The sequence below is a fragment of the Myotis daubentonii genome, chromosome 1, assembly GCF_963259705.1.
Source record: "Myotis daubentonii chromosome 1, mMyoDau2.1, whole genome shotgun sequence".
NCBI lineage: Eukaryota > Metazoa > Chordata > Mammalia > Chiroptera > Vespertilionidae > Myotis > Myotis daubentonii.
The window spans coordinates 100854807-100995267 of NC_081840.1; the positions used below are offsets into that span (position 1 = coordinate 100854807).

The 140461-nt window shown below is 40.8% G+C and overlaps 1 protein-coding gene and 2 pseudogenes across 4 annotated transcripts; 1 reads left to right on the forward strand and 2 right to left on the reverse strand.

The window, feature by feature from the left end:
- Positions 1–23633: 23633 nt before the first annotated feature.
- LOC132243049 (dual specificity protein phosphatase 5-like) lies at positions 23634–28658 on the reverse strand (annotated as a pseudogene).
- Positions 28659–34176: 5518 nt separating this feature from the next.
- Positions 34177–117468, reverse strand: KIF5B (kinesin family member 5B). 4 transcript variants are annotated; one of them, XR_009454775.1, is made up of 27 exons: positions 116936–117468; positions 98438–98525; positions 69832–69905; positions 68690–68794; positions 68156–68204; positions 66488–66543; positions 66310–66397; positions 66031–66155; positions 64602–64706; positions 62320–62465; positions 61532–61680; positions 60909–61102; positions 59773–59841; positions 57463–57669; positions 56884–57027; positions 52291–52479; positions 51559–51676; positions 50967–51028; positions 50762–50871; positions 49837–49938; positions 48624–48684; positions 48438–48509; positions 48166–48270; positions 44314–44530; positions 43133–43280; positions 35552–39923; positions 34177–34935 (listed from the first exon to the last, which is right to left on the reverse strand). XR_009454775.1 is itself a non-coding variant. In XM_059712641.1 (27 exons), the coding sequence occupies exons 4-26, from the start codon at positions 69835–69837 to the stop codon at positions 43153–43155; spliced, it is 2607 nt and encodes an 868-aa protein (XP_059568624.1). In that variant the 5' UTR covers positions 69838–69905; positions 98438–98525; positions 108283–108499; positions 116936–117074; the 3' UTR covers positions 34177–39923; positions 43133–43152. The 4 variants fall into 4 exon arrangements, 3 of the variants coding, with proteins under 3 accessions (XP_059568624.1, XP_059568606.1, XP_059568618.1); XM_059712641.1 differs by adding an exon at positions 108283–108499 and having other exon boundaries at positions 34177–39923; positions 116936–117074; XM_059712623.1 differs by having other exon boundaries at positions 34177–39923.
- A 179-nt stretch (positions 117469–117647) lies between these two features.
- LOC132243074 (elongation factor 1-alpha 1-like) lies at positions 117648–120190 on the forward strand (annotated as a pseudogene).
- The last annotated feature ends 20271 nt before the right edge of the window (positions 120191–140461 follow it).

Consider the following 140461-nt stretch of genomic DNA (forward strand, 5'->3'; position numbering starts at 1 on the left):
CCAGTAGGGGGTGCACCAAGAAAAGATTAAAAAATGCGGAGACAGAATCCCAGCAACAACACAGAGTGGTGCCTGGTACACGGTGCCTTGTTGTGTAGTATTTTGTGCCTTTAAATCAACGCAGCAGATCCAAACAACAGCAGCCTCCTGAGCACCACACCCTCTGTCTGAGGAACAGCAGCTGTACGTGAAACCTCCCCCCACCAGCCAGAAGAGCCACCACAGCTGTGAACAGCACCCACCAGAGGAGCTGCTGCCAACTGAAGAGCAGCTGCTACTGCAACTGCCCGAAGAGCAACCACAGCCCAAGGAGTCACTGCCACCAAGGGAGCAGCCACTGAACGACTCAACATCTAGATATGGCAGTGAGATCAAACATGGGTAGACAAAGAAACCCCCAAAGGAAAGAGAAGGAGGACTCTCCAGAAAAGCAGCTAAGTAATACAGAGGCATGCAACATGACCGAAAAAGAATTCAGAATAAGGGTCCTAGAGTTCATAAACTGGATCAGAAAAAAATCAATAACATATGCAAGAAGCTAGAAGAAACAGATGAAAAAATCAACAACTTAAGTAAAACCCAAGAAGAAATGAAGAGTGATATAGCTGCAATAAAAAACACCACTGAAAGTATCAACAGTAGACTAGGAGAAGCGGAGGACCGAATTAGTGAATTAGAAGACAAGGAAGCAAAACACCCAAACTGTACTGCAATTGGAGAAAAAAATTAAAAGACAGGAGGAGAGCCTAAGGGAGCTTTGGGACAACATGAAACGAAACAACATACGAATAATAGGGGTGCCAGAACAACAGAAAGAGGAACAAGGATTAGAAAACCTACTCGAAGAAATAATATCAGAAAACTTCCCTGAGGTGGGGAAGAAAAAAGTCACACAAGCCCAGAGAGTCCCAAACAAGGTGAACCCGAAAAGACCCACACCAAGACACATCATAATTACCATGGCAAATGTTCAGGACAAAGAGAGAATCTTACAAGCTGCAAGAGAGGGACGGAAAGTTACATACACGGGATCTCCCATTAGATTATCAAATGACTTCTCAACAGAAACACATCAGTCCAGAAAAGAATGGACGGAAATTTACAAAGTGATGCAAAGCAAAGGACTGAATCCAAGAATGCTCTATTTCAGCAGGGCTATCATTCAAAATTGAAGGGGAAATAAGAAGCTTCACAAACAAAAAAAGGCTAAGGGAGTTTATCACCACCAAGCCAGCAATGCAAGAAATGCTAAAGGGACTGGTGCAAAAAGAAGAAATAAAAAGCTCAGAAAGAAAACAGCAACACAAAAAAAGAAATGGCTACAAACAAGTACCTTTCAATAATAACTTTAAACGTAAATGGACTAAATGCTCCAACCAAAAGACATCGAGTGGCTGAATGGATAAAAAAACATGACCCATACATGTGCTGTCTACAAGAGACCCACCTCATTAGAAGGGACTCACACGGACTGAAAGTGAAGGGATGGAAAAATATCTTTCAGGCAAATGGAAAGGAAAAAAAAGCTGGGGTAGCAATACTTATATCGGACAAAATAGACCTCAAAGTGAAGGTCATAACAAGAGATAAGAAAGGCCACTTCAATAGCCACTTGGCCTGGAGGTCAAACCCTCCCTGGAATTAGCTACAACAATCAAGATTTAACTATAAGACTGTGAACAAAGACCACTAGGGGGTGCACCAAGGAAGCATAACAAAATGCGGAGACAAAGAAACAGGACAAAATTGTCAATGGAAGATATAGAGTTCAGAACCACACTTTTAAGGTCTCTCAAGAACTGTTTAGAAGCTGCCGATAAACTTAATGAGATCTACACGAAAACTAATAAGACCCTCGATCTTATATTGGGGAACCAACTAGAAATTAAGCATACACGGAATGAAATAACGAATATTATACAGACGCCCGACAGCAGACCGGAGGAGCGCAAGAATCAAGTCAATGATTTGAAATGCGAGGAAGCAAAAAACATCCAACTGGAAAAGCAAAATGAAAAAAGAATCCAAAAATGCGAGGATAGTGTAAGAAGCCTCTGGGACAGCTTCAAGCATACCAACATCCGAATTATAGGGGTGCCAGAAGATGAGAGAGAGCAAGATATTGAAAACCTATTTGAAGAAATAATGACAGAAAACTTCCCCCACCTGGTGAAAGAAATGGACTTACAGGTCCAAGAAGTGCGGAGAACCCCAAACAAAAGGAATCCAAAGAGGACCACACCAAGACACATCATAATTAAAATGCCAAGAGCAAAAGATAAAGAGAGAATCTTAAAAACAGCAAGAGAAAGAAACTCAGTTACCTACAAGGGAATACCCATACGACTGTCAGCTGATTTCTCAACAGAAACTTTGCAGCCCAGAAGGGAGTGGCAAGAAATATTCAAAGTGATGAATAGCAAGAACCTACAACCAAGATTACTTTATCCAGCAAAGCTATCATTCAGAATTGAAGGTCAGATAAAGAGCTTCACAGATAAGGAAAAGCTAAAGGAGTTCATCACCACCAAACCAGGATTATATGAAATGCTGAAAGGTATCCTTTAAGAAGAGGAAGAGGAAGAAAAAGGTAAAGATACAAATTATGAACAACAAATATGCATCTATCAACAAGTGAATCTAAGAATCAAGTGAATAAATAATCTGATGAACAGAATGAACTGTTGATTATAATAGAATCAGGGACATAGAAAGGGAATGGACTGACTATTCTTGGGGGGGAAAGGGGTGTGGGAGATGTGGGAAGAGACTGGACAAAAATCGTGCACCTATGGATGAGGACAGTGGGTGGGGAGTGAGGGCAGAGGGTGGGGCGGGAACTGGGAGGAGGGGAGTTATGGGGGGGAAAAAAAGAGGAACAAATGTAATAATCTGAACAATAAAGATTTAATTAAAAAAAAAAAAGAAGAAGAAGAAAGGCCACTTCATAATACGAAAGGGATCAATACAACAAGAAGATATAACTCTGGTAAACATATATGCACCCAATGCAGGAGCACCCAAATTCATAAAAAAAAAACTCCTGGAAGATATCAAAGGAGAGATCGACAACAATACAATCATAGTAGGGGACTTAAATACACCACTGACATCACTGGATAAGTCCGCTAGACAATCAGCAAAGATACAGCAATCCTAAATGACTCACTAGATCAGATGGACTTAATAGACATCTTCAGAACACTTCACCCCAAAGCCAGGGAATATACATTCTACTCAAATGCTCATAAGACATATTCAAAAATAGAGCATATATTGGGAAACAAGCAAAGTATCCCCAAATTCAAGAAGATTGAAATCATAAAAAGCATCTTCGCAGACCACGATGGCATAATACTAGAAATAAACTACAATAAAAACAACCCAAAATACTCAAACACCTGGAAGCTGAATAGCATGCTATTAAATATTGATTGGGTTACCAATGAGATCAAAGGAGAAATAAAAACATCCTGGAAACTAATGACAACGAAAACACAACAATCCAAAACCTATGGGACACAATGAAAGCAGTCCTGAGAGGGAAGTTTATAGCTCTACAGGCCTATCTCAACAAACAAGAAAAAATGGTAGTAAATCATCTAACTCTACAACTCAAAGAATTAGAAAGAGAGCAACAAGAAAAGCCCAGAGTGAGCAGAAGCAAGGAGATAATAAAGATTAGAGCAGAAATAAATGACATAGAGACCAAAAAAACAATACAGAAAATCAATGAAACCAAGAGCTGGTTCTTTGAAAGGATAAACAAGATTGACAAACCTCTAGCCGGACTCACCAAGAAGCAAAGAGAGAGGACCCAAATCAACAAAATCAGAAATGATAGAGGCGAAATAACAACTGACCCCACAGAAATACAAATGATTGTTAAAAAATACTATGGACAACTCTACTCCAACAAACTAGACAACCTGGAGGAAATGGACAAATTCCTAGAAAAATACAACATTCCAAAACTCAATCAGGAAGAATCTAAAAACCTCAACAGGCCATTAACTATGGAAGAAATTGAAGCAGTCATCAAAAAGCTTCCAGCAAACAAAAGCCCAGGACCAGACGGCTTCACAGGGGAGTTTTACCAAACATTCAATGAAGAACTAAAACCTATCCTCCTCAGACTACTACAAAAAATTCAAGAGGAAGGAACACTTCCAAGCTCATTCTATGAAGCCAGCATCACCCTAATACCAAAACCAAGTAAAGACAACACAATGAAAGAGAATTACAGGCCAATATCCCTCATGAACATAGATGCCAAAATCCTCAACAAAATCTTAGCAAATCGGATCCAGCAGTACATCAGAAAGATCATACACCACGACCAAGTAGGATTCATCCCAGGGATGCTAGGATGGTACAATATCCGCAAATCAATAAACGTGATACATCACATAAACAAATTGAAAGAAAAAAAAGGCATGGTCATATCAATTGATGCAGAAAAAGCATTTGACAAAATTCAACACCCATTTTTGATAAAAACTCTCAGTAAGGCGGGAGTAGAAGGATCATACCTCAACATAATAAAAGCCATATATGACAGACCCACAGCCAACATCATACTCAATGGACAAAAACTAACACCATTTCCCCTAAGAACAGGAACAAGACAGGGATGCCCCCTCTCACCACTCCTGTTCAACATAGTACTGGAAGTGTTAGCCATTGCAATTAGGCAAGAAGAAGAAATAAAAGGCATCCAAATTGGAAAAGAGGAAGTAAAACTGTCCTTATTTGCAGACGACATGATATTATACATACAAAACCCTAGAGACTCTATCAAAAAGCTACTAGAGTTAATACATGAATTTGTCAATGTAGCAGGATACAAAATTAACCCCAAGAAATCTGAGGCATTTCTATACACCAATAGTGAACTTTCAGAAAGAGAGATAATAAAAACAACCCCGTTTACCATCGCACCAAAAAAATTAAGATACCTAGGAATAAACTTACCTAAAGAGGTAAAAGACCTCTACTCAGAAAACTACAGGACGTTGAAAAAAGATATAGAGGAAGACATAAACAGATGGAAGAACATACCGTGTTCATGGATTGGTAGAATCAACATCATCAAAATGTCCATACTACCCAAAGCAATCTATAAATTCAACGCACTTCCCATTAAAATACCAATGGCATATTTCACAGACCTAGAACGTACTCTCCAAAAATTCATCTGGAATAAAAAAAGACCCCGAATAGCTGCAGGGATCCTGAGAAAGAACAAAGTAGGTGGGATCTCAATACCAGATATCAAGATGTATTACAAAGCCACTGTTCTCAAAACTGCCTGGTACTGGCACAAGAATAGGCATATAGATCAATGGAATAGAATAGAGAGCCCAGAAATTGGCCCGAACCAATATGCTCAATTAATATTTGACAAAGGAGGCAAGAACATACAATGGAGCCAAGATAGTCTCTTCAATAAATGGTGTTGGGAAAATTGGACGGATATATGCAAGAAAATGAAACTAGACCACCAACTTACACCATACACAAAAATAAACTCAAAATGGATAAAGGACTTAAATGTACGACAGGAAACCATACAAATACTAGAAGAATCCAAAGGCCACAAAATCTCAGACATATGCCGAAGCAATTTCTTCACTGATACAGCTCCTAGGGCACTTGAAACTAAAGAAAAAATGAACAAATGGGACTACATCAAAATAAAAAGCTTCTGCACAGCAAAAGAAACCATCAACAAAACAATGAGAAAACCCACTGTGTGGGAAAAGATGTTTGCCAATGTCATATCTGATAAGGGCCTAATCTCCAAAATTTATAGGGAACTCGTACAACTTAACAAAAGGAAGATAAACAATCCAGTCAAAAAATGGGCAAAGGACCTAAATAGACACCTTTCAAAAGAGGACATTCAGAAAGCCAAGAGACATATGAAAACATGCTCAAAGTCACTAATCATCCGAGAGATGCAAATCAAAACAACAATGAGGTACCATCTCACACCTGTCAGACTGGCTATCTTCAACAAATCAGCAAAGGACAAGTGCTGGAGAGGATGTGGAGAAAAAGGAACACTTGTGCACTGCTAGTGGGAATGCAGACTGGTGCAGCCACTATGGAAGACAGTATGGGTTTCCTCAAAAAACTGAAAATGGAACTCCCATTTGACCCTGTGATCCCACTTCTAGGGATATATCCCAGGAAACCAGAAACACCAATCAGAAAGGATATATGCACCCCTATGTTCATAGCAGCACAATTCACCATAGCTAAGATCTGGAAACAGCCTAAGTGCCCATCAGTAGATGAATGGATTAGAAAACTGTGGTACATCTACATGATGGAATACTATGCTGCTCTAAAAAGGAAGGAACTCTTACCATTTGCAACAGCATGGATGGAACTGGAGAGCATTATGCTAAGTGAAATAAGCCAGTCAACGAAAGAAAAATACCACATGATCTCACTCCTTCATGGATAATAGAGACCATTATAAACTTTTGAACAATAATAGACACAGAGGCAGAGCTGCCTCAAACAGATTGTCAAACTGCAGCTGGAAGGCCGGGGAGGGTTGGGGGGCAGGAGGTAGGGGGTAAGAGATCAACCAAAGGACTTGTATGCATGCATATAAGCATAACCAATGGACATAGGACACTGGGGAATAGGGGAGGCTAGGGGACTGTCTAAGGTGGGGGGGGGGAAATGGACACATATGTTATACCCTTTGTAATACTTTAAGCAATAAAAAAAATTTAAAAAATGCGGAGACAAAGAAACAGGATGCAAATGTCAGAAATGGAAGATATAGAGCTCAAAAGCACACTTTCAAGGTCTCTCAAGAACTGTCTAGAAGCCGCCGATAAATGTAGTGAGATCCTCAAGAAATCTAATGAAACCCTCGATGTTGTGATAAAGAACCAACTAGAAATTAAGCATACACTGACTGAAATAAAGAATATTATACAGACACCCAACAGCAGACCAGAGGAGCGCAAGAATCAAGTCAAAGTTTCAAAATGCGAAGAAGCAAAAAACACCCAACTGGAAAAGCAAAATGAAAAAAGAATCCGAATATACGAAGCCTCTGGGACAGCTTTAAGCGTACCAACATCAGAATTACAGGGGTGCCAGAAGATGAGAGAGAGCAAGATATTGAAAACCTATTTGAAGAAATAATGACAGAAAACTTCCCCCACCTGGTGAAAGAAATAGACTTACAGGTCCAGGAAGCGCAGAGAACCCCAAACAAAAGGAATCCAAAGAGGACCACACCAAGACACATCATAATTAAAATGCCAAGAGCAAAAGACAAAGAGAGAATCTTAAAAGCAGCAAGAGAAAGAAACTCAGTTACCTACAAGGGAATACCCATACGACTGTGAGCTGATTTCTCAACAGAAACTTTGCAGGCCAGAAGGGAATGGCAAGAAATATCCAAAGTGATGAATACCAAGAACCTACAACCAAGATTACTTTATCCAGCAAAGCTATCATTCAGAACTGAAGGTCAGATAAAGAGCTTCACAGATAAGGAAAAGCTAAAGGAGTTCATCACCACCAAACCAGTATTATATGAAATGCTGAAAGGTATCCTTTTTTTTTTTTTAAATATATTTTATTGATTTTTTACAGAGAGGAAGGGAGAGTGATAGAGAGTTAGAAACATCGATGAGAGAGAAACATCGATCAGCTGCCTCCTGCACATCTCCTACTGGGGATATGCCGGCAACCCAGGTACATGCCCTTGACCGGGATCGAACCTGGGACCTTTAAGTCCGCAGGCCGATGCTCTATCCACTGAGCCAAACCGGTTTCGGCTGAAAGGTATCCTTTAAGAAGAGGAAGAAGAAAAAGGTAAAGATACAAATTATGAACAACAAACATGCATCTATCAAAAAGTGAATCTAAGAATCAAGTGAATAAATAATCTGGTGATCATAATAGAATCAGGGACATAGAAAGGGAATGGACTGACTATTCTTGGGGGGGAAAGGGGTGTGGGAGATGCGGGAAGCGACTGGACAAAAATCGTGCACCTATGGATGAGGACAGTGGGTGTGGAGTGAGGGCAGAGGGTCGGGCAGGAACTGGGAGGAGGGGAGTTATGGGGGGAAAAAAGAGGAACAAATGTAATAATCTGAACAATAAAGATTTAATTAAAAACAAAACAAAACAAAACAAAACAAAAAGGCATAGGGTATCTAAATGAATACAAAAACATGAACCAACCATATGCTGTCTACAAGAGTCCCACTTCCGAACAGAAGACACACATAGGATGAGATTGAAGGGATGAGAAAAATTTTTCCATGCAAATGGAAACAAAAAAGAAAAACTGGAGTAGCAATACTCATATCCAACAAAATAGACTTCAAAATGAAGGCCATCATAAGGGACCACAAAGGTCACTAAATAATACTAATTGGATCAATCAAACAAGAGGCTATAACCCTGGTAAACATATATGCTCCCAATATAGAAGCACCTAAATGTATAAAAAACTTCTAGAGCAAGCATGTCAAACTCACAGCTCATGGGCTGCATGTGGCCCACAATGAATATTTTTGCAGCCTAGCCAATATAACAATATGTGAGAAATGTTTTAATAAAAATGTTGTTACATAATTTTTTCAATATCCTGTTACATATAACTAGAGGCCTGGTGCACAAAATTTGTGCACAGAGGGGGTGTGTCTCCTCCGCCCAGCCTGTACCCTCTCCAATCCCGGACTCCTTAGGGGTTGTCTGATTGTCAATCCTTGGGATCAGACCTAAACTGTCAGTCGGAAATCCCTCTCACAATCTGGGACCACTGGCTCCTAACAGCTCACCTGCCTGCCTGCCTGCCTGATTGCCCCTATCTGCCCCCACCCCTGCTGGCCTGGTCACCCCTCACTGCCCCCCTGCAGGACTGGTCACACCCATCTGCCCCTCCTGCAAGCCTGGTCGCCCCATGCAGCCTGCTGTTCAGTCATTTGGTCGTCCCTCACTAAGCACCCTGCTGGCCTGGTCACCCCACGCAGCCTATTCGGTCGTCTGTTCAGTTGCGATGGTCACTTAGGCTTTTATATATATGGATTATTAATTACGAACTACAACATTCGCTAATGACTGATTACTATAATTGTGTTGCATTCATTTCCCTTACACGCCTTACGTGTAGGAGCACCATTGCTCTCCCCTAATACTAGCAGCAAACATTTTAGCAGCCGATTGCCATGTCAGTAGTCTTGTACTGACTTGCTTGGTGTGTACAACAGGAAATATTTCGCTTTTGGAGAACAAGAAAAATAGGTTTATTTGTGTTACACTTGTTAATTTGTGCAGTTATTCAGTGTCTGGTAAGTTAAGAAAAAATACTAATTTTTATTACAATGTTCTATTATTTTATGTTAATGATTACTCATTTATTTCAGCCCTTTGTATTCAGTCTCTATTGAAATAAACCTACGTTTCTATGAAAATTGAAGCTTTTGTTTTTTTGCAGCCCACATAAACCTTGTTTATTTGGCTCGTGTTAGCCTTTGAGTTTGACATGCTTGGTCTAGAGGACAAAAATACAGTCATAACAGGGGACTTTAACTCCCTGCTGATTTAACTGGATAGATCTTCCAGACAAAAGATTAACAAGGAAACAGTGACTCAAAATGACACACTGGATTAGAGGAATTTAATTGACATTCATAGAACATTTCACCCTAAAGCATCAGACTACATTTTTCTCAAGTGGACATGGGTCATTCTCAAAGTCTCTACAAGTTCAAGAGGATTTAAATCATATCAAGCATATTCTCAGATCACAGTGGAATGAAATTAGAAATCAACTACAGTAAAAACACCGAAAAACCTTCAAACACATGGAGGCTAAATAGCATGTTATTAAACAATGAATAGTTTACAAATGAGATCAAGAAATAAATAAAAAACTTCCTGGAAACAAATGAAAATGAACACACAACAACCCAAAAAGTATGGGGCACAGTAAGAGCAGTCTTGATAGGAAAATCCATAGCACTACAGGCATACCTCAAAAAAAAAAAAAAAAAAAAGACAAATCAACAACAAACTATTTAACCCTACAACTTAAAGAATTAGAAATATTACAACAATAAAAGCCTAGAGTAAGTAGAAGGAAGGAAATAATAAGAATTAGAGCAGGAATAAATAACAGAGAGACTAAAAAAAAAATACAAAAAATCAATGAAATCAAAAGCTGGTTCTTTGAAAAGATAAACAAAATTGATTAACCATTAGCCAGACTCATCAAGAAACAAAGAGAGAGGACCCAAATAAATAAAATGAGAAACAAAAGTGGAGAAGTAACCACTGACACCAGAGAAATACAAAGGATTGTAAGAAAATATTATGAACAACTATATGCCAACAAGGTGGACAATGTGTTTGAAATGGACACATTTCTAGAAAAATATATCTCCCAAAACTGGATCAGGAAAAATCAGAAAACCTGAATAGGCCAATAACAACTGATGAAATAGAAGCAGTCATAAAAAGAACTCTCAGCAAACAAAAGCCAAGGTCCAGACAACTTCACAGGGGACTTTTACCAAACATTCAAAGAACTTAATATCTATATTACCCAAACAATTTCAAAAAATCCAAGAGAAAGGAACACTTCCAAGATCTTTATATGAGGCCAACATTATCCTAATTCCAAAGCCAGATAAAGATACTACAGAGAAAGAGAATTACAGGCCAATATCCCTAATGAACAAAGATACTACACTCCTCAACAAAATATTAGCAAATGGAATCCAGCAATCCTATCTAATAAAAGAGAAACATGGTAATTAGCATACGACCGCTACCCTTCCCATTGGCTAATCAGGGCAATATGCAAATTAACTGCCAGCCAAGATGGCGGCCAGCAGCCAGGCAGCTTGAAACTAACATGAGGCTTGCTTGCTTCAGTGACGGAGGACTCCAATGTTCCCCGCCTGCCGCTGCAGGCCTCTGAGCTGCAACTCTAAGCAACTATGTTACAAATATAGAAGCTAAACAAAACGCCAGAAACCTGCTTTAGTCTGCCGGGTTTCAGCCAGCAGGGTCGCAACATTGTTTCAAATACAGAAGGTAACCAAAGCCAGAAACCTGCTTTCGGCAGCAGAGGCCTAAGAGCTGGATCCAAGCCTCAAAGCTAAAGCTGGCCCAGAATAAAAAAGAAGAAAAGGAGCGGTTGGGAGCTTCAGTCACCCGCCAGCCTGAAAACAGCCCTCAGCCCCTCACCCAGACTGGCCAGGCACCCCAGTGGGGACCACCACCCTGAAGGGTGTGTGACCAGCTGCAAACAGCCATCAGCCCCTCACACAGGCTGGCCAGGCACCCCAGTGGGGAACCCCACCCTGATCAAGGACACCCTTCAGGGCAAACCAGCCAGCACCCACCCGTGTACCAGGCCTCTATCCTATATAGTAAAAGGGTAATATGCCTCCCAGCACCAGGATCAGCGGAGCCGCGAGGCCTCCCGGCACCAGGATCAGTGTGACAGGGGGCAGCGCCCAAACCCCCTGATCGCCCTGCGGCTCTGTGTGTGACAGGGGGTGGGGCCACACCCTCCCTATCCACCCTGCTCTGTTTGTGACAGGGGAAGACGCCCCAAGCCCCTGATCAGCCCTGCTCTGTGCCTGATATGGGGGAGAACCCCAACCCCCTAATCGCCCTGCGGCTCTGTGTGTGACGAGGTGCGGCGCCCCAACCCCCGGATCAGCCCTGCTCTGTGGGTGATCGAGGGCAGCGCCCCAACCCCCACCCCATGGGCCCTGCTCTGTGTGTGATGGGGTACAGCCATAACCTCCCCATCTGCCCTGCCCTGAGTGTGACAGTGGCAGCGCCCCAACCCCCTGATCCGCCCTGCTCTGTGTGTGACAAGGGGCGGTGCCCCAACCCCCTGATCAGCCCTGCTCTGTGCCTGATAGGGGGGAGCTCCCCAACCCCCTGATTGCCCTGCGGCTCTGTGTGTGACAGGGTGCGGCACCCCAACCCCCTGATTGGCCCTGCTCTGTGTGAGACAGGGGGCAGCGCCCCAACCCCCTGATCGGCCCTGCTCTGTGTGTGAGGGGGTAGAGCCATAACCTCCCCATCGACCCTGCCCTGAGTGTGACAGTGGCGGCGCCCCAACCCCCTGATCCACCCTGCTCTGTGTGTGACAGGGTAAGGAGCCCCAACCCCCCTGATCAGGCCTGCTCTGTGCGTGACAGGGGGCAGCACCCCAAACCCCAGATTGGCCCTGCTCTGTGTGTGACAGGGGGTGGCGCCGCAACCTCCCTATCGACCCTGCCTTGAGTGTGACAGGGGGCGGTGCCCCAACCCCCCAATTGGCCCTACCCTGAGCGTGACTGAGGGTGGCATTGCAACCTCCCGATCTGCCCTGCTCTGTGCATGACAGGGGGCGGTGCCCCAACTCCCCAATCGGCCCTGCTCTGAGCCCGACCAGGGGCTGCACCTAGGGATTGGGCCTGCCCTCTGCCACCCGGGAGCAGGCCTAAGCCAGCAGGTCATTATCTCCCGAGGGGTCCCAGACTGCCAGAGGTCACAGGCCGGGCTGAGGGACCCCCCTCCCCCCTGAGTGCACAAATTTTTGTGCACCAGGCCTCTAGTCCTAAATAATAAAGAGGTAATATGCAAATTGACCCTCATTCCATCACACAGCCATAAGATGGCTACGCCCACAGTGGCGGCAGGGTTCCAGTAACACAGATGGCTGCACCTACAGCAGAGGCAGGGTTCCCGTAATGAGTGATCATAGCAGGAATCTGAGGCTGCATGGCGCCGGGCCAGGGCAGGGGACCTGAGACTGTGCCACCCTGCCAGTGGGGCTTGACAGGGGACCTCAGGCCATGCTCCCTGCACAGTGAAGCTTGAAGGGGGACTTCAGGTCGCGCCACTTGCCTGGTGGAGCTTGATGGGGGACCTCAGGCCATGCTCCCCTGCCCAGGCCAGGGGGCCTGAGGGTGCACTGGGGGAACTGAGGCTATGCTTCACACCTGGCACTGGGCCGGGGGACATGAGGCTGAATCCCCCAACACCTGGAGGGATTGACAGGGGTCCTGAGGCTGCACCCCCCCCCACCCAGCAGGGCTTGACAGGGACTTGAGGCTGTGCCACCTGCCTGGCAGGGCTTGATAAGGGTGGAGCTGGACAGGTCTGGATCTTGCCCAATGGGGGTGGGGCCAGCCAGGTCTGGGTCTTGCATGATTTTGAGATGCACGCGGGTGGGCAGGGACTTGACTCTGGGTCCCACAGCGTGCCCCAGACTCTGATAGGATGAAGATTTTCATATACATTTTACTAATTTTCTTTCATCTCTGACACTTCTATTATAGAGAAAGGGCAAATAGCAATATTAAAATATTTCCTCCAATTAATTCTCTTTTAATGTGCACGAATTTCATGCACCGGGCCACTAGTATATTAAAAATATATACCAAGACAAAGTGGGATATATTCCAGGGATGGAAGGCTGGTACAATATTCACAATTCAATAAATATGATACATTATATAAACAAATTGAAAGACAAAAAAATCACATGATCATGTCAATTGATGCAGAAAAAGCACTCGACAAAATCCAACACCCATTTTTGATAAAACCTCTCAGCAAAGTGGCAATAGAGGGAGCATATCTTAACATGATAAAGTCCATATGACAAACCTACAGAGAACATAATTCTCAATGGGCAAAAGCTAAACGGATTTCTCCTAAGAACAGGAACAAGACAGGGATGCCCACTTTCACCACTCTTATTTAACACAGTACTGGCAGTCCTAACCACAGCGATCAGACAAGAATAATAAATAAAATGCATCCAAATTGGAAAGGAGGAAGTAAAATTCTCATAATTCGCAGGTGACATGATATTGTACATAGAAAACCCTAAAGCTCCCACCAAAAAACTACTAGATTTAATAAATGAATTTGGCAATGTAGCAGGATACAAACTCAACACCCAAAATCAATGGCTTTTTTATACACCAATAATAAATTCTCAGAAAGAGCAACTAAACAAGCAACCCCATTTACCATTGCAACAAAAAATTAAGATACTTAGGAATAAACTTAACCAAGGAGGCAGAAGACCTGTATTCAGAAAACTACAGGATGATGAAAAAAGAGAAGAAAATTTAAACAGGTGGAAGAATATACCATGTTCATTGGTTGGTAGAATCAGCATCATTAAAATGTCCTTACTACCCAAGGCAACCTACAGATTCAATGCAATCCCTATTAAAATACCAACAGCATATTTCACAGATCTAGAACAAATACTCTAAAAATTTATATGGAATCAAAAAAGACCCCACATAGTGACAGCAATCTTGAGAAAAAAACACAAAGTTGGAGGAATCACAATACTAGATTTCAAGTTATATTGCAAAGCCTCCATAATCAAAACAGCCTGGTACTGGCACAAGAACAGGCATGTGGATCAATGGAACAGAACAGAGATCTTAGAAATTGGCCCATGCCATTACACTCAATTAATATTTGATAAAGGGGGCAAGACCAGAGTATACAATGAAGTCAAGACAGTCTCTTCAATAATGGTGTTGGGAAAATTGGACAGATACATGCAAAAAATATGAAACTAGACCAGTGGGTCGGAAAACTATGGCTCACAAGCCACATGCGGCTCTTTGGCCCCTTGAGTGTGGCTCTTCAACAAAATACCACATGAGGGCACGCACATACAGTGAGATTGAAACTTCGTGGCCCATGGACAGAAGTCGGTTTTCGGCTGGGGCGAGTTTATTTTGAAGAAGTGGCATTAGAAAAAGTGGGGGGTGTCAGTCGGTCCAGCGACGGGTGACGCAGTGCCGGTGGGCCACAGGATACGCAGCACAGGGGAGGCGCACATGATTCATGCATGAGTTGAGTGAGCCAGTCAGTCAGCAGTCTCATTGTGCAGTGGTTAGTGCTAGTCGTGTCCGCAAATCGCACGTGGGTGACAAAAGTACCTACTCAAAGCATAAAGTTACCTATATTTTTCCAACCATCTGCAAATCCTACAGGTATTTTTGTCATCAATTTAAGAATTGTAATTCTTTTGTGTTGGTGGCTTTCCTATCTAATAAAAGAGAAACATGCAAATTGACCATAACCCCAACACCCTTCCCATTGGCTAATCACCAGGATATGCAAATTAACTGCCAACCAAGATGGCGGCTGGCAGCCAGGCAGTGAAGCAAACAGGAGGCTTGCTTGCTCTAGTGATGGAGGAAGCCAACGTTCCCTGCCTGCCACTGCCGGCCTCTGAGCTGCAGTCTAAGTAACTATGTTGCAATTATAGAACCTAAACAAACTCCAGAAACCTGCTTTCAGCCAGCAGGTCTTCAGCCAGCAGGATCACAGCAGTGTTTCAATTATAGAACCCAAACAAACCAGATACCTGCTTTCAGCAGCAAGGTCTCAGAGCTGGAGCCGAGCCTCAGAGCTAAAGCCGGCTCTCAGGTCCAGTGACAGCCATAGAAGGTAAATAAATCCCAGAATAAAAAGAAAAGACAAAAAGGAGAGGTTGGGAGCTTCAGTCGCCTGCCAGCCTGAAAATGGCCCTCAGCCCCTCACCCAGACTGGCCAGTGGGGACCCCCACTCTGAAGGGTGTGTGAACAGCTGCAAACAGCCATCATCCCCTCATCCAGGCTGGCCAGGCACCCCAGTTGGGACCCCCACCCTGAAGCAACAAGATGACGGCTAATTTGCATACTGAAGGCGGGCAGCAGCGGGCAAGGCTGTCCACAGTCCGGGACCGGATCTGTGACCCTGCCGGGCGGGGGGCAGTGCTTGAGGCTATCCACAGTCTGGGACCTAGATCCGTGACCTGGTGGTGGGCAGGGCGGTGGTGCTTGAGGCTGTCCACGGTCTGGGACCCGGATCCATGACCTGGCGGGCAGGGGGCAGTGCTTGAGGCTGTCCGCAGTCCCAGCACCCGGATCCGTGACCCTGCCAGGCAGGGGGCACTGCGGGAGGCTGTCCACTGTCCCAGGACCCAGATCTGTGACTCTGCCGGGAGGGGGGCAGCGCTTGAGGCTTTCTGCAGTTCCGGGACCTGAATCCATGACCCTTTCTGGTAGGGCGGCAGCTCGAACAGGGGCGAATCGGCCAGGGTTGGGCAGGGCAGGACACCTGGCTTCCGCCCAGCCTTAGTCACTCTGGGCAGGTGAGCAGTGTAGAGAGCCTCTGGACAGGGGAGGCAGGCCGGCGGAGGGCAGCCTGTACTCCCCACATGGCGGTGGTGACAGCTGTGAGTGCGCCAAGCGGAGCCTGCAGGCTGAGCTGAAGTAGCGCCTGCAGGCCATCAGCGCCCAGGAGTGGCTGTGCAAGGTCCGCCTCCTGGCCCAGAAGGTGCAAGATCGCAGGGACAGCCACCGTGGCGGGCCAGACTGATGTCCTCCTGGCCGCACCACGGGGGTTTGCGGATCTGCAAAGCCAGAGGCCTCTGGTGTGCACATCCCTCCTGGCGTGTGAACATCCCCCAGCACACTGTCACCCTCCCACGCCTGCAACAGTTGCAAACCAAGGCGTGCAAAAGTTCCCCCCGCCTCTCCACTGCACTTCCATCAACCCAGCATGCCTAACACCCCCACAGGATGTGCACACATCCCCTCTGATGCGCTCACGTCCTTTGGAGAGTGTCTGGGTGTTCTGGGTGCTGAGGGTGGGCGCCTGTGAGATGACAGTCAGAGGGCGGAGTGGTGATGCCATGTTCCCACGGAGGCCAGTGCAGCTACGAGATCACCTCTGGGGGGTTAATGCAGGTGCTGAGGCAGGAGCAGGTGCAGATAGACACACCTGGTGGGCATGGGCAGCCCTCGCTGAGGTGCCTTCGGTCAGCATTCAAGATCAAGAACCCAGAGGTGGAGAGGAATTCCATCCTCTCAGTGAAACAGTGGGATAGTCGGGGCGACTGTAGAGGAGGAATGTGCACTTTGGGTGCCAGCACCCATGAGCAAAGGCTGCCCTGACTGAGCCTCGCTTGCTTGGGGTCTAGCGCACTCCTGCCAGGCAGCGGGTGACAGGGCGTGCTTTTCCGAATTAATGAGAGAAAACGTTGATTCTCCTGCTGCCCACAAAGGTGGAAAGTGAAGTGGGGAGACATGTGGGGAGTGAGCGAGGTTCCCTGTCTGGGGGTTCCAAATCTGCTGTTGGTTTCTTTCACCACTGACTAGAGATATACAGGGTGTCCCCCCAAAATGTATACACACTTTGAATACCTACTAATTCCAATGGTTTTAAGCATAAGAAAGAAACAACAATGGAGCTGTTATCTGTTAAAAGTGTGGGCACAAACAGGCAGTTGGACATTCCCTGAGGGGTCTCAGATTGGAGAGGGTGAATGCCAGACTGAGGGCCTCCCTTCCCCTCCCTCCCCCCCCCGCTACCCCAGTGCACGAATTTCATGCACTGGGCTACTAGTATCATTATTATAAAACTAGAGGCCCGTTGCACAAAAATTTGTGCACTCGGGGGGGAGGGGGGGCCCCTCAGCCTGGCCTGTGCCCTCTAGCAGTCTGGGACCCCTCAGGCGATAACGCCCTGCTGGCTTAGGCCTGCTCCCGGGTGGCAGAGGGCAGGCCCAATCCCTAGGTGCAGCCCCTGGTTGGGCTCAGAGCAGGGCCGATTGGGGTGTTGGGGTGCCGCCCCCTGTCATGCACAGAGCAGGGCAGATCGGGAGGTTGCGATGCCACCCTCAGTCACGCTCAGGGTAGGGCCGATTGGGGGGTTGGGGCACCGCCCCCTGTTACACTCAAGGCAGGGTCGATGGGGAGGTTGCGGCGCCACCCCCTGTCACGCACAGAGCAGGACCAATCAGGGGGTTGGGGAGCTGCCCCCTGTCACACACAGAGCAGGGCCCATCAGGGGGGTTGGGGCTCCTTACCCTGTCACGCATGGAGCAGGGTCGATCAGGGGGTTGGGGAGCTCCCCCCTATCACGCACAGAGCAGGGTTGATCAGGGGGGTTGGGGCGCTCCCCCTTGTCACGCACAGAGCAGGGTTGATCAGGGGGTTGGGGAGCTCTGCCCTGTCACGCACAGAGCAGGGCCCATCAGGGGGTTGGGGAGCTCCCTCCGTCATTCAGAGAGTAGGGCCGATACGATAGGGGAGTTGGGTGCCGCCCCCTGTCACACACAGAGCAGGGCGGATCAGGGGGTTGGGACGCCGCCACTGTCACACTAAGGGCAAGGCCGATGGGGAGGTTATGGCTCTACCCCATCACACACGGAGCAGGGCCGATCAGGGGGTTGGGGCACTGCCCCCTGTCACACACAGAGCCACAGGGCCATCAGAGGTTGGGGAGCTCCCCCGTATCAGGCACAGAGCAGGGCTGATCAGGAGGTTGTGGCGCCTTCCCCTGTCACAAACAGAGCTGGGCAGATAGGGAGGTTGTGGCCCCGCCCCCTGTCACACACAGAGCTGCAGGGCGATCAGGGGGTTTGGGCGCTGCCCCCTGTCATGCTGATCCCGGTGCCAGGAGGCCTCTTGGCTCTGCTGATCCTGGTGCTGGGAGGCATATTACTCTTTTACTATATAGGATAGAGGCCTGGTACATGGGTGGGGCTGGCTGATTTGCCCTGAAGGGTGTCCTGGATCAGGGTGGGGGTCCCCACTGGGGTGTCTGGCCAGTCTGGGTGAGGGGCTGAGGGCTGTTTTCAGGCTGGCTGGTGATGGAAGCTCCCAACCGCTCCTTTTTTTCTTTTTTCTTCTTTTTTTTTTAATTCTGAGCCAGCTTTAGCTCTGAGGCTCCAGCTCTTAGGCCTCTGCTGCTGAAAGTAGGTATCTGGTTTTTTTCGTTTCAAAACAATGTACAACTCCAGCTCTGACTCCAGCTCTGAGATCCCAGCTCACTGAAAGCTGGTTTCTGGGTTTGTTTTTTTTTTTAGCTTCTAATTTGTTAAAATGTTTCAAACTGCAGGCTCAGAGTCCTGCAAGGCAGGCGGGGAACGTTGGTTTCCTCCGTCACTGAAGCAAGCAAGCCTCATGTTAGTTTCAAGCTGCCTGGCTTCTGGCCGCCATCTTGGCTGACAGTTAATTTGCATATTGCCCTGATTAGCCAATGGGAAGGGTAGCGGTCGTATGCCAATTACCATGTTTCTCTTTTATTATATAGGATAAAACATTTTTTTAGGTGCCCTGTTTGAGATGGCTACAAAGAAGAAGCAAAGAAAAATGGAAGATGAAACCGTGAATTTAAAGTTGAATTTAAAGTTGAATGTACCTACCTATATAGTTTAAGTTTAAAAAATTTGGCTCTCAAAAGAAATTTCAGTCGTTGTACTGTTGATATTTGGCTCTGTTGACTATTGAGTTTGCCAACCACTGAACTAGACTATCAACTTACAGGATACACAAGAATAAACTCAAAATGAATGAAAGACTTAAATGTAAGTTGTGAAACCATAAAAATCCTAGAAGCAACCATTGGCAGCAAAATCTCAGACATCTCTCATAGCAATATGTTTATGGATACATCTCCTAGGGCAAAGGAAACTAAAGAGAAAATAAACAAATGGGACTACATCAAAATAAAAAGGCTTCTGCACAGCAAAAGAAACCATCATCCAAATGAAAAGGGATCCCACTGTATGGGAGAACATATTTTGCAATGATACATCTGATAAAGTGTTAATATCCAAAATATATAAGGAACTCATACAATTTAACAGTTGGAAGACAAATAATCCAATTAAAAAATGGGCAAGTAACCTAAATAGACACTTTTCCAAAGTGAACATTCAGATGGCCAAGATATATATGAAACAATACTCAAAGTCACTGATCATCAGAGAGATGAAAATTAAAATGACAATTAGTTATCACTTCACACCTGTCATAATGGCTACCATCAACAAATCAACAAGTGCTGGTGAGGATGTCGAGAAAAGGGAACCCTGTACACTGCTTGTGGGAATGCAGACTGTTGCAGCCATTATAGAAAACAGTATGGAGTTTCCTCAAAATATTAAATATAGAACTGCCATTTGACCCAGTGATTCCACTTGTAGGAATATATCCTAAGAAAACTGAAACACCAATGAGAAAGAATGTATGCACCCCTATTTTCATAGCAGCACAATTTACAATGGCTAAGATCTCGAAACATAGGTAGGTGAGTAGATAAAAAAGTGGTGGTACATTTATACCATGGAATACTATGCAGCAGTAAAAAGGAAGAATCTCTTATCCTTTGATACAGTATGGACCTGGAGAGTATCATGCTAAGTGAAATAAGTCAGAGAAAGACAAGTATTATGTGATCTCACTCATATATAGATTCCAAGTAACAAAATAAACTGAGGAACAGAGTGGATCCAGAGACATGGAATCATGAAACAGAGTGTGGAATCTCAGAGGTAAGGCATGGGAGGGTGGATGGATGGAAGGTGATCAACCAAAGAATTTGTATGCATATATGCATGGCCCATGGAGACAGACAATAAGGTGGTGAAGACCGGGGCAGGGGGTGAGGGCAGGCTAGAAGCAGTCAATGGGGGATAAGATGGGACATGTATAATACTTTCAATAATAAAGATTTTTAAAAAAAGAAGAACCTGTGATTACACCATTTGAGAAGGCTGATTCACTAGCTGGTGGTCTACCTCAAGTGAGTGATAACAGCTGTTTAAGTGAAATAGATCAGGATGGTAAAAGGTGAAATCGATAAATCTTTTAATTCTAGGTGATGGAATATTAGCAATGATTACTTTTTCTAGAAATAAAGGAGCATAATGTATTATACAGGCCAAGGCCAGAGAATTCTCAGTTATATCAAACTAGAGGCCTGGTGCATGAATTCGTGCACCAGTGGGGTCCTGGCCTACTGGATCAAGCCAAAACTGGCTTTCTGACATCCCCTGAGGGGTCCCGGATTGCGAGAGGGCACAGGCCAGGCCGAAGGACCCCACTTGTGCACGATCGGGGCAAGGGAGGGATGCAGGAGGTTGGCCAGCTGGGGGGGATCATGGGAGGGCTCCAGGGCATTTCCGGCCTGGCTCGCTCTGTCCTGATTGGACAGATCCCAGAAGCAAGCTAACCTACCAGTTGGAGCGTCTGCCTCCTGGCGGTCAGTACACATCATAATGAGTGGTTGAGCGGCCTTAGCATATCATTAGCATATGCTTTGATTGGTTGAACGGCTGACTGGTCAACTGGACACTTAGCATATTAGGCTTTTATTATATAGGATGCTATTGAAAGGTTAAGATGAGTGAGGATAAGTGACTCTGATAAGGAGAAAATAGTTGCCATAGAAGCTACACTGTGGTGAGTAAGTGAAACAACTCCTTAGAGAATTTTTACTGGGAAAGGCAATAGAGAAATGGATGATGAAAGAAGACGAATGTGGAGTTCAAGGGAGTTTTCTTTCTTTTCTTATTTTAAGATGGGAGCTTTTAGGGTATGTCTGTATATTGTTGGAAAAGATCCAGTAGAGAGAAAACATGTTTATTAAATCTAACTTTATTTGAATTTCCAAGTTTTAGAAAGCTCATCAATTGTATTACACATTTTAAAGATTATAGTAAACTAATTATCCATTGCATTTCTATGATGTGCAGTTTTTTAAATATTTTATTTATTTTTTTCCATCACCATTTATCCCCTCTGGGCCCTCTTTCACTCCCCCACTACCCCAGAATCACCCCATTGTTGTCCATGTCCATGAGTTCTCTCTCTTTTATTTTATTTTTTGCTCAATTCCTCAACCTCACCCCGTAAACCCACCACCACCACCAGAGCTGTCTGCCTGCTCTATCTATGAGTGTCTCTATTTTGCTTGGTAGTTCAGATGGTTATTAAATTCCACATATGAGTGAAATCATAAGGTACTTGTATTTCTCTGACTGGCTTATTTCACTTAGCATAATATTCTCCAGGCCCATCCAAGCTGTTACAAAGGGTAATTTCCTTCCTCTTTATGGCCGAGTGGTATTCCATTGGGTAAATGTACCACAGCTGTTTTATCCACTCATTGACTGATGGACACTTGGGCTGCATCCAAACCTTGGTAAGTACAAATAACTGCAATGAACATAGGGGTGCATATATTTTTCAAGTCAGTGTTTTGGGTTTCTTTGTATAAACTCCCAGAAATGAAATTGCTGGTTCATAATGAAGTTTCATTTTTAATTTTTTGAGGTAATTCCATACTGCTATCCACAGTGGCCGTACAAAATCAACATTCCCAACAGTGCACAAGGGTTTCTTTTTCTCCATATCCTTGCCAACACTTTTTTGTTGACTTATTGATGGTAGCTAATCTGACAGGTCTGAAGTGATATCCTATTGTGGCTTTAATTTGCATTTCTCTGATGGTTAGTGACGATCATTTTTTTCATGTATCTATTTGCCATCTATATGATCCCTTCAGAGAAGTGTCTATTCAGGTCATTTGCCCATTTTTTAATTGGATTGTTTGTTTTTATTGGTGTTGAGTTTATAAGTTCTTTACAAATTTTGGATATTAACCACTTATCAGATGTATCATTGACGAATACGTTTCCCATTCAGTGGGTTGTCTTTTCATTTGGTTGATGGTTTCCTCTGCTATGCTAAAGCTCTTTCTTTTATGTAGTCCTATTTGTTCATTTTTCTTTTATTTCCCTTGCCCAAGGAGATACGTCAGAAAAAATATTGCTACAAGATATTGCCAAGAGTCTATCCTTTCTTCTAGAATTTTTATGGTTTCATGTCTAACATTTAAGTCTTTAATCCATTGTGAGTTTATTCTTCTGTGTTGTTTAAGAAGGTGGTCTAGTTTCATTTTTGCAAATATCTGTCCATTTTTTCTAACACAATATATTAAATAGTCCATTATATTTTTTGCCCCCTTAGTCAAATATTAATTAACTATAAAGGCATGGATTTATATATTGGCTCTCTATTCTGTTCCATTATCTGTTTTTATGCTAGTACCATGTTGCTGTTGTTTTTTGTTTTACTTTTACTACTTTTATTTAAAACTATAAAAAAATGACAATGACAACCAATAACATAATGCTTTTCTTCACATTCATATGAATTTTAGAATATTATTGCCCCTGGAGAAATAACTTGACAAAATATAAAGTAGTACCACACTGTGAAATCTACAAATCCTAGAAGTCAACATCTTGAAGACAATCTCCAGGGGTAGGTGGGGGAAAAAACAAGTGTCACAAGAGATGAGACAAGCACATATAAGGATGGCAAGCTGGGGAAAAGATCATGTCAATGACAGTGACCCAGACAGTAGGTACCCTTTTCTCCTGCCCCCCCCACACTACCACATGAAATGGGTGATTTTTGGTTTATAGTCTAAGGAACTCTCTTCAAAATGACATAAGAGTTGCTTTGAATAGAGGTGTAACAAGAAAGGTTCAAGTAAAGTGTGTCCCAGAATTCACGCAAGAAGTAATTTTGATAGAAAACATAAGTTTATAATTAAAAATTGTAAATTCTTATTGATTCATAAAGTATACAGTATAGGGTTATGTATGGAATAGCATATCGGGTAAATGGCCTCCACAGCTTTGCTGGCACATACGCACTCTTTTGTTATTGCCTGAGTAGCCGCATTTTCTTTTTTTTTTTTATATATATATATTTTATTGATTTTTTTTTTTTTTTACAAAGAGGAAGGGAAAGGGATAGAGAGTTAGAAACATCGATGAGAGAGAAACATCGATCAACTGCCTCCTGCACACCCCCCACTGGGGATGTGCCCACAACCAAGGTACATGCCCTTGACTGGAATTGAACTCGGGACCCTTGAGTCCACAGGCTGACGCTCTATCCACTGAGCCAAACCTGTTAGGGCAGCATTTTCAAAGAAGAATGGTCTGATGATGCCTCCAGCCCAAAATCCGCACCAAACAGTGACACGTTGTGGATGCATTTATTTCTCAACAATCACTCCTGGATTTTGTGAACCCCAAATGTGACAATTTTATCAATTAACCAAGCCATCAAGATGAAAATGAGCCTCATCAAAATTCAGCCACATTTATGCAAAACGGTCATGGAAAATTTCAACAAAAGAGTGATATGTGACAGCAAAGCTGTGGAGGCCATTTACCCGATATGCTATTCCATACATAACCCTATACTATATACTTTATGAATCAATAAAAATTTTACAATTTTTAATTATAAGCCTGTGTTTTCTATCAAAATTACTTCTTGCGTGAATTTTGGGGCACCTTTGTGAGTAAGTCATGCCAAAGTCCAAAGTCAGGGAAGAACCCACAGTGAAAAGGCAACTCAGAAGTGTCAACATCTCGCTTTTTCAACAAACTGCGTCTGTGGGACCCAAGATGGAATCTCAGAAAGATATGAGGGAAACTGTGCTTCCTTCAGAATGAATTGGCTTCTTAACTGCCTTTTTTCCCGGTCTAGCAGCTGCTTTCTCCCATGTTGCTGCAGGTGTTTGTTGCCTTACGCTTGAAATGAAAAGGTGAATTTTGAGGTGCCAGGACTGGACACTCCTGAGAAGGCAGGGGGGTCTGGAAGTACAGTAGTCAGCACAAGCTGTGCTCTAATAATGGCTTGGCCTTCCTTTGTTCCCGAGAACCTATCCCCAAGGTCAGTCTAAAGTTTGTTTGCAAGCCTGGTGACCCCTTGCTGTCCTACTGGGGCAGCGGGATGAGGGGGGTCTTCAGTATTGCACGGGTATGAAATGTCCACCAGTTTAAAAAACAAAATCACAGTTGTTCTTGGGGCTGGGTGGTTCCCCTATCCAGTTTTATCAGGATGTGGCTTTGGCCATGGGACTCCTGCTGAGCTCTGAGATCCTCCTGTGGGTGGGCACTGGCGCCAGCACCGTGGTAGGGAATGTGTAGTAGGAACCCTGCACATCAGGGCTCAGTGTCTGCAAATGGGCTGTGAAGCAAGAGCTAGCTGCCTCTCCTTGGCAGGAGGGAGACTGGGGAGTGGGTGTGGAAGGCAGGATCTCAGATTCATACTGCAGGAGCTAACCCATGAAGCCAAAGTTGGGCAACACTGCACTCCTGCTCTGCTTGATGTAATCGAAGGCGTCTTTCAGGTGAAACTGCCTGGTCTTCATGAGGTAAGCCATGCAGATGGTGGCTGAACAGGAGATCCCAGCCTCACAGTGGACCAGGACCTTGACTCCTGTTTCCCTGACACAGTCAATGAAGTCTATTGCTGCTTGAAAGTGGGAGCTAATGTCAGCCTTGTGGCTGTCTTCCAGGGGATCCATTTGTAGTGTAGGGGGCTCTTGCAGGCCTCGGAGGTTCCCCAAGAGACACTCAGCAGGGTTGTGATGGGCAGGTTGGCGAGGGACTCCCATTTGGATGCATAGTAGCCACTTCCAAGGTAGAGGAATGGAAGGATTTCAACTGGGCCGCCCTGGTCATAAGCTGGCCTGTAACTGATGCTGAGTACTGGTTTCCCACACTGGCTGATAAGGGCTCTCTCGGTCTCAATCTTCTCTTCTGAGATGGGTTCTATGTCCATGCAACAATGAGGATATTCTGAGTAGAAAGTCTCATACCCGCCTTTGAGGAAGCAAACCTGGGGCGGGCAGGCAGGCCAGCAGCGAGGTGAGCAGGCTGTGCGTGGCACTCTCCTTGCTCAGCTTCTGCCAGTGGCGCTGCCCATCGCAGCCCCACTGAGCTGAGGTTGACATTGAGCGAGCCACGCAAGCTGGAGGCAGCGAACGCCAGGTAGGGCCGGCAGTCCAGCACCACGCAGCCCGCGTAGCTCCTTGGGAGCATCTTGTGAAGCCGGCTCCCATCAGATGACATGACCTTCATGTGGCCGCCCAGCCGCCCCTCGCTGCACAGGTGCCCACAGCCAGGGTGGCTTGGCGAGATACAGGAGGGCGGAAGGCCCTCAGGGCTTCCCCAGCCAACTGAGCCCAGAATCAGAGCCAGAGCGGTAGGTCAACTTTTATTTCCCGCCCAGAACGCTGGGTGCCTGGCCACTGGCCGCCCCAGGAACCGGGCCTATATTGTTTTGATTACTATGGCCTTGTAGTATAGCTTGATATCAGATAGGGTGAGTCCTCCACTTTGTTCTTCTTTTTCAAGATCACTGTTGCTATTTCAGGGACTTTTGTGGTTCCATATAAAAAAAAATTTTTTTTGCAAGGAAATTATCTTTACTCCTGCAGGAGGGTGCTGCAGGCACATGGTCTGGGAGCACACACACCTCCATATACATTTTTGAAATATTCGTTTTAGTTCTGTGAAATATGCCTTTGGTATCTTGATAGGAATTGCATTGAATTTGGAGGTTGCTTTGGGTACTTTGGACATTTTAATTATGTTAATTAACTCTTCCTATCCATGAACACAGTTTGTTTCCACTTATTTGTATCTTCTTCAGTTTCTTTCTTCAGTATCTTGTAATTTTCCAAGTACAAGTCTTACATTCTTAGTTAAATTTATTCCTAGATATTTTATTCTTTTTGAAGCAATTGCAAATGGGGTTGTTGTGTTTTTTGTTTTCTTTTGTTTTTTGGTTGTTTTTTTTTTTTTTTTTTAGTTTCCCTTTCTGACAATTCATTATTGGTGTATAAAAATGCAACTGATTTTTGGATACTTATTTGTATCCCGTTATTTTACTGAATTCATTTAGCAGTTCAGTTGTAATTACTGAATTCATCTATTAGTTCTAGTTTTTTAGTGGAATCTTCAGGGTTCTCTATATATAATATCATGTAATCTGTGAATAGTGACAGATTTATTTCCTCCTTTACAAATTGGATGCCTTTATTTCTTTTTCTTGTCTGATTGCTGTGGCTAGGACTTCCAGTACTATGTTGAATAAGAATGGTGAACACGGACACCTTTTTTGTTCTTGATCTTAAGAAGAACACTTGTAGTTTTGGCCCATTGAGTATGATATTGACTGTGGGTTTGTCATATATGGCCTTTATTACATTGAGGTATGTTCCCTCTATTCCCACTTTGCTAAGAGGTTTTATCACAAATGGGTGTGGGATTTTATCAAATGATTTTTCTGCATCTGTTGATATGGTCATGTGGGTTTTATCCTTCATTTTGTTTTTTTGTGTGGTGTATCACATTTATTGTTTTGCAGATATTGTAACAACCTTGCATTTCCAGAGTAAATCCCACTTGAGCATGGTGTATGACATTTTCATTGTATTGCTGGATTCAGTTTGCTAATATTGTGTTGAGGATTTTAACATCTATGTTCATCAGGGATACTGGCCTATAATTTTTCTTTCTTTATTGTGTCTTTATCAGGTTTTGGAATTAGGATAATGTTGGACTTATAAAATGAGCTTGGGAGTCTTCCCTCCTCTTGAATATTTTGGAATAGTTTGAGGATAGGAGTTAGTTCTTCTTTGAATGCTTGGTAAAATTTACCTGTAAAGCCATCTGGTCCAGGGCTTTTGTTTGTTGGGAGCTTTTTCATTACTGCTTCAATTTCACTAGTTGTAATCTGTCTATTCATATTCTCTGATTCTTCCAGTCTGTTTTCAAATATTGTGTTTTTAGGAATTTATCAATTTTCCTCATATTGTTCAATTTTTTGCCATATTGTTGTTCATAATATTTTCTTATAATCTTTTGTATTTCTGTGGTGTCAGTTCTTACTAATTTTAATTCTTTGGAGCAACTCTCTTTAATTCTTCATACATCTGGTTAAAGGTAAGTCTTGTTTATCGTATCAAAGAACCAGCTCTTGGTTTCATTGACTTTTTGTATTGTTTTTTAGATTCTATTTCCTTTATTTCTGCTCTGAGCTTTATCATTTCCTTCCTTATATAAACTCTAGGTTGTTTTTTTGTTTTTGATTTTTCCTTTTTCTAGTTCCTTTAAGTGTAAAGTTAGGTTATTTGGGCTTTTTCTTTATTCTTGAGATTGGCCTGCAATGCTATGAATTCCCCCCTTAGGACTGTTCTCCCTGTGTTCCACAGATTTGGGGTTGTTGTGTTCTCATTTTCATTTGTTTCAAGGTCTCTTTGATTTCTTCTTTGATCTCATTGTTAACCCATTCATTGTTTAATAACATGTTATTTTGCCTACATGTCTTTGTGTGTTTTTCAGGTTTTTTTTCTTGTGATTGATTTCACGTTTCATAGCATTAAGGTCAGAGAATATGCTTCATATGATTTCAAACTTCTTAAATTTATTGAGATGTGTTTTGTGTCCTAACATGTAGACTATCCTAGAAAATGTACCATGTGCACTTGAAAAGAATATATATTCTGCTGCTTTGGGGTGGAATGCTCTGATGATATCAATTAAATCTATTTGATCCAGAGTGTCATTTAAGGCCACCATCTCCTTATAGATTTTCTGTCTGAAAGATCTACTCATTGATGTCAATGTGGTGTTAAATTCTCCTACTTTATATTGTCAATCTGTCCCATTATGTCCATCAAGATTTGCTTTATATATTTAGGTGCTCCTATGTTGAGTGAGGAAATATTTACAAGGGTTATGTCCTCGTGTCGAATTGCTCCCTTTATCGTTTTCTAGTGTCCTTCTTGTCTCCTACTATAGCCATGGTTTTAAAGTCTATTTTGTCAGATACAAGTATTGCTACCCCAGCCTTTTTTCCTTTCCATTTGTATGAAATATCTTTTTCCATCCCTTTACTTTTATTCTGTATCTTTCAATCTGAGATGGAGCTCTTGAAGACAATATATATATATATATATATATATATATATATATATATATATACACACATATATATACACACACATATATATATATATATACACACATACATATACACACACACATATATATACACACACACACACATACATACACACATATACATACATACATATATGGGTCTTGTTTTCCTATCCATTCAGTTACCTTATGTCTTTTGTTTGCAGCATTTAAGCTATTTATATTTAAGGTGATTACTTATAGGTATATGTTTTCAACATGCTTTCATTCATTTTAGAGAGAGGAAGGGAAAAGGAGAGAGGGATAGAAACATCAATGACAAGAATTATTGATTGGCTGCCTCCGGCATGCCCGCAACTGGGGATCAAGCCCACAACCTGGGCACGTGTTCCAACCAGAAATCAAACCATGACCTCCTGGTTCATGGGTCAATGCTCAAGCACTGAGGTACACCAGCTGTACCACTTTTATTTTTTCAATTATCTAACTCTGTTTCTTCTCTCCTCCTCCTTCTTCTTAAAGCAAACCCTTTAACATGTAATACTGGTATGGTCGTAACAAACTCCGCTAGCTTTTTCTTGTTTGAGGAGCTGATTATTTCTCCTTCAATTTTAAATGATAGCCTTGCTGGGTGAAGTATCCTTGCTTTTTATCACTTTGAATATTTCATGCCAATTTCTTCTGGCCTGAAATGCTTCTATTGAGAAATTAGTTGAGTCTTATAGGAGCTAACTTGTAGATAACTAGCTGCCTTTCTCTTGGGGCTTTTAAGATTCTTTCCATTAAGTCTTTGCTATTTTAATTATGATGTGTCTAGTGTGGGCTGCTTTGGGTCTATCTTGTTTGGAACTCTCTATGCCTCCTGGACATGTGTGTATTTTTCCTTAACTAGGTTAGGGATGTTTTCAGCCATTATTTCTCAAACAGGTTCCTTACTCTTTCTCTTCTTCTGGTAACCCTGTGATGTGGATGTTGTCCAAAAGGCCCATTAAACTATCTCTTTTTTTTCTTCTGGTCTTATTGGGTGTTTTTCTCAACTTTGACTTCCAAATCACTGATTCCATACTCCCCTTCATCTTACCTGTTTATTCCTGCCAGTGGTTTTTTGTTGTTGTTGTGGTGGTTAATCATCACCTGAGGATATTTTTCACAGTGATTTGTAGAAAGCAAGAGGGAGGGAGGGAGGGGGAGAGAGAAAAAACATCAATGAGAGACACAGCAATTTGTTGCCTCTACACGTGCCCGGCTGAGGCTGGGGATTGAACTAGCAACCCAGGTAGGTGTCCCTGACTGGGAATCGAACCCATGACCCTTCAGTGCATGGGCCAATGCTTCAACCACTGAGCCACATCAACCAGTCTGCCAGTGTAGTCTTTATTTCAAAGATTGCATTCTTAATTTCTGACTGGCCCTTCTTTATGGCTTCTATGTCCTTTTTCATTCTGTTGAACATCCTTATCATCATTACTTTGAACTCTATATCTGATAAATTGCTTGCCTCCATTTCATTTAGCTCTTCTTCTGGAGAATCCTTTGTTTTTCAATTAGGGCATGTTGGTGTCCCCATTTTGGCTGCCTCTTTGTTTGTTTCTATGTATTAGATCTGCTTTCTTCTGGCTCATAGGTCAACGCTCAAGTATTGGACCACTTTTATTTTTTTAACTATGTAACTCTCTGTTACATAGTAAATCTTGGTAGAGTGACCTTATGCAGTAGTTATTCTTGTGGGACTCAGTGGCACAGCCATTATGCTCACCTGACTGGGTACTTTATGAATGTTTCTTGAGCACATTATGTGGATCCTCCTTTGTAATTGAGTCTCGATTTCTATTGGCCCATTCATGTGTGGGATTGACCCTCAGGTTGGCTAACAGTGAGGCTCAACCAACACAGCATGCAAGCTGCTGATCACATGAAACAAAATTCGCTTCAGCAGGGTTTGGTTTTGGCCTAGATTTCCCTGTGGATATGCTGCTTGTGAACCTTATTGGATCCTGCTAAATTGTCTGAAGTTGGCCACTGCTTGTATTTGTTCTGGGTCTTTTTGGAGCAACTCCATTGCAGAGCTTTATCAGACACTGCCTGTGTCTGGCCCTGGGCAACCTGTTTGGAGTAATCTGCAATGTGCAGCTTGTGGATCCCTCTGCTGGGCCTGGGTGCATGTGGAAAGGACCAAGCTGCACACCATGGTCAGCTTTTACCAGCACCATGGGCCGTCAACAAAAGTCTCAAGCACCTAGAAGTCTGCCTGACTGCAGGTTCCTATTAGGCTTAATTACTGAAAGAGCCTATACCTGTACTCCTCAACCATTGAGCCACACTGGCCAGGGTGCATTGTTTTCTATTTCCCCTGATTTGTGACCTTTTATCTCTTCTAGTTTTTCATGACCATGAAACGTTCAGGCATTTTGTACAATGTCCCTCTATTTGGTTTGTTTGTTCTCATGATTAGACCGAGATTATGGGTTTGGGGGAAGAATACAGTGGTGAAATGCCCTCATCACATAGTTTGGGTACAAGACATCCACATTTATTACTGGTGATATTAACCTCGATCACTTGGTTGAGAACAAAGTGGTGACATTAACTTTGATCACTTGGTTAAGTGCAAGGTTCAGTACTGGTTCTGTAATAAGGCAGGGTTGATGGTAGATACAGCTGTTGTAAAACTAGGTTTGCTGATAGCAATGGAGATAAAATTTTAGCTCCTGTAGCAATAAAAGCCAGATGGACACCATGATCACAATGTGCATCAGGACTGGAATGGCAGCTAAGGAGACTGAACCAAGTTACGGCTATGGCTAATAGAACACAGCACATTTCAGGGAACATAGACAGGAAGCCAAATATGATGCTATTTAGCATTCATCATCAGAATATCAGTGATGAAAGACAAAGATGTTAAGGGGAATTACCCTGATTTATTTTCATTATTACTTTAAAAGTGTTTTTATTAATTTTTAGAAGGGGAGGAAGAGGGATAGAAACATCAGTGAGAGCAACATCACCAATTGGCTGCCTCCTTCACAATGCTTACTAGGGATCGAGCCTGCAACCCAGGCACGTGCCCTGACGGTGAATCTAACTGGTAACTTCTTGGCTCCTTGGTTGACAGTCAACCGCTGAGCCACATTGGCTGGGCAAGTTGCCCTAATTTAAAAAGTCATGACCCCGTGCTGTAACCCAAGTCAGTTTTTCAACTCAGAGCACACCAAATGAAGAGGTTGGTTACCCAGGAGGAAGTTCCTTGCAAAAGAGCAAGTACAGACTAAAACATTCACCCATCCTGTGCCCAAAGTAATTATGGCCTTTTACATTGAAGGGGACTAACAAAATAATCTGGGGGAGGGCCATTGGACATGGGGTCTAAGGCAATATTGATACCCCAAGACCTGAAGTATCATCATGAGGGGAGGATGTGGAGATATTGTAAACAGAGTGTTGGCCAAGTTATAAATGTATGTAATAAGTGGTCACATTAAAGTGCATATGCTCTGTGGACCCATCTGGTGTCATTTCTGTCTCTGTATGTATAACCAGAATTGGCATGCTTAATAACTGTCATGACTCCACACATACATCTTTAGCCTGTGGGATACAGGTTATCAAGAGGCCACACAGAAGCCTCTACAACTGCTATACTGTCCTTTCTCACACTGCCAGCAAAGAGTAAATGTGCTTATCACATGACAAGAGGAACAAAAGCAATTCACATGTAGCAGACAACACATGTATAATTTTGGCCCAGAGCCATGTTAACTCTGTCATAATAGTGTGAAGAAATCTGGCTATCTGGTCATCCCACAGAACACTACATTGACATGGTTGAAATTACTGAGCCAGAAGCACATTGGAGGTCCTGGTAATGTTAGCAGAGTGGGAAGTAAACCTTAAGATTCTATTTAAACTTAAGAAAAAAAAAATGACTTGGAGGTTCATAAAGTAACCAAATCAAGGGAGAAAATGCACAACTAACTGGTGACCATTGGAAGATGATGAAGCAACTATTTTGAAATTCACAAATAAAGAGAAAGAATCAAGCATTTATCCAATTTTTCCTCTATAAGCTACACCATCAAGTAGCCAAATAGTGGATGAGGGCAATGAAGGAATGATAGAACTGAAATACTGCCATTCTTCAGCCTTTAATAAATTGATGGATTAGGCATTCTGTAACATCAATAGTGGCTAATAATTCAATGAGACAGTTAGATATTATGTACCACCTGATGGAAGAATACCACCACCTATGAGGTAATACTGGCCTCCTCCAACAAAACAAAATCATGAATGATTAAATCTGATTCCAAAGGCAAATTTACAAGAAATACCATAAGGAAGAGGAGTATGTTAAACGATATCAAAGGTATGAAATCAACAAATCTGGTAAACTCTGCAGGACAAATAACCTTGTTTTCTTCATAAATTAATTTCAAGGCAAAAAGTAAAAAATTGATGGAGGGGAACTATAATGTTAGATCCAATATTTTAAATTGGATCATGATTCAAACACTGTTCACAAAAAATTATTTAGAAAAATTATTTTTTGTGATAATAGTATTTCACTGTTTTAAGAAATACATATTTATTTATAAACTAGAGGCCCAGTGAACAAAATTCATGTGGGTGGGTGAAGATGTCCCTCAGCCCAGCCTGCACCCTCTCCAATCCGGGACCCCTTGAAGGATGTCCGACTGCCAGTTGGACCGGACCTAAACCGGCAGTTGGACATCCCTCTCACAAGGACTACTGGCTCCTAATCGCTCCCCTGCCTGGTTGCCCCCAACTGCACACACACTCCCCCCTCCCCAGCCTGGTCGCTTTACTGTCTCCCCCCCCCCCCCCCCCCCCCCCGCTGACCTGGTCGCTCCTCACAGCTCCCCTGCCAGCTTGGTCCTCCCACGCAACCTGCTGTTCAGTCATTTGGTCGTCCCTCACTAACCCCCTCACTAACTCCCCTGCCAGCCTGGTTGGAGGCAGCCACCTTGTGAGGGTTAATTTGCATATTACCTCTTTATTATATAGGATAAAAGCATATGATATCTGGGATTGGTTCAAAATAATATGGGGTGTGTGCACAAGAGTGGGGTTAAAAATGAAACAAGATTGGCCATGAGTTGATAATTGTTGAAACTGAGTGATAGGTACTTGGAGCTTCATTATTTATTGTCCACTTTCATATATGGTTAAAAATTTCCATAGTAAATAATTTTAAAAGATAAAAAAAGTCCTAATCACTGCTAGAATTTAGGAAGTTTTAAAGTTTTCTCCAGCTAGATATGAATGAGCATTGAAGAATGACTTTAGTGCTTCTGATGTTAATAAGTCAGGTTCAGATGAACAGAATAAACTACAATAAAGTAATATAATGAGACTGTCCATTCATTTCTAGCTCTCCAGCATACTTATTTAATGCTTGCTGTCCAAAGAATATGCAATGCATTAGGAAGCAAAATATACCAGTGTGACATATTAGTCATTATTCTGTCAAGACTGAAGGCCAAACTCAACCTAATACTTCATCAAGTAAGTTTTAAAGAAGTCATTACATTTCAAAAAAATTTTCCTCTTTATTTAAACATAAAACACATTTACTGCATGCAGGTTAAAAAAAAAAAAAAAGGAAAATTATATGGCATCTTCCCAAATCAATTATCTTCAAATATATCTTCAAACACTGAGAATAAACCAATATATTCCACAGGTAAACTTGGACTCTTCTATCGCCTTGTGTCAAATTGAGTTATGCACAGTAGTTTTCTTAAGTTAGGCAAATAATTTAATTGCTTATCATGAATAAATATTACTTTTACTTTACTGAGTTACTCTTCTGAACCATTTATCAATACCATTCAGAGGAACGTTAATATATTCAGAACGAAACACTGAAAATTGAAGTGTCAATGTTTTAGATGATCAGAAACTTTCATTTATAAGAGTAAACACTATGTCTAATAACCTATAGCAAAAAGAGTTCACTGAAAACAAATTTATGAAATTCTCTGTACACTGCTGTGAAAGTTTGAAATTATAAATAAAAAATTCAGGTATTTTTAAAAACCTAACATTGTATATTCTGAACCACATGCTAGCTACAATTCAGTTACACAGCTCCAATACCCGTGATTCATGTAACAAGAATGAAATTCCCATATTCAGACAAAGAGGAAAAAAATTCTGCTTCATTGATGAATATTGCCAAAGAAGCAAATTTTCATTTGAAAACAAAATAAAGTTAACTGCATTACTTTAATCTTGCTGCAATGTTTCATGTCAATTTTTGGAGTGTTTCTTCTGATCAATCCTAAAAGGAACACAATCATTTTAAAGGATGCAGACTACAACAGCAAAAATTTTTTACTATTAAAAAAATAAATTTACCTTTTAAATCAAAATTATATAAAAGTGGAAATTACAATAGTTAAGGAAATAGAAAAATAAGCCAATTATGATCTGAGTTTTCTGACTATGATCCAAATTTATTACAAATATCTATATATAAAACTTGTTCAGAAAGTAAATTCTGCCAGCCAGATCCTAACACAGAACTTCCCAAGTTTCTCTGCTGACTGAAACCATTATATCCCCATTCTAGGCAAATTTCTGCTAAAACAGTTGGGAGTCACCACCTCATTGATGAAGCAAATATTGAAATCTCCTTCCCTGTTACTTTTATAGCTCCCTAAAATAAACTGTTGACTTAGTTTTATCAACTTAGGAAAGGGTGGCAAAACAGGTACATTTAGTACTAATTTTAAAATTATGGGATAAAACCAACAAAATAATTTGAGGTTAGTGACTTGCAGACAATTTACTATTTCCAGGGTAAGATATAAATTATAGTGTATGAATTAGTGAAGGAGATTAAAAGTACTTCAAGAACTTGAGACCAAAAATTACCTAAATATTTATAAACTTACCATATATTTATCTGGTTCTTCCACTTTTTTTCTAAACTTCCAGTCTATAAACTTAAATCAGCCAATACAGTAGATAATATAAAATTTAATTATATATCTCAATTCATTTCAGTATATTAAGTGGACAAATTAATATTTGTTCAATTCTTATATTAACTACTAAGCTCACTGAAATGAAGCAGGGTGTTCATCTCCCCCTCCTCCAATTTTCCCTATGACATTCATTAGTCTGTTCCTTGTTTACATGCCTCTGGTTTATTTTATTCATCAGTTTATTATGTTCATTAAATTCCACATATAAGTGAGATCATATGGTACTTGTCTTTCTCTGACTGGCTTTTTCTACTTAGCATAATCATCTTCAGGTTCCTCCATGCTGTCTCAAACAGTAATACAGATGTTGTTTTTTATTTATTTATTTTTACAACTGTATAGTATTGCACTGTGTAAATGTACCACAGCTTTTTTTCAACTGGTCTACTGATGGGCACCTGGGCTGTTGTCAATTGCGCTGCTATGAACATAAGGGCACACATATTCTTTTTGACTGGTGCTTTGGGATTCGTAGTATACTCCTAGAATCACTGGGTCAAACGGTAGCTCCATTTTTAACTTTAGGAAACTGCACAGTTTTTAATAGTGGCTGCACCAGTCTTCATTCCCACCAGCAGTGTTCTGGGGTTCATTTTCCTCCACATCCTCACCAGCTCTTGTTACTGACTTGATGGTAGCCATTCTGGCAGGTGTGAGAAGCTACATCTTTGTAGTTTTAATTTGCATCTCTCATTAGTGGCACTGTTCATTGATTCATGTTTGGTGGCCAGCTGTGTGGCCACTTTGGAGAAGTTTCTTAGGTCCTTGGCCCGGTTTTTAATTGGACTGTTTTCTTTTTTAAGTTGTATGAGTTCCTTATATATTTTGGAAATTAACCCCTTATCAGATGTATCAATAGCAAATATGTTCTCCCATACAGTGGGATCCCTTTTCATTTTTTTGATGGTTTCTTTTACTGCACAGCTTTTTATTTTGATGTAGTCCCATTTGTTTATTTTCTTGTTTCCCTTGCCCTAGGAGATGTATTGGCAAATGTATTGCTATGAGAGATGTTAGAGGTTTTGCTGCCAGTGGTTTCTTCTAGGATTTTTATGATTTCACGACTTACATTTAAGTTCTTTATGCATTTTGAGTTTATTCTTGTGTGTAGTGTAAGTTGGTGGTCTAGTTTCATTTTTTTGAATGTACCTGTCCAATTTTACCAGCACTGTTTATTGAAGAGACTGTTGTTACTCCAGTGTATACTCTTGCTCCCTTTGTCAAGTATTATTTGAGTGTAAAGGCTTGGTCAATTTCTGAGTTCTTTGTTTTCCAATTATCTATATGCCTATTCTTGTGTAAGTAGAAGGCTCTTTTGACTATGGTGGCTTTGTAGTATAACTTGATATCTGGTATTATGATACCTCCAAATTTGTTCTTTCTCAAGACTGCTGTGGCTATTCAGGGTTCCGTATAAATTTCTGGAGTGCTTGTTCTAGATCTGTGAAATATGCTGTTGATATTTTTACAGAGATTGCATTGAATTTATAGATTGCTTAGGATAGTATGGACATTTCAATTCTACCAATCTATGAACAGTATACTTTTACATTTGTTTCTATCTTCTTATCTCTTTTTTCAAAAGCTGTAGTTTACCAAATATATGCCTTTTACCTCCTTGGTAAAATTTATTCTTAAGTACCTTAATTTTTTTTGTTGCAATGGTAAGAGGGTTTTTTTTTCTTTTTTAAAGTTTCTCTTTCTGAGAGTTCATTATTGGTGTATAAAGAAATGCCATGGATTTCTGGGTGTTAATTTTGTATCCTGCTACATTGCCAAATTTATCCATTAAATCGAGTTTTTTGTTGGAGTCATTAGGGTTTTCTATTAACAATATCCTAACATCCGTGAATAATGAGTTTTACTTCCTGCTTTCCAATTTGGATGGCTTTTAATTATTTCTTACTGTGTGACTGCTTTGGCTAAGACTTCCAGTTCTATGTTGAGAAAGAGTGGTGAAAGCAGACATCCCTGTCTTGTTTTTGTTCTTAAGGGAAATTTTAATTTTTGCCCACTGAGTATGATGTTCGTTGTAGGATTGTTATATATGGCCTTTATTATGTTGAGGTATGATCCTTCTATTCCCACTTTGCTGATAATTTTTATAAAAAATGTGTTGGGTTTTGTGGAATGCTTTTTTGCATCTAATTCTATGATCATGTGATTCTCGTCTATCAATTCATGTAATACTAGAGGTCCAGTGCATGAAATTAGTGCACAGATGGGGGGGGGGGGGGGTCCTTAGGCCTGGCCAGTGATCAGGACCCATCTGTGGGGCGATAGGAGACCCCCACCTTGGCTGGCCTGGGCCTGTGGGCAGCTCCTGCGTGGAGCATCTGTCCCCTGGTGGTCAGTGCACATCATAGTGACTGGTCATTCCACATGTCATTTTGCCATTCAGTTGATTTGCATATTAGGCTTTTATTATATAGGATAGCACATTGATGGATTTGTGAATACTATACCAGCATTGCATCCCTTGAATAAGTCTCACTTGATCATGGTGTATGGTCTTTTTAATATATTGCTGGATCTGATTTGCTAATATTTTGTTGAGGGTTTTAGCATCTTTTCATCAAGGATATCAACTAATTTTCTTTGTAGTGTCTTTATCTGGGATAATTCCAAAGTCTCATAAGAAAGCTCTTGGAAGTATTATGTTGTCCCAAAGCTCCCTTAAATTACCCTTTTTATTTATTTTTTTCTAATTGCTACTCTGGATATTTTTTCCACCTTGTCTCTAATTTGCCTATTTGGTTCTCAGTTTCTTCCCAGGTATTCCTTCTTCTAGCTACGTCACTGTTCATTTCAAATTGAGTCTTATTCATGGCTTCTACATACTTTTTCATGCTTATGAATTTCCTGCTGAGTTCCTTATAGTTCTCATTAAGTTGCTTGAAGTTTTAATTTGTGAGCCCCATCAAAGTCAGTGGGATAGCTGTCAGGGGCACAGGTTCAGGCTCGCTGGGTAGCATCAGGCTATTACCTTGACCTCTGTATCTGATAAATTGCCTCCACTTCATTTAGTTCCTTGTGTTGATTCCTCCTTTTCTTGGGGATTATTTCTTTGTCTCCCCAATTAGTAGGTCCAGTCTTCTAGTGCACCAGATCAGGCATGTTAGGTCACAGCAGCAGGTCCACCAGAGGCACAGCAAGGTTGGGTCTTCCAGGGGCGCCAGGTAGTAATGACAGTGTGGCCTGGTGCAAGGATGTAAGGATGGTTGTCCAAGGGGCACTAGGTCAGGCATGCTGGGTCGTGATGGCCAGCTGGTGCATCCAGGAGAGTCAGATCATGGTGGTGGGGCCAGGTGAGCCCCATCAAAGTCAGTGGGATAGTTGTAAGGGGCTCAGGTTCAGGCTTGCTGGGTAGCATCAGGCTTGTACATCCTGGGATGCTGGGCTGCAACTGTGGGGCCACACGCACTTGTCTGTGGCCTCAGGGTGTTGGGCCATGGCCGATCCCCAGACTCTGTGGATTCTCCAAAATCTGAAGCAGGAAATGTTCATTCCATCAAGCTATGTTGATTATAGAATTGAAAAAAAGGCAAATATAATTCCATCTCCAAACTCTTTTGAAAACTGGTATTTGTTTTTGATATTGTAAAATATTTCTATTCAAGAAAATTCAGCAACAGGAATTTCATGAAATAACAATTAAGTAGCCTTACTCAGTCTCAAATGACTACTAAGACAGTTTTATGGTTTCAGTGCTCAAACAGTAGTTTTTAGAAGCAAACATCAGAAAAGATACAAATAAATTTGACTCTGAAATCATTTGTAGTATTGACCTGATATATTGTGTGGGCATGTAGTGTTGTAAGTGGTAAAATTTAAGAAGTTTAATCTAAATGTGTTTACATTTTCCCCTAAAATAAGGAAGATACTTTAATAAGAAAAAAAAGAAAAGTAACAGCAGCTAAGTAATTTGAGATTAAAACCACACATAAAGAAACAAGTACAAAAAGCATAATCTTATGATACAGTTAGATTGGCACAGTGAAGACTAAATGCAAGACACAAAAGACAAATTGTGTAATAAATAGGGCCACAGTTGTAAACTGTCATTTTTCCCTCTTAAGAAGCCAAAATTGCACTCTAAGTTTTGTTGGGAAGCAGCAGAGTTTACAAGAAAAGTAGGCAGAAAACAGCTGTACAGGCCAGGTATAATTTATACATTTAAAATTGCTGTAATTCTATAATTCCCAGGGGTAAATTTTATAGTTACTGAATGACTCTGCTTGATATTATGTCTTCTTCATACTTCAATTACTCACAACACCTGAAAATGGGAGAAAACAAAAGAAATATTTCATTCGCATAAAACTTGTGTTTGAGATAAGCATGAAAGAAACAAAGTAGATAAAATATACGAATAGTTTAAAAACACTTTGGCCAATAGCTATGACCACATTCCACAACATTTTTAAAAAATGGCAACTTTAAATGATTTGATTTCTTCTCTTTTATTTCAAAAGTAGAGCTACTTACGAGCAGTACAATGTTTAAAAAAGAGGTCACCCCAGCCTTCATTTGTTTTTATTCTTCCTAAGAGAGCTATGCGTGAGCTGATGCATGAATTACATATTTTTTAAAAAGAAGATGGAAAGGTGTAGACAGTGTTAGTGACCTTCTTAAGCTAAGGACCTTTAACAAGAAATGTTATATACATGGAAGATATTAAAAAAAAAAAAAAGAAGAGAAGGACAGGGATACGGTCATATATGACCTATGTGTTTAAAAGAAAAACTCAACTTTCAAAGTATTATATAAGGTAGAAGACCAGCCATATAAAATTGAGTAGTAAAGGTATCAGTAATATTAATACATTGCCATTAATTCCCTAAAATAAATCCAGTGTTTTAAAATGTTTTTCTTGATAATTAAAACATTAAAAAATTTCTCTACAAAAGTTTTTAATTTCCCAGTCATTTATCACTTAAGTAAATCCTATGTGCCTCAATCATGGTTTAAGAGTTAAAAAAAAAAAAAAAAAAAAAAAGTAAGAACTATTATTTTTAGACCAACAATGAGACAAGCCTGTAAACTTTATACTTTTATATTTACTTCACATTAGCTATCTCACTCATGTGTTAAACTGCCTTATTAGCACTTTACTTTCAAGCTAAAACCTAGCTATATTTAACAAAGGCCATCGTCTATCTTCTCTGCTAAGGAGATAAGAGTTCAAAGTTTACATATGAATTTTGATCTGAGCACAGTATCAAAAAAAGGATGAACTTTCATCTATATTTGTGCTTTAAAAGGCTCCTTGCCTACCTCCCACTTCTAGAAAAGTATCTGTAGGTAATTACACTTTAACTTGTATAATTCTTAAGAACGACTTCCATTTTACTAATAAAGGAGCTCAAATATAGCAGGACCTTAAATAATATTTTTTCAACACTGTTTCATTATAATGTTGCTAAGATGCTATATGAACTTAACTCTTGTTGTGTTTTTTAAAATATGTTTTTATTGATTTTTAGAGAGGCAGGGAGAGAGGTAGAAACATTGATGAGAGAGAAACATAGATCACGTGCCTCCTGCATGGCAATTTTTAAAGCAGGCAATCACTCTTTAGTCAGGGGCACTGAACTCTTTTCCCTTACATTATCAAACTAATAAGTGACAACAACCAAAACAGCAATAGCCATCTGGTGTGAATGAATCAAAATTATACCTATTTTTTTTTTATCAGATTGGCAAAAAATAGATTTTTTGGTGTGCCAAAGAATTTTAGTAATTAGTTTAATGTGTGCCATGGGATGAAAGAGGTTGAAAATCACTGGTCTAGAGAATTTTAAAAAATTGAGGTGTCTGAATATAGATTGGTGTTAGATAATATTAAAAATATTTTTAGTTGCTAGATGATTAATAATATTTTGGTGATAATATTGTGGCTATGAAGAAAAATGTTATGATTTAAAGATACATTAACAGGTCATGAATGCATAATTTATTTTATGTTAACAAATTTTAAAAGGAGTCAAAATGAGAAAGAAATTATTTAAAAAGTAACTTGAAGTTCATGTAAGTTGAAAAGTCAGGATTCAAACTCAGAACTTCAACATCCAAGCTCTTTTCACTATCTTAAAAATCCTATACGGTGTGGACAAAAAATTATGTTAAATTTTAATGTGAATCCTCCAGAATATTGCTTAATTCTCCATTCAAATTGAGAACCAATGTTACATAAAATGTGAAAGTATAAACAAGATTAAAATAAAGATTTTAATATTCGTCAGAAACAAGTTAAGCCTAATAATTATCTAGTACTTTTAGTTTCCAAAACAACTACGCATCCAGGACTTCCTAAAGAATTAAAATCTGAGTTCCCTCCAAATGATGAAATATCAAGCAGCTATTAACTAATCAAGTTGTAGGAAAAAAAAGTTCAGAATATATTACTAAGATAAAGAAGCAGGTTACAAAGTAGCATATGTAGAACAGGAATAGTATGTTATTAAATATTCATCAACAATTTAAACCTTTTAATTTAAAGCTCTAGAAAGATAAACACAATATACTGGGTGGTATCTCAAGAGATGTTTATCTTTCTACTTTGTAATAGTCTTTAGTCCCCTACAAGTAACAAGTATTACTTACATAGTTAAAAAAAACCAAAAAAGTGTAAGAACTCACACATCTGTTTGAAAAATCGCTTTCAATAGGTAAATGGAAAAGGACACAGAAATAACTCATAAGAAAGTAAATACTAGTGGGCAATAAATATAGGAAAAAAATCCAACTTCATTAATCAACCAATGAAATGCTTATGTTGGTTTATCACATCAGAAGCTTAAAAATTATTAATACTCAATCCTGCAAAGATGCAACAAAATAGACAGTATCCTTGTCTAATATGCAACTTGGTATAATCTTTCAAGAGCCTTAAAAATGTTCACATTTTCTTAAAATTCTATTTTTGGGAATCTTCTGAAAATAATCTAAAAGATGAGGTGGTGTAAAAAAGATAATCATACTTTGAATTTCATATATAGAAATTTCAATTTTGGAAAAATTTCAAGTATGGAAAAAATTAACACACTTAAATTATATATCCAATAAAAGGAAACAGTTAATAGCAGTATCTTTTTCAAGTGATCCAGTGCTATGCTAGGAACACAAATTTGGCCTAGCTGGTATGGCTCAGTGGTTGAGTGTTGACCTATGAACCAGGAGACTGCGGTTTAATTCCCAGTCAAGGCACATGCCTGGGTTGTGGGCTTGGTCTTGGGGTGTGTGTGTGTGGGGGGGGGGGGGGGGGGGAAGGGGTGGGAGGAGCCGCCAGTATGCAGGAGGCAGCTAATCGATGTTTTAAGCTCACATCGATGTTTCTCTCCCTCTATTTCTTTCAAAATTAATAAAACATATAAAAATAAATAAATCATGAGAATAATGTGAGAATCTAAAAAAAATGTTTAACAATCAATGGTTGAACATTTCCATTTACAGTTATAATTCAAAAGCGAGATATAAACTACAAACCTGTAGGTAATGTGTCATGCTTATACTTGTTTGCCTCCTCCTCGTATTACCACAGGCTGGCTGTTCTGAGTAAATGCACCTCCTCCACGAATTGCACTTGGATGAGTTGGAGAAGCTGCTGGATGTTGCCCAGGACGAATAGGCTTAGCTAATACAAAAACCAAAAACTGGCTTTAGAATAAATCTTAAAACATGCCTGTAACTATTTTTTAGGTCTCTTGTCTTTCTTTACTTACCACAAATTCTTGTGTTTTGTTTTTCTCTTTTTTCCCCCCTCTCATTAAATTCCTCTCTCTCACTTTTCAGTTACATCATTTTCTCACATCAATTGTTATACTAAAGCATGAAATATTGCCAATGACTTTTCATTTTAGAGTATTTTTATTAAAGCTAGGGACAGTGAAACAAGGAAGGGCCTAGGACAGTGGTCGGCAAACTCATTAGTCAACAGAGCCAAATATCAACAGTACGATTGAAATTTCTTTTGAGAGCCAAATTTTTTAAACTTAAACTATATAGGTAGGTACATTGTTATTAACTTAATTAGGGTACTCCTAAGGCTTAGGAAGAGCCACAAGGGACCAAAGAGCCGCATGTGGCTCTTGAGCCGCAGTTTGCTGAACATGGGCCTAGGATAACAGGAGAAGAACTAGGTAGAGGTATGAGCCCAGGCTGGGCTGCTTTGGCTCACTAAGAAGTGAGAGGAAAGGGGGCCTTTGGGGGAAGGCTCAGGGAGTTTGCCTGGGATGAACTGCCTATTGCTGTCCTGGTTGTAAGCCTCATGGGGTCCCTTAGAGTTTAGGAGATGCATGTCTTTGGGGAAGGGGGAAGGTCACCCTGGGGATGAGGGTCACCCTAAAGTTTTCAGGAAGGAGAGCATACCCTGGAACCTGTATTTTAAGGGGTTTCAAAGGCTAGGCATTTAGGGTAGGTTTTAGGGGAGCATGACTTATTTTTTTGCCATTCCTTTTGCTTTAGTAACATTGCTCTATAGTTTATTTCCTACCTCTGACCATTCTTGCTTGCTTGTCTAGTTCTTATTTATCTTCTTGTTCTCTTTATGTGGTTATTACTCAACTCTATGCTGCTTTCCTAACAATGCCACTCTTTGGAAAGTTAGAAAATAAAAACAGACAAATACCACCACCACAGCACATAAAGTTTTTATGTGTTCTACTAACCAATTTGTGCAGAATGCCCTCTTCTGGCCATATTCTTTGACCTGACTGCTTCCTTTATACGATCTACTTCTTGTTGATAACGTTTGCGATCACGAGATGCATTTTCTTTGGCTTCTTTCAGTGCTGACTCCAGAGCTTTCACTCTCTCAGCTGTGGCTCTCAGTCGCTTTTCCAACTTAGGAAGTTCACAGCGAAGATCTGCATTATCACGTACCAACTAAAGGTACATAAATAAGATTAGGATTCTAGCTATAAGAAGATTAAGAAAATAAGCAGTTCAGGAGAACCAAGATGGCGGTGTAGGTAAATGCCAGTATTTGCCATCTCCCACAACCACATCACAATTATAACTAAAATACAGAACCATCATTCAGAACCACCTGATAGCTGGCTGAATGAAAGTCCTACAACTAGAGAAGTAAAGAAGAAAGCATGTTGAGACTGCTCGAGGGGCAGAGGCTAAGAACGGGTTGGTCCGACACCCATGTGTGCTGTTTTTTTTTTGTTGTTTTTTTTTTAACCCAAGGGGATACTGTCCCTGCGGGACCACCGTGAGGAGAAATGGGTCCCAGCCCCACACCAGACCCCAGTTCAAGGTCTCAGAGTTGGGAAAAGAAGTCCCCATAACTTCAGGTTGTAAAAACCACTAGGATTGTGGCTGAGGGACATGCAGACTGCTCGAGACCCATGTATCCCTCTTAAAGGGCCCAAGAGGAACATACTCGGACTTGCTTCCTCTGAGCTATAGTGTCAGAGGGCGTTGGGGGACCTAGACAAATACCTGGTTGACCTGGATTGTCTGGCATTGGGACAGGAACTTGGGGCCAGCTTTCTACCAGACAGAAGTGCTCATAGGGGTCACTGTTCCTATGCTGAAACTTACCCTGTCCCAGGGCTGACTGGCAAACATATCTGAGTCCCCATCAACCTAGAGCACACTATTTGCTCCACCCTATGATTCTGAGACCCCACCCCATCCAATTTGCAGCCCACCCAAGCTGTTTGCAGCAGCTTTTCAATATGAATGGCCTGTCCTGGCTCAGGCTTCAGACTTTGCTAAAATCTCTCAAACAAGCTACAGCTGGTGTCAGCGTGCCCAAAACTTATCAATAAAAGGTCCAAGACCTGGCACGAGCACCAGTCTGTCTTGCTTCACAGCTGGGCCTCACCTGGGCACTTCCAAGCCCAATACAAATAGCAGTCATCTGCAGATCTCTCTGTAGTTTCTGCCAGGTGGCACTGGGCAGTGGGTGACTTTGCATCTCCCAGGAGGCCCGAGAGCCAGTGCACCCAGTGGACAGCTTCAGACCATACTCTATACATCCATAAGTGACACACTCAAAGGGCAGACTCAGTGAGCACCATAGCCCTACTGAAGCAAGTCCTGCTCCACAGGGGTGTTTCCTGCACAGAAGCTCTTTCACTATAGTTGGTGCTGGTGCTCACAGCCAATTGGTCTGGAGGTCAATTCCTCCCAGTGATACCAACAGTACTCAATTACAAGACTGAGCACACAGTCCACACAGGAGTGCTCCTAGAGGGACCAGCCGGGCACTATGGGACACTTACTACACAAGGCCACTCTACTAACTCCAGGAGACATAACATAGCTGCTCTACCCAACATATATAGAAATAAACACAGGGAAGTAGCCAAAATGAGGAGACAAAGAATCATGTCACAAATGAAAGAAATGGAAGAAAGCAAACTACTGGACACAAAGTTCAAAATCACGGTTATAAAATTACTCAAGGATCTTCATGAGACCTTCCAGGGACTTAGTAAGACTTTCAAAGATATTAGTGAGAATGCCAAAAACATGGAAAAGGACCAGTCAGAAATTAAGCATACACTGCCTGAAATAAAGAATAATTTGAGGGATTCAACAGTAGAGCAGAGGATTCCAAGAATCAAATTTATGTTTTAGAATATGAGGAAGCAAAAAACACCTAATCAGAAGAGAATAAAAGAAAAAATCCAAAAAATATGAAGATAGTATAAGGGGCTTCTGGGACAACTTCAAGCATATCAAATTGTGGGGTGCCACAAGGAGAAGTGAGAGATCAAGATAATGAGAACCTATTTGAAGAAATAATGACAGAAAATTGTCCTACCTGGTGAAAGAAATAGACTTATAAGTCCAGGAAGCAAAGAGAATCCCAAACAAGGGGAACCCAAAGAGGACCACCCAAGACACATCACAATTAAAATGCCAAGGGCAAAAGACAATGAGAGAATCTTAAAAGAAGCAAGAGAAAAGCAGTTAGTTACCTATAAGGGAGCGCCCATAGGACTGTCAGCTGATTTCTCTACAGAAACTATGCAGGCTAGAAGGAGTGGCAAGAAATATTCAAAGTGATGAAAAGCAAGGACCTACAACCAAGATTACTCTACCCAGCAAAGCTATCATTTAGAACTGAAAGAGCTTCACTAACAAGAAAAAGCAAAAGGAGTTTATCACCACCAAACCAGTATTATATGAAATGTTGAAGGGTATTCTTTAAAAAGAAGAAGATAAAAAATATGAACAATAAAATGGCAATAAATACATACCTATCAACTATTGAATCTAAAAATGAAAATGAGTAAGAAACCTAATGAACAGCATAAACTGGTGAATAAAATAGAATCAGAGGCATGGAAATGATACAGACTGATGATTCTCAGAGGGAAAGGGGTGAGGGGGGCGGGAAGAGATTAAACAAAGATCTCATATGCATACATGCATTACCTTTGGACACAGACAATAGGATGGTGAAGACCTGGGGTTGGGTGGAGAAGGGCAATGGGGGGAAAAAGAGGGCTATTTGTAATACTCTCAACAATAAGGATTTAAAAAAAAGAAGAAAATATGCTGTTCATAATTTCTCTTTAGAAAAGAGAATTTTTTTAGAAATTTAATTTTAAGGTTTTCCAATTAGCTTAGCAACAAGCAAGAATTCATATATTCGTATATATCGTACACATATATTTCTCACAAAGATTTAATTTCACTTAAATTAGGGTGTGAGTGGATCGTTATTTCCTCCTGGGCAATAACAATAACTAGAACATACTGTTAGGTTTCTTTAGTAAGATACTCATCTGGTGGAAATGAATATAATTTTAGACCCACAAATACACACAACTTTAGCAAGTCCTTAATATTTTTGAAAGCAAAAAAGGCTAAAATTTCTTTAACCTTACTCTAGTGCAAACATCAAGTTTACAACAGCAAAGATATACAATTCAGTGTGCTAAGAAATAATTTAAGTAAATAAAGCATATATCAAACTATAATTAAAAATAAGAAATAGTAAGCAGTACTTTTGAAAAAGTATGAACTGGCCTGGCCGGTGTGGCTCAATGGTTGAGCATCAACCTGTGAACCAGGAGATAACGGTTCAATTCTCGGTCAGAGCACATGTCAGGGGTGTGGGCTTGATCTCGGGGGGGGGGGGGGGTGTGTGTGTGTGTGCAGGAGGCAGACAATCAATGATTCCCAGTCATCATTGATGTTCCTCTCTCCCCCCCCATCTCCCTTCCTCCTTGAAATCAATAAAAATATGTTTCTTTAAAGAAAATAGAACTGCCTCATGAACCAGGGGCATTAAATGTAAAAGAACCAAAAAAATTTGTTTCAGCTGCAAAGACTTATCTACCAGAGGTATTTTAATTACCTTGAATAAATTAAGAAAACTGACAGATTTGAAATCCCAAAAAGGTTTTCATTGGATTTTTGATAGAGGGCTGTTAAAAATATTAACTTCCCTATAAATTGTTAGCAATAATGGAATGGTTCCGAGTATGAACAATGAAAAAATTGCCACTTCTCAATTCTTGCAACTATCACAAAATATGTATATTTTTTACCTGTTTATGGACTTTAGTGAGTTGTTCAAGATTATTTTCAAGAAAAGAGATTTTTTGCTTCTGAGCAGCACTGCCTCCAGTGTCATCAGAATCGATCTCTGCACTCTTAAGAAAAGAAGGTTGATTAATAATGAACGAATTTTTAAAAAACCCAATCTTAACTAAACAAAAATTGTTATAACAACATAAAACATTTTGCTTATGCATGCAAAGAATTACACACTACAGACAGCATTTATTCAAATGCCCACACCTCAGTATAGTTTTGTTACCTTTTTAACTCTGGTGGCTAGATCCTGAACAAAGAGCTTCCGCAGGTTGTGTAAAGTCTGAAGTTCTTTTGCCTTGAATTAAGAACAGCAGTATTTTTGGAGTTCAGACTTCAAATTTAATATAACCAATGGGGAAAAAACCCATTAAACATTCCCCAATCCGATTTATTTCCAAGTTTTTCTTACCACTGTCTCTTCCAAACCCTTCAAGTCTTGTCTTGCCTGTTCTCGTCTATCTTGCATAATCCTAGACAGAGGAAGAATGTACATATATTTTCACCTTTGAGTCCATAAAATTCTAGTTTTATTTAGCACAAGAACTGATGCAAATATTTATCTGAAAGAAATTCTTAAATTCAAATAAATGAAGACACTCATTTTTAAAAGTTGACTCATGTTTTATCTTTCAAAGAAATTTTTATAATGCTTTATAAATCCTTCTAAATCCATTATTAGAAGAAAATTCTCCTATATAGCAATGGAAGAGATAAAATAAAATGTAGCAGAATCCGAAGAATAAGGAGTGGCTCTTTTTCTATTTTAGAATATGTCACATATAGCATACTGCTTTTATTCAAGATAATTCTGATTTAACTAGTAATTACGGAGATTATAAATTACTGTAACCCTAGCTTAGTTGGTGAGAGCTCGTCCCAATAAGCCGAGGTTGTGGGTTTGATCCCTGGTGAGGGCACATACACAAGAATGAATGAATGCATAAATAAGTGGAACAGCAAATCGATGTTTTTCTCGAATATCAGTAAGTTTTTAAAAAAATTAAAATAAATTATTGATATTAAAATATTCTACATATTTTATTTAAAATTATTCTCAATAAATTATGGCTAAGTTTCAGCAGAATATTTATAAAATCAACTCTGAGATGGTGTTGATGGTGTTACCTTGTTACTTTTCTAACAATAGTAATTCATTTATAAGTTATCTCTCAAAAATTCAAGGAATGTGAAAAATTATAATCCTGAGTTTTCTATCTGCTCAGATTGTAGAAAGCTGAGCACTGACTAAATATACTCTTAGTAAATTAGAAAAAGTAATTAGTAAAAAACCTCTGTTCAAGAGGCAAGGCTAAAATAATAATGTCCTTTTATGCAAGATCAGTTCTGACAAAAATTCAGTTTTTATGATAGATCTTGAAGTAAAATGGTGGTACAGAAACAGTAACCAGGTTGATAAATAGGAATCATAAATCTTGATCATCACTGAAATACAAGACCTTGCATTTACTTAAGTATAAGGATACACTGCAAGTTTTTAGGTATACATTAAACCAATGAAGAAAAACACAAAATGAAAAAATGTACCCACTGAATATATCTGATAGTAATACCCACAGTCCCTTAGTTTTAAATTTAATACTTGAATTAAAACATTAACTCACGTAAGTTCATGTAGTTTTTTGCTCTTTTCCTGATCTGTAGTTTTCAACTTCTCATGTTCTACTCTCAGGCGTTCCTGTTCTAACATCATTTTCTGGTTTTGGCTGACAAAAGGAAAAGAAAACCACTACATCATCAATCAACATCACCATTTTCTGAATGTTGTCATTAAGACTTTCAAACTCTTAAATTCTATAATCTCACTAGTCAAACAACCAATGCCTCCTGTGGACCCCCCCTCACTTCCCTGTAGGTGGAGTTAAGAGGACCTGGCTACATTCAGCAATACTAATGTTTTTCATATTTTGGTTTAAAACCATGATTTTAGCCGTCTATATCTTTCATTTCCCCAAATCCTTGTCCCTAAATCCATTAAGTATTATCAACAGTAAGATACACATCCCAAACTTCGTCTTCATTTTTTCTTATGCTCCTTTGGTTCCTCCTACTCAAATCATGACATAAGTACAAACCTCCAATTTCCATAAATTCTATATTATATGCATATGGCTACAAAAGTGGGAAAAATGACTTTTTGATAAATGAAGAAGACAACTTCTACTTTTTAAAAAATTTAAAGCCCACAATTTCCAATATAGTTTTTTCAGTTAAGAATATTTTTTAAGAGGAATGAAATGATTTGAGAAAGACTGTGGTTTCTATTTGCAATAACGGTTAAAGTTTTGTGTGTTTTTTTTTCTTTGTACTGAATAGTTACATCAAAAGACCCCAAAAATATTTTTCCCAGGAACTTAGAAGTTAGAAATGAACCAATTTATTTTCAAGTCAAATATCATAATTTCAATGAAAAATGCAGGTATCTAATAGAACATATTATCTACCAGTAACCAATTATTTCATTTTACCTAAATAGTCAATCTTTCTGAGTTAGTTTTTAATATTTAGAGGAAAGAAAAATATACTTACTCTTGAAGATCAGTAATAAGTTTTTCTTTTGCCTCAACTTCATCTCTCAAGCTACTAATTTGTTTCTGATGAGTTTCTCTGTGGCTTTGGATCTGCTGTTCAACAGCTTGCTAAAATTATTGCGGGGGAAAGGATATTAAATCAGACTAATGAAAATAAATAATGATGAATTAAAGCCATTAGAATCCAATTACATTAAACTTGCCTTAACTTCATTTGCAGTCTGAACCTTATTTAAGTGCTCTTTTTCCATTTCATGCATTTTCTCTGTTTGGACAGGGAGAGAAAACAAGAGAGGAAATAAGCCTTAAAGTTCTTCAAATAAACCAAGGAGAAAATGGCTTTTATGAGGGACATGTTCCTTAGCAGTTCTTGACTTTAACCTATCCAAATGCCACACAGTAAATCTTGCTAAGCTCAGCAACATACTGACTTAGATCCTTTGTGTTGATTGATACTATGGTTACCTTTATTTTCTTTACCTAATCTCAGAACAAATGGGTTAAGGCACGGTAGGGAAATGAGACAGCTTTGTAAGTTCCTATGTTAAGATATGTGTGTGTATAAATTTCATATGTATGTGTGACCTTGTAACTTTGTGGGAAATTCCCAGATTGGCTACTTCATATTCAACCACAACTTCAAAAATGTTTCAAAGCCATATTAAAACACATTATTTGTTCTCTATTTCAAGTTATCCCGATTCCTACTATTCATTATCAGTGCAAATATAAATTTACAATTATACTAAAGGATAAATTAATATTGACACAACTCAAATAATAAGGAGTTAATACCTTGTGCTCGAAGCTGGACTAGTTCTTCACTGAGGGAATCAACAGATTCCTCCAGCAGTCTTTTCTTTTGTTCCACATTTTGAAGGTATTCAGTCAATGATTTAATTTTGGCTTCATGCTTTTGGGAAAAATGTAATGATATGAAGTGGAAAAATTCTCACGTACACTTTTTATTGTTAAGAATATTTGAAAATAAGCAAGTTTTATCGATGTATTAATATATAATACACTCAAAGACACAAACCTAAAATGTTCAGGGCACAATTTTACAGTGAAAAAGAATTTAATCAATAAAATGGTCATCTGTATAGCTTAAAACACTTGTAAGCAAAGGCACTAAAGGCTGAAAAAAAGATACATTGTTTTCTCCATATGGTATTACCTTCTTCCCTCCATATACAATTCCTATTCTTGGTGACTGGCCTCATTCAATAAACTGGAAAAGCCAGAAAATTGACCCTGCAGTTTTGTCTACCCCAGAATTTCTCTAGATTCTTCAACAATCACATCTTTCTAAAAAATCTATATACTTAACATATACATGTTAGCAAATACAACCCAGTCAAATCATTCATGTTATTATTAATGCAGCTAGACTAGGAAAAACTGATAAAATTAACCTATTTTGTTACTCAAAATAACCTATGGAAGTTTGTTTTTCTTAAAATTTTTACAGTAAATAAAACTTATATGTGGCTATTAAAAATAGAAACTTTTTTTGTTAATACATACTTGCGAGATACGAAGCTGGCATGCTGCTAACTCCTTTTCATTTTCTTCCATTTTTTGGTTACTCTCAGTTTGTGTGCTTTCTAATTGTTTGCAACGTTTTACCATTGTTTTTACTTCTGACTTCATTTTGCTAATGTAGAGCCTTGCAACGGTGAACTCTTCATCTATCATGCCAGTTCCCTCAGGCTGCTATGAGGAAACAGTGAAGTAAAAAAAATAAATAAATAAAGGAAAAATGTCCAGTGCGATTACCAAATTAGACTCTAAAATCTTAGAACAAAATTAACTATATTTTAATATTACTCAATATTCATAGGAAGTCTGGAGTTTTTCTTTTATGAAATATATTTGTTTTTAAAAAGGGCAAATAAAATAGAGCTTAATTTTTGCCTTCCTTCCTTTCTAAACTTAATGCTAATATATGTCTACACGGAAAAAAGAAACACACACCTAACAAACATACCAAAAAAACCCTGATTAATTCTACCTCTTTCAATATTTGGATTTCCTCTTCCAGGCTCTTTTCAGTAAATTTATTGTTAATCACATGTAACTCCCAGTTTAAAACTTAATAGATAAGAATGTTTAGGTGGCATAGAAATGACGACTTTGAAGTTCACCAAAGAGGAACTGTGGTCACTGTACATGCTATACTTTCATTATAAAATTCCAGTATAATACTTAGTGTCAAAATTAAGTGGAGCTTGAGAAGGAACAAATAAAACTCTGTTTGTTCACAGATGACATAATTATTAAAGAAACTCCAGGCACTAATAAGCCATTATGGTAACATTGCAGGATACAAGGTTAACATACAAAAGTCAATCACTTTCCTTTCTTTTCCTTTCCTCCTTTCCTTCCCTTCCCCTCCCCCTTTCCTTTCTTTTCCTTTCCTTTAACAGCAACAAACAACAAAAATTTGAAATGAAAAACACAGTGCCATTTACATTAGTGCCAAAAAGAAAAAAGAAACACTTAGGTATAAATGTAATATAATATATGTAAGATCTCTATGAGGAAATTATAAAACACTGATGAAAGAAATCAAAGAACTAAATAGATGGAGATATTCCACATTCATGGATAGGAAGACAATACTGGTAAAATATCAGTTCTTCCCAAGTTGATCTGTGTATTTAATATAATCTCAATCAAAATCCCAGCAAGTTATTTTGTGGATATCAACAAATAGATTCTAAAGTTTATATGGAAAGGCAAAGACCCTAAACAGCCAACAATATATTAAAGAAGAGCAATGTTTGCCCTAGCTGGTTTGGCCCAGTGGATAGAGCATCGGCCTGCGGACTCAAGGGTCCCAGGTTCGATTCTGGTCAAGGGCATGTACCTTGGTTGTGGGCACATCCCCAGTGGGGAGTGTGCGGGAGGCAGCTGATCAATGTTTCTAACTCTCTATCCCTCTCCCTTCCTCTCTGTAAAAAATCAGTAAAATATATTAAAAAAAAAAAAGAAGAGCAATGTTGGAAGACTAATGCTACCCAACAACAAGAATTACCATAAAGCTACAGTAATCAAAATGATGTGATATTGGCAAAAGAATAAATAAATAGATCCCTGGAACAGAATATAGCCCAGGAATAGAGGCACGCAAAGACAGTCAGTTGATCTCTGACAAAGGGGCAAAGGCAACTCAATGGAGAAAGAATAGTCTTTGCAATAAATTTGCTGGAGCAAGTGGTCATCCCCATGTAAAACAATGAGTTCTGACAGACATACCTTTCAGGAAATTTAACTCCAAATAGATCATAGACATAAATGTAAATGCAATACTAAAAAAAACTTCTAGACGGTAACACAGGAGAAAATCTAGATGACCTTGAATTTGGAGATGAGTTTTTAGAAACATCAGAAACATAACCCATGAAAGAAAAAATTGGTATGTTGTACTTTGTTAAAATTTCTGCTTTGTAAAAGATACTGTTATAAGAATAAAAAGATAAGCCACAGACTGGTAGAAATATATGCAATTCAAATGCAAATTAAAGCAACAATGAGATACCCCTAGACATCTATCAGAATGGCTCAAAACCAAAAAGTAATGACATCAAATACTGGTGAAGATGTGAAGTAACAGGAACTCTTACTCATTGCTGATGGGAATGTAAACTGCTATGGTCACTTTGGGAGTTTCTTACACAGCTAACATAGTCTTACCAAACAACCTAACAATCATACTCCTAGGTATTTTTATCCAATTGAATCGAAAACTTATGGTCATAGACAAAGTTGTACATGAATGTTTACAGCAGTTTTATTTATAACTGCCAAAAACTGAAAGTAACCGAGATGTTCCTCAATAGGTGAATGGTTCAACAAACTGGTATATCCATATCATAGGCTATTATTCAGTGATAAAAATAAGCTACCAAGCCACAAAAAGATATGGAAGAACCCTTAAATGAATACTAAGTGAAAAGAGCAAGTTTTTAAAAAGGCTACATACTATATGCTTCCAACTATATGAAATTTTGGAAAAGGCAAAACTATTGAGAATTTTTTTAGATCAGTGGTTATTAGGGGTTCAGGGGAGGGTTATGAATAGAAAAAGCAAAGGAGATGATAGGTGATGTTAAGAGGTAAAACTATGCTATGATACTATAATGGTGAATCTATATTATGCATTTGTCAAAATCCTTAGAACTGTACACACAAAGAGTGAACCATAATGTAAAAATCACAAAACAAGTTAAGTGAAACTCAGCAGGGTTAACAGGAAAAGAATTACGTGCAAATGACAAAAATACTGAGGATCCATAGGTTTCTTTTTTTTTTTTTTTTTAATATATTTTATTGATTTTTTACAGAGAGGAAGGGAGAGAGATAGAGAGTTAGAAACATCGATGAGGGAGAAACATCGATCAGCTGCCTCCTGCACATCTCCCACTGGGGATGCGCCCGCAACCCAGGTACATGCCCTTGACCGGAATCGAACCTGGGACCCTTCAGTCCGCAGGCCGACGCTCTATCCACTGAGCAAAACCGGTTTCGGCCATAGATTTCTTTTTAAAGAACTGTCTGCAAGGATGACCTGCTTTCAAATGCTATTATAGTGGGGGGAAAAAGGAGTCTAGGAGTCAGGAAACCTGTATTCTATCACTTTGCGACTCTTTATTTTCTGTCTTTACCACTCTTTATTATCTGTCTTTACCACTTTTTCACTTAAATTACGATTATTTTAACATGAAACAGAAAGATTTTTCTAAAAAGAAGTTGAAAATCTACAAAGCAAATTTTGAACAACAGCTTTCTAGTGTTCAATGATATAAAATAAATCTACTTTTCCATCCCCAAAGATTCCCACATAGCTCCAACATCTCCCATTACTTTACCATGAAAAGGATAGGACAGAATATTCAAACTGCTGATGAAGAGATCAAGTGAAGTCACCAGTATTTAACAATAACACTTTTCTTTTTTTCAGTGAGGTTGAGTTGACTTTAAAAAATGACATATGAGGAGAGAGGTTGTAAGAATCTTTGCCTCCATCAATAGACAGCAGCTCTGAATAACAACCAATAGAAGGAATGTAAGCTCCATACTGAAAACCTTTACTTCATTTCCAATTCTTGCTAAATTTGGCCTTTAGTATGCTCTCACTATAAGCCCAATTATAAATTTGTTCTGTTTGTAACTATAAGTAGGCTTTAATGAAAAAGGTAAAGTCCAAACAGATACTTACTGCAACATACAAATATTTCATGCTCTATATGTTTTTGCAGTTAAGAGTCTTAGTTTACCTTTTGGTCTAAGTTTTAAAATCTACCAGGTCACTCACCTTTATTTTTTTTTTTTAGTACATGCCTAGTGATAACATACCAATATTATTATCCAAAAATAAATGTAATAGAAAAGAAAAAGGCATAGATAAAATAAGTGTGGCCAAATTTTGACAACCGATAACTCTGAGGTTCACAGTATTTTCCTCAGTTATATGTTTGAAATTTTTCATAATAAAAGTTAAAGAAAAAAATTAATTAGCGGTGCTCATCTTTTCCTTTTTAAATGGTAAAGCAACTACGGGCCAATTCATTTATGAGTTTATTCCCTGAGCTAATCTTCACTATTGTTCCAATTATATACTGTCATGTATTGTAATCTATTAGCATAATTTCTAAGTGCAAAATCTTTATATAGAACATGTAGTTCAAATAAATGCTTACTGAATATTCATCTACTTGAATACCCCATCCTTTTTCTTTTTTCTCATCTATTTAAAATGAATACAATACCATCCCTCTACTACACATGACTATTATGAGGATGAGATAATGGGTAAGAAAAGAACTTGGCCCAGCCAGGTGTAGCTCAGCAGTTGAGCGTCAACCCAGGAACCAAGAGGTCACAAGTTCAATTCCTGGTCAGGGCATACGCCTAGGTTGTGGACTCGATCCCTAGTAAGGGCATGCAAGAGGCATCTGATCAATGATTCTCTCTCATCCCTTCCTCTCTGAAATCAATAAAAAAATATATTTTTAGAAAAAGGACTTTGTAAAGAAATAAGAAGTAATCAGAAATAAACAAAAGAATGAGCTGCATCCAGATAATTACACTTACAGTCTGGTTACTATTATTTACCTTTACGTCATTATTTCCTACAGCAATTCCTATTTCTGCAAGGTCTTTTAGTAAAGATGCCATCATCTCAGCTGCTCGTTTTTTCTGGTGGTTAGTCATTTCCTTGAGTTTCTGAAGCTCAGCATCTATACTTGCTAAAGTTGCCTAGTAGATAGGCAAAAATAAAAGTTAGTTAATCTATCAAATGAAAGATCAATTCAAATATCAACAGGTATTGACACGTCTAACACTCTCAAAAATATTATTTTTTTGCTTTCATTTTCTTGAACTATCTAGTTCTGGAATAGCTCCCAGTTTAAACTTAAGACATATTTTAGACTTAATAAACAATGTAAAGTTGCCATACTGTGCTCCATTAAGAACAGTAGTCTGCATTACTTAACTAGAGATTGAGTAATGTTTTCTGCCTGGAAATGGCCAACTTCCAAATTAATTAGATTCCATTTTCATTTACTGCCATAAGTTTGAGCAAATTAATGTTAGAATGGAACTGACAATTTTTTAGATGGTTGGTATGTTTTCTTTGCCTTCTGTATACCTACTTATCAAGTCTTAAGAAAGAAAAAAACGATATCTTACTGATTTCTGATTCAGTTCATCACTAAGCAATTCATATTCCTTAGTTTTGTCTTCAACTTCCTGAGACTTTTGATCATAATTGACAGCAAGTTCCTCTAAGGCTTGTAAAACTTCCTTTACTTCTTCTTTAGAGGCATCGTTTTCTGCTTGAAGGCGATTCAGTTCAGCTTGCATATTGTCTTGATCCCTTCTGGTAGATGCCAGAAGCTACGTGAAAGAGTCAAGTTACCAAAGTACTATATCAGTTATTAAAAAAAACACACCTATTTGTTAAGCACAAAGGGGAGGAAATGTGGATGCTATTAAGTGTGGTAACAACATTAATTCATTCAACAGAATTACTAAATATTACTATGTGTAGGCATGGTGCTAGACACTGTGGAAGAAAATCAAATAAAAACATTGTCATTAAAAACTCTAATAAAATAAAAACTCTGTCATTGAGGAATATAGACGAGAAGATGTACATAATAAATGGGATACAAGATGATATGTAGGAGCCATAAAGGAGGGACAGGAGATGACAAACAAAGAGCTTGGTAGTAAATAAAAGGGGTGAGGATATTTTTTGTAGGGAAAGCAGAGGGAATGGAGAAAGTGCCAAGGATAGATAGATTTTAGTCAAGTGCAAATTAATGTACTAGAAAGACACAGGCATTCTACCCTCATGACTTGTGTGCATAGAAATGAATGGAATTAATAGATGTTTAGAAAATTTGCTTTAAAATGTAGATTTTGGGGTAGCTTCTGAGCTATGCCTCAACAAAACTTGGTATTGGTATATAAAATCTGAACTGGAAAGAAGCCAAGAGACTAGCAATTAGGAGGACATTGTAATCATCCAGTTAGTCAATGGTTTTTAAGTAGGGACATATGGAAATGCGTGGGAATTATTAATAACTAAAGGTCCAGTGCATGAAATTCATGCACGGGTAGGGTCCCTAGGCCTGGCCGGCAATCAGGGCCGATTGGGGCCTTCTGGCTGCCAGCCAGGGTCTCCCTTCCCCAGCTGATGGCCAGGGCCTTCCTTCATTCTGTGCCACCCCCTGGTGATCAGCACATGTCATGGCAAGCAACTGGTCTCCTGGTTGAACTCCTGTGAGGACAATTTGCATATTAGGCATATATATATATGGAGCAGAATGCTACTGGCACTTAGAAGCAGGATCCAGGGATGCTAAAAAATACTACAATGCACCAGACAGAACAATATAATGAAGAATTAGGCAGATGGCCATAGGGAAGAGGGCAGGGAGGCAAGGGTTTGTGTGGAGGTAGGAAAGGGGGGTTGGGGGAGAAGAGGACATCTGTAATAGTGTAAACAATAAAAAAAATGTAAAAAAAAAAGGCAAATTCGACCAGTGCCCTTTGAGAAAGAATGCTATAGTTGAAATAAGTATAAAGATCATCTGATTGATGGTGGGTATTTCTTTCTTATTGAACCTGTACAGTCTTTGCTACCCTTCCCCAAAACAAACCTTAAATGAAGGACCATTTTTAAATGATTCTCCTGCTTTGCAGGTGAGATAAAATGAGGGTCCAAGCTAGGTGACAAACTATGGAGGAGAAACTCTGAAGTAAAGATGGAAGAAATGAACAAGAGGTTAGATGAGGGTAGAAATGTGAAGATGTAAAAAATGACTTTATTCATTGACATTCTCATTTCCCTAGAGTTATACCCCAACTTATGCAACTATTAAAGACAAAGTCAATGGGATTCAAAAATCAATATTTAGACCTATCCTTTAGACCTAACCTATATCTCTGTGTTGAAGTGAATGTATGAGACTACAACACTTTTTTATATTCTTTTCATTTTCACTGTAAACACTGTACTTTTCATTAAGGGAAAGGGAGTCTAAAGTTGTTACAGCTCACTGTAAAAGTCTTTTCCAAGGATCAATAAGAATGTTTGGGGGAGAATAAGAAGACAAAACAGCACTGTACCTTAAGCAAGTAAAGTAGAAGACAGTTAAAAAGAAATTCAGGAGATGTATGTTAGAGTATATTTTTTAAAAAAGTTATCCTCTCCCCTCTAGTTAGAATTCAACATTAAACTTTAACAGAAAGTCATTCTATGCTTCAACCAGATGATCTATCAATCTTACAGGATATTCACAATGAAGCATTCCCATATTAAAATTTTTTTTAATGTATTCAGTATATTTTGAGCTCTGTAGATTTGTCTTTTTCTGGAAATAATATGAAAGGCATACAAACTACCTCTTACTGATTCAACATTTGTGTCTTCAATTTCAATGACAAATTATAAAGTTTTTCTGAGAACAACATGAAAAGTATTCAACTTACCTCTTCCTGATCCAACATTTGTGTCTTCAATTTCTCTACCAACTGGCTCTGTTGATTAATTTCCTCATCCTAGAATTTCAATATAACAAGTTACTCACAAGCTGGTTGTAATTGTTTCCTAACACAAAATTAAGATAACTATCACCCCTCCAAATTATTTCAAAACCATATTTTATTCCAATCTCTTAAGAAAATGTAAAAACAGATATAATCTCTTTCAATTATCAATAATTGTAACACTTCTTTTGCAATAAGAAAAGAAGCTGATAAACATTTATCATGCAATAAGAAAAAAAGCTGCCAAAGCCGGTTTGGCTCAGTGGATAGAGTGTCGGCCTGCGGACTGAAGGGTCCTGGGTTCGATTCCGGTCAAGGGCATGTACTTGGTTGCGGGCACATCCTCAGTAGGGAGTGTGCAGGAGGCTGCTGATCGATGTTTCTCTCTCATCGATGTTTCTAACTCTCTATCCCTCTCCCTTCCTGTCTGTAAAAAATCAATAAAATATATTAAAAAAAAAAAGAAAAAAAAAAAAAGAAAAAAAGCTATTCATTAAATATTTTAAATGCAAAAAGTAATTAACAAGTTCAAAGTTATTACTGAAAATAATGGCCATGAAGCCACATGAAACCTGCCATCTCTGCTTAAAACATATAAATAATACTACCTAAGAACAAAAAGCAAAACTAGAACTATTTTCTTCTAGTCTCTTATTGCTTTTCCCTCCATTCCTCTCTATTTGTTCGTAATTTGTTATTTTTCACACTACTGATATAATCAATGCAGGAAGATATTTTTACCATTATGTTCCACTATCTAATCTTTTACATTATCTTTTATCAGTCTTCAGATCCCTAATTCTAAGAGGCCATTTTATTAAGTCTCTCCCATGATCCAATGCCAAATTTCCTTTAGAAAGTTATTTTAGCTTAAAAATGAGGGGGTGGGGAAACATGTCTCATACAATCTCTGCATAGAAACAGATTGTGATTTGTTTTTAATACAATGATTGTCAAAAGGCTAACAGATATCAAGAGAGATGTATATAGTCATGAGGACCAATATACATAAAATTAGAAAATGAAAGTACCTATAGTGATAATATTCTACAACATAATAGAACATGAACAATACCTACCTTGTCATCAAGTTGTTTGTACAATTTAGCAATTTCTTCTTCACACTTTCTTCTTTCGGCATCAGTAAAGTGTCCAGTAACTCCAATTGTGGCTGCTGGTTTATCATTGGTAATAACAATATCTTTATCCACTGTGAAAGCTTCCAAGTTGGCTTTCTCTTTGTCAAATTGCTCATCAATAGGTACTGTCTCTCCTAAAATAAGACAAAATAGTTAATAAAATTCACCTGTCTAAAACTAATTTCAATTTTATTCAATTTCAGCAGCTCCTAACCAGCTTTATCTGCTCAGTCCCTGAGATTTGAAAAGATGCAATTACCTTTATTTCCCCATCCTGTAATCCAGTCATCAAATCTTTATTACATCCACCCTAATCTAGGCACCTTGCCATCTTGTGACTTTTATAGCTTCCAAGTTGGCCTTTGTGCCTCTATTTATTATTTCTGGTAAAATCAGAATTTAATGTAAAAACTTTATTCATTTTTATTTGATGATGCCTAATGCCTAAAAAGTGAAAATGGATATGCTTTGTTATTTTATTTATTATACCTAAATCTCAAATTTATAAAGCAGTTCTAAATCTTTACCCAACAACTAAAAATGACAGCTTCCTAAGTTATTACCATTTCGCCATCGGTTGAGTTCGTTTTCAAGCCACTGAATGGTGTTACGGAGGGTCTTATTTTTTTCTTTTTCTCTTTCATACTTCTTTTTCCACTGTTCTGCAGTTAATTCTACATTGACACAAACTGTATTCTTAATTGTTTTGGCCCTAAGAAAAGTAATTGGGGAAAAAAAGAATGTGACCGAAATTATTTTCAATTGACACCTAATCTCTCTAGGTAACGTATGTATATATAGCTAAGTAACTTAACTTTCCTTGTACAGTTAACCTAACTATTCTTGGAGCTATAATTAGTATAGTACTTATTCACACCCCAACTAAATGGGGGTCAGCCCTAACATCTGTTAATGACTTAAAAAGAAAAATCAGCAACCTGATGAGGATAAAACATGAGGGCCTATATTTTCCAATTTATTTGCAAGGTTGACTTAAGAAAGGAAATTGTTGAAGTTTAAAGATAAAGCCATCATTATCTTCGTAGGCTATCATATCATACAGATTATTTGAATCTGGTCATTTATACCAACAGGTTTAGCATAGGATTATATATATATCAGCTTTGTACTGTATTACCTGATTCAAATGTTTATTTTCTTTTATGCTGAGTTGCAGTTTCTTACATAAATTTGACTACATTTTACTTTAATGTATGCTAAAACAATTCAAATCCAGGCAGTCTAAAAAATGGACCTGTACTCATGTGAACAATATCTATTAACATTTTCCTAGATTTAAACAATAAAAGGCCTATCTATGTTCAGACTTTGTAATTGCTTAACAACAAACCTTTGGCCAAAAAGGAGTGTCGATTTTGTTTCAGATTCATTGTATGATGATGGAGAGCAGCAAATTACAATAGTGGTTCTACAGTTCCCACCTAATGAATCTTGAAGGATTCTTGTCATTTTACTATCTCGATATGGAACATACGTCTACATATAGAAACAAAAAAAAATAAATGTCAATGGGTTTCTACATAATAAAATTTATTACAATAATATTACATAAACATGCTATTTTTTAAAAAAACTACAAAGTGACTTCAGTTATCTATACTAATAAAAGGGTAATATGCTAATTAGACCGGGAGACCTTCTGGGAGACCTTCCGGACAAAGCCATGGTGGCAGGGCTGAGGCAGAGGCAGGTTTGGGGTGATCAGGCCGGCAGGGGGAGGCAGTTGGGGTGAGCAGGCTGGCAGGAAGGGGGGCAATTGAGGGCGAGCAGGCCAGCAGAGGGTGGCAGTTGGAGGCGAGCAGGCCGGCAGGGAGGGGCAGTTGGGGGCAATTAAGTTGGCAGGGGGAGGCAGTTTGGGCGAGTTGACCGGCAGGGGGGGAAAGTTGGGGGTGATCAGGCCAGAAGAGGGGGCAGTTGGGGGTGATCAGGCCAGCAGGGAGAGTGGTTAGGGGTAATCAGGCAGGTGAGCAATTAGGAGCCAGCAGTCCTAGATTGCAAGAGGGATGTCCGACTGCCAGTTTAGGCACGATGCCTGTGGGATCGGGCCTAAACTGGCAGTCGGACATACTCTGAGGGGTCCCAGATTGGAGAGGGTGCAGGCCGGGCTGAGGGAAACCCCCCCACATGCATGGATTTTGTGCACCGGACCACGAATCATATATAATAAAGTGGTAATATGCAAATTAACCCTCACACCCTCACAGGATGGCTGCCTATGACGAGGCCGGCAGGGGGGGTTAGTGAGGAACAACCAAACGACTGAACAGCAGCCTGCGTGGGGCGACAAAATCAGCAGGGGGGTTAGTGATGGACGACCAAATGAATGAACAAGCAGGCTGCATGGGGTGACCAGGCCGGCATGGGTGACAGTTGGGGGCAATCAGGTTGGTGGGGGTGGGAGGGGGGCAGTGAAGGGAGACCAGGTCGACGGGGGAGGGGGATGGGAGGCAGTCAGGGGCGACCAGGCAGGCAGGCAGGTGAGCGATCAAGAGCCAGTGGTCCAGGATTGTGAGAGGGATGTTCGACTGCTGATTTAGCCCCGATCCCTGGGATCGGGCCTAAACTGGCAGTTGGACATCCCCCGAGGGTTCCTGGATTGAAGAGGGTACAGGCTGGGCTGAAGGGACCCCACCCCATGCATGAATTTCATGAACCGGGCTGCTAGTCCTATATAATAAAAGGCTAATATGCAAACAGACCGAACAACCAGTTGCTATGAAGTGCGCTGACCACAAGGGGGCGTGTGTTGGCCACAGTGGGATGGTGGAGAAGGTGTGCAGGGGCACCAGACGAAGGCAGGGTGCCAGTCGATGTCATCGGGGTGAGTCTCTGGTAGTTATTGAAAATTCTTTGCTCCTGCCCGTGGTGGTCCTGCCTGGCGCTTGCACCTGCTGGTGGCGCTGGCCCCACCGTTCACACCCACTGTCGGCCCCGATCACTTGGCGCTGTCAGCTGGTGCGAGTGGTGGTTGCTGGCCCCAATCTCCCCTCAGGGCTTCTCCACCTCCCCCTGCTCCTGAGGGGAGATCGGGGCCGGCAGCCGCCACTCGCACCCGCTGCCTTGCGCCGGTCCCAATCGCTCAACGCTATCAGTGGGTGTGAGTGGCGGCTGCTGGCTGTTATCACCCCTGAGGGCTTCTCCACTTCCCCCTGCTCCTGAGGGGTGATCAGGGCAGCAGCTGCTGCTGCTCACACCCACTGACAGTGCCAGCCCGCTAGCACTTGCTGCTGGCACTGGACTCAATTGCTCCGTGCCTTCAGCGGGTGTGAGCCGGGCCAGTGCCGTCAGCGTGTGGGAGTGAGGCTGCCAGCAGACAAGAACCTGGGGGCTGTGGTGGGAGGGGCCAGGTGGGTCCAGGGAGGATGGGCTGAGACTCACACCTGTGCCTACCGCAGCCTCACAGCCCACAGTTCCTTTCAAGGTGCATGAATTTGTGCACTGAGCCCCTAGTTTGTTTATTATTGAGAACAAGGATATACATACTAATACTATAAAATAAATTTCTAAGAGACAAGGAATTCACACACAGATTCAAATACAGTGAATTACACACTCACTCTTAAGTAATTCAGTAATTCCCCACAAGAACAGGGAAATAGAAGACATACTTACACTACCCTCAGCCAAAGCAGAAATAACATTTCCAAGAGCAGAAAGTGACTTGTTGATGTTCTTAGCTTCATCCAGCACAGCACCTTCAGCTCCAGTTTTACTAACCTATCCATAAGATTTAAAAAAAAATTTTAAGTTTAAAATGAATTTTTGAATTTTCTATGAAGTTCAGAAGTCATCAATAATCAGCAAAAAAGAAAGAAAAGAAAAGCTTCATGACTTTATTTGCCAAGTGTTTACTCTCAGTTACCACTATTTCTCAAGTATTATTCTTTTGAGAACTTGGTTAAATAACTATCTGCATAACAAGAACGTAATTAAGAGAGACACCAAATTTTATTTTTAGTTTGCGCTCTTCAAAATAACCAATTTACATGTGTATTTATATTTTACTAATTTGTTAGTACCCTTTGCTACATCAGAAAAGAGGAACCTTTTAAAATTTTTTAGAGCATAATGTTTGTTGTTGATGGAACTGTTAGAAAACAGAGACTAAATTTAAATATATAAGCAAACTTGCTTCTTTTTAAAAAATGTAAAATACATATATTAAGTATAGGATAGTACAATATGTTGCAATGTTGGTGGAAGAAATGGCCTCTCAGAATATGCAAACTGGAGACAGGCTTAAAAGGATGGATGTAAGACTTTTGAGTAGTAGCAAATAGGTACATTATTCTAATCAGAAGAAACAAAATTAGTGAAATGGCAAAAATGGTCATAGAGGTCAATATTAAAACATTTGAACTTATTTTGAAATAAACTAAAGTAAGATTATATAGGACTGTAAAAATAAAATAATCAGCCCTGGCAAGTGTTCAGTGGTTAGAGCATCGGCCTGCAGACCAAAGGGCCGTGGGTTTGTTTTCTGGTCAAGGGCATGTACCTCAGATGCAGGTTAAATTCCTGTCCCTGGTCAGGGCTCGAGTAGGAGGCAACAAATTAATGTGTCTCTCTCGAGTGAGTCAGTCTCTCTCTCTCTCTCTATCTCTCTCTCTCTCTCTTCCCCCCATCCACCCCTCCCTTCTCCTTTCTACTCTCTCTAAAAATCAATAGAAAAAATGTCCTCACTCCTGAATGAGAATTTAAAAAAGAAAAAGAAAAATAATCATCCAAAGGAAAGAAATAAGTACACCCAAAGTAGAAAGGACTAAAGGATAGTTACCAGTTTTCACAGGGAGCCCTTTGCCAATATGGATGAAAAGAAAACCAAAAATAAGGAGGATACCTAATAAGATTCATAATGACATAGCTAAACAAATCCTTAATAAAAACATACATCTTAAGTCAAAGGTAACACTTACTGGTTGAACTGGACTATAGTCCAAATAACAGTGATTTGAACTGATTATTTAGTTTATGTAATCATAAAGTATCGACATCGATGCTTGCAACTCTCAAAAATGCTTAGATATGTAAAAACATTTACCTTTTCACTACCCGCTAAATCAACCAGATAAAGTTTTCCACTCAGCTTTTGCTCCGTTTGTGTGTTCTCTTGTTTTACATTAATAAGAAATATACTGTGACTTCTAGAGCTATGTTCATTCATATCTGCAATGAAATTACACAACTATAAATAAACATGGCTTTCGTTTACCAATAATTTCTAAAGCATTAACATAAAAATCTCACAACTAATCAGCTTGATAAAGATAATTTAAGGCAGTTTTGTACCTTAACTAGTGTTAATAAGTATTTGACTTACTTGTAACTGCTACATGTCTGTTGGATTTTCCTTCATCTATGGTATCCATAACTTCATCTGGACTACATACAAAACGCTCTGTGCAACCCTATAAAATAATTTTAAGTATGTTGATATCCTTACAAGTTTTTATTTCAGTGCTTTCCTAAATAATCATTCTATATTATTTTAACAGTACCTTTACATAGGGAACGCGATTTTTATCTTCATGAACTGAAAGGTTGGTCTTTGAAACTGAAAAAAAGAAATAATATTAGCAACATTTTCCTAAACTCTATGAAATTCAATTGTCTCCTTCCCAAATCAGCTTGATAATAATAGGCTAACTTTAAAAATATGAAAAGGTCACTATTAAAATAAGACCATATAGAAATAGGAGATTTATATAGAAACCAATGCAGCAATATAGAATTTTAGGTCCAGTCCAACCTCTACCTACCTCCCACATGTTGAAAATGAAAACATTAAGCCAGAGTGGTTCAATGGTTTGCCCCAAAACAATGGTGGTGGCAAGAGTGGGACTGCTGGCAGACAGGGGACCGGGGCTACGTGGGAAGGGCCGAGTGGGGGCGTGGAGGATGGGCTGAGACACGCCCCTGTGCCCACCACAGCCTCGGGGCCCACAGTTCCTTTCAAGGTGCATGAATTTGTGCACTGGACTCCTAGTCTATAATAATAAAAGCGAAATATGCTAATTGGACCAGATGTCCTTCCAGACAAAGCCAAGGCTGGGAGGGAAGCCAGGTCCCAGGTGCCTGCCAGCAGCCAGAAGGACACCTGGGTCCCGGGTGCCAGAGGGAAGCTGGTGCCAGCAGCTGGGGGAAGGCCTACTCTTGCACAAATTTCATGCATCAGGCCTCTAATCCTATATAATAAAAGCCTAATATGCAAATTGTCCCCTTGACCAGGAGTTTGCTCGATATGATGCGTGCTGACCACAGAGGGGTGGGGGGATGGGAGGAATGGAACATGGCTGGCGTTGGTGATGCTGCACTGGCAGCGGGCGGCAATAGAGGTGCTGCTGGCCCTGATGAGAGTGGGACTACGGTGGGATGGTAGAGCAGGTGAGTAGGGGTGCCAGGCCACAGCAGATGCGAGCGAGGCCCAATCGCCCCGCAGACAGCGACCAGTGGTGGCGGCAGCTCCCAGGCGCTGAGGGAGCCGGGAGGGGGGCGTGCGGGAGCTTGGGGGCCCAGGGGTGAGCTGGGACCTGCCCTTCCACTCCAGACACTTGTGCTTCGATCACTGGCCAGGCCTAGGGACCGCACCCATGCATGAATTTTTGTGCACTGGGACTCTAGTGTATCTAACTAATTGACAGCTGATGGAAAACCAGATCTCAGGATCTCTAACTCGAGTTCAATGCTCTAATTAGTACTTAAGAAGCATCGATAAAGAGCTGCTTTAAATAAGTTACTCCCATGTGTCAAATGACATTTAGTTAAAACTTTAAAAGAAAAAATATTAAATGTCTGTTTCCTATAACTTAAGTCAATTTCATATAGATTAGCTTAAAAATGGTCTCACATCTCCTATTAAAAAAAAAATAATAGCCCTGGCCGATGTTTCTTAGTGGTTAGAGCGTCAGTCCACACACTGAAGGGTCCTGGGTTCAATTCCCAGTCAAGGGCACTTACCTGGGTTGCAGGTTTGATCCCTGGCCCCGGTCTGGGCAAGTGCAGGAGGCAATCAATCAATGAATCTCCCTTACATTGATATTTCTGCCCCTCCCCAACCCCCCGCCACTTTCTCTAAAAATCAATGGAAAAAATATCCTCAGGTGAAGATTAACAAACCAAACCAAACCAACAAACAAAAATAAGTAAAGGGTAAGAAGCTAACTTACCATCTAATAGGTCCCTTATCTTATCCAAATAAATTTCAAAATATGAAACCTAAAAGGCAAATAAATAAAGGAAAGAAGATCAACCAATTAAAGTTATAAAATAATTTATTCACTTACTCATTAATATTGAAGAGTGAGTGCCAGATGTAAACTAATGGGACAGAGTTATCAATAACAACTCAGCCATAGTTCATATTCTAATCAGAAGACCTAATTTCACTAACCTGCTTATATAACTAAAAAGCAATTCCCATTATGTATCTTCATCTAATATGAACTAGATTAGAGAAGTAAGAACCTTTAAGTTCCATAGTAAAACAAATTCCTTTATTTTACAGAGAAGGAAAATAAGGCAAAAGAGACTTGGCTAACTTGTTTAAGGTTATCTAATAACAAATGAATTAACTATATCTGTTCATAAAATAATTCTCAAATACTTTAAAATGTTTTAAAAATAAAATTAGCATTTATTACTTTTTAGAACAGAATTATTCTAGGTATAAAATAAAATACAACCTTCCCCAAGGATTTTACCTTAATATGAAATTCCAAATTTTCATCCATGGAATAAATATAATTAAAAATATCTTGCACTATTCTTGGAATAATTCCCATGCCTTCTGGATCATGAAGTTTTCCCTAAACAGAAAACAAGACTAGATCTCTTCAATAAATTGTAAAGTATGAATTAAAATTCAAAATTTCAATGTATAATTATAGTCAATAGAGAACAGGAATTGTAATGATTGTCATTTTTTGGTGAAAATGGCTCTATAAGGATCTAAAAAACCGAATTCTACAATTTACATATTTTTGTAAGTTACATATAAATATTGTATTTAAATACATATACAAACTTAGGTAAGTTACATATAGAACTGTATAACCACATGGGTTACCAATTAATCTTAGCCTTTTATTTAATCCTTAGATTTAGGTTATCCACATTTGTAAATGATCATCTTCTATGAAAAGTTTCTAGCTTCTTTATATATTTGCACTGTTCCTTCTACTTCAAGTCAAATTCCTGGATATGCTAAATGTCCTTGTCCTCAGACTTTATGAAAATGAGTTAACAGAATTAAATAAGCTGTCACTTAACTTTTATACAGTAAGCTCAGATAAATGATAAAAGCAGATGCTCTGTAGCAGCAGCAAAAGCTCTGTAACGGTGGTAAAAGTCTTCTAGAAGCAAAGCTCAAACATGCATACATCTACTAATAACAGCAATGATAATTATGGAAACGTTCTTATCAGAAAAGAATGGCAGTTATAGGGGGAGGAAGGGACCGAGGAGAGGAGTAAGAAAGGGAATTAATTACCTGGTCAATTAAATTACCTGAGTAGAATTGAAAACACACAAACATTCAAATTTTCCCATTATGAGGTAATGGAAAATTCTTGTTTAATTCTAAAATGTTCATAATTTCATGGTTATGCTAATTGATAAAAGAAAACTAGATATGATTTAAAATATATAACATCACTATTCAAACTCAAGAAAGAACCCGATTCTATCAATGAAGTTATTCATGTACTACCATGTGAGAGAAAGCAAAGAATAAATAAGGAGAATAAATAAATTGTTTAAGCATGGCTAAGTTATTTCACAAATAATGACTGAATGTTCTGTCTGTACTGCAAACTATATCCAAGTACACACTACAAAATGTTACCTCCATTGTGTGTGTCTTCCCAGACGATGTCTGTCCATATGCAAATATTGTTCCGTTGTATCCCTCAAGTACATCTATAAGATAGTAAGAGATTTTATACTTTAGGGAATTCTTTTCCTTAAGTAAAATTCCTAAGAAATTACTTAATGTTAGGAAATATTCTTTAAAAATGCACACACACACACATTAAACCTATTCCTTATCCATGCATAAACATAATAAAATATTCATGGGAAGAATGGTAAGGAAGATTTCAGATTTTCTTTATGCTAATATGAAAGTAAAAATTTAGTACATGAAAGATTTATAAAGACATTAAAGAAAATAAATAATATATTTAATAGTAACTTTCTTAGTGACGACCAATCTAAGCAATTACTTTCTCTCCAGCCCAGATTACTTTCTGTGGTTAACAAGAAACAAATTTTTTAAAAAATATATATTTTATTGATTTTTTACAGAGAGGAAGGGAGAAGGATAGAGAGTTAGAAACATCTATGAGAGAGAAACATCGACCAGCTGCCTCCTGCACACCCCCTACTAGGAATGTGCCCGCAACCAAGGTACATGCCCTTGACCGGAATCGAACCTGGGACCCTTCAGTCCACAGGCTGATGCTACAGTCACTGAGCCAAACCAGCCACGGCACAAGAAACAAATTTTAAATTTTATATTCTGTTGCTTATAATCATTTATATCAGTGTACATCTCAAATGTAGGAAGTCTTTGTTCTTGTCATGACATCTGTATGCTAAAGCTTTATATGACCTAAAAGAAAAATAATGTTCTGTCTATTTACAATGCAGATATGAATGAGTTTTAGAAATAGGATTAATGATTGGTGGTTAAGTCTCACAAACCTATACATTCCTCATATACAAAGTATAACAAGCCCAGTCCTACCCTCAAAATCAGTTATCAGAAAGTTTCCTGTGAAATTAAAAACATACTTTCTAGCCCTCTGTTTACCCCAAATCTATTAACATCTAAGTATTTTCCTCCAATAGGATGAAGGGGGGGAAAGAATAGAGTAAATAAGAAGGTGAACTTTTGATTTCGTTTTCAGGGATTCAGTTTGTTCTGTCTTGGTGACAAGGAAAATATTATGAAATTATATTCTACCCTAAAGGAAGCCTAAGTAAAGAGAAGCCTCTGTGGTAAACAGGAGACGGTAACAGTGAAAAGTAAATCTGTCAACAAGCCAATCCTTGTTTTTTCAACTGATTTTTTTTTAAAGGGGTAAAAGTTGTCCCAACGTTGGACACAACTAACAAGGTAAGAGATTGCCCTCTTGCAATCCGGGACCCTCAGGGGATGTCGGACTGCTGGTTTTGGCCAGGTCCCCACAGGCCAGGCCGAGGGACCCCACCGGTGCATGGATTGGGCCTCTAGTATGCATATAAGATCTTTGGTTAATCTATTCCCACCCTTCCCCCTCTTCTCTTCCCTCTGAGATTAATAAGTCTGTTCCATGTTTCCATGCCTGTGCATTGAGCGTCTGCTGTGCGTCATAGCTACTGGTGGAACGGTCGTTTAGACTTTTATATATAGAGATAGATAGTACATTTGTATTACGTGAAACTGTATTATCTGAGGCCTTCTAGGATAATAAATGTATGCAGCACAATTGTATTTGGGACTTCAAATACAACTTCAAGAATTTTATGATTATAGTGATTAGGGAATATTCAACATTCAAATATTTACTGAGCACCTGCTACGATCTAGGCCAGTGATGCGAACCTTTTGAGCTCAGCGTGTCAGCATTTTGAAAAACCCTAACTTAACTCTGCTGCCGTGTCACATATAGAAATTTTTTGATATTTGCAACCATAGTAAAACAAAGATTTATATTTTTGATATTTATTTTATATATTTAAATGCCATTTAACAAAAAAAAATCAACCAAAAAAATGAGTTCGTGTGTCACCTCTGATACGCGTGTCATAGGTTCGCCATCACTGATCTAGGCTCTGCTCTGGGTGCAGGGGATTTAACAGGGACTGATTAGGTGATTTCTAAATGTGTCACGTGTCACCCAAAGTAATAAGATTTGTATCAATTAGAAAAATAATCCCTTTTTGTCTAACTTAGTATCTATCTCTAATTTTGATTTCTATAGTAATTTAACTCCCAATATTTTAAAAAATCTAAACATACAGAAAAATTGAATGAATTTTACAGTGAACATTGGTATTTAATCATCAAGATTCTACCATTAACATTTTATTATTTTACTGTTTGCTTTCACCACGTACCTGGCCTTCCATTTTATTTTTTAATGTATCTCAAAGTAAAATGCAGACTTCCACCTATATACTTTGCTTTGCATATACTATTAACTAGAATTCAATATTTTAGTTTCATTCCTCTGAGGTAAAATTTACATACAATGAGCCCGACCAGCGTGGCTCAGTGGTTGAGCATCAATCTATGAACCAGGATCATGGTTTGATTCCTGGTAAGGGCACATTCCAGGTTGTGGGATTGATCCCCAGTGGCATGCAGGAGGCAGCTGATCAATGATTCTCATCATTGATGTTTCTATCTCTCTCTCTCCCTCTCCCTTCCTCTCTGAAATCAATAAAAGTACATTTTACAAAATTTACATACAATGAAGGGCACATTATTTTGAGTATAGATCTTTAAAAAATAATTATCTACTTGAAAGAGATATGTACTCTAAAGGAGTACATATCTATACTCAGATAAAATTAGGCACTTTGTGACCTGGCTCTTTTTCAGCTCCATCTCACCACCCTTTCCCTCACATTACTATCTTTGTTGATAATAATGGACAAATCTGACAATTTCATATGGTTCAACTTCACAGTCACACCATAATGTATGTTGTTCCCCCCAAAGGCGATAACCTTCTCATATGGGTATGCATTAATCCATGTGACTCCTCTCTCTGCATGGAAGGCAAACCTCTCAGTCCCTACTCTTTATGTATCTTTAAGACTAGTTCAGGATTCTTGAGAAGTGACGTCAGAGGAATGGAGGTATGAGAGCACACCTTGTCCTCTATCCCTGAAATTTCAACAAGTTAACCAACCATAATTCAACAAAGAAATCCCTGCTCAACACAGACACATGCCTGAGAGACCCGCTCATTGAAACATCTAAAGGTGGACAACTGGGAATAAACAGGAGATGAGAAGGGAGAAAAGTGCAGACCACCAGAGACCACCAGCCAATGCAACCCTGTAACCGGGAGCTCGTGGCTTGGCTGGCGGCGAGAGGGGGAAAAAGCCAAGGTAGCAGGCTCTTCCTTCGGTTGGGAGGAACAGAGCTGCAAAGGGCAGCCCAGTGGCAAGGAAGCAAACAGTGTCAGAGTCAGCAAACACCTGACAGAGCACTGGATTCTACCATGCAGCTCTCTGCTATCCGGCTGGCAGTAGTGTTTTAGACAAAGAAATGGAACAACAGAGTCCTGCTGCCACTTAAACTCCCAAAACTTGCCTCCTGTTGCCCTAGGTGTCGGGACCAAGACCATATTAACTTTAAACAAAGAGTTATTTTAGTAGGAACACTGTTTCCTTCTGTGACTGATCTCCTGAAGGGGTGCTTGGAGGGGAACAAGACAGAAGTCAGGAATCGCCATTATGGTGATAGCAAAACAAACCCCACCACAAGTAGTGCAGCTGTATTGTCTTATGGAAGCAGTGGAGGTACAAGACTAGGAGATCACAGAAGTAAAAAGTCTTGAGATTCAGCACCATATATTTCAAAGTAGTAGAAAGAACTCAAGAGATAAACGCATAATCAAAGGAGACCAGCATACACCATGAAAAACCACAGTAACAAGGATGACCAGAAGGAAATGAAAAATCGCTAGAAAGCAAGCTCGAACACATGGAAATATGTAATATAAATGACAAATTTCAAGATTGCAGTTCTAAATATACTCTACAAGATGTAAGAAAATACTGACAGGAAATTCAGTGCACTCAGAAAATAAATCAACGAACAAAAGTAGTTTACCAAAGAGGGTGAAACTTTAATAAAGAACCAATCAGAAATCTTGGAAATAAAGCATGAGATTAAGAGTGAACTGAGCATAGAAAACAGAACCAAACTGATGGAGGAAAGATTTAGAGATACTGAAGATAGGAATCAAGAAATGACACAGAGGAAAAAATACACCTGAGCATAAAGAAAAATAAAGAGCTCGCCCTAGCTGGTTTGGCTCAGTGGATAGTAGGCCTGTGGAATGAAGGGTTCTGGGCTCGATTCCAATAAAGGGCACATGCCCAGGTTGTAGGGGTTGTGCATGAGGCAGTTGATTAACGGTTCTCTTATCATTGATGTTTCTATTTCTCCCTCCCTACCCCTTCCTCTCTGAAAGCAATAAAAATGTATATATATTTTTAAAAAGAGCTCTACAAGGCCTATCTGAATCCATCACAAAAAGCAATATTAGAACTACAGGCATTGCAGAAGAGAAAAGAAATATGAGATGGAGAGTCTATTAATGGGAATAATAGTGGGAATCCAATGTGGCACTGGAGTAAGTGGATGCCACACTGACATACTCCCAGGATCAAACTGGAGAAACAAAATAAAAGAAAAACCAACCTAAATAATCAACTGAAGACTAGCTGGAGAGAACCCTGATAACCAAAGATGGAAAGCAGAGACCACATAGAAACTGATAGGAAGTGAAAGGGCTGGGCAGGCTTCCAAAGGCAGCAGGTAAAGTTCCGGAGGGATATCTTAGCTGTGAAAACCCAAGTTGGTCTATCCAGCCCAGAACACCACAACTGAGAAATGTGCCCATATAACATCAGGCCGTGAAAAGCAGCAGGGTTGCTGTCTGTCAGGGAGAGATGACTAGAAATGCAGGCACCCTCTTAAAGAGCCAATGCATGAAATTTCAGGTACAGCACTCACTTTGGGCTTCAGCAAAGGGAGGACTGTGGACTGCAGCTGTGTGAGCAGAAGGCAGGGTTGGGGGCTCTTTAGTTAGACCTCAGAAGGCAGGCACCCCAGTTTCCCGTGCTGAGATATTCTCTCACACTGAGGAGAACATCTTTCTCCAGCAGGTGTTTGCTATCCAGGTGGTTTCGTCTGGGGGGAAAGCAGTTACTCCATGTTTTGAAAGATCCCGTACAACATCCTGTGGAGTTTCTGAGGCCCATTAAGAGACTGAGAGTAATAATCAGCCTGCAAGCAGAAGCAATTGCCCCACCCTTTTGGGAAGCCGTTCAACCCACCCTGTGGTTGATAGCCACAGGATGATCAAGACTGATAACAATCAGTCAGCAGGATTTGACAGATTTAATTTGGGGCCCTGGGCTGGGAAAAGCACACCTTGATGCACATCATGGTCCTTTCCAAAGGAACTCAGCCCCAGCAGAGGAATCAAGGTTGATGATAACTCTAAACAGAATACACAAGGCCAGTGAGAAACAGCATCTGAAACTGTTCTGCACTAGAGCTTGGGAAGCATAGCACATCTACCTAATACACAGCCACAAATGCAAACAAGCAACCAAAATGGGAAGAAAAAAAGCACCTACTGAAAGAACAAGAGAGTTCTTCAGAGGAAGAGCCAAATGAAATGGAGATAAGAAATGATAAGACAGCCCCAACCAGTTTGGCTCAGTGGATAGAGCGTCGGCCTGCAGACTGAAGGGTCCCAGGTTCGATTCCGGCCAAGGGCATGTACCTTGGTTGCGGGCACATGGTGTGCAGGAGGCAGCTGATCGATGTTTCTCTCTCATCAGTGTTTCTAACTCTCTATCCCTCTCCCTTCCTCTCTGTAAAAAATCAATAAAATATATTTTAAAAAAACAAAATGATAAGACATAGAGTTCAGTATAATGACGGTAAAGATAAGAAACAGCATATAGAGAATGACACAGCACTAAGGACACAATGGAACAAATAAACAGCAGACTAGGGAAAGCCAAGGTTGGATCAGTGAATTAGAAGACAGAGTAGAAAAAAAATCAATCAATCAGAGAACCAAAAAGAAAAACAAACAAAAGGACAGCTTAATAAGGCAGGGGTCCTCAAACTACGGCCCGCAGGCCACATGCGGCCCGCCGAAAACATTACCTGGCCTGCCGGGTGTTTTTGCCGCTGCTGCCTGTTGCTTAGCAGCCGACTAGTTTTTTTTTAAAACTATAGTCCGGCCCTCCAACGGTCTGAGGGACAGTGAACTGGCCCCCTGTTTAAAAAGTTTGAGGACCCCTGGCTTAAGGGAACTGTGGAACAACAGAAAATGTACAACTATTCTCATAATATGAGTGACAGAAAGGGAAGAAAGTAAGCAAGGCATAGAGAACATGTTTGAAGAAATAATGGCAGAAAACGTCCATACCAGGTGAAGGAAAAAGTCACCCACGTTCAGAAGGCACAGAGTCCCAACCAAGGAGAACCCAAACAGCCCCCCACACAGACACATCAGAATTGAAATGCCAAAAATGAAAGACAAAGAATTTTAAAGGCAGCAAGAGAAAAGCAATTTTTTTAAAAAAATATATTTTATTGATTTTTTACAGAGAGCGGAATAGAGTTAGAAACATCAATGAGAGAGAAACATCGATCAGCTGCCTCCTGCACGCCTCTTACTGGGGATGTGCCTGCAACCAAGGTACATGCCCTTGACCGGAATCGAACCGGGGACCCTTCAGTACACAGGCTGATGCTCTATCCACTGAGCCAAACCGGTCAGGATGAAAAGCAATTTTTTACCTACAAAGGAGTTCTCATAAGGCTGTCGGCTGATTTCACATCAGAAACTCTACAAGCCAGAAGGGAATGGGATGAAGTACTCAAGGTAATGAAAATGAAGGATATGAAACCAAGATTACTATATCCAACAAGGCTATACTATTCCAAATATATTTAATGAAATAAAGAGCTTCTTAGACAAAAAACAAAAAGGCTAAAGAAGCTTATCACCACCAAACCAGAACTGCAAGAAATGCTAAAGGGACTGCTGTAATAATAATAATAATAAGAAATATATAGAGGGAAACACAGGTTTAAGGAATTAAAATGGCAATAAATAAGTACATATTAGTAATAACTTTAAATATAAATGGGTTAAATGCTGTAATCAAACAACTTTGGGTACCTGATGGACATGAAAACATGACCCAAATATATGCTGTCTACAAGAAACCCACCTTAGAACAAAATCCTCACACAGAATGAGTGAAAGGATGGGAAAAAATTTTTTATGCAAATGGAAACAAAAGCCTGGGATGGCAATACATCTGACAAAGTAGACTTCAAAATGAAGGCCTTCACAAGAGACAATAAGAGTCACTAGATAATACAAAAGGGATTGAGCCAACAAGAGGATATAACCCTGGTAAAAGGAACACCTAAATCTCTCTATATAAAAGTCTAACATGCAAAGTGTCCCCTCAGGAGTTTGACCGACCGGGAGTTTGACTGGTCGCTATGACATGTGCTGACCACCAAGGCACTGAATGAAGGCAGGCCCAGGCTGGCAGCCCCTAGGGACCCTACCCATGCATGAATGTTGTGCACTGTGCCTCTAGTATATATATAAAAAAAGCCTTCTAGAAGACATTAAGGAAAAGATCGACAGCAATACACCCATAGTAGGGGACTTAAATGCCTGACTTCCCTGGATATATATTAGACAAAAAATTAGCAAGGAAATAGTGACTCTAAATGACACACTGGATCAGAGGAATTTAATTGACCATTATAAGACATTTCACCCCAAGGTGCAGAATATACATTCTTCAAGTGCACATGGGTCATTCCCAAAGACAGACCACATGTTAGGACACAAAACATGTCTCTACAAGTTCAAGAATGAAATCATATCAAGCATCTTGTCAGATAACAGAGGAACGAAATTACAAACCAAGTATAGTAAAAATAGTCAAAAACATTCCAACACATGGAGACTATATAGCATGTTATTAAACAATGAATGGGTTACTAATTATTTCAAGAAAGAAATAAAAAACTTCCTGAAAACAAGTGAACACAATCACAAAACCACCTAAAATCTATGGGATACAGCAAAAGTAATCCTGAGAGATAAGTTTATAGCACTACAGGCCTATCTCAAAACACAAGAAAAATTACTAATAAACTATTTAACCCTACAACTTAAAGAATTAGAAAGAGAGCAACAAGAAGAGCCCAGAATAAGTAGAAGGAAATAATAAAGATTAGAGCAGAAATAAATGGCATAGAGAATAAAAAAATAAAAAGAAAAAGAAACACACAATACAAAAGTTCAATAAAACGTACAGCTGGTTCTTTGAAAAGATAAACAAGATTGATGACCCTCTAGCCCAGCGGGTCTCAACCTGTGGGTCGCGACCCCTTTGGGGGTCGAACAACCCTTTCACAGGGGTCACCTAAGACCATCGGAAAACACATATATAATTACATATTGTTTTTGTGATTAATCACTATGCTTTAATTATGTTCAATTTGTAACAATGAAATTGGGGGTCACCACAAATGAAGAACTGTATTAAAGGATCACGGCATTAGGAAGGTTGAGAACCACTGCTCTAGCCAGACTCCTCAAGAAACAAGGAGAGAGGATAAATAAACAAAATCAGAAAGGAAAGAGGTGAAGTAATAACTGACTCCATAGAAATATAAAAGATTGTAAGAAAATACTAAGAGCAAGTATATGCCAACAAGCTGCACAATGTGGATGAAATGGACAAATTCCTAGAAAAATACAACCTCACAAAACTGAATCAGGGGGAAAAAAATCACAAAACCTGAATAGTCCAATAACAAGTGATGAAATAGAAGCAGTAATAAAAACACTCCAAGCAAACAAAAGCCCTGGTCCGGATGGCTTCAGAGAGGAGTTCTACCAAACCTTCAAAGAACCACTAATACCTATATACCTATCCTCAAACAAAAAGTCCAAGAAGAAATACTTCCAATCTCTTTCTATGAGGCTAGCATTATCCTAATTCCAAAACCAGGTAAAGACACTACAAAGAATGAAAACTATGGGACAATAACTGATGGACACAGATGCTAAAATCTTCAACAAAATATTAGCAAATCTGGTCTACAATATATTAAAAAGATCATACACCACAATCAAGTGGGATTTATCCCAGGGATGCAAGGCTGGTACAATATTGCAAAGCAATAAATGCGATACATCACATACACAAAATGAAAGACAAAAACCACAGGATCAGCCCCTGGCCGGTTTGGCTCAGTGGATGGAGCGGCGGCCTGCGGATTGAGGGGTCCCGGGTTCGATTCTAGTCAAGGGTATGTACCTTGGTTGCAGGCACATCCCCAGTAGGGGGTGTGCTTGCTGGAGGGAGCTAATTGATGTTTCTTTCTCATCGATGTTTCTAGCTCTCTATTCCTCTCCCTTCCTCTCTGTAAAAATCAATAAAATATATTTTTAAAAAACCACATGATCATATCAATAGATGCAGGAAAAGCATTTGAAAAAATCCAACACCCTTTCTTGATAAAAACTCTCAGCAAAGTGGAAAAACAGTAATTATACCTCAACATAATATAGGCCATATATGACACACCTACCACCAACATTATATACCCAATGGGCATAAACTAAAACTATTTCCCTTTAGAACAGGAACAAGACAGGGATATCCACTTTCATCACTCTTATTCAACATAATACTCGGAATTTCTACCACAGAGATCAGATAAGAAGAAAACACAACAGTCATCCAAATTGGAAAGGAGGAAGTAAAACTCTCATTATTCACACATGACATGGTATTGTACAAAAAATTCCTGAAGACTCTACCAATTACTATATTTAATAAAAGAATTTGGCAATGTAGCAGGATACAATTTTAACACCCTGATATTTATGGCATTTTTATAAACCAATAATAAATTCTCAGAAAGTGAAACAAAAAACAATCTCATTTACCATAGAAATAAAAAAATTAAGATACCTAGGAATAAACTTAAGCAACAAGGTAAGAGACTTGTACTTGGAAAACTACAGGATGTTGAAAAAAGATATAGAGGGGGATATAAAAATATATACTGTTTATGGATTGGGAGAATTAATATCATTAAAATGTCCATATTACCTAAACCAATCTATAGATTAAATGCAATCCCTATTAAATTACCAACAGCATATATCATAGATCTAGAACAAATACTCCAAAAATTTATATGAAACCAAAAAAGGACCCCAAATAGCTACAGCAATCTTGAGAAAGAAGAATAAAGTTGGAGGGATCACAATACCAGATATCAAGTTATACTACAAACCCACCGTAATCAAAACAGCCTGGTATCAACACAAGAATAGACATATACATCAATGGAACAACACAAAGACCCAAGAAATAGACCCAACCCATTATGCTCAATTAATACTTGACAAAGGAGGGAACAGCATACAATGGAGTCAAGATAGTCCCTTCAATAAATGATGAGAAAACTGGACAGGTACATGCAAAAAAAATGAAACTAGACCATCAACTTACACCACACACAAGAATAAATTCAAAATGGGTAAAAGACTTAAATGCTCCTCAGCAGAAACTCTACAAGCCAGAAGAGAGTGAAACCAAATATTGAAATGTCTGATAGAAATTACAAGCCAGGAATAATATATCCAGCCAAATTATGTTTTAAATATAAAGGAGAAATAAAGAAGTTCCCAGACATCCAAACATTGAGGGATTTTATCACCAGAAAACCTTCACTGCAGGAAATACTCAAGGGAGTTATTCCACCTGAAACAAAGCACATAACGTTACAACTCTATAAGATCACCAAAAAACTTACAGCATAAACAAGATAATTTGTGACAACAAAACCATAAAAGGAGAGGGGGAAAGTTCTGAACTGGCAAAGGAAGGTGAAGATCAGATGCACTCAAAAGAAAAAACAACTATGGTATATACACTGAGTGGCCAGAATATTATGACCACCCCATCAGTACTTCGTTGGGCCACCTTTTGCCTTCAATACTGCGGCAATTCTTCTTGGCATTGACTCCACAAGATGTTGAAAGGTGATGTGAGGAATCTGACACCAGGCCTGAATAGCACTGTATAGTTCTGTGAGATTTGATGGTTGTAGAACCAGCTGCCTGATGGCTCTTTTAACTTCCTCCCACAAATGCTCAATTCGATTGAGATCTGGTGATTGTGGGGGCCACCTAAGCAAGGTAAAGTCTCCCTCATAGTTTTGAAACCACTCCTACACAATACGAGCACCGTGGCATGGCGCATTGTCTTGTTGGAAGAAGCCATCTCCATTGGGATACGCCTTCAACATGATAGGATGAACTTGATCAGCAATGATACTTAGGTATGCTGTGCTATTCAGACATTGTTCCACACGAATTAAAGGGCCCAAATCATGCCAGGAAAACATGCCCCAAACCATAACACTGCCCCCACCAGCTTGAAGGGTTGTACTCATGCATGTGGGGTGCATGCTTTCATGCTGTTTCCGCCAAATTCTCACTCTGCCATCTGCGTGATGCAACTAGAAACGTGATTCAGCGGACCACATGACTTTTCCAATGCTCGACTGAACAATCCTTGTGTTCCTGTGCGAATTCGAGACGTTTTATCTTGGTAACTGCAGACAGCAAAGGTGTTTGACAGGCCTTTGGCTGTTTTGCTGATATTCGTTCCATGGCTCCGAGTGCCAACAATCATCCCACGTTCAAAGGCCGTTAAATTGCATTGTTTACACATATCTTTAGAAAAAAATCACTTGTACTGTCGTGGTAAACAACCTGCTACCCTATTTATAATGGTCTGGCCCTCTAGCAACTTCAGTGCGAAATTATAGCTAATTTGCCTACAAACATCAGGTGGTCATAATAATCTGGCCACTCAGTGTATATGCAGCTTCATTTTTTATAAACCTCATGGGAACCACAGACAAGAATCCCCAAACCAGGACTTATAGCTAAAAAAAAAAAAAAAAAAACAAGAGGAAACAGAGGAAAGAAATATTGAATACTACTAGATAAAAACAACAGACAGAAACATAAAGGAAAAAAAAAAACCAGTGGAGGCACAGACCAGAAAACCAAAAGATAAAATGGCTAATTCTTCATTCCTCAATTAATTACCCTAAATGTAAATTGTCTGAATTCACCAATAAAGAAGTACAGAGTACCAGAGTGGTCAAAAAACAAAACCCATGTACTACTATTTGTAATACTGTAAACAATAAAAAAAACAAACAAAACAAAACCCCAAGCATATGTTACCTAGAAGAGACACATCTAAGCTACAAAGACAAAGGTAGATTCAAAGTAAAAGGGTGGAAAATAATTCTCCATATAACATTCACAGAAAAGCAGGTATAGCCATACCTACATCTGACAAAATAGATTGCAAGACAACAAGATACAAAGATGGATACTTTATAATGATAAACGGGATCCTACATCAAGAAAACATACATGAAACTTCATATATATATATATATACACGTGTGCACATACACACACACACACACACACACACACATATATCCAACCAGAGAGCTCCAAAATATATAGAACTACACCCAGACCAAAACAATAGCTCCAACAAAGGTTTAATTTCAAAAATATATGAAGAACTTGTAAAACTCAGCATGAAACAAACAATCCAATCAAAATGTGGGCAGAGGACCTGAAAATACACCATACAAATAGCCAAGAGATATATGAAAAGATGTTCAACCTGACTGGCAATTAGGGAAATATAAATCAAAACTACCATGAGATACCACCTCACACCTGTTAGAGTGGCCATTATCAACAAAACAAGCAATAACAAGTGTTGGAGAGGTTATAAAAAAAAGGGAAACCTCAGTCACTGCTGGTGGGAATGTAGTGGTTGTACCACTATGGAAACCACTCTAGCGAATGTTCAAAAAATTAAGAATAGAGCTACCATATGACTCAGCAATCCCTCTCCTGAAAAACTCGAATTCACGTATTCAAAAAGATATATGCATCCCTATGTTCATTGCAGCATTATTCATGGTGGCCAAGATATGGAAACAACCAAAGTGTACCGAGACTGAGGACTCAATAAAAAAGATGTGGTACTTATACACAATGAAATACTACTCAGCCATAACAAAGGATGAAATACTGCCATTTGCAACAACATGGATGGACCTTGAGAACATTATTTTAACCCCTAGTGTGCCGGGGAGCACGATCACGCTCCTCCTGTCTTTCGCCAAAAGTGCCGGGAGCGCTATCGCGCCCTTCCTACAGTGTCACTGTTACATGCTAGTTCACTCTTTATTGACAGATGGCACCTAAGTGCAGAAAACAAATGTAGTAAAGGTTTCCTTAAGTTTTTGAATATGTAACTTCATTTACTTGCGATTCATAATTTTTTTCCTAAACTGCTGTAAAATCAGCAAAAATGCCTTGGCAATTTTAGCATAGTTCCTAGGATATTGGTTGGCACTCAAAGGATTAAGTGAAATAAGTCAGTCAGAAAAAGCTAAAAACTGTATGATTTCACTCATATGTAGGATATAAAACAAACTCGTGAACACAAAGAGCAATTTGCTGATTGCCAGGGGGAAGGGGTCTGGAGGAGAAGGGGATCCTATATAATAAAGAGGTAATATGCAAATTAACCCTCACACGGTAATGCCATCACAAGATTGTGCACACAGTGGGGCTGGGGCTGGTGGCCGCTTTGTGCGGCTTCTGCAGGGGTTTCCGTGGCCCCATGTAACCTGAGGCAGGGAACTGGGGTGGCACTCCAGGACTCGGGGCTGTCCTGTGGCGTGCCGGCCACACCGGGTGGGACTCTGGGACTCAGACAGGAGGGGCAGAGCCTGGAACCATAGGAAGGAGCTCAGGCGCCGGCCCTGTGGGTAGGGGTGTGGCCTTGGCCTAGCCCAGAGATTGTGGGAGAGATAAACTCAGGCACAGGAATTAGTAGAGTTAAAAGCAGGGGCATGGGAACAAGAGACAGATGGGAAGTCAGCAGAATGAGGGTGAACACCAATACAGAGTAGGGGCCATGGAGTAGTGTATGCAAGGACATGCTCTGAACGTGAGGGCGTGCCTGGTCTGTAGGGCGTAGCTTTGCTGCCCTCATAGGTGTTGGGAAGAAAGTCCTGCTAGAAGCAGGTTTGAACCCAGGCAGAGGGAAGGGCCAGAGCCAAGTTAGCTTGCAGGCACTCGACCATGGAAGAGGCTCTGAGCAAAGCTGAGGTGCCCTGAGTGGGCGTGGAGTAAGGTGCTGTTGGGTGGACGGGGGGCGTAGTGTGAATAAGTGAAATGACGTGACAGGCATGAGGGGCGTAGCAAAGCGTAAGGGGGGTAGCCAAGATGGCCACCCACATGAACCTCATCCCAGTGGCAAGTGCAGGGGTTTGTGCTCAGAGCGTTCGGGTAAGGTCCCATAGCGCAGGGGGGAGGAGGTTCCCGGGTCTCGCACGATTTCGCACTACGGATAACTAGTACTAATATAAGGTGACAGGATAAGATTTTACTTTGGGTGGTGGGCAAATGGTGCAATATACAGATTTTGTAACATAGAAACCCACACCTGAAACCTCTATGTTCATGTTGGCTGATGTCACCCCAATCAATTTAATAAAATAGATAAAAAGACTAGCTCAGACTTTACTCCTTCCTCCAACCTAACTCTATAACCACGCCCAAATAAACCTAGGTAAGAGTCCCATCCTATGTGTTCTTATGGTATCTGATTTAATTATAATACTTACTGCTGTCTGTTGCAACTGTCACTTTAGTTGTCTGCCTTCCTCATCAGAGTGTCAAGTCCTTGAGGCTGGCGTGTGTTTAATTCCTAGCACAGTGCCTGGCACTTAGTAGGAACTCAAATGCTTGCTGAGTGATCATTATTATCGCTAACACACAGCATCTTTCTAAAGCTTCCCTCCACCTTTTAAATATAATTTTGCCATTCTGGTGAAAAACAGAGGAGGGCAATTATGAACATATATTACTTCTTTCATACTTTATAAACAAGAAAAACATATATACCAAGTGAGACAACAGCGTATCGCTTTCTAAAAGTAGCTTAATCTCTCTGAACTTTACCTTCCTCATTAGCAAAATATATGTTTAGGGGAAAATTAAGAATTAGAAGTCACTATATAAAACTATTAATGTTGACATTTAGAGTGTACAATGTGCCAGACTCAAATAATTTTTCATATTGCAATGTATTTAAGTCTTACAATGCCCCTGCAAGGTATTATTTTATATTTTTAGTTAGTAACATTTTAGGCATGAAGAGATTAAATAACTTGCCTATAGTTCCATAGCTAGTAAGATAGAGCTGGGATGTAAACCCATACAGACTCTTAAACCATTAGAATATGTTATCTAGTAACAAAGAACTTATATAAATATATGGCAAGCTACATCTGAAAAAATTAAATGTGAATTCAGTGGTAGACAGTCCAGGTCAGGAAACCATGGTTAGAAACTGCGGCATGTATGATGGCCTGATATGATGCCTGGCAGATAGTAAGCACTGAATAGAGGGGAAACAAATTTGCAGACAACACTCAGATTCTGAATTCAAAAGAGAATACAAGTTGGTAAGCCTTGTTAAAAAAAAATCTATCTAATGAATCTACATAAAATTACATACTTATACAGAAAATGATGAAACAACGCAACCTCAGTGGACTGTCAGGGGCCCAGAGAGTGCTAGCAGCTTTCAGGTTATTCCCAGTAACTTGCTCATCAAATCCATAACTCAGATGAAATACCAGCGGGCCAATCATTTTGCTGATCCTTGCCTATCAAAAGTTACTAACTTTGCCCTTTGACCTGATCTGTTCACCAAAGGCTGTCCCAAGTTCAAACTACCATGTATTTATTTAATTGGTTTACTGTCCTCACACCTCACCAGACCCCCACCACCTACCTCTACCCCATCTCTCTCCTTATATCTATGCATTTAATTGGTAAGTCCACCATATTCATATCCTTATCCAAGACAAGATTCACTACATCTCGGCTCCTTCAAAACAAAAGAGAGCATTTGGGTGAAGGTAAAAGGCAAAAGTCATAGCCACGTGATACTTTTCTAGTATAAATTACAAAGCTGGCAAAGAAGCAGGATAGAGACAGTGACAAAAAGTTTCTATTGTAACAAATGCTTGAAGTCTAATTTCATAGAGTGAAAACATCATAGGCTATGCTTTGTCCTAAGTACTATTATGATTGCTAAAATTAAAAATAATTTTCCTTATCAGAAGATGAAGGAAACAAAGTAGCAATTTACATCTGTTGTGCACTTCCTTTTGCCCTGGGTTAAGTACTTTTCCAGAATCATCTTTTCAAATTACCACAATTCCCTTATTTTGCAGAAGAGGAAAGGGAGAGTTAGAAAGGCGTAGAAAGGTTAGGTTAAGTTGCTAAAAGTCTCACATCTAGGTTGAAGAAACCAAGATGGCGACATAGGTTAATGCCGGAGATTGCTGCCTCGAACAACCACTTCAAAAAAAAACTAAAAGACGGAACGGACATCATCCAGAACCACAGGAAGGCTGAGTGGAAATTCTACGACTAGGAGGAAAGAGAATATCATACCCAGACTCAGAGGAGGCGCAGTGCTGAAGTGAAATACTAAGGTGCGGAGTGCATACGTGCGGGCTGGCGGCTGAGGGCGCGGTTGTTGTTTTCAATCGGGAGGGAGTTTCAGACTCTGAGCTCCAGATCGGGGCGAGTGGCTAGAGACCCAGACTCAAACGGGAGAAGCGGGACTGTCTGGCTTCGGTCGGAACTCAAAGGCAGCTTTCTCTCCGAGGTTTGCAGTGGTTGCTGGGACTCTGTGAGGCAGAGCCCCTAGGGACGGAACTGAGAGCAGCCATAACTGCTCGCTGCGGCCCGCCCTGTAGATCCGCGGGGACCCACCCCGCCCAAGCCCTGCACAGAGCCATTTGCCAGATAGCCTCAGGCAAACGCTAGATTAGCACTGCCCTAGAGATCCAGCACAGAAGCTCTCCCACTGCAGACACAGGAGAATCTCATAGCCAGTTAGCCTGGAGGTCAAATCACCCCCTGTATTGCCGACAACAATCAAGGCTTAACTACAACAAGACTGCACACAAAGACCACTAGGGGGTGTACCAAGAAAGCATAAAAAATGCGGAGACAAAGAAACAGGACAAAACTGTCAATGGAGGATATTGAGTTCAGAACCACACTTTTAAGGTCTCTTAAGAACTGTCTAGAAGTCGCCGATAAATGTAGTGAGATCCTCAAGAAAACTAATGAGACCCTCGATGTTATGATAAAGAACCAACTAGAAATTAAGCATACACGGACTAAAATAACGAATACTATACAGACTCCCAACAGCAGACCAGAGGAGCGCAAGAATCAAGGCAAAGATTCGAAATTTGAAGAAGCAAAAAACACCCAACCAGAAAAGCAAAATGAAAAAAGAATCCGAAAATACGAAGATACTGTAAGGAGCCTCTGGGACAGCTTCAAGCGTACCAACATCAGAATTATAGGGGTGCTAGAAGATGAGAGAGAACAAGATATTGAAAACCTATTTGAAGAAATAATGACAGAAAACTTCCCCCACCTGGTGAAAGAAATGGACTTACAGGTCCAAGAAGCGCGGAGAACCCCAAACAAAAGGAATCCAAAGAGGACCACACCAAGACACATCATAATTAAAATGCCAAGAGCAAAAGATAAAGAGAGAATCTTAAAAACAGCAAGAGAAAAAAAGTCAGTTACCTACAAGGAAATACCCATACAACTGTCAGTTGATTTCTCAACAGAAACTTTGCAGGCCAGATGGGAGTGGCAAGAAATATTCAAAGTGGGAGAACCAAGATGGCAGCATAGGTTAACGCCGGAGTTTGCTGCTTTGAACAACTACTTCAAAAGTGATACCAAAAAACGGAAGGGACATCACCCAGAACCACAGGAACGCTGGCTGAGTGGAAGTCCTACAACTAGGAGGAAAGAGAAACGCACACGGACACTCAGAGGAGGCGCAGTGCTGAAGTCAAATTCTGAGGTGCGGAGTGCGTGGAGCGGGCTGGCGGCGGAGGGCGCGGTTGGCGTTTTCAATCGGGAGGGAGTCGCAGACTCTGAGCTCCAGATCCGGGCGAGTCTTTAGGGACCCAGACTTAAACGGGAGAAGCGGGACTGTCTGGCTTCGGTCAGAGCGAGTGCAGCTTTCTCTCAGAGCTTTGCAGCGGGTGCTGGGACTCAGAGAGGCAGAGCCCCTGGGGACAGGACTGAGAGCCGCCATAACTGCTCTCTCCGGCCCACCCTGTTGATCCTGTGCGACCCGCCCCGCCCAAGCCCTGCACTGAGGCATTTGCCGGATAGCCTCAGGCAAAGGCTAGATTAGCACCTCCCTAGAGGACAGAAGTTCTCTCACTGCTGACACAGCTGATTCTCATAGCCACTTGGCCTGGAGGTCAAAACCTCCCTGGAATTAGTTACAACAATCAAGGTTTAACTATAAGACTGCGAACAAAGACCACTAGGGGGTGCACCAAGGAAGCATAACAAAATGCGGAGACAAAGAAACAGGACAAAATTGTCAACGGAAGATATAGAGTTCAGAGCCACACTTTTAAGGTCTCTCAAGAACTGTTTAGAAGCTGCCGATAAACTTAATGAGATCTACACGAAAACTAATAAGACCCTCGATCTTATCTTGGGGAACCAACTAGAAATTAAGCATACACGGACTGAAATAACGAATATTATACAGACTCCCGACAGCAGACCAGAGGAGCGCAAGAATCAAGTCAATGAATTGAAATGCGAGGAAGCAAAAAACATCCAACCGGAAAAGCAAAATGAAAAAAGAATCCAAAAATGCGAGGATAGTGTAAGGAGCCTCTGGGACAGCTTCAAGCGTACCAACATCAGAATTATAGGGGTGCCAGAAGATGAGAGAGAGCAAGATATTGAAAACCTATTTGAAGAAATAATGACAGAAAACTTCCCCCACCTGGTGAAAGAAATGGACTTACAGGTCCAAGAAGCGCGGAGAACCCCAAACAAAAGGAATCCAAAGAGGACCACACCAAGACACATCATAATTAAAATGCCAAGAGCAAAAGATAAAGAGAGAATCTTAAAAGCAGCAAGAGAAAGAAACTCAGTTACCTACAAGGGAATACCCATACGACTGTCAGCTGATTTCTCAACAGAAACTTTGCAGGCCAGAAGGGAGTGGCAAGAAATATTCAAAGTGATGAACAGCAAGAACCTACAACCAAGATTACTTTATCCAGCAAAGCTATCATTCAGAATTGAAGGTCAGATAAAGAGCTTCACAGATAAGGAAAAGCTAAAGGAGTTCATCACCACCAAACCAGTATTATATGAAATGCTGAAAGGTATCCTTTAAGAAGAGGAAGAGGAAGAAAAAGGTAAAGATACAAATTATGAACAACAAATATGCATCTATCAACAAGTGAATCTAAGAATCAAGTGAATAAATAATCTGGTGATCATAATAGAATCAGGGACATAGAAAGGGAATGGACTGATTATTCTTGGGGGGGAACGGGGTGTGGGAGATGCGGGAAGAGACTGGACAAAAATCGTGCACCTATGGATGAGGACAGTGGGTGGGGAGTGAGGGGGGAGGGTGGAGCGGGAACTGGGAGGAGGGGAGCTATGGGGGGAAAAAAGAGGAACAAATGTAATAATCTGAACAATAAAGATTTAATTAAAAAAAAAAAGAAAGTAAAAAAAAAAAAAAAAGTCTCACATCTAGAAAGGGGCCAACCTGGACTTCAATCTAGGTTTGTCTGATTCCAAAGTCTGTGCTTAACCATAGTGCAAAGAAGAGAACTGTGAGAAAAGCAAAATGATGACGTAGGTAAACCCCAGTACTTGCCACCTCCTACAACCACATAAAAATTAGAACTAAAATACAGAACATCATTCAGAACTGCCTGAAATCCGGCTGAATGGAAGTCCTACAACTAGAGAAGTAAAGAAGAAAGCACACTGAGACTGGTAGGAAGGGTGCAGGCACAGAGCAATCTATCCTATCTAATGAAAGAGAAACATGGTAATTAGCCATACCTCCGCTACCCTTCCCATTGGCTAATCAGGGCAATATGCAAATTAACTGCCAGCCAAGATGGCGACCGGCAGCCAGGCAGCTTGAAGCGAACATGAGGCTTGCTTGCTTCAGTGACGGAGGAATTCAACATTCCCCGCCTGCTGCTGCCGGCCTCTGAGCTTGCAGTTTGAAACATTGTTACAAATATAGAAGCTAAACAAAACCCCAGAAACCTGCTTTCAGCCAGCCGGGATCTCAGAGCTGGAGTTGAAACAGTGTATCGGTTACAGAACCCAAACAAACCAGATACCTACTTTCAGCAGCCGAGGCCTCAGAGCTGGAGCCAAGCCTCAGAGCTAAAGCTGGCCCAGAATAAAAAAGAAAAAAAAAAAGAAGAAAAGGAGTGGTTGGGAGCTTCAGTCACCCGGCAGCCTGAAAACAGCCCTCAGCTCCTCACCCAGACTGGCCAGTCACCCCAGTGGGGAGCCCCACACTGAAGGGTATGTGACCAGCTGCAAACAGCCATCAGCCCCTCACCCAGGCTTGCCAGGCACCCAAGCGGGACCCCCACCCTGATCCAGGACACCCTTCAGGGCAAACCAGCCGGCCCCCACCTGTGCACCAGGCCTCTATCCTATATAGTATGAGGGTAATATGCCTCCCAGCACCGGGATCAGCGGAGCCGCGAGGCCACCCGGCACTGGGATCAGCGTGGCAGGGGGAAGCGCCCAAACCCCTTGATAGCCCTGCGGCTCTGTGTGTGACAGGGGGTGGGGCCACACCCTCCCTATCCACCCTGCTCTGTTCGTGACAGGCGAAGGTGCCCCAACCCCCTGATCAGCCCTGCTCTGTGCCTGATAGGGATGAGTTCCCCAACCCTCTGATCGCCGTGCGGCTCTGTGTGTGACAGGGTGTGGCGCCCCAACCCCCTGATCGGCCCTGCTCTGTGTGTGACAGGGGGTGGCACCGCAACCTCCCCATCGACCCTGCCTTGAGTGTGACAGGGGGCGGTGCCCCAACCCCCCAATCAGCCCTACCCTGAGCGTGACTGAGGGTGGCATCGCAACCTCCCAATCCGCCCTGCTCTGTGCATGACAGGGGGCAGCGCACCAACTCCCCAATCAGCCCTGCTGTGAGCCCAACCAGGGGCTGCACCTAGGGATTGGGCCTGCCCTCTGCCACCCGGGAGCAGGCTTAAGCCAGCAGGTCGTTATCTCCCAAGAGGTCCCAGACTGCGAGAGGGCACCAGACTGCGAGAGGGCACAAACCGGGCTGAGGGACCCTCCCTCCCCCCTGAGTGCACAAATTTTTGTGCACCGGGCCTCTAGTACATATATAAAGAGCCAGGGCCCATAACATTCAAAACAACCAAAGGCTTGACCAAATGCCAAGCTGCGCGCACATCAGGCTCAGATGGGAGGGGACTGGTGAGCGGGCTGAACTGCTGACATCTCGGGGGTCGGGGGGAGAGAGAGAGGGAGAGAGGGAGAGAGGGAGAGAGGGAGAGAGAGAGAGAGAGAAAGAGAGAGAGAGAGAGAGGGGGAGGGAGAGAGAGGCAGGTCTTGCCAGCAGCCTGGGGCGGCTGATCAGCCCCGCCTCTCTGATCAGGCCCGGAGACACTGACTGGCATAGAAACCGACCAATCAGAACCTAATCTGGGTGAACTGCGAAGGCAGAACCTAACGTGGGGGCTGAGGAGGTGTTCTAAGAGCAACAGCTGTTTGGTGTAAGGTGTAAGAAAGCGGTTCAATTTTTTAATGACCGGTTTGGCAGTATAGTGCATATGGCTGGCTATCAGTCCAGATATAGGGATTATGTATTTTGTCTGCCAAGAGCATCTCCTCCTGATGAAAAAGGCTCCCCCCACCCCATTTAAGCAATCCTATCCTATATAATCTCTCTATATTAACAAAAGGGTAATATGCTAGACTGGGTCGACCGGCCATCTTCCGGACATCCGACTTCCTTCTAGACAAAGCCATGGTGGTGGGGGGGCTGAGGCAGAAGCAGTTAGGGGCAATCAGGCTGGCAGGGGAGGGCAGTTGGGGGCAAGATCAGGCTGGCAGGGGGGTTAGGAGCAATCAGGCAGGCAGGCAGAGGCAGTTAGGGGTGATCAGGCCGGCGGGTGAGAGCAGTTAGGGATGAGATCAGGTCGGCAGGGGAGAGTAGTTAAGGGCAAGATCAGGCCAGCAGGGGAGGGCAGTTAGGGACGATCAGGCAGGCAGGCAGAGGCAGTTAGGGGCGATCAGGCAGGCAGGTAGGTGAGTGGTTAGGAGCCAGTGGTCCCAAATTGTGAGAGGGATGTCCGACTGCTGATTTACCGGTAGTCAGACATCCCCCAAGGGTTTCCCAATTGGATAGGGTGCAGGCTGGGCTGAGGGAACACTCCCCTTGCCATGCACGAATTTTGTGCACTGGGCCACTAGTCCGGTATAACATCCACATGTGGCGTTTTCTTAATTGGGAGGAATATCTTCTCCAAGGCTTCCTGTGAGAAGCAGAGAGTCTCAGCCCCACACCATACCACCAGCCCAGGGTTTCAGAGTGGGAAGAGAAGTCCCAGTAACTTTGGCCTGTAAAAACCAGTAGGGATTGTGGTTGAATTACACGAAAGCTGCTGGAGTCCCAGGTATTCCTCATAAAGGGCCTACACATGAACTTACAAGGTCCCACTTCCTCTGAGCTCCAGTGCCAGGTGGTGGCTTTGAGGGAATCCAGGGAGGTATGAGGAGGAACGGTCCTGTCTGGCATTGGGGCAGGAACTTGGGGTCAGCTTTCTAGCAGACATAGGTGCATGCAAGGGTCACTGGTTCTGTGCTTGGATCTCCCCCATCACAGAGCTGATTGGCAGTCATATCTGAGTTTCCATCAGTGTGACCACATTGTTTGTTCCATCCTGGTGATTCCCTGAGACCCTGCCCTATCCAGTGTGTAACCCTACCCAAGCTGTTTGTAGCTGCTTTTCCATATGAATGGCCAGTTCTGGCTCAGACTTCAGACTTTGCTAAATTTTGTTTAATCTCTTAAACAAGCAGCAGTTGGCATCAGCATGCTGCAAACCTATCAATAAAAGGCTCAAGACCCACCACTAGCAACAGCCTGCCTTGCTTCACAGTTGAGCTTCACATGGGCACTTCTAAGTGTAATACAAGTAGCAGTCATCTGCAGATCTCTCTGTAGCTCCTGCCAGGTGGCCCTAGGCAGTGGCTGATTTTGCATCTCCCAGGAGGCCTGAGAGCCAGTGCACCCAGTGGATAGCTTCAGACCATACCAGATTACAACTCTACATATCCACAAGTGACAAACTCAAGGAGCAGACTCAGCGAGCACCAAAAAAAACCCAACTGAAGCAAGTCCAGCTCTTTGGCATGTCTCCTGCACAGCAGCTCTTCCACTGTAGACACAGCTGGTCCTCACAGCCAATTGGCCTAGAGCAGTGGTTCTCAACCTTGGCTGCACATTAGAATCACCTGGGAATCTTTCTAAAATCCTGATTTCTGGGCCTCATCCTCTGGAAATTCTGTTTCTTCGTTACTAATGTTGTGGCCTCACCCCATAACAAAGAAACAGAATTTCTGGAGGATGAGGCCCAGAAATTAGGATTTTAAAAAGATTCCCAGGTGACTGTAATGTGCAGCCAAGGTTGAGAACCACTGGCCTAGAGTGACACCAACAGCAATCAAGGCTGAATTACAAGAAGACTGTGCACATAGCCCACACCAGGGCGCAGTGAACCTAGAGTGCCCAGCTCAGATGATTGGGGAGGCCTGAGTCACTGGGCCCTCTAGGACACCTAATACACAAGGCCACTCTACCAATTCCAGGAGACATAACAGCTCTACCTAGTACGTATACACAAACACAGAGAAGCAGTCAAAATGGGAGACAAAGAAACATATTACAAATGAAAGAAATGGAAGCAAGCAAACTATCTGATATAGAGTTCAAAACAATGGTTATAAAGTTACACAATGATTTCAATGAGAGCTTCAATGGCCTTAATGCGAGCTGCAAGGAACTTAAGTGAGACTTTCAAGGATCTTAGTGAGAATGTCAAAGACATGAAAAAGGACCAGTTGGAAATTAAACATACACTAACTAAAATAAAGAATAATTTAAAGGGATTCAACAGTAGAGTAGAGCATGCTGAGGATCAAATCAATGATTTGGAATATGAGGAAGCAAAAAACACCCAAGCTGAAGAGCAAAAAGAAAAAAAGAATCCAAAAATATGAAGACAGTGTAAAAAGCCCTGGGACTTCACAGGTACCAACATTCACAACATGGGGGAGCCACAAGAAGAGAGAGAGAGCAAGATACTGAAAATCTATTTGAATAATGACAGAAAACTTCCCCTACTTTGTGCAAGAAATTGACTTACAAATCCAGAAAGCAGAGTCCCAAACAAGATTAACCAAAGAGGCCCAAACCAAGATAATCATAATTAAAATGTGAAAGGTTAAAGACAAAAGAGAATCTTAAAAGCAGAGAGAGAAAAGCAGTTATTAGTAATCTACAATGGGGCACCCATACAAAGATCAGCTTATTTCTCAACAGAAACTTTGTAGACCAGAAGGGAGTGTCAAGAAATATTCAAAGTGATGAAAAGCAAGGGCCTACAAGGAAGATTACCCTGTCAAGCTATCATTTAGAATTGAAGGTCAGATAAAGAACTTCACAGATAAGAAAAAGCTAAAGGGGTTCGTCACCACCAAATCAGTATTACATGAATTGCTGAAGGGTATTCTTTAAGAAGAGGTAGAAGAAGAATAAGATAAAAAATATGAACAATAAAATGGGATAAATACATATCTAGCAACTATTGAATCTAAAAATCAAAATAAGTGAACAAGAAATCAAATGAACAAAATGAAGTGATGAATAAAATAGAATCACAGGCATGGAAACATGGAACAGACTGAGGAATCTCAGAGGGGTTGGGCTGGGAAAAATTAACCAAAGATCTTATATGCATACATGCATTACCTATGGACACAGACAATAAGGTGGTGAAGGCCTGGGGTGGGTGGGAACTGGGTGGAGGGGGTCAATAGGGAGAAAAAAGGGGGACATCTGTAATACTCTCAACAACAAAGATTTAAAAAAGAATAAAAAAGAAAGTAAAAAAAAAGTTAAGTTTAAATAAGTAAAAGAAAGAGAACCACTGTTCAGAACTTGATTCCAAACAGGAAAGCAGGAACTTGCTGATGAAGTAAAAGAGACCAACATTTTGAGAAAAGGAGGAAAAATTCAGGGGGGAAAAATGATGTCACCTTAGAATTGTAGACAGTAATAAAACAGAACAAAAGGAGTAGAAACATGTACCCTAGACTTCAGGACAATAGATTTCAAAGAGTTCTCAGAAAGTTACATATGAGATTATGAAAAGACTATATAATTGAGCATATACAAAAGAGATAAAAACCAATAAAATAGTATAAGAAAGGTCAAAACCCACTATAATTATACCTTACAAAAACAAAACAAAAGTTAAGGTCCTAAAAAGAGCTTTCAAAATATGCAAAAAAAGAATAATGAATGAAACCTGCATTACCTAGAAAAGATGACAAAATATTAATATATGACCTAATACAGAAGAGGTATTCCTATTTTATTACTATCTTCTCCAACAATGTCTGAAAGTGGAACAGGATAAACACTGTCAAGAGACTTTCAGGTTGAGGTAGGACAGTCAAAGAATAGTTTTAAATGAATCAAAGTTTGTTTGTTGTTTTTTTTAATATATCTTATTGATTTTTTTATAGAGAGAAAGGGAAAGGGATAGAGTTAGAAACTTCGATGGGAGAGAAACATCAATCAGCTGCCTCCTGTAACCAAGGTACATGCCCTTGACTGGAATCGAACCTGGGACCCTTCAGTCCGCAGGCTGACGCTCTATCCACTGAGCCAAACCGGTCAGGGCGAATCAAAGTTTTTAGTTATAAGAAAATAGACCAAAATTTTACAGCTACTGTATATAAGTTTTAGAAGCCATAGACATTATACTTTTTTCAAAAGAAGGGAAAATTATTCTAGGCACTGCAGACAAGATATCAAAATTCCACCAAGGAAAAGCTATGGATAACTAACCTCATTTCCTGTTTGGACAGGGTCACTCAATTGGTACTTTGGAGAAATACCATTCGTGTCCCACAATTTCATAAAAGAATCCACATTTTTCATCATATTCTTGTGGATATGTTGAGAGCTAAGAACTAAATAACTGTATAGGGGGAGAATCTGAAGGTGGTTGAATATAAAGTATGATTTATTTAACTGACAATAATCTTGTCGAGTTTTTAGAAGATTTGGTTAAGGATCATGGTCCATTAAGCATTTTATAAATGACTTTATAGTAACATTTTTCAAGCTTCAATGTCCTTAAAGAAAGACCTTATTAAAATAAAAACAACCTTTACCCAGCAGGTGTTGCCCAGTGGTTGAGGTTCGACCCATGAACCAGGAGGTCATGTTTCAATTCCCAGTAAGGGCAGATGCCCAGCTTGCAGGCTCCATCACGGGGGCATACAAGAGGCAGCCAATTGATGATTCTCTCTCATCACTGATGTTTCTATCTCTTCCTCCCTCTCTCTCAAATCAATGAAAACATACTTTAAAAAAAACCTTCAATGTCCTTGACACGATAATAGACTTATCAAATATCCTGATAGCCGACTTAGATCCCTAGAAAGATAATTATAAAAACAAAACTCAAAATACCATCAAGAGTTAAAATGAACTGGAACTTGCACCTAAAAGACCTGCACTCAGATTGAAAACTTCAATATTCAAGTGTGGATTGGGGTTTCCTGTTGGTTCCAACAGATGTAAAATAGAACTGAACATTTAAATTGTCCAGGAGTTCATCTGAATCATTTACTTTATAATATTAGGAAAAGCTAATATAATATAATCTTAGGTTTTACTGATAACAAATGTTATCACAAAGAATGGAATATAATTGTGTTCCATCATGGAAAACCATTTGATTACAACAAAAATTGCCACTGCTGGTTCCTTTGTTGCAATCATTTACAGAATTACAACTTAATTCTCCCTCTTTTTATGAAGATCCAGAACACTGTCTCCCATCAATAACATTTGTATTTTAATTCTTGGTGGTTTCAATGTCAATATAGATGATTCCACTAAAATTCCCTGGCTTTTCAGATACCTGATCCAATTTTCTCCAGGATCTTTTTCCGCCCCCCCTCTCCATGATCTTATTCTTTACTCCTTTAGATGCCAACTCTACAGGGTCACAATGTAGGGCCTTTTCATTACTAACTGTACTGCCTCCCTAATCACAATTTCAAGTATCTACCTCCCATTATTCCTTCTTGGACCCTGATTTCAACAAATTTTTGACTCTACTGAGACAATTACACCACCTTTCCCTCCTACGTGCATCCCTTATGTCCTCCTTCCTCTCACCCACCTTAGATGCCATGGTTCACCATTATCATCACTCTCTTGACAACATCTTCAATTCTCTTGTCCTTCTCTTCCCCTTTTGTACTCACCTGGCAAAACCCCAACTGGGTAAAGTCAACTCTTCTGGAAACTAACCTCAAGTGAGCCCTTCATGCTACCTGGCAATATTTCCGTATTTTCCTAATGCACTCACTTCTATACTGACAGACAGCTGACTTCATACCTTTACCTGGAACCTCCTCCCCCATCCTCACTTTGTGATGACTTTGCTTCCTATATAATAGACAAAATGAAATTAATGTGAAGAAAACATCTACATTTTCCCTCCATCGTATCTATAAACCTACTTGTATCAACAAACTCTACCTTCTCTCCTGTTACTGTCTGTGCTCCTACTAAATCCTAACCTCTGAATCCCAACCTAGCTACCCTGGTGAATGCTACAAAAAGATAAATTTTGCCCCAATTTAAGCAGAACTTTTTTAACAATTAGAACTTCCAAAAAATGGAATAAGTCATAAAATAATGGCTACTTAACTGTAATATCTCTTTGAGAAAAGGGATTTATGTCACTAGAAGTCCAGATAATCACTTAACACCCACTCAGCTCTAGAGTTCTATGGTTTTAGAAAATATGAAATTGAAAAATATCCTAGTATAAGTTAACAGTATTACCTGGAATGTGAATACTTTTCTCATCCCTGGTGACTCGGGTTAATTACTCAAAGATTTCCCTGCTGACTACAAGTCTTTACAGAAGGAATAACGACGAAATGGAAGAATGACTGCCATTATCGACTATTTTTTAGAAACCCATCTAGCTATCTTATTTTCATTCTCATGCTGCTGTATTTCTAAAATTGCTACCTTAGAAACTAACCTGGGAATATCTAATAGAAATGCATCTTTCAATAACAGTACAGTATAATACTATAATTCTTACAACAACACCATGCACTAAGAACTGTATATAAATTAAGTCATGGAATTTAGGCAAATACTAATTACATTTGACCTTTTTACTAGTTAATTGCTGAAAAAAAGTTGTTTAAATAAGAAAAAGGACATTAAAATGAGAAAGAGAATGTTGGGTAAATGGTAAGATTGCGAACAAAATTTTACTTATTGCTGGGACAACTTAGCAGATTAAATATATTCACCTTTAACAATCTTCTTTGCACAGTCATTATACACTTGCTCTTGCGATGTGTTTGACTGGAATACTCGGTCAAATGCATAAGGCTTGGTCTGAAAAACAAAAATAAAAGTTTTAACTACACAAATTAAAATGGATTTCTAAGCTTCTTTAAAGATATCAACATATATTTAACCTTCACAAAAGAATACCTACTGTGAAGTTTCATGTCATAGAAACTTTGTGGCACAAACCTTAGGGATCACCAAGAACAGATCCACTAAAATAAACTCTACAAAAATAAGAATGTCTGCTTTAGTCTTTGTTATATTTCCAGGGCCTAACACACTAATGATAATTAGCACTATTATGGTAGGCACTTGAATACTGCCAGTGAATTCTGATTTGATGAGTGTCTATGCTGGCAGTGGTTGAGACTGTATTTTCACTATTAATATCATGCTTGGCTGATGTGGCTGTGGTTGAGCATTGACCCATGAACCAGGTCACAGTTTGATTTCCCTTTCAGAGCACATGCCCATGTTGCGGGCTCAATACCCATTAAGGGGTTTGTGGGAGGCAGCCAATTGATTCTTTCATTATGGATGTTTTTATATCCCTCCTTCTCCTTTCCTCTCTCTGGAATAAATAAAAACATATCTAAAAAAAAGTTTAAAAAAATACTAATAAAATTTTGCAGATAAAGAAATTCGAATCCTGAAAGATACAAAAATTGGGAAAAAATTAAAATTCAAACCCAAATCTCTAGTCTTTCATTTCAGGGATCTTTCCATGAATCCATTCAGCTCCACAGTTTACTGCACAACAGCTTTTCAATCATTCATTCATTGAAAAAACATTTATGGAATGCCTATGATACTAGAATGACATGCGAGAATGACAACCAAGACAGATTTACTCTCTCTTTTAGTGGAACATAAGCAATAGTGGATTAACATCAGACAAATAATTAACTGACTAGAATTCTGACTCATGCAACAAAATGTTATGAAAATACTATTATTGAAAAGGAAAATGGGGGCGGGGGGAGGCTTGCAACCTAGTTCAGTATCTGGTTAAAAGCTCTAGTCTTACTTCCCCACTCTGACTAAACTTGGGCGGAGCTGCAGAGCCTAACCCCAGGGCCCCGCCACAGCTGACTTGGGCGGAGCTGCGGAGCATGCCCCCAAGACCCCACCAAGACTGACTTGGGTGGAGCTGCAGGGACCCTCAGGGGCCCACCACAGAAGGAGATATATAGGTCAGAGCCTCCCCATGAGTTCAGTTCAGGCTTTGGATCCAGAATTCCCCTGGACTAGCAGATCTGCCAAATAAAGATTAAACTTTGCTCTTTCAGAGGGCTGATTGTTCTTCCGTGCATTCTGCCACAACATTTGGTGCGCTGGCTGGGAAGCATCAGTTGAGCTGGCTCTTAGGTCACTGCTGACAAGAGCAGACTTCGGGGCACTTGCTTCAGGCTCCAAGACCCAAGGAAGGTACGCCACCGGTACATTCGCCGGTTCCTGAACTCACAGGGTCTGGAAAGACTGCGGCAACTCCACGCTCTGGCGGACCCAAAAGAGGCAGAAAACACCTTTCTGGGACTTCCCGGGAGAGAAGTCAAAATCAGACATCTGAAACTGTAAGTTTTTCCCCGGGGAAACGGGTCCGCGTTTTGGCCTGTCCTATGGGACAGAAGAGGTAGCTCGTCCCTACCTAGGTAATTATTTATCTCAGGATAGCTCGGATCATCTGGAGCAGTGGTCGGCAAACTGCGGCTCACGAGCCACATGTGGCTCTTTGGCCCCTTGAGTGTGGCTCTTCCACAAAATACCACGTGTGGGCACGCACGTACAGTGCGATTGAAAGTTCGTGGCCCATGCGCAGAAGTCGGTATTCTGTGGAAGAGCCACACTCAAGGGGCCAAAGAGCCGCATGTGGCTCGTGAGCTGCAGTTTGCCGACCACTGATCTGGAGGAACAGTTTCTATTCACCATCTTTAGGACTTCCCAGGAGGGAAGTCAAAACTCGGAGTGGCTAAGGGTTCGAGTCTGGCCTGTCTTTTAAAAAAAAGGTAGAAGAGAAGTGTTCCTAGGTAGTTTTCTACTGCCTCTGATCAGGGGACTTGTTCTGTATCTCTGCGCAATTGAAACTGATCTGGTGGTATTCTGTGGTGTAAATGTGGCGAGTGCTGGTGTAAAAGTGTTTTTGTTTGTTAATGTTTCCGTTTTGTTTTTTAAAAACCCTTCTAAACCTCTCCCCAGTTTCCGTGGTGATTCAAAGTTTTCATAAAGTTTTTAGTGGGGAATGTTATCTGTCTTTATTGTTTAAACTAGAGGCCCGGTGCACAAAAATTTGTGCACTCGAGGGGGGTCCCTCAGCCCAGCCTGTGCCCTCTCGCAGTCTGGGACCCCTCGGGAGATAAGGACCTGCTGGCTTAAGCCTGCTCCTGGGTGGCAGAGGGCAGGCCCAATCCCTAGGTGCAGCCCCTGGTCGGGCTCAGAGCAGGGCCAATTGCGGAGTTGGGACGCCGCCCCCTGTCATGCACAGAGCAGGGCGGATCGGGAGTTGCGATGCCACCCTCAGTCACGCTCAGGGTAGGGCCGATTGGGGGGTTGGGGCACCGCCCCCTGTCACACAAAGAGCCGCAGGGCGATCAGGGGGTTTGGGCACTGCCCCCTGTCACACTGATCCCGGTGCTGGGAGGCATATTACCCTTTTACTATATAGGATAGAGGCCTGGTGCCCGGGTGGGGACCGGCTGGTTTGCCCTGAAGGGTGTCCTGGATCAGGGTGTGGGTCCCCACTGGGGTGCCTGGCCAGCCTGGATGAGGGGATGATGGCTGTTTGCAGCTGGTCACACACCCTTCAGGGTGGGGGTCCCCACTAGGGTGCCTGGCCAGTCTGGGTGAGGGGCTGAGGGCTGTTTTCAGGCTGGCGGGTGACTGAAGCTCCCAACCACTCCTTTTTTTCTGTTTTTTTCTTTTTATTCTGGGCCAGCTTTAGCTCTGAGGCTTGGCTCCAGCTCTTAGGCTTCCGCTGCTGAAAGCAGGTATCTGGTTTATTTGGGTTCTCTAATCGAAACACGGTTTCAACTCCAGCTCTGAGATCCTGGCTGGATGAAAGCAGGTTTCTGGGGTTTTGTTTAGCTTCTATATTTGTAACAATGTTTCAAACTGCAAGCTCAGAGGCCGGCAGCGGCAGGCGGGGAACGTTGGAGTCCTCTGTCACTGAAGCAAGCAAGCCTCATGGTCGCTTCAAGCTGCCTGGCTGCCGGCCGACATCTTGGCTAGCAGTTAATTTGCATATCACCCTGATTAGCCAATGGGAAGGGTAGCGGAGGTATGGGTAATTACCATGTTTCTCTTTTATTAGATAGGATATGTCTTTGTTGTTTGTTTAAAATTGTTTAGCTAGTGAAATTTCTGTTTGTGTCTCTTAAAAAAAATATGAATGCATTGCTAATCTGAGGAATGTTAATTATTTACATGTCACCTAAAAATTAAGGCTAAGAGTTCTAACTGGGAAGTAGAGCTTTGGTGTAATGGAGGAAGGTAAAGAGAAATGCTGAAAGAAAGTTGAATGGATGACAGGCCAGTAAGCCGGGACAAGTAGAATAGGGAAACTGAACAGAAATCCTGTCTTCCCTAAATCAAGGACATTGGAGCCATCTTGTAAATCCTGTCTTCCCTAAACCAAGGACACTTGGGAGTAAATGATTTGCATTTGCCTCCCTAACCAGAGGTTAAAGTTTATGTCAATGTACTCAGGGAGACTGATAGAAATCTGATTAGTGTCATTTGCTGTCCACACCCAAGGACAAATGAAGTTAGAAAATAAGGTTTATTTTGATTAGTTCTTTTATTCAGGTCTTTTTTTTTATTTTATTTTATTAAAGAGGAGGCAATCTGGTCCCTCCCAGCAACATGGGTAATAGCTCCTCCTCAAACTCTGTCTTAGAATGTATGTTAAGGAATTTTAAGAAGGGGTTTGTTGGGGACTACCAAGTAAAACTAGTCCCCTAGGAATTAAAAAGGATGTGTGAAATAGACTGGCCATCTTCTGGAGTAGGATGGCCACCAGAGGGCACATTGGATGTCCCCCACAATCAGGAATGTTCACAGAATTATCACAGGAGACCGAGGTCATCCCAACCAGTTCCCATATATTGACCAGGGCTAGAGATAGCAGAGCTTAAGCCGTTTTGGATCCAGTTTTGTGTATATAAGGAAAAAGGGCAGGACCCTCAGAAGGGGAATAAGCCTCCTATCCTGCAGGAACCCCCTGAAGAAGCCCTGCCAGTTCTACCACCTCCATATGTGCCTCAAGTGGTACCCAGTGCCCCTTTGCCTAGCCAGGGAAGCTTAGATACACCACCTCCTTCCGTTTCCCTGCAACCGGACTCTCCAGAGCCAGTGGGACGATATTTGCACTCAGCTGATCAGGGACCCAAACCACTCCCGGCTTTCCAGATGGTTCTCCGAGAAATGCAGGGTCCTCATAAACTGGAGAAAACAGGACCCCACAAGAGGAGGGATCGGTCATTTACTACAAGCCTTTCTCTATGACCGATATCTTAAATTGGAAGCATCACACTCCCATTTATTCTTAAAAACCTCAAGCCAATCTTTCAGACCCATAAGCCCACTTGGATCACTGCAAGCAACTCCTTCTCACACTCTTTAACACTGAGGAGCACATAAAAATAATAACAGAAGCTTGGAAATGGCTCTAGACCCAGGCCCTGCCAGGGACATTAGAAACAGACCGATGGGCCAGGGGGGCTCTCCCAGGTGTGGAACCCAGATGGGACCTGAATTCGGAGGATAGGAGGGCCAGATAAGAGAGATATCGGCTGGCCTTCCTCCAGGGGCTCTGGGCTGGGGCCAAGAAGCCCACTAATATGGCCAAGACCTCTGAGGTTTTCCAGAGGCCTTATGAAAGTCTGGCAGCCTTTTATGAGAGACACTGTGAAGCATATTGAGCTTACACTCCCTTTGACCCAGAGGCCTCGGAGAATCAAACTATGGTCAATGCAGCCTTCGTTAGTCAGGCTCAGTCAGACATAAGGAGAAAGCTACAGAAGCTTGAAGGATTTGCTGGAAAGAATGCAACCGAGCTAACTAGAAATAGCAAACAAGGTTTTCATTAATTGGGACAATGGGGCTAAAAAAAGAGGCTGAGGAGAAACTAAAAAGGAAAGTGACGCTGATTGCTGTGGCTGTTATAAAACCTAACTTCCAGAAAAGGGAGACAGCAAGGAGCCAAGTCAGGAAAAGAAAGGATGGATCTTAAATGGGACCAGTGTGCCTAATGTAAAGTAGGGCACTGGAAGAATGAATGACTGAGCCACCAGAAGAAGCAAGCAAGGCCATCCAAACCACCCAGCCGCTATCGGCCAGAGCCGCCTGAGGCAGACCTCATTGGACTGGCAGCAGCTAACTCTGACTAGGACAGACTGGGCTCTTTCCAACTGGGCCCCCATGAGCTCCTGGTCGAAATGAAAATCGGGAACCAGACTGTGAACTTTATTGTTGATACAGGGGCAGAGCACTTGGTAATTACTCAGAAAGCAGCTCCCCTCTCAGGACGGAAAGTCACCATTATTGGAGCTACCGGGGACCACAGCTGCAGACCATTCTACTGCCCCTGCCGATGTCAGTTAGGCAGCCGCCCGGTGGTTCATGAATTCCTGTATTTGCCAGATTGTCCGGTCCCTGTAATGGGCAGAAACCTTTCAGCCAAAATGGGAGCAGAAAGCACCTTTGCCCTGACGGCTCAGCACAACTGCACTTAGGTGAGGAGACCTCTCCAATGATCCTGTCTTTAGCAGTATCTAGGGAGGAAGAATGGAGACTTTATACCTCCCAGTCAAAGGATTCACCATTAGATCCTGAACTAGAGAAGGAATTCCTGCTGGTATGGGCAGAAGGAAATCCCTGGGGCCTGGCTAAGAACCACGCCCCAGTGCTAACTGACTTGAAGCCTGGGGCACCGCCTGTAAACTTCCTTTTTCTGCATTTAGCTGGCACCCTCCAGTCAGCCCCTGTTTGCCTTTGAGTGGGAAAACCCAACCAAAGGGATAAAGAACAGTTCACCTGGACCAGACTGGCACAAGGGTTCAAGAACTCCCCAACTCTTTTTAGTGGAGCACTAGCAGCAGATTTGCCCAAATTTCCAGGACAGGACATGGGGTGCAATCTACTCCAATATGTAGACAACCTCCTACGGGCTAGCTCCACGTGAACTTAGTGTTGGGAAGGAACACGAACCCTTCTAAGACTCTTAAGGAACACGAACCCTTCTAAGACTCTTAACTGAAATAGGTTACTGGGTGTCCAAAAGGAAAGCTCAAATCTGTCAGAGAGAAGTCAAATACCTAGGTTTCTGAATTACCCAAGTGAAATGAAGACTAGGGACTGAAAGAAAAAAGGCAGTATGTGCCATACCAGTCCCCAGCACCCGGCGACAGATTCAGGAATTCCTAGGGGCAGCAGGGTTCTGTCAAATTTGGATCCCAGGATTCTCAGATCTAGCTAAGCCCCTCATGAAGCCTTAAAAGGAGAGGAAAAGGTACCCACTAACTAAGGTCCTGAAGAGGAAAAAGCCTTCGCGACCATAAAGACAAAGCTTACCAAGGTGCCGACCCTAGGGCTCCCAGATGTGACATGGGACTTTGACCTTTACCTTCACAAGAACAACGGGGTAGCCCTAGGAGTTCTGACTCAGGAGTTGGGACCCTGGCAGAGGCCAATAGCCTACCTCTCCAAACAGATTGACCCGGTTGCCTCTGGGTGGCCCCCATGCCTCAGGGTCCTTGCAGCCACAGCCTTATTAGCCAAAGAGGCAGATAAGGTCACTCTGGGACAGAACTTAAATGTTAAAAGTGCCTCATGCTGTTGTCACCCTAATGCAGCGGTTCTCAACCTGTGGGTTGCGACCCCTTTGGCAGTCAAACGACCCTTTCACAGGCGGCCTAAGACCATCCTGCATATCAGATATTTACATTACGATTCATAACAGTAGCAACATTACAGTTATGAAGTAGCAATGAAAATAATTTCATGGTTGGGTCACAACATGAGGAACTGTATTTAAAGGGCCAGAAGGTTGAGAACCACTGCCCTAATGGAAACTAAGGGGCAACACTGGCTGACTTATGCTCGGGTGACTCAATACCAAGGGCCTATGTGAAAATCTACGAATAAGATTACAGGCAGTAAGAACTCTTAATCCTGCCACTTTCCTACCCAATGCAGAGGGAACCCCTGAGCATGATTGTCTAGAAGTCCTAGAGGAGGTTTACTCCGGCCAGCCAGATCTAACAGATAGGCCTCTACAGAATCCAGACTTAATATTGTTCACGAACAGCAGTAGCTTCCTAGATGAAGGAAAAAGATGAACCGGGTATGCGGTGGTATCAAAATTTGAGATAATAGAGGCACAGGCCCTGCCTGAAGGATGGTTAGTGCAGACGGCAGAATTTTGGGCCCTAGTCAGATCCTTAAATCTCAGTAAGGATAAGCATGCCAACGTCTACACTGACTCATGCTATGCCTTCGCTACCCTGCATATCCATGGGGCCATGTACAAGGAAAGGGGTTCCTGATGGCTGGAGGAAAAGGAATAAAAAATAAGAATGAAATCTTGAAGTTACTTAGAAACAGTCTGGGAGCCCAAGGAAGTAGCAGTCATCCATTGTAGAGGACATCAAAAAGGAAAAGACTCAGTGTCAGAAGGGAATCCTCACGCAGATGCAGCGGCAAGGCTAGCTGCTAAGGAGCGGGCAGTGCCATCGTGGATCATGCTGGTTCCTGAATTACCTGAACTTTCAAAATACACCCCTCAAGAAGAATGGGCCCAATGAGAAGGGCTAAAAGGACGAAGGAAGGTTGGTGGATATTCCCAGATCATAGGGTCTACGTTCCAGAACAGTTAGCTCATAGAGTAGTCCTCCAACAGCATGAACTTATCCATTTAGAGAAGACAGCTCTAGAAACCTTGTTAAGCAGATACTATCTAAATGCCCATCTCCCCTCCTTATGCACCTCAGTCTCTCAGCACTGCCCCCTCTGTGCACAGAACAATGCAAGGCAGGGTTCTTTTGAAGATCTAGAGGTAGACTTGACAGAAATAGGGTGTAGTAGAGGAAATAAGTATCTTTTAGTTTTTGTCTGCATCTTTTCAGGCTGGGTTGAGGCATATCCTACCGCACGGAGGTGAGAGAAGTCACTAAGGCGTTATTGAAGGACATAATTCCTCCGTATGGAATGCCATTAACCATAGGGTCAGATAATGGCCCAGCCTTTATAGCTGAGGTAGTACAGCAGGTAGCTAAGACCTTAGGAATTAAGTGGAACTTAATACAGCCTACAGGCCCCAGAGTTCAGGAAAAGTAGAACACATGAAATGGACTCTCAAGCAGGCTATGGCTAAGCTATGCCAGGAGGTGAAATTACCCTGGACAGATATCTTACCACTTTTGCTCTTGCAGGTGCACTGTGCTCTGAGAGCCAGTGTAGGGTTCTCCATTTGAAATTCTATATGGCAGACCCCATCCCTTAATCCAGCCAAAGGGAGATTTCAGGGAAATAGGGAACTTAGAAATTCAGAAACAGCTATAAGGACTTGGGAAAACTATTCTTGAAGTCTACAGATGGGTTACTGATCGATTGCCCATCTCTCATGAGAGAGTGAGTATGGGTAAGTAGTCTAGGCATTGGCAATAGGATGCTTAAAGATCCTAAGGCAGAAAGGAGCTTGTAGCATTCAAGAAACCAAATGATGCCCAACCAGTGTGGCTCAGTGGTTGAGCGGTGACCTATGAACCAGGAGGCCGAGGTTTGGTCAGGGCACATGCCTGGGTAGTGGGCTCAATCCCCAGTGTGGGGTGTGCAAACATCATTGATGTTTCGCTCTCTTCCTCTTCATCTTCCTCCTCTCTGAAATCAATAAAAATATTTTTTTTTTAAAAAAGAGAAAGAAACCAAATGAAGTAACATCCTCAGGAATTCGACCTGGAGTTTGATCACTTGCTATGATTTGCGCTGACCACCAGGGGGAAGCGTGGAACATGGCGGGCAACTAGCAGTGGCAGTGGGGTGCTGAGGGAGCGAGGTAAGGAGGCGGTGGGGAGGCCAGGAACCTGATCAGCCCTGATCACCGGCCAGGCCTAGGGACTCTACCCGTTCATGAATTTTGTGCACCTGGCCTCTAAAGTATAAGCAGCAAAGATCAAATGCAAATGCCAACACAGTAAAAATGGCAAATATAGTTTTGACCTTGTGGACACTCAGAAAGGATCTTGGGGACTCCACGTTGGGGACCACATTTAGAGAACGTCTAATGTAGTCTGAGGAGCAAGAGACATAGAATGAAAAAGCAAGCGTATAATGTCCATGCAAATCAAGGAGGAACTTTCAAGGAGGGACTGCTTATATCAAATATAGCTGTGAGGTCAAGACAAAACTAAAAGTATCCAAAGACAAAGATCAGATTGTAATGGGTTGAAAAAAGAATGGAAGGTAACAAAGTAGATTTCTATCTGGCTGTGGACCTAAGATAATTTTTTAAGATGGGCAAGACCTGAGGAAGTTTTAATGCTCAAAAGAACTGATCTAGGAAAGTAAGCATCTATAGATGAAAAGAGAAGGGAGTTGGACCCTAAAATACAAAGTAATCATGACTCCAGAAAAAATCCTTAACATTATAGAATACTTCCTGGGTCTTATCTTAAAACACACATACACACACCCCAAAATCTTACTTTTTATCCCACAATCCCCCTCCTCAAAGAAAGAATGAAGCAGACACTCCTAAAGGCTATCTGAAGCCATTCCCAATTCCCATTAGAAAGTCTGAAAAGCTAACCACTTTTTAGCCTAGTTTTCTTGCAACCAGTGGCCACTTGACCCAGTTCTGGATACTATGAAGTAAGTGATGGTTTGCTGGAAGGTCTTGGAGGAGACTTGTTTTCCTGATGAAAAGAACCATTCTCAGCTGAGATTGCCCTTTCTCTTTTCTGGAATAAATGTCTGGAGTTGTAACATCCATTTTTCATATATGACAAAAATGATGAAAAGTCAATCTAAGGAAGACAAAGGATAAGAATCAAATAAGTACTAGCAGCAAAGGCCTATCTAAACTTTTTTTTTTTTTTTTTTGGGTGGTGGGGGTGGATCTCTAAACTTTTTATGAGAGAACCAACCTCTTATTTAAACCTCTCTTTGTTGTTTGTTTTCACTCTGCAGCTGAAAGCATTCCTGATGAATATACTAAGACTAGAGGCCCAGTGCATGAAATTCGTGCACAAAAGGAGGGTAGGAGGGTAGGAGGAGGGAGTCCATTAGCCCAGCCAGCACCCTCTCCAATCTGGGACCCCTCAGTGGATGTCTGACTGTCTCTCACAATCTGGGACCACTGGCTCCTAACTGCTTGCTTGCTTGCCTGCCTGCCTGCCTGCCTGATTGTCCCTAACCCCTGTGCCTGCCTGATCGCCCCTAACCACCTCTGCCTGCCTGCCTGATCACCCCTAACTGCTCCCCTACCGTCCTGATCGGCCCTAACTGCTCCCCTGCTGGCCTGATCGGCCCTAACCGCCTCTGCCTCACCCTGCACCTAGGACCCAGGATTCCCTCATCTGGCCGCAGGCACCCGGGACCCAGGCTTCCCTCCCTCTGGCCAGCTGCAGGCACCCAGGACCCCAGCCGGCCACAGCTGCAGGGGACCATGGGCGGGCGGCTTCACCCAGGCCACAGCCACAGGCGCCCTGGACCGTGGGGCAGGTGGCTTGTCCCTCTCCCGGGTCACAGCCTGGCTGGTCCCCATTCCTCTCTCCCCAGTGTTGAGTGTCTGAGCCATGAGGGCGTGAGGACCATTTGCATATTAGCTCTTTATTATATAAGGGTGATCAGCTCTGGCATCAATTAAAAGACATCTCAATGTCTGATTACTCTTTGGCTAAGACATATATAAACGTGTCCTTTTGCTAAGATACCATTAAGACATTAACATTTAAACCTACAGGTGTGGCTAAAAAAAAAAGCGCCAATCTACTATTTTACTGATTGTACAAGATGTATTCATAATAAACAATTTTGGAAACAAACACAAGTACATTCAAAAGAACAATCATCACCCAGTGATAAAACATGCTATTTTTTCTATGCAAAAAGAAAATAATTTCCCCTCTTCATTTATCCAGCAAATATTTATTTACCACCTAGAAGGCAATGGATATTGTAAATGAGTAACAATTTTAGAAATAATATTTTAGTACAGACTGTAGTGTTCAAAAAATAGAGGATAATAATAGTCTTTTTTTAAAATAAATTTTATTGATTTTTCACAGAGAGGAAGGGAAAGGGATAGAGAGCTAGAAACATCGATGAGGGAGAAACATCGACCAGCCGCCTCCTGCACACCTCCCACTGGGGATGTGCCCGCAACCAAGGTACATGCCCTTGACCGGAATCGAACCCGGGACCTCTCAGTCCGCAGGTCGACGCTCTATCCACTGAGCCAAACTGGTTTGGCAATAATAGTCTTGAATACTAATTAATATAAGTGATCAAGTAATGATAACTGACTTGAAATGGAGACAGTCTCTAGCTTTAAAGAACTCACAACCTGGAAAGGCGTCAAGAATACATTGCTACTAGCCAAATATACATTTAATAACAGGACAATAGAAAACATACAGCATGAAGACAACTGCATTCTTCCAAAATAAATCAAATAACAAAATTTTATTAAAATAAACATCTAAAAAAACAGAATGAACACTACTGAACTTTAACTCCTTATCTCCATTTTTATAACAATTAAAAAAAAGAGTGCTTATAAACCATTTAGAAAGAGATATGCTAAAAATAATAAGTAATAGGAAAGCCCGCCTCAAAAATACATTATGTAGCTACTTACTCTGGAATCACCACATAGCAAAAATGCAAACTACCTATACAACCTTCTTAAAGCAGGACTATGAATATGCAAACAAAAATAATCAAGCTGGGGTTGAGTGATTCGCTTAGAAATTATATCCTCGTTAAATAAAAACTTTGTGCTTAGCATCAAGTCAAGAAATTTTAATTCCAAGGCTAAATTAAAATTTTATCAAGGCAAATTTTTTATTAGAGATCTAGCCATAAACTTACTAAATGACCCTGGCTTCCTGAAAAGAGACGTGTGAAACATAAAATCTACTTCTAATGGCTAGAAGGCACATTTCCAAACTAATAATCTTTCAAATAAATTTAAACAAAGGAAACCTCAATATCTGGACATGTGTATATTATATGGGTTTTTTTCTTAAAACTTTTTTTTTGACATCTATACTTTAAAACCTGGTTCTTGGCATTGAAATATACTCTCTATTTCTATGTATCTTCAAAGACACTCCAAGTCACAAGATTCAATGACATGTGACTTAGACTTCAAGGGGACAAAATGAAATAGAAATGTTTATGCCTACTTGATATCTCTTAAGGTGTACGTATGTAAAGAACCTTGAAGAAATAATAAAATTCGAGTGACAAAAACACAGTGTATGGTGATGAAAAATACATTTATTTTTTAATGTATACATGTACACTGATAGTCTGACAGAAAACTTTATGACTCCGTTTGATATTATCAGGGGGACTTTTGCTGCTGCATCACTGATAACAGAGATTTTAAATCAGGTTTATATTTCGTGACCTTCAGAGATATGCACGAGCTACTACTTTCATCCTATTACGAGACTTAACAAAATTCATCACTGAAAACAAAGATTCACAAGCCTATGTGGATGAAAACATGGAGAGTAACGCTGTTGCAAAGTTTTGTAAACAAAAAAAATTTCTGGAATGGCATTCCAAGTCCTCAATAGTTCGTTTTCGACACTCTTCTCTGGTACTCCTGTCTCTAATCACTTTTTTTTTTTCTTCAATGTTTTCCAAGTCAACTCTAAGGTCAATAAATTTCTGCTTCCAAATTGAGCGACTCTGAAATTCAATCAACTGCATTTCAAAGTCAGCCATGTCTATCCATGAAAACATTTGTAAGTTTAGTTCCTCCAGTTTCATGCTGTATGGAAAGCTCATGAATTTTGCTGTCTCTTCCAATTCTCTGAATTTCGCAAATCTTGAGAAGACTGCTCAATAGTTGACTCGATGATGTTTAAAAACAGCTTTTGAAGGCTTTGGCAGTCTGTTCTGTCATCTTTTGGGAGGTCTTTGATGTGCCTCTTGAGGTTTGGGAAATATCTAAATCTCTCACCATCCACGTCCCTCTTAAAGACTTCCAGTTTCTTTTCACAAGTCTTTATGTAACCAAACATAACATCAAGTGTCTTGCCAGTTCCTTGTAATTTAACATTTAAGTCATTCAAATGTTCACAAAAATTGTAAATGGAAGATTATAAGAGAGGATTTCGCGTGCCAGCAAAAGTTACTGGCGTGCCATGTTTGGCATGCATACCAGGGGTTGCCCACTCCTGGATTAGGCTAAAGACCAAATTAGGTTACAAAGGAGACCCTTCTGGCATGGATACACCTCTTTTGGATTTCTGAATACAGTGGAGCCTTGACTTACGAGTGTCCCGACTAACGAGTTTTTCGAGATACAAGCCGTCTCTCAGCCGATTTTTTGCTTTGAGTTGTGAGCTAAAATTCGGGTTACGAGCCAGCTTCAGATACCCCACCGCTAGTTGGCGCAGCAAACATCACAGTGAACACCACAACATCAGCCCAGCATCACGTGTCTCACTCGTTCACTTTTTGATTTGACATACGAGTAATTTGAGTTACGAGCTCCGTCACGGAACGAATTAAACTCGTAAGTCAAAGCCCCTCTGTAGTAATCACAGGAGATTATAGGAAACTATATTTTCCTTAGTTTGACACAGATTATGGGCTAACAACCCAAACTGTAAAGGTATGGGATGATGACTCCTTATTCTCTTTAAATTTTCACTGTTAAGGTAAACAGGACCAGCCCTGGCCAAGGAACTCAGTTGGGTAGAGTGTCCCCCTGATTTGCCAAGGTTGCGGGTTTGAGCCCTGGTCAGGGCAACAAGGATCAACCAATGAATGCATAAATGAGTGGAATAACAAATTGATGTTTCTCTCTCTCTCTACCTCTCTCTCTAAATTCAATAAATTTAAATATAAAAAGGGTACACAGGATCAAACACCAAATCATCATTCACTTAAAAAGGGAAATCCTATTGTACTGAAGGCAAGGAACTGGGCAAGATAATCTAATTAGGTTTGTTCTCTGCTTTCAATTAACTAAGTACAACAGCCCTTTTTTGGTTCTGGCAGCCTATACAGTACATTATATAAAGAACAATGACTAGTAAAGACACTTAACACAAGTGTGAATGTTCCACTTTTATAACACATAAATATAGGAATAATTTTTTTCAATGGATTCTTTTTCTGCTTTCAGCAGGTTCATGGAATTACATAAGGAGTTTCCCTATCCTCCTTGTGAGGTATCAAGTTTTTTTCATTTAAAGCAAATATATTCTAGTATCATTTAAAGGTTTTCATAAAAGAATTCGTTTACTTCATTCAATATGTGATAATTATAGAACTTCGCAAACTAAAAAACTGTATGAAAAATGGCACAACAGGGAAACACAATAAGATTACAAGATTTGCCTGCCATGCAGTCACATAATCTATATATATAAAAGCCTAAGTGACTGTCTGACTGTCCGACCGTTAGCTATAACCACCAGGGGGCAGATGCTCCAACCAGTAACTATGATGTGCACTGACCACCAGGGGGCAGACGCTCAACACAGGAGCTGCAGAGCTGCGGTGACTTGGCAGCTGCAGTTCTCGGGTGACACACCCGGAACCAGAGAGGAGAGCCCGATTCCAGGGTGCAGTCACCCAAGAACGTCCCTTTCACAATCTGGGACCCCTCGGGGGATGTCAGAGAGCTGGTTTCAGCCCGATCCCCGCAGGCCAGGCCGAGGGACCCCACCAGTGCACGAAACCGTGCACTGGGCCTCTAATATTAAAAATAATTACTTGAGTAACAGGAAAAAATTTGGACAAAATATTGGAAAATAAACTTAGATAAAAATCAGAGTCCTTAAAAATGATTTTCTACATGAGCACTGAACATACTTATAATTCAGTAACATTATAAACCAAAATATTTATTCTTTAAATTTGATTCAACTAAAAGACTGTAAAAACTTTTTATTTTTATTTTTTTAATATATTTTATTGATTTTTTACAGAGAGGAAGGGAGAGGGATAGAGAGTTAGAAACATCGATGAGAGAGAAACATCGATCAGCTGCCTCCTGCACACACCCCTCCTGGGGATGTGCCCACAACCAAGGTATGTGCCCTTGACCGGAATCTAACCTGGGACCCTTCAGTCCGCAGGCCAACGCTCTATCCACTGAGCCAAACCGCTCTATCCACTGAGCCAAACCGGTCAGGGCTGTAAAAACTTTTAAAATGGCCTGGCCAGTGGGGCTCAGTGGTTGAGCATCGACCTATGAACCAGGAGGTCATGGTTCGATTCTGGGTCAGGGCACGTACTTGGGTGGAGGCAGCCTACTGATGATTCTCTCTCATCATTGATGTTTCTCTCTCCCCCCCACTTTCTCTTCCCCTCTCAAATCAAGAGAAATAAATGTTTTAAAAAACTTTTAAAATGTATAGAATATTTTAGTTTTAAATTCTGCATTGCAGCAATTCCTTCTTAAACTATATATTTTGAATCAGGATCAAGATCCAAACAAAACAAACCGAGAAGATTTTATTTAGTGGCTAATTTACTTTCCCCAATAGCTCTTATAAATTCCCAAACAACCTTTAAAAAATAATATAATTTTAAAAAGTGAACAAAAATGAGACCTGAGTAATTAATGATATATTATTCTGTGCAAAATATTAGTTCCTGAAAATAATGAACTAAACACATTGTTTTATATTTCTAAAGGCTTTGTCACTCAGTTGTAATGTATTTCTGCTTACACAAATTTTAAAACTGAACTAAAATGCTTGCCTAAAGGCCAACTTAACTGTTCACTGTTTCACAGCTCTATCATCTATCCACTATTTATATTACTATTGATATTTATTTACTTTATTAAGTAAACATGCAAGACACTTAAAATAACTATCCAAAGGAAACAACCTAGCATAAATGTGTGTTTCTTGTGGTAATCACTTGTTTTAACTATTTGATTTTGTCATTTTTGGGCTGCCTTTTAACCTAATCTTAAACATTTTGTGAATCCTAAATTCTAATATAAGAAAAACAACTTGGTTATACTTATAGATTTGTGTAAGCACACACTAAAAATCATTCCTAATACAAGTCGAAAAGGAAAACAGCTTTATGTCAAGCACTGTTAAGGTTGAGTAATCACACAAACTCAAGAAACTAGTAGCCTCATGTTTGCCAACTAACAATCCAGGCCTTGTAAACCTTTTGATTCCATGTAAAATACATCATTCTAAAGGAAAAGGGTGACTACTATTGTATTTAACTTCTTGGCCTCACTATGATGTCATTTATAATGAGTTTTTCTTCTGGACTTTGTTAACGAAGAACCAGCGTGCAGTCTACACACAGAACTGGCAGTTGTTACTAACCTAATGACTTGTTTGTCAAATGCCTAACAAGCAATATGAATCAACATTCATTCACTAGACCTAAACTTTCACATAAAAACTATAAAGAACTTTAAACTTTAGTCCTGCATAATATGCCAACGCTTTTAATTATCACTGTCCCATGACTCCTTTGTCCTATTTCCAAATTAAACTGTGCAAATAATATATTAAATATGAAATGCAATTAGGAAAAACTAACATTAAAATTTTGTGCCATGATAACAATGTAGAAAAAAGTCCTGGTATATGGCATAACCAAGAAAGATTTAATTTTTAATTACACTGCTCTGTATGCAGTATCTTAGTTTCCATTTTAACCTCCTTGAACTGGGAGTGCTATTTGAGACTTGTCAATACCAGAGATGAACTCAAAAAGAGAGAGAAGAGAGAGAAGAGAAGAGAAGAGAAGAGAAGAGAAGAGAAGAGAAGAGAAGAGAAGAGAAGAGAAGAGAAGAGAAGAGAAGAGAAGAGAAGAGAAGAGAAGAGAAGAGAAGAGAAGAGAAGAGTCAACCTTACATTCTCATCTCCCTAACAATGATTAGCCAACCTTGGTTATGTTATTTTTTTATACTACAAAGGAACAATATCTCACCATCCTTGGGATTATCAAAATCAACTTATTTTTTTTAATCCTCACCTGAGGATATTTTTCCATTCATTTTTAGAGAGAGTGGAAGAGAGAGGGAAAGACAAAGAGACATATCGATGTGAAAGAAACATCTAATGGTTGCCTCCTGCAAGCGTCCAGAGGCCAGGCCGAGGAGGAAGGACCTGAATCGAACCTGGGACCCTTCCGTCTGCAGGCCCATGCTCTATCCACTGAGCCAAACCGGCTAGGGCTCAACTTACTTGAGGGTAGATATTAATTACCGAAGTAGGAATCTAATACCAACACGAAATCTAATTTATTGGTCAAATTTTATCGTTTAAAAAAATTTTCTTTTTAGCCCTAGCTGGTTTAGCCCCATGGGTAGAGCGTCAGCCTGCGGACTGAAGGGTCCGGGTTTGATTCCGCTCAAGGGCACATGTCTGGGTTGCAGGCTCAAGGCACCCTGCAGGAGGCAGCCAATCAATGATTCTCTCTCATCACTAATGTTTCTATCTCCTCCCTCTCTCTCTGAAATCAATAAAAATATATTTTAAAAAACAAAATAAAAACCTTCCTTTTACATTACTTTGATATACACACAAAAAGTTAACACACTCACCTAGACCGTTACCAAATAAAACCCAGCAAGGATGAGATTATGGGTCTTTCTGAGCACTTGCTTGACCCAACCTGAAGTAGCCACATTTGCAACAAACTTGATCACTCCGATTTTAAGAAAACGCACTATTTCTTTTTATATACTAGTTCCTCTTAGTCTTTCTCAATTGTTAACAAAAGGTGGGTAGGTAAACATTTTGAGGTAAAGGTATTATTTGTAGTTTTTTGGTAGTTTTTCCTCCTCCCGCGGGGAAAACAATAGGGTTCAACACAGTTTCTATAAAACCGTCTTTAATATTTAAGATACCGCCACGTTACTAGCTGAATTTTAATCTTAGATATTTTATATATGGTAAATTGGGGGAAGTCCAAAACCCCAACAGCCATCAGCAACAGTAAACACACACTAAACTTGCTCCCGAAACAGTTCCTCCAGCGCCCCAGGTGAGGGAGTGTCCCGGACTGAGACCAGGCGCCTCCCATCACCCTGCACGGAAGCCCGGGGTGGGGGCGCCCCGGGAACACCTGCGGAGCTGCGCAGTCTCCCGGTGCCGGGTTATCTGACCCGGAAAACACCAGGGACAGTCGGGGACACGACAGCTCCCTCTACATTCTGCACCCCACCACTCCCCGGAACTTCCAGGCCCAGCCAGGCCCGAAGCAGCGGGACGGCGGCAACTCACCGCGATCATGACCGTGTCTTCTCCCTGAAACTTGGCGATGTACTTATCGCCGCGGTTCACTTCAGACTCGTTGAGAGGTCTGAAGCGACACATCACTTTGATGTTGCACTCTGCCGGGTCCGCCATCTTCCTCGCTGCCGGGGCCGGAGGCCGGGAGCCACTCCCTGCCGCTCAGTCCGGGAGGAAGCAGGCCCGGGCTGAGGGTCTAGGGTCGCGAAGGTCGAGAGAATCAGTCCCCGGGGTCGCACTTTCCCCGGAGGGGGCGGTGGAGGACGGAGACTGGAAGCGCCGGCGCCGGCAGCCTCGCCCAGAGGCTCACTTCCGATCCATCATGGCAGCCGCGGCGGTGGCGGTGGCGGCACCGGGTGGAGCGTCCACGGCGCAGCTCCTCAGCTTCCCCCTCACCGGCCTGGGCAGACTGCAGGTTCTGGGAGACAGGAAAGCGGTCCCCTCCTTCCTTGGAGGGAGCAGGATGGCCCACCGCCTCCTCGCTCGGCTGTCTGCTTGACGGCTGACCCCAGTCACTTCTAGAGCCACAGACCCGCGACGCGGCGGCGGGAGGGGCGGCGCGCGAGGATCACTGCGCAGTCGCGGAGGCTCGGTCCGGCGACCAATCGTTGCCCGCGCCGGGCCGCGCCGTCGCTTTTCGCCCGGCGGTCGCGGATTCAAGTTTTTCTGGCAGCTCGCTCCAGGTCTAGTCACCCGGCCTCGGCTCCCGCCGGCGCCAGGCGGCAGCAATCCCGAGCTGAGGGAGACGGACGCACTTAGCTTTCTCTAGGGAACAATGGATTTGTTAAAACCACGTTGTCATTTTTTTTTCCATTTGTTTAAGTAAAATACTATATTCCAATAAGGAATGTTTGCTTTCTCTTTGGTCTGGAGATAAAATGGATTCGTAGCCAGCCTTGTCCAGAAAAGGGAAGATTTGAATGAAGGGTGGGACATGCTCTCTAGTTTAATAGTTGTTCTTTCCTGAGAGAGTGGTTTCGGAAGACAGGAAAAAGAAAAGAAAAAAATTTCTTCTGAGGAAAAATGTGGAAGAATAAATAGTGTGAGGTGGGAGAAGGCTGTCAATCAATCAGAGGTCCTTTCTCCTCCATAATGAACAAAAAGGAACTTACCAGTTTCAACACAGGAGGAATGAGGACCCTGGAGTGTGAAGATAGCTTCAAAGAGCCGGGATAAATTTGTGGGTTACATATCTAAAGAAAACCACTCCACAGTTGATTTTGCCTTCTGTTTTTAGAAGGATGCCATAATGGCTCTCCCATGGAAGTGGCTCTGCAGTGCTATGAAAGTACAGCGAAAGATAATTAGAAACCCTTCCTCTGGTTTTGACTTTGTGACTATGAAAACCTTCAATGCTCACTGCCCTTGCCCAATCATCCTAACACCTCCAAAAATAAAACCGTTGTTCAACAGATTCAGGTTGGATCCACTGCAATGAGGGAAATGTCACACCAGGCGATCTGTGGGGTATCTACCCAAACAAAGGTGTCGACCAATGTTGGTGCCAATGCAATGGGACCTCCCAATTTGGGATGCAGTGAAGAAGAAAACTTAATTTAGTGCCACAGCTCAACAGTAATACAGTATAGCTGTGAAAACAACACTGCTATGGAACAGCTCAATACAGATTGAGGCAAAAGTATGTTTACAGTTGTTTGTAGGGGAAATAATGCAGTAAATTATAAACAAAATACAAGAATAAACTGTGGCTTTTTTTGCAAAGGGTTTGCTGCCAGAACACAGATGTTGTGAAAACCACCACTAAATTAAACCCAAAATAGGAAAGGAAAAGACTCATATAAACATCTTCATCATTGGACAGGTGTAGATTCTAGAAAGTCTATCACTACTGGCTATCTGATCTATAAATCAGAGTGGGATTTACAAAAAAACCATTGAAAAATTTGAGAAGGAGGCTGCGGAGATGGGGAAGGACTCCTTCAAGTATGCCTGGGTCTTGAATAAACTGAAAGCTGAATATCACCATTGATATCTCCCCATGGAAATTTGAGACCAGCCAGTATTATGTGACCATCATTGATGCCCCAGGACACAGAGACTTCATCAAAAACATGATTACAGGCATATACCAGGCGGACTGTGCTGTCCTGATTGTTGCTGTTGGTGTCTCCAAGAATGGGCAGTCTCAGGAGCATGCCCTTCTGGCTTACACACTGGGTGTGAAACTGATTGTTGGTGTTAACAAAATGGATTCTACTGAGCCACCCTACAGCCAGAAAAGCTACCAGAAAATTGTTAAAGATGTCAGCACCTACATTAAGGAAATTGGCTACAATCTTGACACAGTACCATTTGTGCCAATTTCTGGAGCCAAGTGCTAATATGCCTTGGTTCAAGGGATGGAAAGTCACCCATAAAGATGGCAACGCCAGTGGAACCACACTGCTTGAAGATCTAGATTGCATCCTGCCACCAACTCGTCCAACTGACAAGCCCCTGAATCTGCCCTTCCAGGATGTCTATAAAACTGGTGATATGCCTACTGTCCCTGTGGGCCTAGTGGAGACTGGTGTTCTCAAACCAGCATGGTGTTTACCTTTGCTCTAGTCAACGTTGCAACTGAAGTGCAGCCTATTGAAATGCACCATGAAGCTTTGCGTGAAGCTCTTCCTGGGGACAGTGTCAAGAACATGTCTGTCAAAGATGCTTGTCATGGCAGTGTGGCTGGTGACAGCAAAAATGACCCACCAATGGAAGCAGCTGGCTTCATAGCTCAGGTGATTATCCTGAACCATCCAGGCCAAATCAGTGCTGGCTATCCACGTGTGCTGGATTGTCACACTGCTCATATAGCTTGCAAATTTGCTGAGCTGAAAGAGAAGATTGGTTGTCGTTCTGGGAAAAAGCTGGAAGATGGCCCTAGGTTTTTGAATCTGGTGACGCTGCCATCATCTATCTATATGGCTCCTAGCAAGCCCATGTGTGTTGAAAGCTTCTCTGACTACCCTCCTCTGGGCTGTTCTGCTGTTCGTGACATGCGACAGTTGCTGTGGGTGTCATCAAAGCCGTGGACAAGAAGGCAGCTGGAGCTGGCAAAGTCACCAAGTTTGCCCAGAAAGCTCAGAAGGCTAAATGAATATTATCCCCAATACCTGCCACCCCAGTCTTAATCAGTGGTAGAAGAATGGCCTCAGAAATGATTGTCTCAATTGGCATTTAACTTTAATAATAAAAGGCTGGTTATTGATTACAATGCGTCATAAAACCTTCAGAAGGAAAAGAGAATGTTTTGTGGACCATTTGTGTTTTTTGTGTGTGGGGGGGCAGTTTTTAAGGTGTTAGTTTTTAAAATCAGTACCTTTTAAGGCAGTGGTTCGCAACCTTGGCTGCACATTAGAATCACCTGGGAATCTTTTTAAAATCCTGATTTCTGGGCCTCACCCTCCAGAAATTCTGCTTTTTTTTGTTTGTTTGTTTGTTATGGGGTGGGGCCACAACATTAGTAAAAAAGAAACAGAATTTCCGGAGGATGAGGCCCAGAAATCAGGATTTTAAAAAGATTCCCAGGTGATTCTAATGTGCAGCCAAGGTTGAGAACCAGTGTTTCAATGGAAACAATTTGACCAAAATCTGTCACAGAATTTTGTGACCATTAAAACCAGTTTTAATAAGAAAAAAGAAAAACATATGTATCCACATAAACCCATTTTTGCCAAACTCTGCAATGTTACAGCACAAGCCAGGGGTCCCTGGGGCCAGGCCCCTCTTCGGCTAGGCAGCTCTGCTCTGCACTGCCCCCCCCCCCCCATACCTGCTTTTCTGTCTGTGTGGCCCAATTCAAGTTTCTCAGTAGGCACTCCAGCTCCAGCCTGGACCTGGTTCTAAACCAGCAAGGAGCTGACTTATATAGATAGAAGTCCTGGCCCCTGATCCCTGATTGGTCAGAATAGAGCTCCCCTGATTGTCAGAGTTGCACAGCTCTGATTGGATGGGGAAAGCTTCAGTCTTATAGTTGAACTAGGACTCTAGAAACTCCTTTATAAGGCTGGCTCAGAAACCCAGTTCAGGCAAACAGTTTAGTAGCACAGAGGCAGCCTAGTGTAGAGGCTTCTCTGCAAAGTGCAGTTTGCTGAGAAAACCCATGTGCAGAAATGACTGCTAGGCTTTGCTTCTTTCTTTTCTCTTCTTTTTTCTTTCTTTTCTCTTTTCTTTCTTTTTCTCTTTTCTTTCTTTTTTTAAAAAATATATTTTATTGATTTTTTTACAGAGAGGAAGGGAGAGGGATAGAGAGTTAGAAACATCAATCAGCTGCCTCCTGCACACTCCCCACTGGAGATGTGCCCGCAACCAAGGTACATACCCTCGACTGGAATCGAACCTGGGATCCTTCAGTCTGCAGGCCGACGCTCTATCCACTGAACTAAACCGGTTAGAGCTCTTTTCTTTTTTTTGCCAAATTAGCCACCAGTAACCTGTCTTAGTCCTCAGGGTTCACAAAGGAAAAGGTGGAGTTCTTACAGGGTTTGGGGGGAAAGTGTGGAGTTCACATAAAATTTAAGCCCTGACTGGTTTCACTCAGTAAATAGAGCAGTGGTCTGAGGACTGAAGGGTCCCAGGTTGGATTCCAGTCAAGGGCACATGCCCAGGTTGTGGGCTTAATCCCCAATGGGATGTGCAGGGGGCAGCTGATCAAGGATTCTCTCTCGTCATTGATGTTTCTATCTCTCCCTCTCCCTTCCTTTCTGAAATTAATAAAAATAGATTTTAAAAATTTTAAATGAAGCTGTATTTTAATAGTGTTAAAGAAAAAGAGAACCACAGGTGTAACTGCAGAATCAGTTCAAACTGGTCTTATTCTGTTCCTAACAAGATACTGAGTTGTTTTTCAGAGACAATAGGACAAGCTTATGTAGAGGATGGAATTTTGACCTCCAATAACACCTGGAACCAAAGTTTCAAACTTTCTCCCCTCTCCTGCCTCAAGGACCTAAAGAACCCCTTTCAGAAGCTAAGAATCTGTTTTCCAGGAAGATCCAATAATAAAGTCCGTTACCATATCTTACCATAAATGCCCAAGTTCCAAAGTTCTCCCACTGAAACTTGCCCTGCCAGCGCTTCTGCAAACCAGCCTGTTTCCCACAACCTCTTAAATCTCACTCTCACCCTAGCCGGTTTTGCTCAGAGGATAGAGTGTAGGCCTGCGGACTCAGGGTTCCTGGGTTTGATTCTGGTCAAGGGCATGTACCTGGTAAGCCAGTTGCAGGTTCAGTCATGTGCAGGAGGCAACCAATCGATGTGTCTCTCTCACTTCAATTTTTCGATCTCTGCGTCTCTCTCCCTCCCTTCCACTCTGTTTAAAAATCAATGGAAAAATATCCTTGAGTGAAGCTTAAAAAAGAAAAAAATTTAACAAAAAGGAAGAAGAATAAAAATAAGGAAATAGATTCCCCTCCCTTTAAAAAAAAAAAAAAATCTCACTCTGGACCAGGGACTGGGAAACAGATTTGAGCTTTGCCTCTTGTTTCCTTGCTGATGGGCTCTCTCCCCCGCCCCCCGCCACCTCAAAATCTGGGGCCGCAGTATTGGTTTCTATGCAACTTGGGCGGTGAGCCATTGCTTGAAAGCAGAGGCCGCAAATAGCTTCACTGGTGTTAAAAGCCCAGGATACCAAACTTAGTTTAATACCTGATTTAATTGTAGTTTCAATCTCTTCCAGAAACATAATCTTAATCAACCAATATGAAATTTTCCAGTCAAGGACCAGTAAGGTAATGTCACATAGCCCTTCTCCATTCCTCATAAAAATAAGAGGCAATCTACACAATAAAAATTCTTCCCCTTCTCTTCCCTCCGAGAAAAGATGTATTGGTCCAAAAATAATCCTTTGTTTCCTTTTGATAATAACTCCTTTGACCCACTGTTCTTCCTATAAAATCCTTCCATTTTGTAAAATTCCTCAGAGCCCCCTTCTAGTTGCTCAATAGAATGCTCCCTGATACATGAATATCTTAATAAAGCCAATTAGATATTTGAATTTACTTAGTTTAATTTTGTTGTTGTTGTTGTTAGCAGTGGACTCCAAATAAAGCAGACCTGTGACATCAGGTCTAAACTACAAATGGACCCAGGGCTCTGTTTCCTTGGGAACTACAAAGTTAAGGTAGATGTGAAATGTTGTCTTTAAAAACCGCTATCCTGAAGCTCTAACTTGGCTTAAAAATCAATATGACTTATATCCTTCAGGCAACTGTGGGAAGGTTTCTTCCTACTGATGTAATTTCAAACTGTTTGTAATAGTCTATGTTTTAGTGAACAACATTTTCAGTGTGTAAGGAAGCAATAGTCACTCAAAGAAGGAGGTTGTGGCCGGTATGCCACCTCTTTTCCACCTTTGCAGCAGGATCTCATGAAGGTTCTGCCCTCAGCCCTATACTCTTCTCTTTGAACTCAGTTCTTCAATAATAGCTGGAATCCCTCATCTACAACTCTGAACTTTTCACTTGTGTGGCATTTCCATCAATCCAGCAGCTTATAGGCTACCTTATTTATAATGTTCTACCTATGGATGAAAAAAAGGAGTTTTACAACAAGTAACCTCCCAGTGTGATCTGATCATAAATTCCTAACTGATCATGGTGGGTAGTCATGCCCTAGGCTTGTAACTTATTTTTTTAAAATTAAATCTTTATTGTTGAAAGTATTACATATGTACCCTTTTCTCCTCCATTGACCCCTTCTAATCCCTCCACCCTCTTCCCCTGCCCCAGGCCTTCACCACTCTATTGTCTGTATCCATGTGTTATGCATGTATGCATACAAGTTCTTTGGTTGATCTTTTCCAAACCACCCACCCACCTCCACCTTCCCCCTGAGATTCCACCACATGATACAGTTTAAACCTTCAATAACTAAATCTCTTGCCATAATTCTTTACAAGTATAAGAGTGTAACAATGAATTATTATTTAGATGACCACACATTCACCCAGATAGGGTTAAATCCAAGAGGATTTGTTCCATCTATTCAAGCTATCCTTACAGAAGTAAAATCTAAAATCTATAAACCACTGCCCTAGCTGGTTTGGCTCAGTGGATTAGAGCATTGGCCTGCAGACTGAAGGGTCCTAGGTTCGATTTCAGTCAAGGGCACATGCCTGGGTTTCAGACTCGATCCCCACGGGGCTGGGGGTTTGGGGGGGAGGGAGGCGTGCAGGAGACAGCCAATCAATGATTCTCTTCCGTCATTGATGCTTCTATCTCTCTCTCCCTCTCCCTTCCTGAATCTCTAAAAAAAAAAATAAATAAAAAATAATCAATAAAAAAAGATAAAATCAAATCAAATCTATACACTATTAGAAACAAAAGAGTGGGGAGTTTGAGGTAAAGGGGGCCTAATATATGGTGATGGAAGATGATTTAATTTTGGGTGGTGGGCACACAGTGCAATATACAGATCTTGTAACATAGAAATTTACACCTGAAACCTATATGATCCTATTAACCAATGTCACCTCAATAAATTTAATAATTTTTTAAAATCTTAAAAAAAAAGAAACACAGAGAGGAACCCTCAAATGCATGAAGATAAAGAGAAGTACATAGGTATTTAATTTAATTAATTTATTTACTTATTTTTAAAGTATTTATTATTGAAATTTTATATATATATACATATATATATATATATATATATATATATATATATATACCCCATTGATCCCTTATTGCCTGCCTTCCACCCTGCCTCAGGCCTCCATCACCCTATTGTCTGTGTCCATGGGATATGCATAAATGCGTACCAAGTTTTTTGCTTGACCTCTTTCCACCCACCCACCCACCCCTGCCTTCCCTCTGAAAGTACACAGTCTGTTCCATGATTTTATATCTCTGGATCTATTTTGTTCAACAGTTTATTGTGTTCATTAGATTCCACATATGAGTGAGATCATGTGATCTGACTGCCTTATTTCACTTAGCATAATACTCTCCAGGTCCCTCCATGCTGTGTCAAAAGTAAGATATCCTTCTTTTTTACTGCTGCCTAGTATTCTATGGTGTAAATGTACAACTTTTTTATCCAAAGTGTCTATTTAGGTCCTTTGCCCATTTTTAATAGGATTATTTGTCTTCTTTTTGTTAAATTGTATGAGTTCCTTATATATTTTGGATATTAACCCTTTATCAGATGTATCATTGCAAAATATGTTCTCTCATACAGTGGGCTCCCTTTTCATTTGGATGATGGTTTCTGTCACTGTGCAGAAGCTTTTTATTTTGATGTGGTCTCATTTGTTTCTTTTCTCCTTAGGTTCCTTTGCCCTATGGGATGTATTCATAAATATATTGCTAGGAGAGATGTCTGAGATTTTGCTGCCTATGGTTTCTTCTAGGATGTTTATGGTTTCACAACTTACATTTAAGTCTTTTATCCATTTTGGTTTATTTTTGTGTATGGTTATCAGAGGACAGCCAGACTCCTGCACTAGCTCTAGTGCTCTGAGTAGCTGTAAGTCTGGGCAGAGCTTGCCAGAGTCTTAGGAGACAGAGAATCCTTGGGAAGTTGTGGGTGTATAAGAATGAGTCTTTATTGCTGAAGCCAGTGGCCACATAGTCATCAGACAAGAATAGTCCTTACAGCAAAGTCCATAAAAGAGGCAGCTGGACACCGGCTGGTAAATACATATCTTTCCCATAAAGCAGCATTAGTCTCTGTACCCACAGCTATTATCTGAGCAGCCACATGCTGCCTTCTAGACTCACTGCCTCATATCCTGGTGATACCTGAGCTCTCCAGCTCAGCAGCTTCTCCTGTCTTTCCTGCTCAGCTGCTCTCTCTAGCAGACTTCTTCCCACACTCCATCCTAGCTGCTCTCTCTTCATACTTGAGTAAACTAGCTGGTCAGTAACCTACTTTTACCCTACTTAGACAAAGAAGGCTTCCTGCCAATAGTGACATCAATCATATTGGTTACTGAAGGGCACAGTGTACCGTGTGTCCTTGCACCCACTCATGGTTTCTTGGCCTGATTTGGATTCCCAGGCTTAGAGTCCTTGAACATCATGTTTAGACACATGCCCAGAGCAGCTTTTGGCCATTCTAGTGTACTGATAACAAGGCCTCTGTGCTCCCACCAGCCTTGACTACCTGAGGACCTGGCACGGTTCCCACAATGGTGTCCAGTTTCATGTTTTTGCATGTCTAATTTTCCAACACCATTTATTAGAATTTGTCTCCATTGTATGTTCTTGCCTACTTTTTCAAATATTAATTGAGCACAGTAGCTTCGATCGATTTCTTGGGTCTTTGTTCTGTTCCATTGATCTATATGCCAATTCATGTACCAGTACCAGACTATTGATTACAGTGGCTTTGTAGTATAACTTAATATCTGGTATTGTGATCCCTCCAACTTTGTTCTTCTTTCTCAATATTGCTGCAGCTGTTTGGGATCTTTTTTGCTTCCACATAAATTTTTGGAGTATTTCTTCAGAATCTGTGTAATATGTTGTGGGTATTTTAATAGGGATTGCATTGAATCTGTAAATTGCTTTGAGTAGTAAAGACATTTTAATTACATTAATATACCAATCCATGAACATAGCATATTCTTCCACTTATGTATATCTTCCTCTATCTCTTTTTTCAATGTCCAGTAGTTTTCCAAGTGCAAGTCTTTTACTATATCCTTGCTGAACTTTATTCCTAAGTATCTTGTTTTTTATTTTTATTTTTTGCTGCAATGGTAAATGGGAATGTTTGTATAGTTTCTCTTTTTGAGAATTCATTATTGATGTATAAAAATACCATTGGTTTCTGGGTGTTAATTTTGTATCCTGCTATAATTGCCAAATTCTTTTATTAAATCTAGTAGTTTTGGGTAGAGTCTTTAGGGTTTTCTATGTACGCTATCATGTCATCTGCAAATAATAAGAGTTTTACTTCCTCCTTTCCAATTTGGATGCCTTTTATTTCTAATTCTTGTCTAATAACTGTGGCAAGAACTTCCAGTACTATGTTGAATAAGAGTGGTGAAACCAGATGTCCCTGTCTAGTTCCTGTTCTTAGGGGAAATGGCTTTAGTTTTTTACCTATTGAGTATGATGTTGGCTTTAGGCTTGCCATATATGGCCTTTATTATGTTGAGATGTGCTTCCTCTATTGCCACTTTGCTGAGAGTTTTTATAAAAAACTAGGGGCCTGGTGCATGAAATTCGTGCACTGGGTGTGGGGCGGGGGGGAGTGTCCCTCAGCCCAGCCTGCCCCCTCTCACATACTGGGAGCCCTCAGGCGTTGACCCCCATCACCCTCCAATCACAGGATCAGCCCCTTGCCCAGGCCTGATGCCTCTGGCCTAGGCGTCCGGCCTGGGCAGCGGGGACCCGCAGTGGCAGCGGCCCCGCGATCGTGGGCTTCGCTTTAGGCCTAGGCAAGGGGCCCCTAGCTCCTGGGACTGCCAGCTTTGACCGTGCCCAGCTCCCATCGCTGGCTCCACCCCTACTTCCTGCTATCACTGGCCAGGGCGGAAAAGGCACCTGATTCTCTGATCATGGCTGGGGGGCAGGGCAAAGGCGGCCCCAGGGCCGCCTTTGCCCTGCCCCCCAGCTCTTAGCTCCCCCCTAGGTTTCCGATCACTGTCAGTGGCAGGGGGATTCTTCCTGCTTTCCCTTTTGCCTCCCTGCATTGTGCCTACATATGCAAATTAACCGCCATCTTGTTGGCAGTTAACTGCCAATCTTAGTTGGCAGTTAATTTGCATATAGCCCTGATTAGCCAATGAAAAGGGTATCGTCGTACACCAATTACCATTTTTCTCTTTTATTAGTGTAGATGGGTGTTGGATTTTGTCAAATGCTTTTTCTGCATCTATTGATATGAGCGTGTGTGTTTTGTCTTCAATTTGTTTATGTGATGTATCATGTTTATTGATTTGTGAATATTCTACCAGTTTTGCATCCCAGGAGTGAATCACACTTGATCAAGGTATATGATCCTTTTAATATATTGCTGGATCCAATTTGCTAATATTTTGCTGAGGATTTTAGCATCCATGTTCATCAGGGATATTGTCCTGTAGTTCTCTTTCTTTGTAGTGTCTTTATCTGGTTTTGGAGTTAGGATAATGCTGGCCTCATAGTTGGAAGTGTTAATTCCTCTTGGGTATTTTGCAATAGTTTGAGGAGTATCAGTGTTAGTTCTTTTTTGAATGTTTGGTAAAACTCCCCTGTGAAGCCATCCAAACCAGGAGTTTTGTTTGCTGGGAGTTTTTAAATTGCTGCTTCTATTTCTTCATTTGTTATTGGCCTATTTTAGGTTTTATGATTCTACCTGATTAAGTTTTGGGAGAGTGTATTTTTCTATTAATTTTTCCATTTCAACCACATTGTCCAGGTTGTTGGCACATACTTGCTCATAGTATTTTCTTACAATCCTTCGTATTTCTGTGGTACCAGTTGTTACTTCACCACTTTTATTTCTAGTTTTGTTTATTTGGGTCCTCTCTCTTTGTTTCTTGATGAGTCAGACTAATGGTTCATCAATCTTGTTTACCTTTTCAAAGAACCAGCTCTGGTTTTATTGATCTTTTGTAGTGTTTATTATTTTTTTAATTTTATTATCTTTTTTTATTGTTTAAAATATTACAAATAGTAGTACATATGTCTCCATTTTTTCCCCATTGACCTTCTCCTGGTCCTCCCTACCCCCTCCACATACCCTCACCCCATCCTCCAATGTGTCTTGTGTCCATTGGTTATGCTTATATGCATGCATACAAGTCCTTCAATTGATCTCTTACCTGCCCTCCCTCCCCCAGACTTCCTAGCCTTCCCGCTGTAATTTGACAGTCTGTTCGATGCTTTTCTGCCTCTGTATCTATCTTTTTGTTCATCAGGTTATAATGTTCTTTATTATCCATAAATGAGTGAGATCATGTGGTGGTTGTTTTTTTTACTGCCTGGCTTATTTCACTTAGCATAGCTCTCTAGTTCCATCCATGCTGCTGCAAATGGTAAGAATTCCTTCTTTTTTACAGCAGTGTAGTATTCCATTGTGTAGATGTACCACAGTTTTCTAATCCACTCATCTGCTGATGGGCATTTAAGCTGTTTCCAGATCTTAGCTGCTGTAAATTGTGCTGCTATGAACATAGGGGTGCATATATCCTTTCTGATTGGTGTTTCTGTTTTCTTGGGATATATTCCTAGAAGTGGGATCACTGGGTCAAATGGAAGTTCCATTTTTAAAATTTTGAGAAAATGCCATATGGCTTTCCACAATGGCTGCACCAGTTTGCATTCCCACCAGCAGTGAAGAAGGGTTCCTTTTTCTCTACATCTTCTCCAGCACTTGTCATTTGTTGATTTGTTGATGATAGCCATTCTGACAGGTATGAGGTGTTACCTCATTGCTGTTTTGATTTGCATTTCTTGGATGATTAGTGACTTTGAGCATGTTTTCATGTGTCTCTTGGCTTTCTGAATGTCCTCTTTTGAAAAGTGTCTATTTAGGTCCTTTGCCCATTTTTTGATTGGATTGTTTATCTTCCTTTTGTTAAGTTGTATGAGTTAACTGTAAATGTTGGAGATTAAACCCTTATTGGTGATATCATTGGCAAATATGTTCTCCATGCAGTGGGCTTTCTTGTTGTTTTGTTGATGGTTTCTCTTGCTGTGCAGAAGCTTTTTATTTTGATGTAGTCCCATTTGTTTATTTTCTTCTTATATCTCTTGCTCTAGGATCTGTGTCTATAGAGATATTGCTATGACATATGTCTGCAATTTTGCTGTTCATGGAGTCTTGTGGGACTTTTATGGTTTCCCATCTTACGTTCAAGTCCTTTAGCCACTTTGAGTTTGTTTTTGTGTAAGATGTAAGTTTGTGATCTGGTTTCATTTTTTTTGCATGTATCTGACCAAATTTCCCAGCACCATTTATTAAAGAGGCTGTTTTGACTCCATTGTATGCTCTTGCCCTTTGTTGAATATTAATTGAACATAATGGCTTGGGTCAATTTCTGTGTCCTCTATTCTGTTCCATTGGTCTATATATCTGTCCTGTGCCAGTACCAGGCAGTTTTGAGAACCATGGCTTGGTAATATAGTTTGATGTCTGGTATTGTGATCCCTCCAACTTTGTTCTTCTTTCTCAGGACAGCTGTGGCTATTTGGGGTCTTTTTTTTATTATTCCAGATGAATTTTTGTAGTTTGTTCTAGATCTTTAAAATATGCCATTGGTATTTTAATAGATAGTGCATTGAATCTATAGATTGATTTAGGTAGTATGGACATTTTAATGATATTGATTCTACCAAGTCATGAACATGGTATGTTCTTCCATTTGTTTATGTCTTCCTCTATCTCTTTTTTCAATGTCCTGTAGTTTTCCAAGTACAGGTCTTTTATGTCCTTGGTTACGTTTATTCCTAGGTATCTTAATATTTTTTTTTGGTGCAATGGTAAATGGGGTTGTTTTTTTTATCCATTTCTCTTTCTGTGAGTTCATTATTGGTGTATAAAAATGCTATAGATTTCTGGGCATTAATTTTGTATCCTGCTACATTGCCAAATTCATTTATTAGGTCTAGTAGTTTTTTGATGGAGTCTTTGGGGTTTTCTATGTATAGTATCATGTCATCTGCAAATAAGGACAGTTTTACCTCTCCTTTTCCAATTTGGATGCCTTTCATTTCTTCTTGTCTGATTGCTGTGGCTAGTACTTCTAATACTATGTCAAACAGAAGTGGTGAAAGTGGGCATCCCTGTCTTGTTCCTGCTTTTAGGGGTAATGAATTTAGTTTTTGCCCATTGAGTACGATGTTGGCTATAGGTTTGTCATATAGGGATTTTATTATGTTGCGGTATGATCCATCTATTCACACTTTGCTGAGAGTTTTTATCAAAAAGGGTGTTGGAATTTGTCAAATGCTTTTTCTGCATCAATTGATATGATTATGTGATTTTTGTCTCTCAGTTTGTTTATGTCATTTATTTCTTCTCTAATCTTTATTATTTATTTCATTTTACTTACTCTAGGCTTTTCTTGTTATTCTCTTTATAATTCTTTAAGTTGTAGTGTGAAAAAGTTTATTATTAATTTTTCTTGTTTTTTGAGGTAGGCCTGTAGTGCTAAGAACTTCCCCTTCAGGACTGCTTTAGCTGTATCCCATAGCTTTGGGGTTGTGGTCTATTCATTTTCATTTGTTCCCAGGAAGTTTTTTATTTCTATCTTGATGTTGCTGGTAACCCACTCATTGTTTAATAACATGCTATTTATCCTTCATGTGATTGAATGTTCTGAGTGTTTTTTTACTGTAGTTGATTTCTTATTTCATTCCATTATGATCTGAGAAGTTGCTTGATATGATTCAATTTACTTAAACTTGTAGAGACTTGTTTTGTGTCATAACATGTAAGTCAGTCTTTGAGAATGACCCATGTGCACTTGAAAAGAATGTATATTCTTCAGCTTTGGAATGAAATGTTCTATACTAGTAAATCTCAATTAAGTCAATCTGTCTAATGTGTCATTTAGAGTCTCTGTTTCCTTGTTAATTATTTGTCTGGAAGATCTATCCAGTGAAGCCAATGGGGTGTTAAAATCCCCTATTATGACTGCATTGCTGTTGATTTCTCCCTTAAAGTCCTCTAGAAGTTTTTTTCTTTAATGTATTTAGATGCTCCTATATTGGGTGCATATATGTTTACCAGGGTTATATCCTCTTGTTGAATCCATCCCTTTAATATTATGTAGTGACCTTTGTTGTTTCTTGTGATGGCCTTCATTTTGAAGTCTATTTTGTCAGATGTTAATATTGCTACCCCAGCTTTTTTTTTTTTTTTCATTTCCATTTGCATGAAAAATTTTTTCCATCCCTTCACTCTCATCCTGTGTCAGTCTTTTGTTGTGAGATGGGTCTCTTGTAGACAGCATATACCAGTATTTAGGTTATGTTTTCATGCCCAGTCAGCCACCCTAAATCTTTTGATTAGAGCATTTAATCCATTTACATTTAAGGTATATATTTATTTATTTATTTACTTACTTACTTATTTTTATTGATTTCAGAGAGGAAGGGAGAGGAAGAGAGAGAGAGAAACATCAATGATGCGAGGGAATCATTGATTGGCGGCCTCCTGCACGTTGGACCAAGCCTGCAACCCAGGCATGTGCCCTTGACTGGAATTGAACCTGGGACCCTTCGGTCCACAGACCGATGCTCTATTCACTGAGCCAAACCAGCCAGGGCAATATGGGACAAGCAAGGTTACTATTTTTTTTTTTTTAATTAAATCTTTATTGTTCAGATTATTACATTTGTTCCTCTTTTTTTTCCCCTCCCATAACTCCCCTCCTCCCAGTTCCCGCCCCACCCTCCGCCCTCACTCCCCACCCACTGTCCTCATCCATAGGTGCACGATTTTTGTCCAGTCTCTTCCCACATCTCCCACACCCCTTTCCCCCCTAAGAATAGTCAGTCCATTCCCTTTCTATGTCCCTGATTCTATTATAATCAACAGTTCATTCTGTTCATCAGATTATTTATTCACTTGATTCTTAGATTCACTTGTTGATAGATGCATATTTGTTGTTCATAATGTGTATCTTTACCTTTTTCTTCCTCTTCCTCTTCTTAAAGGATACCTTTCAGCATTTCATATAATCCTGGTTTGGTGGTGATGAACTCCTTTAGCTTTTCCTTATCTGTGAAGCTCTTTATCTGACCTTCAATTCTGAATGATAGCTTTGCTGGGTAAAGTAATCTAGGTTGTAGGTTCTTGGTATTCATCACTTTGAATATTTCTTGCCACTCCCTTCTGGCCTGTAAAGTTTCTGTTGAGAAATCAGCTGACAGTCGTATGGGTATTCCCTTGTAGGTAACTCGGTTTCTTTCTCTTGCTGCTTTTAAGATTCTCTCTTTATCTTTTGCTCTTGGCATTTTAATTATGATGTGTCTTGGTGTGGTCCTCTTTGGATTCCTTTTGTTTGGGGTTCTCCGCGCTTCTTGGACCTGTAAGTCCATTTCTTTCACCAGGTGGGGGAAGTTTTCTGTCATTATTTCTTCAAATAGGTTTTCAATATCTTGTTCTCTCTCATCTTCTGGCACCCCTATAATTCTGATGTTGGTACGCTTGAAGCTGTCCCAGAGGCTCCTTACACTATCCTCGCATTTTTGGATTCTTTTTTCATTTTGCTTTTCCGGTTGGATGTTTTTTGCTTCCTCGCATTTCAAATCATTGACTTGATTCTTGGGCTCCTCTGGTCTGCTGTCGGGCGTCTGTATAATATTCGTTATTTCAGTCCGTGTATGCTTAATTTCTCGTTGGTTCCCCAATATAAGATCGAGGGTCTTATTAGTTTTCGTGTAGATCTCATTAAGTTTATCGACAGCTTCTAAACAGTTCTTGAGGGACCTTAAAAGTGTGGTTCTGAACTCTATTTCTTCCATTGACAATTTTGTCCTGTTTCTTTGTCTCCGCATTTTGTTATGCTTCCTTGGTGTACCCCCTAGTGGTCTTTGTTCGAAGTCTTATAGTTAAATCTTGATTGTTGTAGCTAATTCCAGGGAGGGTTTGACCTCCAGGCCAAGTGGCTATGAGAATCAGCTGTGTCAGCAGTGAGAGAACTTCTGTCCTCTAGGGAGGTGCTAATCTAGCCTTTGCCTGAGGCTATCTGGCAAATGCCTTTGCCTGAGGCTATCCGGCAAATGCCTCCGTGCAGGGCTTGGGCGGGGCGGGTCGCACAGGATCAACAGGGTGGGCCGGAGAGAGCAGTTATGGCGGCTCTCAGTCCTGTCCCCAGGGGCTCTGCCTCTCTGAGTCCCAGCACCCGCTGCAAAGCTCGGAGAGAAAGCTGCACTCGCTCTGACCGAAGCCAGACAGTCCCGCTTCTCCCGTTTGAGTCTGGGTCCCTAAAGACTCGCCCGGATCTGGTGCTCAGAGTCTGCGACTCCCTCCCGATTGAAAACAACAACCGCGCCCTCCGCCGCCAGCCCGCTCAGCGCACTCCGCACCTCAGAATTTGACTTCAGCACTGCGCCTCCTCTGAGTGTCCGTGTGCGTTTCTCTTTCCTCCTAGTTGTAGGACTTCCACTCAGCCAGCGTTTCTGTGGTTCTGGGTGATGTCCGTTCCGTGTTTTAGTTTCACTTTTGAAGTAGTTGTTCAAAGCAGCAAACTCCGGCGTTAACCTATGCCGCCATCTTGGTTCTCTCCTCCGGTGAAGAAGCCAGGTTCGGTCAAGGTTACTATTGATACATAGTTATTTATTGCCATTATAATTTTTTATGCCTATGTTTCTCTCTATTTCTTCTTATTATTACAGCAGTTCTTTTAGCATTTCTTGCAGTTCTTTTTTTTGTCTAGGAAGCTCCTTTTTTTCTTTTTAAATAATTTTTTATTGATTTTTTACAGAGAGGAAGAGAGAGGGATAGAGAGTTAGAAACATCGATGAGAGAGAAGCATCGATCAGCTGCCTCTTGCACACCCCCTACTGGGGATGTGCCTGCAACCAAGGTACATGCCCTTGACTGGAATCGAACCTGGGACCATTCAGTCCCCAGGCCGACGCTCTATCCAGTGAGCCAAACCAGCTAGGGCCAGGAAGCTCTTTATTTCACCATCTATTTTGGATGATAGCCTTGTTGGATATACCCTTCCTTTTATATCCTTCTTTTCATTACCTTGAATACTTCATCCCATCCCCTTCTTGCCTGTAGAGTTTTTTTTATGGCAAATCAGGTGACAGCCTTATGGGAACTCCTTTGTAGGTAAAAAAAAAAAAAAAAAAAAAAAAAAAAAAAAGCTTTTCTCTTGCTTCCTTTAAGATTCTCTCTTTGTCTTTCATTTTTGGCATTTTAATTCTGATGTGTCTGTGTGTGGGGCTGTTTGGGTTTCTTCTTGGTTGGGACTCTGTGTACCCTGAATTTGTGTGACTTTTCCCTTCACCAAGTTAGGAAAGTTTTCTGCCATTATTTCTTCAAACACGTTCCCTATCCCTTGCTCACTTTCTTCTCCTTCTGGCACACCTATTATGCAAATAGCATTACATTTCACGTTGTCCCACAGCTCCCTTAAGCTATCCTGGTTTTTTATTTGTTTTTCTTTTTGGTTATCTGATTAAGTGATTTTTTTCTACCCTGCCTTCTAATTCATTGATTCAATCCTCAGCTTCCCCTAATCTGCTGTGTAGTCCTTCCAATGTGTTCTTTATTAGTGCTATATCATTCTTCATAATTAATATATCTTTGCTCATGCTGCTGAGCCTCTTTACCGTCAGTACTCTGAACTCTATGTCTGATAAATTTCCCATCTCCATTTCACTTCGCTCTTCTTCTGGAGAGTTCTCTTGTTATTTTGTTTTGAGCTTGTGTTTTTGTCTTCCCATTTTGGCTGCCTGTTTGGGTTTGTGTCTATGCATTAGATAGGTCTGTTATGCCTCCCAATCTCTAATGCAGGACAATGTCAGATGCTGTTTCTGACTGACCCTGCATACCCTGTTTAAAGCTAGCAGCAATCCACTGCTGGTGGCTCCCTCTGCTGAAACTAGTTGCCTTCAGAAATAACCAAGATGTGTACCAGGGTCTTCTATTCCCAGACCTGGGTCAAGAAAGATATATAAAGACTCAAAGGCTCCAGAGATCTGCCTCTGCTGCAGTCTGATTGTTATCAGCCTTGATTAGCCTTAGGCTATCAACCACAGGGTAAGGCTAGAGGTCTTCTAACTGGGTGTGGCTACTGCCTTTCCCCCAGGCAAAAACCACCTGGATAGCAAATGTCCATTGGAGAAAGATGTCCTCTGCAATGTGAGGGAATGTCTCAGCACAGGATATGAGGGTGGCTGCCTGCCAGCTCCAAACCCAGAGCCCCCAAATCTGGATTTTGCTCACACAGCTCCAGTTTACTCTGCCCTCCCTATGCCGGAGACCAAGGTAAGTGGCTGCACATAATATTTTATGTGTTGTCCCTTTAAGAGCAGGCCTGCTTTTCCAGCCATCTCTCTCTGTCAGACAGTCACCCTGTTGCTTTTCACAGACAGATGTTATGTGGGCATCTTTCTCAGTTCTGGTGCTCTGGGCTGGGGAGCCAAGCTTGTATTTTAAGACCCTAGAGTTCTCATTGGGAACTCCTCACCCCTACCCCAGCTGAGATATCTCTCCGGGACTTCAGCTGCTATCTATGGAAATCCGGCCAGCCCTCTCATACCTCCAGACTTCCTACCAGTCTCTATGTAGTCTCTAATTTCTGTCCTTGGGTATCAGGGTTCTCTCCAGATGGTCTTTAGTTGAATTTTCAGGGTTGTGCTTCTGTATTTTAGTTGTATTTCCAGTTTCATCCTGGGAGAGTTTCAGTGTAGTTTCCACTTACTCTGCAGTCATTTTGGAATCTCCCTATAACTTCCTTAAGTAAATGTTTTCTTTATTTCACCTTCAGTTTTGAATGATATAGCTTTGCTGGATAGAGTAGTTTTGGATTCAGTTCCTTGGTTTTCATTACCTTGCATACTTCAGACCACTCCTTTCTGGGAGAAGTCAGCTGACAGTCAAATGGGAGCTCCCTTGTAGGTAACTTTCTGTCTCTCTCATGCAGCCTTTAAGATTCTTTCTTTGTTTTTAATGTTTACTATTTTAATTAATATGTGTCTAGGTGTGGTTCTTTTGGGGTTCATCTTGATTGGGATTCTCTGTGTTTCCTGAACTTGAGTGACTTTTTCCTTCACCATGTTAAGGAGATTTTTCTACCACTATTTTGTCAAACAGATTCTATTTTCCTTTCACATATCTGCTCCTTCTGGGACTCCTATAATGCAAATGTTACATTTCATGTTTTCCCAAAGCTGTCTTAGACTCTCCTCCCGCTTTAACATTTTTTCCCCCCATTTGCTGCTCTAAAAAGGTATTTTTTCTACCTTGTCTTCTAATTTACTGATTCAGTCCTCAGCTTCTACTAGTCTATTGAACATCCTTCTAGGATGTTCTTTATTTCAGCTATGTCATTCCTCATTTCCAATTGATTCTTATTTAATGTTTCAATCTCTCTTTTCAAGTAGGGGTAGCTCCCATTAAGTCCCTTATAATTCTCATTAACTTCCTTATAATTCTCTTTAAGTTGCTTGTAGTTCTCACTGAATTGTTTGAGCACCCTTATTACCATTACTCTGAATTCTTTATATGACAAATTGCTTGCCTCCTTTTGGCAACTCCTCCTTTTCTTTCATTTGTGGGTTGTTTCTTTATCTCCCCATTTTTGCTGTCCCTTTGTTTTGGTTTCTATGTACTAGATCAAACTGCTATGTCTCCCAGATTTTGTGGTCTTATGTAGCAGTTTTGTGGGACCCAATGGCGCAGTCTCTTAGATTTCCTGAGCTGGGTACTCTAGGAAAGCCCCTTACTTGACTTATTTGGGATCTCCTGTTGTAGTTGAGTCTTGAATGTTACTGTCCCATTCATGGATTGAGCCTCCTCTCAGGCTGGCTGACTATGTGGCTTACCCATGACCACGTTGTGTGAGCTTTTATGGAGGTGCTGACTGAATAGACCAAAATACAACACAGCAAAACACAAAACAGTCTGTTGCCTCAAGAAAGCCAAACTAACAAGGAAGATACCATAGACTAGCTGAGATAATGAATCAGACTCCAACCACAAGGATGGATGAAGAAACTTTAAGTACTAAAGTGAATTGGAAGTCAGTTTCTCAACTCCATGACCAAGAAATGGATAAGGTCAGACAACCCTACTCATATGCTTCCCCTTCCCCAATAATTCCTCACCCAAGCTTCTGGCCTTGCCCTTTTTGGCCACAGACACTTTCTCGTTCAATCCATTGTCATTCAATTACAAGTCCTTTTCCCACCTATTTCCCAATTTCTTCCTCACAACCAATGTCTTTCTGTGTTTAACTTGTTTTCTGAGTTGATAACCAAGATAATGGCGATGGTAAATTCGTTCCTTAAGTGAATGAAGACAAGAAGGAGAAAGACAGAAAGAATCAGATAATTGTATTTTACTATAGGAAGGGGCAAAAACCTCCAGTCAACAAGCCAACAAACGAAGAAGAAAAAGTGCTGGAGTGTTCGTCTTCCACAAGTGATGCCCAGGGTCTTCCAGAAGAAGACCCTTAATAATGTGTATCCCCTCTATGAAAAATGCTTAAGAAATAGGCATTATGAGGAGATGAAAACATAAAAGGTCTCCTTGAATAAATACCAGCAAGTATATAAAGGAAAAAAAAACACAAAAAACACCCCCACAAAACAAAATAAATAAAACAAAAATATACACAAGACCCCTACAGCACCAACAAAAGTAACCACCAGAGAAGAGAGAATTAGGAAAGAGAAAACAGAGCAAGAATGATAGAAAAAAAGAATGAAAGAAAAAATGAGGACAAAACAAATAAACAAAAAATCACAAAGAAACAATAAAAAAGGGGTGATGGAAGGAATAGGGGGACACAGAGCTGAAATAAAGAAAATAAGAATAAAGAATTAGAGGAAGAGCCAGTTGGCCTGGAGGTCAAATCCCCCCAGTATTAACTTCAACAATCAAGGCTTAACTACAACAAGACTGCGCACAAAGACCACTAGGGGGTGCACCAAGAAAGCATAAAAAAAATGTGGAGACAAAGAAACAGGACAAAATTGTCAATGGTAGATATAGAGTTCAGAACCACACTTTTTTTTTTATTGCTTAAAGTATTACAAAGGGTATTACATATGTGTCCATTTTATCCCCCCGCCCTAGACAGTCCCCTAGCCTCCCCTATCCCCCAGTGTCTTATGTCCATTGGTTATGCTTATATGCATGCATACAAGTCCTTTAGTTGATCTCTTACCCGCCTACCTCCTGCCACCCAACCCTCCCCGGCCTTCCCGCTGCAGTTTGACAATCTGTTTGAGGCAGCTCTGCCTCTGTATCTATTATTGTTCAAAAGTTTATAATGGTCTCTATTATCCATGAATGAGTGAGATCATATGGTATTTTTCCTTCATTGACTGGCTTATTTCACTTAGCATAATGCTCTCCAGTTCCATCCATGACGTTGCAAATGGTAAGAGTTCCTTCCTTTTTAGAGCAGCATAGTATTCCATCGTGTAGATGTACCACAGTTTTCTAATCCATTCATCTACTGATGGGCACTTAGGCTGTTTCCAGATCTTAGCTATGGTGAATTGTGCTGCTATGAACATAGGGGTGCATATACCCTTTCTGATTGGTGTTTCTGGTTTCTTGGGATATATTCCTAGAAGTGGGATCACAGGGTCAAATGGGAGTTCCATTTTCAGTTTTTTGAGGAAACTCCATACTGTCTTCCATAGTGGCTGCACCAGTCTGCATTCCCACCAGCAGTGCACGAGTGTTCCTTCTTCTCCACATCCTCTCCAGCACTTGTCGTTTGTTGATTTGTTGATGATAGCCAATCTGACAAGTGTGAGATGGTACCTCATTGTTGTTTTGATTTGCATCTCTCGGGTGATTAGTGACTTTGAGCATGTTTTCATATGTCTCTTGGCTTTCTGAATGTCCTCTTTTGAAAGGTGTCTATTTAGGTCCTTTGCCCAGTTTTTGATTGGATTGTTTATCTTCCTTTTGTTAAGTTGTATGAGTTCGCTATAAATTTTGGAGATTAGGCCCTTATCAGATATGACATTGGCAAATATCTTTTCCCACACAGTGGGTTTTCTCATTGTTTTGTTGATGGTTTCTTTTGCTGTGCAGAAGCTTTTTATTTTGATGTAGTCCCTTTTGTTCATTTTCTCTTTAGTTTCAAGTGCCCTAGGAGCTGTATCGGTGAAGAAATTGCTTCGGCATATGTCTGAGATTTTGTTGCCTTTGGATTCTTCTAGAATTTTTATGGTTTCCTGTCGTACATTTAAGTCCTTTATCCATTTTGAGTTTATTTTTGTGTATGGTGTAAGTTGGTGGTCTATTTTCATGAATCTTTCCAACTTTCCCAACACCATTTATTAAAGAGACTATCTTGACTCCATTGTATGCTCTTGCCTCCTTTGTCAAATATTAATTGAGCATAATGGCTTGCGTCAATTTCTGGGTTCTCTGTTCTGTTTCATTGGTCTATATGTCTGTTTCTGTGCCAGTACCAGGCAGTTTTGAGGACAGTGGCTTTGTAATATAGCTTGATATCTGGTATTCTGACCCCTTCAACATTGTTCTTCTTTCTCAGGATTGCTGTGGCTATTCTGGGTCTTTTTTGATTCCATATGAATTTTTGAAGGGTTTGTTTTAGGTCTGGAAATATGCTGTTGGTATTTTAATGGGGATTGCATTAAAACTATAGATTGCTTTGGGTAATATGGACATTTTAATGATGTTGATTCTACCAATCTATGAACATGGTATATTTTTCCATTTGTTTATGTTTTCCTCTCTCTCTTTTTTCAATGTCCTGTAGTTTTCTGAGTACAGGTCTTTTACCTCCTTAGTTAAGTTTATTCCTAGTTATCTTAATGTTTTTGGTGTAATGGTAAATGGGATTTTTTTTTAAAAAAATTTCTCTTCTGTAAGTTCATTATTGTTGTATAAAAAAGCCATTGATTTCTG

Bases quoted from the DNA above. Each gene is read 5' to 3' on its own strand.
- KIF5B (XM_059712623.1), bottom strand. From the start codon at position 117,061: ATGGCGGACCCGGCAGAGTGCAACATCAAAGTGATGTGTCGCTTCAGA. The intron at 66,398-66,487 runs GTACTGTTAAAA...ATTATTTTATAG, and splicing joins ATCGCGTTCCCTATGTAAAG to GGTTGCACAGAGCGTTTTGT. The intron at 44,531-48,165 runs GTAAAAAATATA...ATGTACCTTTAG, and splicing joins TCACTAAAGTCCATAAACAG to TTGGTACGTGATAATGCAGA.